The 121,896-nt window shown below is 45.6% G+C and overlaps 1 protein-coding gene across 1 annotated transcript; it reads left to right on the top strand.

Moving 5' to 3' along the window:
* The first annotated feature begins 500 nt into the window (after positions 1-500).
* ARPC1B (actin related protein 2/3 complex subunit 1B) lies at positions 501-94,119 on the top strand. The gene is made up of 10 exons (XM_086940649.1): positions 501-702; positions 44,492-44,557; positions 47,510-47,614; positions 59,145-59,367; positions 61,708-61,815; positions 75,841-76,047; positions 77,341-77,416; positions 85,962-86,158; positions 87,224-87,314; positions 93,774-94,119. The coding sequence occupies exons 2-10, from the start codon at positions 44,494-44,496 to the stop codon at positions 93,810-93,812; spliced, it is 1,110 nt and encodes a 369-aa protein (XP_086796775.1). The 5' UTR covers positions 501-702; positions 44,492-44,493; the 3' UTR covers positions 93,813-94,119.
* The last annotated feature ends 27,777 nt before the right edge of the window (positions 94,120-121,896 follow it).

The raw sequence follows: 121,896 nt of genomic DNA, 5'->3' as shown, positions 1-121,896 counted from the left end.
AGGGTTTCCTCTTGTAACGTATCGTTTGCTACCTCTTCTTGTATCGTTTGCTTCCGTTACATAAACTATTGTCACTTTTGCCTCATGTAATGTAACGTTTGCTTTTGTAACATGCCCACTTGTAATTTTCTCCTCATGTAACGTTACTGTTCCTATTGTCAAGCGCTCTGACACCTTCGGGTAAAGTCAGCGCTATATAAAAACGTATAAAATTAAATAAATAAATATAAACGTCAAGGTACCTCAACACCCCCCCCCCCCCCCCTACACATCCTCCGGGTTTAAGACGAATCTCGCTCAGGTCAGGGAAGGGAGACCACCAAGAGTTCAGGAAGACTTCCTTAAAGTGAAGGATATCAGCCCACTGGGATCGCATTGACATCCACTGAGACCCCTTAGAAGTCAGGGAGACCCCTCTAGTCAGGGGAGGCTCACACACACGCCGCCAGAGGCAGCGGCAGCCAGTGGGGCCAGTGGGCCGTCTGCAGCTCCGTCCGCCCACACAAGGAAGTGGCTCCGCTCCTGGAAGAGGAAAGGGGAAGTGAAGAGAAGCGCTCGAGACTGAAGTGAGCTCGCGCCGCAGACGGACAGACGCCGGCCGGGCTGGGTTCGTGTCGACTGCTCAGAGTCCGCGAACCGACTCACCGCTCAGAGACCCTTCCCGCCTCCGCCGCGTGACCGGAGGGCGCTCCCCGACCCCAGGTGAGCGTGAGTGCGCGCGCGTGGCACGAGCGCGCTCCTTTAAGGCTCGCTCACTCTAGCGCTTCCTACAGCCTCAGGGCGCAGGGTGTCCTTTCATAAAGTTTCGTCGAGCGCCTGGGGAAATCCCGAGACCGTCAGACGGGCGCTGCTTCTGGAAGGCTGGCAGGGCTGGTACGGATAGGGACGCATAGAGGTTTCCATATGGAGCGGAGGATGCCGATGAAAAACTTGCAGAAATGAGACGGAGTCACTGAAAATCTTAAGGGATGACGAGAGCCAGGTTTCAACAGCGCCGGGAGTGACAAGATTTCATGATATCCTTGTGCCCCTAAAGGGCTGGGCCTGAGTCAGTCATATGTAGAACTCTTACGGTTTAACGAAAGCATGGGTTCACGTGAAGCCCATGTGTGTATTTATTTAATATAAAGAAATTACCGTCCCGCGCAACAAGCATTTCTTTTTTCCGTAGCGCTCAGCGGGGGGGGGGGGGGAATCACTTCTTGGTGTTAAAACCACCTGACGGGTGCTGAGTTGCCAGCACGACTGAATTTCTTTTGTATAAGGGGCTAGCGCCTACAGGCCCTGGCAGGGTGGGGGTATACTGCTGGCAGGGTGGGGGTATTCTGGTGCAGGGAGTGGAACAGAGACACTCCCTTCGCATGTGGCGCTGTGCGCGAGACTTCCGTGTCTACAAACCCGGAAGAAGCTGCTCGCGCAGACTTTGTACCTAAAGGGAGGCGAGGATGCGTTTCAAAGATAAATACAAGAGCGCTAAGCATCCGACGTCATCAGAGACGTTTTAAGACATGGGCAAAGTGAGCAACTGCCCCCCCCCCCCCCAATCTCAAGCACCTCTACCCGTCACTCTTTTACCCAGTGTCACCCTAAGAATTTTTGGGACTCTAGGCAAGACATACTTCAGCAATTTTTGTGAGACCTTTATCTCTGAATGTTTAAGTAAGATTGAATATGCTTGCCATCAAGTGGGCTTGAATTTGCAGACAATGTGTAATAAAATTCGAAGTTGTTCTAAACGGGGCCCCAAAATATGTCTTGCGAGGGGTACCAAAATCCCTGTGGTGACGCTGTATTTAATTTATTATACACAGAGCCTATTTTGCTATTTTAATCTACAAACCCTTGACTTTCTGTTGTTTACTCCTTTTGCATTCCTATTGATCAGTATCAGACAACATGTACCAACATGCATATTGCTTCTGGAGAAAATGCCAGAATTGTGTTAATGTGCTATAAGCAGGGCCACTGGAAATTTTGCAATTCTGTGGCTGCTGTGTTTTATGCAGAATTATGGATTTGACACATAACTGGGCATCTGGTGAATAATCGACACATTTTAACTTAAACATTTGTTTCTAGCTCATCAAATTCAATCAAATTTTGTTGTTGAGGCCATCCTCCATACGCCTTATGAGAGTCATAACTTTTTTGGGTCTTTAGTTGGTATTTTGTCTCATAATGGGGGTACTCTTAATGCTGTTAGGCGCAACTCTACCTTGCCTGTCCATTTTGTGCCCTGCCAACCGGCGGGTCTGGGTAGCAAGTTGTAGCGTTTAGCTCTTTATTACTGGGTTGGCGCGAGGCTCATCGCGTAGGTCAGTGAATGTTCTATGTTGGAATGGCCATGCTTGGCCATTCCAACATAGAACATTCACTGAGCCACGCGCCAACCCAGTAATAAAGAACTAAACACTACACAAGTGCTGTGATCCGCTTCGTCCCCCGTTGGCCTGGTTACCCTGCCTAATTTAGAGATGTTTATAACAAGGGGTGGTGAGGGACAGAGTCTCTGAATTAAGCAGAAAGCTCTCACCCAGTCAAGAGATCAGGGCTAGATCCAACACCGTTTTTTAGCTCACTGCACCATCCCAGTTTCAGAACCTGGCTGTATGCAAATTAGTCTGTTCCTGTCCCAGTGCATGATGGGAACAGGGCAAACCAAACTACAAAAGCCAATTCTTACACTGGGAAGGAAACAAGCTCCCGGGGACCGGTTTCTGGCATTACAGCCGTCTTCGGCCCGGTTTGCTTGAATCCTGATGGTGCAATGAGCAAGGGTCTCACATCTGAGAATACCCTTCCACGCTTAGGGTGGACAAAAATATTTATAACAAGGGGTGGTGAGGGACAGAGTCTCTGAATTAAGCAGAAAGCTCTCACCCAGTCAAGAGATCAGGGCTAGATCCAACACCGTTTTTTAGCTCACTGCACCATCCCAGTTTCAGAACCTGGCTGTATGCAAATTAGTCTGTTCCTGTCCCAGTGCATGATGGGAACAGGGCAAACCAAACTACAAAAGCCAATTCTTACACTGGGAAGGAAACAAGCTCCCGGGGACCGGTTTCTGGCATTACAGCCGTCTTCGGCCCGGTTTGCTTGAATCCTGATGGTGCAATGAGCAAGGGTCTCACATCTGAGAATACCCTTCCACGCTTAGGGTGGACAAAAATATTTATAACAAGGGGTGGTGAGGGACAGAGTCTCTGAATTAAGCAGAAAGCTCTCACCCAGTCAAGAGATCAGGGCTAGATCCAACACCGTTTTTTAGCTCACTGCACCATCCCAGTTTCAGAACCTGGCTGTATGCAAATTAGTCTGTTCCTGTCCCAGTGCATGATGGGAACAGGGCAAACCAAACTACAAAAGCCAATTCTTACACTGGGAAGGAAACAAGCTCCCGGGGACCGGTTTCTGGCATTACAGCCGTCTTCGGCCCGGTTTGCTTGAATCCTGATGGTGCAATGAGCAAGGGTCTCACATCTGAGAATACCCTTCCACGCTTAGGGTGGACAAAAATATTTATAACAAGGGGTGGTGAGGGACAGAGTCTCTGAATTAAGCAGAAAGCTCTCACCCAGTCAAGAGATCAGGGCTAGATCCAACACCGTTTTTTAGCTCACTGCACCATCCCAGTTTCAGAACCTGGCTGTATGCAAATTAGTCTGTTCCTGTCCCAGTGCATGATGGGAACAGGGCAAACCAAACTACAAAAGCCAATTCTTACACTGGGAAGGAAACAAGCTCCCGGGGACCGGTTTCTGGCATTACAGCCGTCTTCGGCCCGGTTTGCTTGAATCCTGATGGTGCAATGAGCAAGGGTCTCACATCTGAGAATACCCTTCCACGCTTAGGGTGGACAAAAATATTTATAACAAGGGGTGGTGAGGGACAGAGTCTCTGAATTAAGCAGAAAGCTCTCACCCAGTCAAGAGATCAGGGCTAGATCCAACACCGTTTTTTAGCTCACTGCACCATCCCAGTTTCAGAACCTGGCTGTATGCAAATTAGTCTGTTCCTGTCCCAGTGCATGATGGGAACAGGGCAAACCAAACTACAAAAGCCAATTCTTACACTATAGGTGTGGCAGGGTATACTCAGACATGAGTCCCTTTCTCACTGCTCCATCAGGATTCAAGCAAGCCGGGCCGAAGAGGCTGAAATGCCAGAAACCGGTCCCCGGTAGCTTGTCTCCTTTCTGGTAAAGAATTGGCTTGGTAGTTTAGTCTGCCCTGTTCCCATGATGCACTGGGCCAGGGACAGACTGATTTGCATATAGCCAGGTTCTGAGCTGGGATGGGGCAGTGAGATAAATAACGGTGATGGATCAAGCCCTGATCTTTGGACTGGGTAAGAGTGGTCTGCTCAATTCAGACACTCTGTTCATCACCACCCCCTTTTGTAAATTAATTTAGAGATGAGCAGAACAAGGGTTGTTTATGAATACAATATACAATAAAAAATATTAGTACCTGCCTTCCCCCAGCCATTCCTTTAGCTTAGGGGACCTGGACTAATCTGAACTGTCGCACTTGCAGGTGAGAGGGATGGTTAGTAGTTGTTTTGGTGCCGTATTTGGCAGCGATGACGGGGCAATAGGTGGTGCAAACGGCAGTGGCCTTCCGTTCAGGACTCTGGCACTTATTATTTTACAAATTAAGCACTGTACAGGCCCCAGGCAGCACATACCGTACTGATGCCACATTCAAGGCCTACCGCAGCCTGAAAAGTCAACAAAACTCATTAATGTAACATTTTCCGCCTTCGTACCAACCTGCACTGTAGACAGTACATTTTGTAGGAGAATAAATGCCCAAATAAGGCAGAGAACTGGAAGAATAACATTTTACAGTGGTTATTTTCCCGCCAGAAAAGAGTCAGGAAACACGCATGAGCTTATGGGCGTGGTCTTCTTATTCATATATATCTCTTTCAAGTCAACTCAATAGCACTTTATTTTGATGACTAAAAATCATAAAAGCGATCACACAATTATATTACACACAAGAATATTAAAAACATTAAAATATATACATGTAACATGTAAAAAAGACATAAAATCAGGTATTGATAATGGGCTCATCTCTTTCACAAAACTGCTTTCAGTGAGTTCCATCGCCCCGCCCTGCCCTCTTTGGATCTGATTGTGAAACTGCCTGTGTCTGTTCACTAGAGGTAATGCAAACAAAAGAAACAGGGCATTACAGGAACCTTGCGTAATACTGGGCGCTGGTTACCAGCTCCCTCCGATAATGCACGCCTCTCAAATGTAATAAAAACAGCATGTTTCCCATGGCGCTGGAAATGCAGGCCATTGCACAACTAATGGCTAAACCGTGTTAAACTATCTTCGTTCGCTCATAAAGAGCTGAAGCCTGACTGGCTGTGGCGGAATTTTTAGGTGACAAAAGTACATTAAATCATGGCACATTAAACAATTGCAGCTTTTTTTTGTGTAAAATTCTAACCATGGCAGCTCAGACTGTTGGCCTGGCCGATGCTTGTTTAAAGTTATTTTATAAACGGTTTTCATACAGTTATTGGAAACTGCCTTTGTGGCATGGGTTTCTCTGTCTATTCTTCTGAACCCCTTGCATATATTTAAAGAATCAGTACTGTGACTGAAAATATCTTCTCTTCCACACCCGAAAAATTAATGTATGCATTCGTGTTTACCCTCTTTTCAGTATTTACCTGCAGACCCCTTCTATTTTGGTATCCTTTCACTATATGTTCTACGGTTATAAAATGTTCATGAATAAAAACGATTATATCAATCACGCTCGCTGCTGTTTAAAAGTTCTTGGCTTACTTTGCTCTTACTTGAAATATGTGGGTTTGGTGGAACTAGTATTTAGGCATGACTAGCGAGCAGGATAACTTTTGTTGTCATCCCCAAAAAATCATATTAAAAATACATACATATAAACATACACACTGGAGCTTTTGGCCAAGCTTTTTCATCCATTGGTCTGTTCAACTGTCATTCACCTATTGCTTGCACCCAGCATGGCACACACCAGCGGGTCAGCCCTCATCACCCATTGGCTGTCTTGCACAGTGAGAGACGGATGTTGTCCATATCACACGTGCACAGTCACCTGAAAAGGAGTGCACCCCAGTCCCAAGGCTGGTGGTATGAATTTGCTGGCCTACGCCTTTATTTTTATAATTTTATTATTGTCTTCATATTGCATATGTTTGCAAAAAATAGATTACAAATTGCGTGCTTGCCAACGCTAGACCTGTTGGCATTTGCCAATGCATGTTTAGTTTATTTATTTTATAATCCGCAAACATAGCTCCTGCAAGGAACAAAGTGCTATAACACCCTGAACGCAGGATTTACATTAAATGCAAAGGAAGTTTTGGCAGGATAAACTCAGCCTCAGTTACACCTTAATAACATTTTGGAAGGTGTTTGAACGCCCTGATGTGGAGCATTCTGCTGAGGAAGCAATATGTGAGATCCAGGAAGGTGGAATGAATGTATTGACTAATACAAATCTCCCTCGTCAATTGGCGACAGAGACTATTTGAGTTGAGTGAACTCAAATTACTTTGCACTGAATTAAATGAAGAGATTAGGAACGCATTCGTTCATTCTGTTGGTCATGCAAAGAATAAAGTTGTGAATGGAGTTTCATTTTTCTGCCAGAGTTCAATCCCTACACACAGAAAGGAACAACTAGAGATCCTAAAACCGAGGACGAAAAGGGGCCCGACAGAAGGCAAGGTTATGTCTCTTCTAGTAATTCTGGACACATGACTCAAGCCTGCCGTGTACATCCGCAAACAAATTTGAATAAACTTTAAGCATCTGAGAAAGCAAGGAGATAAGTTGTGCATTATCTTCTAAGGGAATCAAATAGCCTACTGTTTGCCTTGTGTATTGTTCTGAAGATTAAGGAAGGAAAGACTATTTGTGTTCCAGCACTATTAGATTGTAGTGCATGTGGCATGTTTACTGATCATGATTTGGATCTAAAAATAATATTCCCAGGTGGGATAAAAAGGAGTCTAAGACACTTCAAGCTGTTGATGGTACACCATTAGGTTCAGACACAGTAAGAGAGGATCCTCAACCATTATGGGTCTACTTTGCAGACACAACGAAGAGCTTTATTTTGATGTAATACCCCATCCTAATTCTGATATGATTTTTGGAATTCCTTGGCTAAAGAGACTCAATTTGTATCTCAGTTGACCTACTACGGCAATATCATTACCATGACAGTTTTGCCATGATCATGTTCTACTTACCAAGGTTATTTGTTGCCAATTGAGGAGATAAATACAATTTTCAGCAAATTGTCTGCAACACATACCCCTCTGTGTGTAGATGACGGCGCCACAAAACTCCCCAACTGGTGCATTCTGCTGCATCTGGTGGGTCCTCCTGATGCCTCCCTATGGCATCATCGCAGCATTCCTTTTAAAGTGAGTATTATTAGGGGGCGTGGCCAAGATGGCGGGCTGAGCGGTCGCACTTGCCGAGAGCTCCCGGACCCCTGAATTCCTGCACCGCTTGTAACCGCTGATTCCCCCCCGGATCAAGCGGCAACTGCGCCTGGTGCTTACGGTGGAGGTGTGGAGAGCCTGCTGAGCCTGGTTTGCGCCGTCGGGGACGAGATTCTGACCGGTACGGCCCGGGTCGGACCCCGCTGAACGGCCCGAGTGTGAGCCCGAGGCCGCGAGTCTCCCGACACTCGGCGCGCGACGGAGCGACCGGCCTCCGAGAGGTGAAGCCCGCAGCGGTGCATGAGCTGTTGGAGTGGGAGTAGGCAGCGGCTTCGCGAGCGGCTCGGAGTTGTCCGACGGCGGCTGTACGGAGCGGAACGGAGCGGAGGTGCAGAGCGGAGGCGGAGTCGGCGTCGCCTCACTACGCCAGCCCGTGGCTTGAGGAGGCCCGCTGGAGGAGATCGCTTCGGCTGGTTGTCTGTGTGGGACTGAAGAACGAGTCTCCCGGGGAGGATCTTTCCCTGAAGCCGTGGACCTCGGCGAACGTTGCACTGTGACTCTGCCCACTGGCCGGATTTTTGGCTCTCAGATCGGAGAAGGAGAGGGGACCTCCATCTTGGGCGTGGCCCCTCGACTTTACTGAGCGGCCATTTTGTGAAGCTCGGCCGGGCCTCCCGGTGCTCTCTGTGTGGGCTGCTCTCGGATGGCATATAGCTGCTCTCTTTGCTGGACAGTGAGCCTCGGCGTCCTTTATTGAGCTACAATGTCGAATGCTAGGGGACAGCGACGGGGCGACCGGACCTTGCCGGAAATGCTGGGACGGGGCTCCCTACGCAGCGGAGGAGCCCAACCTGCTGCGACCTCCCCGGCGCCGACCAGGGGGGCGGATGGTGGAGAGCCCCCGGTGACGAGATCGTTTCTCGAATCGCTGTTTAGCTCCCTTCGGGAGGACTTTCAAACGCTCAAGCATGAGGTGGCCGGGGAGGTCCGCGAAGTAAGGAGAGAGATGGACTCCCTGGGGGACCGTGTGAACACAGTGGAAGAAGCGGGTCACTCCAGAGATGAGGAGATCACCCATCTGCAGCAGGAAGTCCTGCGGCTGCGGGAGCAACAGATTGAGTTACAGGCCCACGCCGAGGACCTTGAAAATCGGTCCAGGCGAAATAACATACGGGTCCGCGGTGTGCCGTCTGGTGAGGAGGGTGAGGACGTGCCTGCATATCTGGTGGCCCTCTTCCGGGCGATCCTGGGGGAGTCGGAGGACTTTCGGATTCGCATAGACCGGGCACACCGGGTGGGTCGCCCCCGCAGAGCTACGGCGCCCGCTCCGGACATTCTGGCCTTCCTCCCGAACTTTCCCTTGAAGGAGCGGATCCTCCGTGAGGCACGAGGGCAGCAACCCTTCCGATTCCGGGACCACCCTGTGACCTTGTTTCAGGACTTATCCACAGTCACGCTACAGAAGAGGAAATCCTTCAAGATCGCCACGGACTTCCTTCGAGAGCATGAGACACAGTATTCCTGGGGACACCCCTTCCGTCTGATCTTTAGGTGGAACGGTGTCTTGCATCAGCTTCGGTCCCTCCAGGATGTCTGCGCGGTGTTGGGCCTCACAGCATCGGACACAGATACCCCGGCCCCACGGCGGAGGCGCAGCACTCGTGACGGATGGCGACAAGCTGGGGGGGGGCCTCTCCTCCGGCGGACCGTCCGGGCTCGCCCGCAATCCGGGCGGACATGGCGGCTGCCATCCAGGAGGCCTCCAGAGTGGCGACGAACGGCGAAGTGGCCTTGACGGCCTGAACTCACTCCGGGGGGAGTCTACTCTAGCTCATTCTTATTGCAGGTGCGGGGATCCGGGGGGTGGGCTGGGAGGAAGGGCGAGTGCTGGTGGTGGTGGCTGGACGTCCACTAGATTGACTTACCACGGCCTTGCCCGTTTCGGGCCGGACTGGGACAATGTCTTTTTTGGAAAGTTTGGGAAGCGGGGAATGGGGTTGGGACAGGCGGGCAGATGTTTTGATTTTTGGGACCTAGAGGGGGGACCAGCAGCGGGGGGTGGTGTAGATTTGGTTGTGTAGGGGCAGGGGGGGGTTTTCTAGTTGTGGGGTGTTGGGGTACGGGGACTGTACTGTGCCAGTGGGTGATTCAAAGTTGCTCTGTTTTGAGGCCTCGAATGGTGCCTTCTGTGTTTGATTGCGGGGCTTTGCTTCTTGATGTGTGCTCCTTGAACTCCCTCCTTGATGGCTCTTAAGGTGCTTACTATCAATGTGAAAGGGCTGAACAATCCGGTTAAGCGGCGGGCAGTGTTATCCTTGCTGGAGAACTCACAAGCAGATATCTGCCTGTTGCAGGAGACCCATTTGCTGGCTAAGGATTGCTCGCGGATGCGTACCCCTAAGTTCCCCACGCAGCTATTCTCCTCTGGCACCTCCAAGACGGCGGGGGTGGCCATCTTGTTTTCTAGGGGGTTCAGGGGGGAGGTCGTGTGCAAGGTAGCAGAACAGAAAGGGAGGCTTCTAGTATACAAGATTAAGATGGGGGGATTGGCACTGACTGTTGGCACCGTCTATTGCCCCAATGATCATCAGGACCAATTCTTGCACAGGGCTTTGGACGACGTTGCATCCACCTCTGATAGGCACATAGTGTTGGGGGGTGATTTGAACCTGGTTTTCGACGCGGCACTGGACAGGTCTGTGCAGCGGCGCCATCAGTTGGGTGAGCTTTCGGGCTCGATTCGAACTCGACTTGAGGAGCTGGACTTGCACGACATGTGGCGCCGCCTCCACCCCACCACCCGCGCATACTCTTATTTCTCACACGCCCATAGATCTTATGCGCGCTTAGACCATCTCCTAGTGTCGGGCCCAATGCTCCTTTTGGCTTCGAGTGCGGACATGGGGGTCCTCTCTCTTTCTGACCACGCTCCGGTGGAGGGCGTTTTCACTCTTCCGCCGGTGGCTCGGCCGAGAGGGGTCTGGAGGCTCCGAGACACGCTTTTGCACAGGCGGTCGGTGGTGGATCAGATCCGGGCGGCCATTTTGGCTTTTCAGACCGTGAACGATAATGGGGATACTTCTCGTGCGACACAGTGGGCAGCCCTCAAGGCCGTGCTCCGAGGCGAATTTATCGCGATTTCCTCGGCCGAGAATAGGGACCGACAACTCAAGAGGGATGAGCTCACCCGGCAGGTGAGGGAGCTGGAGCAGGTTCATCATAGGACAGGGGCCCCCAGGGTGTGGAGACCGCTGAAGGCGGCGCGGAAGCTCCTGGTGGCCCTCGACACGGACCGGGCGGAGTATGTGATGCTTCGCCTGAAACACAAATATTACACAGGGGGCGATCGGTGTGGGCGGCTCCTGGCTAACAAACTAAGGGTGCAGCACCAGCAGCACCGAGTGAAGGAACTATTGGACCCGGCCGGAGGTAGAGTCACGGCCGGAGGTAGAGTCACGACCGATGAGCAGATAGCAGATGTCTTTCGCAGCTTTTATGCTGACCTCTACTCCGGGGAGGCCCCTTCGGCCCAGGCTGAGGTGGACTATCTGGACTCAGTCCCGCTCCCGTCGCTGACACAGGATCAGGCTCAGTATCTGGAGCGTGACATACGTATCGAGGAGGTGGTCACGGCGATATCCCGGCTCAAACTGGGCAAGGCCCCGGGTCCGGATGGCTTTATCCCGCTGTTCTACAAAACCTTCTGTCAGGAGCTGGCGCCTCTGCTGACTCGCCTCTTTAACTCCTTCGCAGAGCCGGGAGCCATCCCCCCCGAATTTCTCCAAGCCACGGTGTTCACCAGTATATTAGCCGCACGCCTGGCGTTGCACCTCCCCGGCATGGTTGACTCGGACCAAGCGGGCTTCGTGCCCGGTAGGCAAACGGTAGATAACACGAAAAGGGTGACGCACATTCTCGAGAAGGCTTCCAGGATCCCTGGGGAGAGGATGCTCCTGTCCATCGACGCGGAGAAGGCTTTTGACATGGTGCATTGGCCCTACCTGGAGAAAGTCCTGAGCAAATTCGGGATAGGGGAGAGGTTCCGTCATCTGATCTTCAACTGTTACCGGTTCCCATCTGCGGTGGTCCGGGTGAACGGCGGCAGCTCTCGACCCTTCCCCATCGAGCGGGGCACGAGACAGGGGTGCCCGCTCTCCCCTTTACTCTTTGCCCTGTACATGGAGCCATTTGCCCAGAGGGTTAGGCAGAACCCTGACATTATCGGCGTCCAGATGGGTGGGTTCCGTCATGCGATTAGCCTGTACGCGGATGATGTCATTCTGACGCTGGATGACCCGCGGAGATCGCTGCCGGCCTGTGTGGAGGAACTGAACTTATTCGCTGACGTGGCGGGTTTCAAGGTGAACCTGGGTAAGTCAGCCGCCCTGGACATCTCGCTTACTGCTGCCACTAGGGTGGAACTGCAGAGGCTTTACCCTCTGAGCTGGTCCAGGGACCGGATCCCGTACTTGGGGATCCTGTTGGCACCCTCCCTCCCGGAGATGGTCACGGCCAATTACGCGGCTCTGGGCGCGAAAATCAGGGAGGAACTGGGCCGGTGGGATAAGGGCACGCTGTCGCTACTGGGTAGGGTGGCCGCGGTGAAGATGACCCTCCTGCCTCAGGTGCTTTACCTCTTCAGAGCGTTACCGCTCCAGCCCCCCGCGGGGTGGCTTGCGGAGACTCAGACTGCCATTGCACGGTTCGTGTGGCAGGGCCGCAGGCCGAGGATCAAGAGAGGCATCGCTATGCTGTCACCGGAATCCGGTGGGCTGGGGATACCGGACTTGCGGAAATATTTCCAGGCCGCTCAGCTCCGCTATCTCGTGGAATGGAACCGGTGGGAGTCTGATAAGCATTGGCTGTTCCAGGATCAGGCGGTGGCGGGTAGGACGCTGCAGGAAGTGCCATTCTTGAGGCGGGCCCATCGCCCCCCCAATCTTTATGCGTCCTTGGTAACACGGGTCCCGCTCCAGATGTGGGACTCGGTGGCTGCCAGATGCGAGCTTACCACCTTCCCCTCTCCCTTTACGCCGCTCATTGGCAACCCGGACTTTGGCCCTGGGATGGAACCGGGTGCCTATGAGCGCTGGCGGGTGGCCCGCTGCTGCACTCTGTATCACTTGTACTCCCATGAGGGGGTTGTCTCCTTCCAGGACTTGAGACGGGATTATGGCCTCCCGGAAACGGAGCGCATGCGATACATGCAGGCGCGCCACTGGGCATTACAACCCCAAGTGCGCGACGCGGCACACCGGGAAATTACGGCGTATGAGCATTGGTTAATTACTCGCACGTCGGACGCTAAACTGATTTCAGACCTGTATAGAATGCTGCAGCCCCCCTCCTTTCATATTCACAACCCCGGTCGGGAACGTTGGGAGCGAGAGCTCGGGCGCGAGCTGAGCCATAAAGAATGGGAACACATTTCCTTCCGCGCACGCCACTCGGCTTACCACACGGGTCTTACAGAGACCTTCACTAAAATCTCGACCTACTGGTACCGTACTCCGGAGAAACTGCACGAGATGGACAGGGCTATACCAGGGACGTGCTGGCGCAACTGTGGCAACACTGGTACACTAACACACATTCTATGGGAATGCCCCCTGCTGGCTCCTTACTGGGAAGAGGTCTTGGGCGAGGTGGACAAATGCTTTGGGATAGAACTGCCTAGATTCCCGGCCTATGTCCTGCTAGGGCTGCCGAATGGGCTGATGTACCCCCTTAGGTCTAAGAGAGGTAGACAGATAGCGATTGCGCTGGGGTCAGCGGTGCAGAATATTCTCATACACTGGCGCACCACAACACTTCACTCTGTAGTTGGTTGGCTGCACAGATTATGGCACGTTCTTGGAATGGAGAAGATGTCCTTAGTAGCCCTGGGGGACACTGATACCTTTGAGGAATTGTGGGAGCCCTTTCACAGCCTGTTATGTTCCGAGTTTCGAGAGATCACCTGCCCTAGATACCTTCGGTTGTTGAGGCTGACGCCGCCACCAGACCCGCCTGCTTGACTGGGTGGGGTCGGTATCGTATAGCAGAGATTCATGGAGAGTTCGCAGTAGTGGAGACTGTAGACATTGGCACAGTACAGGGGGTGGGTTGGGATATGGTAGTTGGGGGTTTTGTTCGGTTGGGTAGGTTTTTGGAGCGGGGTTGTTTCTCCTCCCTTCACCCCCCCCCCCCCCTTCCTCTCTTCCCTTCCCTTCCCCCCCATTTTTTACTTACCTCCCCCCCTTTTCTTTCATTCGTTCTCTCCTTTGTCCCTCCCTTCCTGACTTTCTTTCCTTCCCCCTATCCCGTCCCTCCCTCCCTTTCTCCCCCCCCCCCCCCTCGTTGTCTGTGCGTGCCCACAGGTGCGAAAGCTATGCTCCCGAGTCGGATGGAGCCCCTTGCAAGATTGTGACTACATTATTGTACTTGCTGTATAATGCGAACTGATGTGCGGTTCCTGTGGTTCATTTGTTCCCTGCCCCCTTGTGTCCTACCCCACCCTGCTTCAATAAAATACTTTAAACCTAAAGTGAGTATTATAAATCTACTGATATTGACTGATCAAAATTAACGCTTCTTTACCATTCAGTAATCCTGCTGGTCTGCTGTGACTTGGCGTTAGAGAATCTGCCACACCGTCATACCGGGAGCCATAAAAAGGAAGTGAATAAGAGCCTTATTAGGTTAAAAATCTTAACTTCTGCTTTGTGTACGTATATTAGATTAACACAAATAAGTTCCTTATCTTGATGTGAGGCACTGAGTCAATAGATGATGCTCTCTCAAGTTTCCATTTTAGAGCAAAGCTAATTGTCCTACAGAACATATCCCACAGACATCCAACAAAACATTACCCTTCTTTGCTGTCCCACATGATATAAATTCAGAATTTATTTCCAATTTGAAAGTAGTACACTCAATGTTAGACTGAGAAAAACAAGACCTTAAAGAAAAGAAAGGTCCCAGGAGTATCTGCATTCCCTCCGACCTGCCCTTTGCCAAGGGTTTTTTAAATAAAGAAGAAGAAACAGTAGTATTTAAATTTCCACTGTAATATATTCCGCTTTTCGAATAAAGAATATTTATGTAGCGGTCCTGTGTGCTGAATAAATATTTTTACAACACTGATGGTAGAATTTTTATTCATTTTAAATATTTTATTCAAAGTTCGAGTAGATAAGTGCATGCTGAGAGGTGAGTAATTTAACTATGTTACGAAGTAAGGGAACATTTTAGGCAGTCTGTACGATTAACTGGCAGGCTGAAAAGGCGAGGGCTGATCAGGTCTAATTCCCATTCATCCAAGCATTTCCTAAGGATGTCAGGCATTTTAATCACCAATGGAATGTATCGTCTGGCCATACCTTTCTTGCCTATCTATTCCAAATTTAACTTGCGCTCTATGGGATTGAAGTCTCGCAGGGCCTGCAGTTTGTCTTGAGGCGGTTCAAGGGCTTGTCAACACTGCAGGTATTTAAAGAGCTGTGTTTTGTGTAGTGCAAAGACATACAGAGAGTTTTTTAAATGATGTGATATGATCCAGAACACATCTGATCCAGGCCCCCCAGCATCGACATGCCAGTCAAGCTCCATGTTCAGAAACATTCCAGCCTGGCCGTATGGGCGAGCCATGTACCCTGCCGCAAGGGCGTTTCTCTCGTCGGTATTCCCTGTATTTAACGTGTTTTAGAGGTTTGCGCCAGGGTAGCAGAGGCATTCTGGTAATGGATGGTGGTGCATGGCGGACTATACTTTCATATAGGATGAAATGCGACCTTGGCGGTTCCAGGAGATCCAGCTCCAGCCTGACTACCACAAAACCAGTTGATGATTGGAATGACCAGAGAGGTGCGGTATACAGGAGGAGAATCGGTACCTCCAACCCAGCGACATGGGTGGCCTGCACACATTTGCTAAATGGCAGCAAAGTGTACCACCAGCCCATTGAAATTTTATCGCCCATCAATTGACGGTCCAAGGAGAATTGGGAGTGACTTGGATACATAGTTATTCTGTAGAATATATAAGAACAGGTGCAGCTGTTTCACTATGAAAAGATCCCACTTTCCCTTTAAGGAGATCTGAAGGGAAGCCCATCCCAGCAATTCCTGCCTGGTGTTGTGCCTCATCAGCGAGGGAAACAGCATTAAGAGCATGGTCGGACCACGCGTGCCGTAAGTTACCACGCATATTCCTTTACCACACATGCCTTTGCAACGATTTCATTATTAAAGTTCCAACAATTGTGTAGGTCGTTGGTCACCAACATACCTAGATATTTAAAGAGGTCTCTGGCAAGATGCAGCTGAACTTGAGCCAACCATGACTGGCCATGTCCTCTCACCAGGAAGTAAACCAACTTCCACCAATTCACCTTAAGTCCAGAGGTTTCGCCGTGTATCTGTGGGATCCAAGATAGACTACGGACTGATATGACCAGCTGTTAGATGCATAATAGCATAAAAAGACACACTGTCCTTGGTTCAAAACTCCATTTAAATCCCTCTAGCTGTGGGTCTTACCTGATCCATACTGCTAGAGGTTCAATCACATACACAAAGAGGCGGAGAGAGAGCGAACCTCCCCAATGGGTGCCTTTCTCCTCTGGAACGAAAGAAGGCGACACGCTGTTTATTGGAACTTAAGTGGGTGGTTAATTAAAGCATTCCTGAGTTTGAAAATTCTTTGCTTCTAAAGATTTAGAAATCTGCACTGCAAATTCCCATTGGCAATTGGTTAGTGCAGATGTCATTAGCAGGTATTTCAGAAAGGACACACTATGTTCTAACTGGTAAACAGCACATGTTTTCTAATGTCTGGAATACTTTCTTTCTGAATGTGAGTGATTAGTTATCTGGTATGACTTTACTGTAAACCTCAGGAGGGAATGTACAATTGTGTTTTCGTCATTTACATTGTTAACTTGCCCCCTCCTTATGTTTCATAATTCGAATTTAAAATATTTTCTCATAGTGCAATGCAAGCGATATGAATGCTTTCTCAGTATTCTTTAAGACTGATGAGCCTTTTAGTGAACCTTGTTCCTGTCTTGCTCAGCTGTTGAAGTCAAAAACATGAAAAACGCCTTATGTACGAAAAAGCAGCTTAATGAAGTGCAAAAACCTCACAGCTCTGTAGCTACAAAAGTGCTTGTTTAGGCCTTGAATCTACAAGCTTTAAAAAGTCAATCGAAGGTAAAATAAAAGTGCACGCTAAGTGGAAAAAGAGAGAAACTGAGAGCTAAAATGGAAGGTTTTCCTATTTTTTTTGCACCATGATTAGCCAGAGGTGGCTGGAAGGCATTAGTCACTGTTTGTGCTGGGCTCAGAGACAGAGCCAGCTATTCTTAAACCTGCAGCCCGGCTGCTGCTGCGCCTCCTGCAGCACAGGAAACCGCCTGACCACAAGAGGATTGATACTTTGAAATGGGTGAGCATGCTCGGTTTGCATCTTGAGTTAGCAGCTAATCTTTCGCAAGAAACCTCTCAAGAGGAGTTACAACATTTTCTAGCCCGCCCCACCTCCTGGGGTGGTGCGTTGGAAAAAATACTAGAAGTGGACTTTCGAACACAGGGAAACAACCAAACAGTGTGGGGGGGGGGGGGGGGAGCCCTTCTTATATTGGTAATGTATTTGCTGTTACATTTTTAATTGCTTTGCAAAGAGTCCTTGTTTTTTTATATGAAACCGTCTGTGTTCGGCCTCCATAGCTCACCAGTTTTGAAAGTCAAGCAAAACATACCATGCTGGTGGAAATGAATGCAACCACAGCAGGCTGAGGGGCCGAAGAGTCTGGACAACTCTCATGTTTCAGCATCAGGGCTAAAAATTGTGCTGATGTTCTGAGCCTTCTTCACAACGTACTACTTGCCTAAAAGCGCCTCAACACCTCATCAGGGGTAGCAAGTACTATATAAATGCAACCCTTTTTCCTCTTCTATCCCTCCACTATCCTTCTCAATCTAAATAACAGACGAACATATCCACCTCTTAAATTAATTTTATATTTTACTAATTCCCCACTAATCCTTTATGGCTTCCGGAGTAGTGCGCTGCTCACCGAAAAAGCAATTACACGCCTCGTCAGGGGTAGTAAGCGCTATAAAAAATGCAATTACAATACAAAACAGAGATAACTCTATGTGTGGAGGAAATTTACGCCTATTCCCCAGCGTAAATCTCTTCTTGAAATAATTCTGCAACTCTGGTCTGAGATTTTGGCCAGGTAGTAGGAGTATGTGTTGATAACCCTTTACAAAATACAACAGTAAAATTACTCCTAATAACTTTACAGCCATGTTTTAGATTTAAATCTGCCAAATGCAGCTTTATATAGCGTACGCAGTGACCTCTGTCTACGCTAAGTAAGATCACTCCCTAAACTATGCAGAAAAACAAGCTGAAAAACAGTAGGGGAAACAACTATCACCTGAGGAAAAATAATACAGACCCGACAAATATTCCTCCTGGGTGCAGATATATAGAGCCCTTACCCTGTGGCAGATTTTGGATGAATTGTGTTTATTGAAAACTCATTAAAAAATTTCATATTTGGAATGTTCGTCTATTATGTTTACATTATAATAATGTGATTTGTATAGGTGTCTGTAATGATTTCAGGTATTTTTTACTTTACTTCTATTTTATATATTTTTTATAATATCTTAATATATTTAAATTTTAATGTAAATGGGCGTCTGCAATGTCCAAGTTTGCATTACCATTATTACATACATTTTATATTTTCGTTTTATGTTATTTTTTATTTTATTTTAATATATTATGTTTTGATAGATACAGGTGTCTGCACTGTGTTTGGATTTGCACTGTTAATATTATTCGCTGCCTTCATGGATTCCCTTGCAATATCTGTGAGTGGCCAAATGAGTAGTCTGTTCTACCCCAAAGCTTTCTCAGTGGCATAGCTAGAGCTAGGCGCGATCCTTGAGTTTGCCGCCCAGTGACGGCCGGTACAGGTAAGAGCTGGGGGAGGGTGGCAACAGATGACGATGAGTGGGGGGTGGCAACAGATGATGAGGAGCGGGAGAGCGACAGAAGATGATGGACGAGGAGTGGGGGAGCGAGAGATAGACGATGACGAAGGATAATACATTTAAAAAAAGAAGAACTTACCTTGCGCTCACCGCCGCCCCAAAAAAGTGCAGCTCGGGGCGGACCGCCAACCCCCAGCCATGCCACTGAGCTTGATTGGAGTAAATAAACCTGTTTGGACTGTACTACTACTGGAGTACATGTGGGTTTCGTTTTAGTAAACAGCAGTTATGTATTTATTTATTTATTTATTTATAAAGTTTTATATAGCGCAAACAAGATCCCAAAGGATATCAGAGCGCTTTACAGTTTTGAATATAGGGTAAAGTATTCAGTCTGTACAATACATCGATTGAAGTTCAACATTTTGAATGTAGACTCTTTCACCAATGTTCTTTCCTGACCTATTTAATGGACAACATCTGCATGTTGATCCTCTGTGTTCCCTGTTTCCTCTGTACTCATTTATACATCCTACCCTATATAATTACTACTGAACATGTTAGACTGTTGTTGCATTTGAAATGCCTCCTCCTACCTCCTCCTTAATTTCTCTTTCCTCCGCTGACTCGGTAGTAAATATTCCCCATTTTCCAGCCACAACCCCTTGCACTCCCACATTTACACCAGAAACGTAGACCTGTGTGTGATAAATGCTCTGCAACCATGACGGAGAACTCCACACATTAGACAGGACAGGCATGGGCGTAGATCTGCACCCGTGCCTAAAGTGGATTGCATGTGTAAGTATGTGATGTAATAGTACAGGAGTACTATTTTACATACTCCAATATGCTTTGGTGGAAAGGCGCACTGAAGTATGCAAAAAAAGTGATGGATAGAAGGCTTAAGTTAATATCAGACACAGGTAATCAATCAGACGAGTCACATCCCACTCAATCATTATTTAAAACGGTGATGGATCAAGCCCTGATCTTTGGACTGGGTAAGAGTGGTCTGCTTAATTCAGACACTCTGTTCATCACCACCCCCTTTTCTGAATCGTTTTTGGCCACTATAGGTGTGGCAGGGTATACTCAGACATGAGTCCCTAGCTCATTGCACCATCAGGATTCAAGCAAGCCGGGCCGAAGACGGCTGAAATGCCAGAAACCGGTCCCCGGTAGCTTGTTTCCTTCCCAGTATAAGAATTGGCTTGGTAGTTTGGTCTGCCCTGTTCCCATGATGCACTGGGCCAGGGTCAGGCTAATTTGCATATAGCCAAGTTCTGAGCTGGGATGGTGCAGTGAGCTGAAAAACGGTGATGGATCAAGCCCTGATCTTTGGACTGGGTAAGAGTGGTCTGCTTAATTCAGACACTCTGTTCATCACCACCCCCCTTTTCTGAATCATTGAATACTCAAAGTGTTTTTTTTGCAGCAAGAAGTTTATACAAAGATAATTTGCATTTAAGTTTCACAACAAATGTTATGCACTGTGGTTTCATTTTTAACAAGGAGTAATCAGTGAGCTTAAACTGAATTCAGAAATTGAATGCAAATTGAAGCATGGGTTTTTGTTTAATTGGTTATTTTATATTATTTTTTTTAGTTTTATATTGCACAAACTTGACCCGAAGGTATCAGAGCGCTTTACATGAGCACACTTTGTGTTACAGACTGTCACATTCATTTTAAGAGGCATGAGGAGGTTAAGTGATTTGCCCAGATCACAGGATGTTGAACGTTCCTGTCGAGATTCAAACCCGGTTCCCCAGCTTCCAGGTCGACCCTCTAACCGTTCAAATGTATTTTCACAAGAGAATGCGCTGGAAAATTAAATATATATGTGTTCAGGGCAAACCAGCATTTGTCAGAAAAACAGGCATGGGTGTACTGGGCCAGTGCATTTAAAGAGAATGAGTGTGATGTCACTTCTACTACTCCAGGCATTATGATGAAGTGCAATATTTTTTGTATGCAGTATTTAACAATATATTTTAGTTGGATATGTATTTTTATATATGGCACTATTTTTGATATGGTATTTTAATACTTTCCTATTTAAATTGTATTTTTTTTAGTATTTTAAATGATTCTCTTGTCGGCAAACGTATGTATTTTTGTATAAGGTTGCAATATACTTTTTAAGATCTCTGTGATCGAAAATAAAGTTATGAAGATGATGAATCAATGTCAGTGGTGGCACATCATAGTTGTGAGACCCTCTCCATCGATTGTGACCCTTGATATCAGCCTATTTCAAAATCTCCTCACACCCTGGGGCTATAAGGGACATGCCTCTACAGCCAAGCTCGGGTCTGCTTCAGTGCTGGACGCGAAGTACAGTTTGGATAGTGGGGTCTACAGGGAGGCAGAAATGGACTCTGAGGTGTAAAGAAATGCAGGATATTGGGGTGTGTAGAGAGCCAGTAATGGACTTGAGAGGAAAGCATCACTGACACTGTTAACTGAGTCTCTCTGTGTTTACAAAGCGAGTGGATTGTACTGGTTTGTTTGTACCTGTTACAGCAGGACTCATTTGCCCAAGATGGCCCTTGCCTGAAGTGGCATAGTGGGTGAGAAATGATGGACAGGCATGTAGCCTGAGCGATTGCCAGTGTCTGAGACTTTTGCAAGCATTTCACCCATTGCCTCTGTGTTTTCCTGTATGAAATTTGTTTTGCGAACCGAACAGCGGCGGCCTGTGCAGGTAAGAGCTTTGGGGCCTGGTGGGGGGGGGGAGTTCTGGGGGGGGGGGGGGTTTAACTGATGATGACGAGGGAAATTAAAATATATATTTATTTTTCCCTCGTCATCGTCTGTCGAAATCCCCCTATCCCGGCCTCACCACTCTTACCTGCACGGGCCGCGGCTGGAACTGAACGCTCCAAGTATTTGTCTCTGTTCGGCGGACTCACCTAATTTCTAGCAAAGCGATAACTCCTAAATGCTGACCACCTTATGAGGCGATTCACTTTATGTCCCTAATTTTCACCTGTTGGAGCACAAAAGTTGGGGAATTTGGTCCACAGTGCTTTGTGCCCTCTGTTGCAGGGGGTTCAAACCTCGTGTACTGCAGAGCAACTTGGCAACATTCCAGAGGCGAGGCCCGGTGCTCTTGCAGCTGCAATACACCACATACTACCAAGAGCAAAGCCACAGGACTAACATGGAGAACCTGTTTCCGCAATTCCCAGGAGTTCCCAACACCCCTCGCGGGGTTTCTATTGCATATTACAGACACAATGTTGGCATTCAACAAGGAGGGAACAACATACTCCAGGTACAGCCAGAACCCTGCCCATCTCAAGAACTTCAGTGCGGCTTTCCAGTGAAGCATGTTGCAACATGTACCTACCACCAGCGCTGCAAAGCAAAGGTCTAACAAGCCATAGTTGAAGCAGCCCAGGCCTATCTCAAGAGCCGCACTTCTAAAATGGCTTTGGCCACCGTGTCTGCTTGTGCCATCTACACATATTGTGTGCTTAAAATCCAAATGATATCTCATATCTCAAATCTGTTTGTCAAACCCTAGAGGAATGGTCTTCAAACTTTTAATGCTGCTACCCCGGCTTTTGTATACAACTATAATTAATAGGGACCCTGCTGAATTAAAAAACATATTTTCTCACAATTATTCTATCTATAAAAGTGAAAGTTATTAACTTGTTTAGCAAGCCAAACACTGCAATTATGTTCAGTTATCCCTTTGTAAAATGTAGTCAAATGCATGATTACCAACAATCTGTTCTGTCTAAAGACATACAAGTATCCATAATTCAGAAATCGGGATGAGGGACTTTGATCCCCATAATTTGACACCTACGTCAGTCAGGACATGAGTGACAAAAGAAATAACCGATGGCCCGTTAGAGAGTGGCACACTGCTACTGTAGGTTGCTTTACTAAAAACACAGCACTGGTCTCAGCATGGTGTTTGTCCATGTTCTCCATCGCTGTAATGAATGCTCCTTTGGGCCACAGCATGGCTCCGCCCCTCATATCAATTGAGGGTACCCTTAGGGAGACCCACCGCACAGTTTGAAAAGCTCTGTGTTAGAGTATCTCTTATTGGGCTTCTGGTGCAATTCCATAACGCTTTGGATAGCCCCTGTCCATATTACCTCATATGTACGTGTGTTTTTATTGCAATGAGGATAGTAGTGGGTTTTATTCGCTAGGAAGGGTCTTGGTGAAACTCTGGACATTTTTGATTTTATCTTTTTTTTTAAATACCTTTTCAATTTCAGGGTTGGCTAGGGAAACAAAGGCTGCCCTGGAAGATGTAGTAATACCAGACTCTCATTGCACTACATGAGTTTGAACATCTTAAGGTGTGTTGTGGCTACGCGGTGAGAGGACCGTCTCCATGCTATGCTATAGACAAGGCGCCTGATTCACAGTTCTCTTTGTGTCAGGAGTAGTGTCTTGGTGACTCCTGTTCCAAGTACCTACTGCTTGAAGTAGACCATATTCTGACAGTCAAGACCTTTAATTCCAGTGGTTTAGCAAGAACCTAAGAACAAGTAGATGCCTCCCCTCAGTTCTGCATATTTACTTACACCCTGGGTGTGTGTTTGGAAGGATGTGACGTATGCCACGTGAACCTAGCCACAAAGCACTGCAGCACTACATAGAGTTTAGCTTTTTAGAGGTAACTACAAACAAGTGCTTAGCCGGAGTGCACAGCCCTGACAGGTAGGACCATTTTGCGTTGTCCTGGATGGTGTAACTGAAAATTGTCAGCTGCCCAGACGGCTGCGAGACACGAGTGGTGCACTGGTGGTACCGGGTCACTCTTTTGCAGGACAAAAATATCTCACCCACTGCCTTGCATGTTGGATCTAGTGTAAATGGATGAGAAGTTAGGAGTAGTAAGTATATGCTTGCCCTACGATGTAGTTGTAGAAGAAATTTTTAGGTCAATTTTGTCTACTTTGACTTAGTGATGTTCAGTCACATGGGTGATATTACAGCTGTAACGATCAGTCTTTTAAAACATCACAAGTGGAAGATGTTAGGGTAGGAAAAGAGATGCCAGAATCTCTCGTTCATATGTTCTGAAATTGAAAAATGAAGGTTTTGCAGGGTGGTGAAAGAGTGCCTGTATGTAGAGTATTAGGAACAGCCTCATTCCTTCCGGAGAGGTCAGTCCGCCTCCATATTGCTCACACATCTCTCGACAAAATGACCACAGCCGATGAGGACAAAGATTCATTTTCATGTGCACTAAAACAAACACACCGGCAACAGTTACGTCACTTTTTGTACAAATTTAGTTGCCGGGCAACTAAATTTGTACAAAAAATGACAAAAATCTGAGTCATAAGCAAAAACTAGGGAATGCAGACATTTTCCACTGAATGTGCAGGCTAGCAGCTGAGTGATTGTTGGCAGACAGTCAGCTTCTGCCAAAGGAAACCCATTGCTTGCCACATCTGACAACACTTAAGGAAGCTGCAAGGACTATGTTTATCAAAGAGCCATCTGCAAGGTCATCCAATGACTGGCTCAAGCAAACGTTCAACAATCCGTGCTGAATTTCAGCCGGTGGTTTCCCGTGCTGGACACTTAATCATCAACACCAGCACTTTTCATGAGCACCAGTTGAGGACTTTCATTTATGGTATGCACAGGGAGACTGAGTAATTTACCCAGAATCGCAGGATGTTGAGCCGACACCGAGATTGGAACCTGATTTCCCAGCTTCAAAGTCGGCAGCTCCGGACATTATGCCACATCCTCTCCCCACTATCATGGTTAGTAGTTGGTTTTATTTTAGGGGGCGTTAACAGGTGAAATGGGCTGGTGCGAGCTGCCTCCTGACGAGAGTCTCGGCACTTATTTTGTTTTTACAAAATAACCACTGGGCACAATGTACAGTTTGTTCCTTGAATCTTATATCTTAATGCTCTTCCCTGACTCCCATTGGTTTGTAGAAGATGCTGCTGTTCTAGGAAGTAGTCTAGTCATGAGCTGCATGTTGTATCTCAAATATATGTCTCCCCGAGTGATATCAGCTTTACTACTATAGCGGATAATGTGATTAAGTTAGATAGCCTGCAATTTTAGGGCCCCCTACTTGCATTTTTATGTCTGGCTTAACAGCACAGCTTCAGTGGTGTAACATTAGCCCCCACAGCCCCTGCGGTGCGGAAGGCCCGCGAGCTCCAGTGGGCCCCCGCAGAATAGTACAGTGACTGGGTCTGGGAGGTGTTAGGTGGTGGGTGGGGGTAAAGGGCTTGTACCCTGGTGCACGAGCCGAGCCCTGAAAGTATTTAGCATGTAAACCATACAGCAAACATCTTGTAAAAATACAATAATTTTTTTTAGAATTAAAGTGGCTTTTTTTTACCTGCGCAAGTGTTTCACCATATACATCTGATTCTATCACTGAATCCAATGGCATTTATTAAAAGAGATGGAGTCAGTGCTTAATTTGTAAAATATTAAGGGGGTCATTAGGATGACGGGCGGACTTAGTCCGCCCGCCATCCTATCGGGACTAGGGACCGCCCGCCATATGGGCGGTGGTCCGTGGGTGGAATTAGGATGCGGCCGCCACAGTGGCGACTGCATCCTGCATTTATAACATTGTTGCCGGCGGTGCTCTCTGCACCGCCCGCCACAATGCCATAAATGCATGTATGCATATGCATACCCAATGCGGCAGGCAACGCGCGGTGCCTACCGCATTGTATATTCAAATGCAGGGGGGTACCATAGGCACCCCCCGTGTGCACCCACCACCCCTCCTTCACTTTGGGGGCCCGCAGGGGGCCCCCCAAGTGAAGACCGCATGCCTTTCCGTGGCGGCATCACCACCACGGAAAGGCACCTGCCCAGGCCCATCGTAATTTGGCTGGCGGTGTCTAATAGACACTGCCACCATATTATTCCTTTTCCGCCCCGGCCGCAAGGCGACCGTGACGGAAAAGTGGCGGACGGTCTTGCCGTCCGCCGAGGTCCTCCCCGCCATACTAATATGGGGGAAAACGAGCGTGGATGTCCGGCGGATCGCCCCTGCCAGGCTGGCTGGGGCAATCCGCCCGACATCATAATGGGCCCCTAAGTGTAAGGGCTCTGACCAGGAGGCCGCTGCAGCTTGCACCACCCATCGCCCTTGTCATCGCTGCCAAAACACCTACTAACCATCTCTATAGCATGTAAATGCGACAGTTGAGATTATTCCAGGTCCTCAAAGCTAAAGGAATGGCTGGGGAGGAAGGTTTTAGCACTATTTTAATGTACATTGTATTCATAAGCAACCGTTGTTCTGCTCATCTGTAAATTAGATGAGTAGCGCCACCATGTGGTAGACTGTTCTAAGTATGGTGTTGGCAATTAGGTGCCCGCGCCGAGCACCGGAAACCATTTAAGTGCCAGTGCTGAGCACCGGGACCCCCCAGCTCAAATTAGGCACTGGATGGAGTGATAACTTTTAAACTTTCCTGCTCCCTCCACACTGACAACAATGCCATTGGTGAACTAAGGGGTATGTGTATGCCGTAATATGTGGCCTAGATTCTTGGATGGAACAACACTACAATGTATTAAATCAAACACAAGAAGTTTTTGTGAAACACACATCCTAAACTTGCATATTTGAAGCCATTCTCAAATCTGACAACTAAAAAAAGGTTGCTCTGTAAACTAAAATATTTGTCAGGGATCACACAATTTTATGGAGCAAGGAAGCCAGGATAGAGCCCGGGTTTTCTAGTTCCAAACTATACAGCACTGAAAGTGTATCTCTTGCCCACTCCATTTCTCTTCAAATGTTATTGCTTTGATTATAATTCTTGCTGCATGAGGCTGGAGCATAGGTGGCAGACAGAAGCCACGTCAAAGCTTGGCTCGCGTTGGGCTAGAGGGACCTTGAGTACCTCGAGCTGAGCCAGAGCCAGGCAGTAGGCGGAGCTTTCAGTGGCTCACCCAGCTTTAGTGCTTAATTTCTAAAAGTACAAGCACTGTGTCCAAATAATTTTTCAGAAGCCCTACACTTGCGCTGCCCAATGTCAAGGTTGCTGAATACCAAGGATGTTTAGCCTTAATTCCACCTCATGCCTCTTTCATCCACCACACTACACACCCTACCCCTTTAGCCCACTTCTGCAGGTTCCTTTTCCTCACTGCTTTCTCCCTCAGACATTGTTTTGCCATCCTCCTATTCCTAGTTCTTTCCACCTATGCTGTCTTTCTCTCTCCTGCCCTGGGTCAAAGTCTGACGAAAAATAAGTCCCGGTCCCCAAAAATGAGTGCTGTAGGCCTCACCTGCACCTACCGGCTCAAATTTAGCACTGCTTTAGAAACACAAAAAAGCAGAGCCCCGTTATCTTCATCACTTTATCCAATGAATTTGAAAAATGTTCTGAAGTAGTCTAAAGAAAACTTAAAAACTGAGGGCCAGTGCGTCACTTTTTTAGACTCGCATTTGGCGCAGTGTGCTTGCCTGTATTTACAAGGCCACTTAAAGTTACCCTGTGTGACTTTTCATGACCTTGTAAATATGGGCCCCTTTCATGCAGTACTCTGCGTGAAAGTGGTGTCCCACGTAACATCCATGGAACCTGACACATTCCCAGAGTTTCAAAGTGTTGTAAACCTGGGAATGCGTCAGAATCGAGTGGCGCAACAAGGAGAAATGCTTTTACTTCTACTCATTTTTTCTCTTTCTATGGGGCATATTTACAAGGGCATAGCGCTACCTGAGCGTCACGTTTACTGACGCTCCGGTGGCGCAATGCCCCGCTCCATATTTGCGTGAAAGGTGCGTGCAATGGGTGTTGCTGTGGGTGTTTCCATGCAACAACCATTGCATTTTAACGCTGCCCTAAATTTACAAGAATCTATCAATGCGAAGGAGTACCAAAAACTAATGCCAGTGAAAAGCAGGCGTTAGAGTGGTGCAATGAGGAGAAATACTTTTATTTCGCCTTGTTGTTTACACTTTCTATGTGTGCTGCATTCAGCAGCAAACAGAGAAGGAGCAACATGCTTTTAATTAATGTTTTTTGCTTTCTGCACAAAACAAACATTAATTAATGGTGATTTGCTACTTTTATGTGTGCTGAGTAGAAGTAGCAAATTGCCATTATTGATTGTTTATGTACAGAAAGGCACACCTTTCTGCACATAAACAATCACCCTTGCAAAATGGCACACGGGTGTCTGCGCTGGCGCTAGGTGGCTATTGATAGCGACGGCGCAAGGGAAAAGACAGTGGTGCATTGTATTCTTGGTAATACAGTGCATCCCTGCATTTATGAAATGACACAGCACGGCACAGCAAACTTGCTCACTGTGCCACACTCGCAAATTTCCTTGTAAATATAGTCCTCAGAAGGAGCAAATCGCCTTTAATGATTGTTTATGTGCAGGAAGGGACACACTGGTTCAAGGGTGTCTGCGTTAGCACGCAGTTGCTGTTTGTGCGCCGGTACAGGGGAGAAGGACAGGAATAAGCCATATCTTGTAGATACAGCACGTTCCTTCCCTTTTATTTTGACGCGCTGCCGTTCTCCAAAATATAGTAAATGAGGCCCTCAGTCCTGACATCGAGTTTGCAGGAGTAGTCTGGTTTCACTCTGGTAAACATGTCTGCCTTCCATGGAGGGCAAGGGCAGATTCAGAGCCTTGGCTCCAAATCCACCGGATTTACATTCTCAAAAGTTATCAAAGTTTAAACCTGGAGAAATCCTTGAACAATAAGTACAGCGAGCTCTGTACTGCTGCTCGGAGATAGCTGAGCAAAGCAAACAACTCCCTCCTGGGAGCTTGAGAAGATTATTTGGAAAACAATTTCTTATCCCTTAACGATAATTGTTTTACAACAAAGTCTTGGTATCGCCTAAGCTACACTCAGAACTGTTAGATTGCCATAGCTCATCCAAGCTCAGTACCTTACTGAGGGTTGAGCAATATGTGTTTTAATGTGTTGATTCATATTACACCAGGTTCTGGCACAGATCCAGATAAAGGATGGCTGGCAGATTTCTTCAAGTTAAGACTCACTCCGGTTTATCAGGGTGTACAAGTGAGTCAATCTTCAAAGTAACTTTCAGTGTAAGCTCTCCACATTATGCAAATATCCAGGTTTAGGGCTGGCCTGCTAATCAACACCTCAATTATCAATTTAAGGAACTGAAGGCACACTTGCGAGTCAACGCTTTAGAGGTCAAATATTGTTTGGTGCAACAAATTGTAATGCAATCCTTTGACCTCTAAAAAATGCAGTGACAAACCACTGTCAGGATATGCACAGAAAGGACCAGCAAAGACAACCGCTGTGTGTGAAATTGTCAGTTAAAAATATAGAATGTCTCAATAAATAATCAAGTGGCATAGGAATCTCAAAATTAAAATAAAATTCTATATAATTTTTTTTTAATTAAAATAAATAAAAAAACACAATAAAAAAGGTTTTCAAAGCCTTCATATTTGTTTAAATGCCATCCATTCGGCCATGTGTCATATTTAACAGTCACAATAAAAAAAATTAAAAAACACGTTTGCGGACCTAGCTCTAGGTAGCTGCGTAGAGCTTCACTTAGAGCATTTTTATTGTGGCAAGAACATTGTGAACATCAGGTGATGTGCTTAGTGCAGTGTGGCTTGTGACGTCCAATGGAGACTGGGTTACAGAACCAGAAGGTGCTGGAGAAGCGAGGGACATATTATTAGACAACATTAGACAGCAATCCGCACATGTTCTTTCTATTTAGAGTACTTCCATCATGAGGCACAGACAGGCAAAGGTATTTATCCTGGCACACAATGGTGTGGTTTAGTTCATGCACCAGACCTTCATCAGGGCCGGACTGGGAACAGAAACCCGCCATGGCAAACTGCTCTGCTGGCCCCCCTGGGGTGAGCGGGGGTGCAGCTGTGCGGTTTGCTTGGGCCGGTTTCAGCCGATTTTATTACAGGGGACCGGTAAAAAAAATGGCCCCCCCAGGGTCCCAAAACCGGCCCCCACCCTAGCAGCCTACCGGGGAAATACCCGGTGCCCGCTATGGCCAGTCCGGCCCTGACCTTCATTACATAAAGTGCCTTGGGTCACAATGGACATCTGTGCCCCTTTTTGCACCCTTAAGAGACTTTGGTATCACAGAAGGGGCTGCAGACACTTATCCAGGCCCTTTTGTAACATGCATCGTGCTCGAGGTGTAGCTATCAATAGTGCAGTAGATGCAGTGGCACCTGTGTGCAGGGATCTGAGGGGACCACTGCACTCTAGTTATAACTGATTTTTTTTGCTGCCAAACCACTGGACGGAGGCCAATTCTCCTTGCTTACATAAGGGCCCATGGCACTCATTCTCATTTTAAAACTTTATTTCGGTCGACAGACCATAAAAGTGCAAGTGCTATGATTACATTATTTACATTATTACATAATAACATTTTAAGTTGATGCATTGGTTCATAGAGCCCTTATACAAAATTAGATTAAAAGTGAAATCCAATTAAGATCTACACAGGTAAAAGCTTTCCAATTTATAATGGGAGTAATGAAAGCAAAAGCAATGTCCCGAGGCCACTGGAAGTAGGGCCCGCTATGCTATCTAGTCTTCCCATATGCATGTACAAGGTCCCTGCCTTTGGCACCTGCTGAATCTAATAAGAATCATACTTTTAAGACTAACTATTGAGGCAGCAAGTTGGGCTTTTGTGCCTTCCTCCTGATACCCCACATTTGGCCTAGGAATTTTGCGAGTGCACAGGCGAACAATGGTCTTGCATCAGATTTGAGGATGCACAAAGCTACAGCATGCTCTCTAGTGGCCAACAACTTGCAGATAGGTGGTAACAGGGCCGGACTGGGAACCAAAACTGGCCCTGGCAAAGAGCTCGGCCGGCCCCGCTGGGAGTGGCTGAGCTGTTTGCCAGGGCCGGTTTCGGACGATTTTGTTACAGGGTCCGATTTTGCAGCTATACAAGGTGGTGTTCCCTATATTCCATAAGGGCATGGCCTCATTAATGAGTAAATCCTGTTAATGTCTGTGCTGTATTAGAGAAGCAGGTGCAGAGACAAATAGGCTGACAAGAAACGCACTAATTGTGTGTCACATGTAACAGGGGGGTCAATATCTCAGGGACCCCCAAACATCTCCACACATGCAAATACAGTCACACATGTCACCCCCCTCCCTTTATGGGGTGCTCCCTGCCCCTTCCTGGAAGAGCTACCAGATTCTTCGCTTTGAAAGATGAGGCGATCTAAAAACTGCTGGTCGAGGTTTCACGTGAGTTTTTGCCTGTACTTGGCACAGCATATTTTTATGCAATATGGCACACTCATGGACGTCAATTCACCAAAATGCCAGGGGTAGCGGAAGTGACATTGCACGCCATTTGACCTTTATTTGAATCACACTCACATGCTAACACATACTTACACATTCACACACTCTTGCGCACATCAACACACTCTCACCCCCAAGCATGCATACAACATACACTGAACAGCATTTTCTTCTCACCTTAGCTTCCAGTTAGGGTCATATTCCAGCTAATGTACTCCACTTTTTATTACATTAATAGTGAATATTAATATTCACTCAATCTATATAATAAAAGAAAATACTGACAGACACCAGACGAGTGGAGCTCCAACCAGCGTCCAATAGGAAGAGCTGACCATGTGTTTCAGGCACTGAATTTGCCACCTCTAAGGCCAGGGGTCACCAAAGCAGCGCCAGGGGCCAGCCACGGGTCACAGCTACATCTCTCTCGCTAGGAACAATGCCTATGCTAATGACACCATCTTTCCTCAAACATCCAACGCCAGAGTCGTGAATCCTGCACAGTCTACAGGAGGGGCTAGTCTTGCAGTTCTTTCTCAAGTTATCCCCAGTATGACAGAGCAGTAGAGAGAACAATTTCTCCCTGCGCCCTGAAACCTGCCCACAAGAGGAAACTTAGGAATCTATTTGAAGAAAGCAAATAGTATAAATGCTTAGCTCACCAATGTTTATAGTTGTATGGAGCAGAAAGGGCAGGCACACCAGCTCGGTTTGGAATCCTCGAAGCATCTCAGACAGCCTGCTAACGAAGTTGTGTTTCATTTTCAGGAGGAGACCAAACAGGGTTGGCCCTGGTTTGGTGTCAGTACTGTGGCTCCCCCGATACTGCTGGATTTATCCGCAGCATTCAGCACTGTTAATCATTCAGTGCTGCTGGGCTGTCTGCACGGAGGAAGGGACTTGGGGTGACACCGATTTAGATACAGTCTGTTTTTTGGCCAGATGTTTCCAGGTCATGGCTATGCCTAGGTTTGGTTGACTATGAAGTGCAGTTTCACATAGTGCTGCACAAGGCTTGATCCTGCCCCCATTATTAGTCTCTGCTGGTAGACACAAGTCACTAGGGAGACCGTTTCTTTCATACGTACGCCAATGGCAACCAAATTTTACTCTGGAAGGATGGTCAAGCCGTATTCAAAACCTTTTGTAACTCAGTTTCCTCTTACAGTCATCTTGAGTGAGTTTACCGTAACTTCTTATGTAACATATATATGTGTGTGTTTATCTCTTAGGCTGGTTGAGGTGGGAGGTGTTTGACTCTGCCTCTAACCCAGGGGTCTCCAAACCGGTCCTTGAGGGCCGGATCCATGCCAGATTTTTGGGCTATCCCCATTGAGATACATGTAGTTATTTTAAAAATCTGGCATGGATCCGGCCCTCCAGGACCGGTTTGGAGACCCCTGCTCTAACCTAAGGAGCATATGCCTAGCCTTCACCCAAACACAAGTGTGAAAATTCTATTAAAATTGTTGTTCAAGCATATCAGTACAGAGTATTCCATCTTAATACGATTTACTCAATAAGCAAACTTTGCATATGGTAATCTGTTTGTTTTATTGGGACCCAGAATCGTATTTTTAGGCATCCCAAGGGATTGAGTGATTGCTCTCTAGACCGAGATTATGAAAAATAAATTCATTTAACAACCAAACATAACTCTTGTTCTGCCCTAAGCATCTGAAATTAGGAGGGTGCCTGCTGATAGTCAAAGTCCACACCGCAGCAGGTTTCTAGTGGATTCTGTGAGTATGCAATTAACCCTGTTGCAAACTCTCGCTATATAAATTTCTCTCTGTGGAAATCCTCAACTCTCGACCAGATTTAAAGTTCATCAATAAGTAACCATTAAATGCACTTTGTGTTGTACTGCAGCATTTATATAGCACTTAAGAACCCTGACATGGGGCATTGAAGCATGTGTCATACAACCACACAGCCTACAGCAAGCTATGCCATGTAGGTTGTGCGGTTGGAAAAGTGTTGTCTTTGTTTTGTCGTCCTATGTGGGAAGTATTCCCATGTCCTGCCTGATGATCATCGGGGTGCACTTATCGTGTAATGGGGTACAGCACGTAGCAGTGTGACGAATGACGAACTGTGAGTGAAAGACAACCAGTTTGTTTTCATTAGGCCGGCAGCTTTGAACAGCTCAGCAGTGCAATGGTTAATCTACACATGAATAATACATAAGTAATAACATTTTCAGGTTTACTCGTTAATGGCAATATAATCAGTGCTTTAAATAAAAAAAAATAACTGCAGGTACTCACCAAAAGGAGAGGTGGGCTGGGGGCGGAGTTTAGGGTGGGCACAAGGGTGGTGCTAAAGGCAGAACAATGGGCAGGCTAGGTTTTGGACCTTGGCAATGTTGTTTGCAAAAAATCTGCATGCATTGTTAAAATGACAGATGTATGTGTCTATTAGTTATCACACTAATAACCATTTACATAGCACCTACTAATAAGTGTTTATTACTACCCAAAGTAACCTTTTATTAGCAACCTTAAAATAAGAAAAGATTGAGGAAAAAACAGTGCGGGTCTAAATATAAGCCTTATTGTTTGTATGCGGGTCCTTCCTGCCGAGTCATAACACACTAAGCTATATTACAAGGATGTTAACTTTTGACCTGCAGGTAACACAAGGCTCTATGCAACAAATATTGTAGTCTGCTGAGCTATGTACATAAAAAAGAAATCTGTGACTTCTATGTTGCATGCTGTGCTTTCCAGTGACACAGTGATTTTCTAAGCAATTTTATGGTGAGATGAACCTTTGATTAGAATGTACACAGATGTCTCTAGTAAGTGCATTAACCACAAAGTTATCCACTTCATCACTACTTATGATGTCCTATGCTTACCTACTTAAGAGAAGACGGTCCTCCGCTTCATGTTTCTCACGATTAGTGAATATGCAACTGCAAAAAGTGAGCAATTCAACGGGCACTCTTTTTATGCTCAGAACTAGTGGGTGTTTTTGTAAAGCAAAGTTGCTTTCCAAGAGACATCTTTTGTATAACTTTAGTGAGCAGCATATTTTTACTCCCTCTCTCTCTCCCTCTCTCATTCCCACTGGGTGAGAAGTGCTGACACAGAGACACTGTTGATATTGCTGTCGGTGGCCCAGCCTTTCAACATTCCTTTTTATGTGGTTGAAAAGGAGTGGTGGACCCAATAAAAACGCTGCAGATGTGATATCAGACAGAGTAAGGTATCTACTGGGCTGACATGGCTGCACTCTGTTTACTAAAAAACACACACCATGATCCCATGTGTGTTAATTCAGCTAATAATTTGTATGATATGCCCTATATACTTACTATACTAAATGTCAAATATATTCTTGTGTTTGCAATTGTCCATGAAATAAATGTTAAAAAGGTAAGGAACAGGCTTTCAAGTCATGTTACAAATGGCAAGATGGTCTTTCTGTATCGAAATTTGACCATTGACATGAAGTCCAGGTCAGGAGATGGGGCTTATTACAAATGAAATACGTTTTCTGCGCTTCTAAAAAAATAACTTGCACAGATGACCACCTGGGAGTGCAAAATAAATGAAAGGTTACTGTTTTCCTGCTTTTGTTATTCGATCGCAGTGTGCAGTAAATTGCAACCATGAGTGTGAATAACACGCACATACCTAGCCATGCAACACATTTATTGGCTTTTGATAAAAATTCAGCCCTGTACATCCATGTGGCATGTAAGTCCAGGCGGTTTAGCGCTTACTGCAAACATCTCTGTTCAAAGAACAGATCTCATTTCTGATTTCTCACTGGACTTACCCTCTGGTCAAGGTCGATCAAATTAGGGATCAGCGAGTTTGGTAACGAGATCCCTTATTGTTTACACTTGCAAATCAACAATTCTGTTGTGGATGGATGGTTAGAGAAGGTGAAAGCCATATTAAATGTTTCTTTTGTTCTGTCCACCGCATATTCTAAGAACTCCCATTCCATCTTTAGTTGAGTCCGCCCTGGTGGTATTATCCTAATGATGAAGCATGTCATGATTAAGTGAGTGCAGTGACTAATCCAATATCTTTGGATACCCAAGAGGTTAAATCCACACATTTGTAATAATAAACCCACATTTGTAAAGCGCACAATCACCTGTAAGGGTCTCTAGGCGCTGGGGGCCGTCAGGCAGATTAAGCAAGCTATTGCCCAGAGTCACATGGTGCTGGGCTAATCTGCCGCCGGAGCTGGGGATCGAACTGTGATCCCCAGATTCCAGAGTCAGTCGCCCTCGCCGCGGTGCCACACCAATTAAAGGATTGATTTACTCATTATAGATATTCCAGTTGATTTTTGTGTGTGGCACCGCATATTCTATCCTGAAGAGTCTGTACCCCAGCTGCCCCATGATAAACTAAGCCGCTTCCAGCCAGGCCCCTTCCCTGATGGCTTCCAGAGTAGCACAGCTGTGTCCTGGTGACAAGAGCTGCTGTTCTGGCGCTCCTGTGCCAGCTCAGCCCAGGCTTCCAACGCGATTAAATCCGTGTTTACGGTGCTGCCGAGGTACTAGTTGATTAATGAAGGGAGAGCTGGCTGGGGCGAAGCCAGTACCCCCCCCCCCCCCCCCCCCCATGAGTACTGGTACTCTCCTTGGTTTAGGAAAAATGCCAGTACTCAAAAGTGCTGGTACTTAGTACTGGTGAGCGACGGTCCATTTAAAGTCCTGGATATAATGCAAACACTTTTTTTTGCAGTTTTATATAGCGCAAACTTGGCGACCTGAAGATATTGAAGCGCTTTTCACGAGCACCAGTTACATTACACAAGGGCACATTCATTTAACATGAAAACTCCCTTTCAGCCCAATCACAGCATTGAAATACTCAGAGCTATGTTTCATAAGAATCATTTGCCTCAGAGCTTTAAAAGAATTGCACATATAAGGGCTACTCTTAAGTAGTCCTGGTTAGCACTGCCTCTGGAGGGATTTTCAAGTAGCCAATGAAGTGACATCAAAGAAAATGGTCTGAAAAGTCACGTCTAGCAGATAGACGTGTTAGCATTCCTCACATTTCATTGCTGTGTTCCTGGTGCAGTGCGTAATGTAGGCATGCTGCAGTGCCCAGGAGAATGGATGTCTGGTGCAGTGCCCAGCAGAATATATATGTGGTGCAGTGCCCAGTATAATGTAGGTATGCTGCATTCCCCAGCAGAATGGATGTGTGGTGCAGTGCTCAGTAGAATGGATGTCTGGTGCAGTGCCCAGTGTATTGTAGGCATGCTGCAGTGCCCAGCAGAATAGCTGCAGTGCCCATCAGAAAGGGTTCCTGGTGCAGTGCCCAGCAGAATGTATGTCTGGTGCATTGCTCAGTAGAATGGATGTCTGGTGCAGTGCTCAGTAGAATGGATGTGTGGTGCAGTGCCCAGCAGAATGGATGTCTGGTGCAGCGCCCAGTGTATTGTAGGCATGCTGCAGTGCCAAGAAGAACAGCTGCAGTGCCCAGCAGAAAGGGTTCCTGGTGCAGTGCCCAGCAGAATGTATGTCTGGTGCAGTGCTCAGTAGAATGAATGTGTGGTGCAGTGCTCAGTAGAATGAATGTCTGGTACAGTGCTCAGTAGAATGAATGTCTGGTGCAGTGCCCAGTGTATTGTAGGCATGCTGCAGTGCCCAGCAGAATAGCTGCAGTGCCCATCAGAAAGGGTTCCTGGTGCAGTGCCCAGCAGAATGTATGTCTGGTGCATTGCTCAGTAGAATGGATGTCTGGTGCAGTGCTCAGTAGAATGGATGTGTGGTGCAGTGCTCAGTAGAATGGATGTCTGGTGCAGTGCCCAGTGTATTGTAGGCATGCTGCAGTGCCCAGCAGAATAGCTGCAGTGCCCATCAGAAAGGGTTCCTGGTGCAGTGCCCAGCAGAATGTATGTCTGGTGCATTGCTCAGTAGAATGGATGTCTGGTGCAGTGCTCAGTAGAATGGATGTGTGGTGCAGTGCCCAGCAGAATGGATGTCTGGTGCAGCGCCCAGTGTATTGTAGGCATGCTGCAGTGCCCAGAAGAACAGCTGCAGTGCCCAGCAGAAAGGGTTCCTGGTGCAGTGCCCAGCAGAATGTATGTCTGGTGCAGTGCTCAGTAGAATGAATGTGTGGTGCAGTGCTCAGTAGAATGAATGTCTGGTGCAGTGCTCAGTAGAATGAATGTCTGGTGCAGTGCCCAGTGTATTGTAGGCATGCTGCAGTGCCCAGCAGAATAGCTGCAGTGCCCATCAGAAAGGGTTCCTGGTGCAGTGCCCAGCAGAATGTATGTCTGGTGCATTGCTCAGTAGAATGGATGTCTGGTGCAGTGCTCAGTAGAATGGATGTGTGGTGCATTGCCCAGCAGAATGGATGTCTGGTGCAGCGCCCAGTGTATTGTAGGCATGCTGCAGTGCCCAGAAGAACAGCTGCAGTGCCCATCAGAAAGGGTTCCTGGTGCAGTGCCCAGCAGAATGTATGTCTGGTGCATTGCTCAGTAGAATGGATGTCTGGTGCAGTGCTCAGTAGAATGGATGTGTGGTGCAGTGCCCAGCAGAATGGATGTCTGGTGCAGCGCCCAGTGTATTGTAGGCATGCTGCAGTGCCCAGAAGAACAGCTGCAGTGCCCATCAGAAAGGGTTCCTGGTGCAGTGCCCAGCAGAATGTATGTCTGGTGCAGTGCTCAGTAGAATGAATGTGTGGTGCAGTGCTCAGTAGAATGGATGTGTGGTGCAGTGCCCAGCAGAATGGATGTCTGGTGCAGCGCCCAGTGTATTGTAGGCATGCTGCAGTGCCCAGAAGAACAGCTGCAGTGCCCAGCAGAAAGGGTTCCTGGTGCAGTGCCCAGCAGAATGTATGTCTGGTGCAGTGCTCAGTAGAATGAATGTGTGGTGCAGTGCTCAGTAGAATGGATGTGTGGTGCAGTGCTCAGAAGAATGGATGTGTGGTGCAGTGCCCAGTGTATTGTAGGCATGCTGCAGTGCCCAAAAGAATAGCTGCAGTGCCCAGCAGAAAAGACCTCTGGTGCAGTACCCAGCAGAATGTATGTCTGGTGCAGTGCTCAGTACAATGGATGTCTGGTGCAGTGCCCAGTGTATTGTAGGCATGCTGCAGTGCCCAAAAGAATAGCTGCAGTGCCCAGCAGAAAAGACCTCTGGTGCAGTACCCAGCAGAATGTATGTCTGGTGCAGTGCTCAGTACAATGGATGTCTGGTGCAGTGCCCAGGGTATTGAAGGCATGCTGCAGTGCCCAGCAGAATAGCTGCAGTGTCCAGCAGAAAGGATCTCTGGTGCAGTGCCCAGCAGAATGGATGTGTGGTGCAGTACCCACTGTAATGTAGGCATGCTGCCGTGCCCAGCAGAATAGCTGCAGTGCCCAGCAGAAAGGGTTCCAGGGGCAGTGCCCAGCAGAATGGATGTCTGGTGCATTGCTCAGTAGAATGGAAGTCTGGTGCAGTGCTCAGAAGAATGGAAGTCTGGTGCAGTGCTCAGAAAAATGGTTGTGTGGTGCAGTGCCCAGTGTATTGTAGGCATGCTGCAGTGCCCAGCAGAAAGGGTTCCAGGGGCAGTGCCCAGCAGAATGGATGTCTGGTGCAGTGCTCAGTAGAATGGAAGTCTGGTGCAGTGCTCAGAAGAATGGATGTGTGGTGCAGTGCCCAGTGTATTGTAGGCATGCTGCAGTGCCCAGTAGAATAGCTGCAGTGCCCAGCAGAAAGGATCTCTGGTGCAGTGCCCAGCAGAATGTATGTGTATGGTGCAGTTCCCAGTGTAATGCAAACATGCTTCAGTGCCCAGCAGAATGTATGACTGGAACAGTGCTCAGTGTAGCGCTTAGTAGAATCTATGTGTGGTGCAACGTCCAGCATAAACTATTGGCCATAAGTCCAGGTGTTCAACAAACCTTACTCAGAACCACCTTCTCCCCCCCCCCCTTACTTACAAAAGTGGTTCCAGATGGGCCGCCCCCCGCCAGTCTATTTCCTTCGTCCGTTTCCGCTCATGAAAGACGTTGGAATGCGCTTCAACCGATCACGGGGGCAGGCAAACATTAACAAGATACATTAAAGAGAGCATCATTATTTATTCAAAAGCAACAGTTTTTAACGTGTGAGCTCTAACCAAGCTGAAATTTATTTATTTTCTAAAACAATTACAGTGGATTTTCCCGGAAGAAAATCGCATTTTAATCGAGCCACAGCTTCCCTCACTCCCCATGGCCCAGCGGTATTACCGACGTGGGGTACGCTATCCATTTCCGGTCTGTGCTTCTTCGACAGGCTAGAAACAGGAAGAGACCAGTAGCTGACACACACACACCAGAAGACTCTGCTCTAGAGGCTGATGGGGAATCTGAAAAAAACGCACATCAAATAAAAGATGCACCCCTTTATTATAAAAAATAATAATTATTACACTTTTTAATATGTTTTTTCTTTATTAAAAACACACGGAACTGCGGTGATTTCTTTGAACATTTTGGAAAATCTAGTCACACTCCTCTGCTCTCAACACCATCCCTTTGGCCTTTTCAATGTACAGTTATCTAGAATACAAAGTGGTAATAAACATATATAATTTACGGATGGAAAAGCAATAAGAAGTGACATTTGAAAGTCCCTTTGACCATCCTCGATAGAGTAGTCTTTTCGGAAAGGGCAAAAAATTTACAATGCAAAAAAATTAAAGAGAACAAAAAGCCCTAAACTAAAAAAAAAGGAAATAATGTATAAATGAGTAACATCCTAATATCACCACTTTATATTGAAAATTAAACAAGCACCTAAATACCATAGACTTCCTTAAACAGGAATCAGTGATTAATTTGCAAAATATTTGGGGGCAGATCTACAAGAAAGTGCTGCAGCGCGGCACCGTAAGTCCTTTGGCTGCGCCACGCTGCAGCACTTTCAGAGCACAGGAATGCAACATATTTACAATGATATGTCGCATTCCTGTGCTCTCCCCGGCGCTGGCGCACAATCAGCTGCCATGCTCCGGCGCAGGCACCCTTGCACCATGGTGTAAGGATGCCCGCGTCATGGGGAGATTGTTTTCGTGCAGGAAAGGGCACCTTCCTGCACAAAAACAATCACTACAGGCATTTTCCTCTTTCAATGCGTGCTGTAGAATGCAGCACGCATTAAAAGAGGAAAAAAACGAGGAGACATTAAAAAAAATTCTCCTCGTTGCGCCTTGCTACGCCACCTCTAGGGTGGTGTAGCAAACTGACGCATTTCCAGGTTTACGATTCCTCGTAAATCTGGAAACGGGTCAGGTTCCATGGGTGTTGCGTGGGAACACCCACAGCAACACCCTTGGAACACCCCTTTTACACAAAGTGCTGTGTGTAAAGGGGACATATTTACAAGGTCAGGAAAAGCCACACAGTGTGGCTTTTCCTGTCCTTGTAAATATGGGGCAGAGAAATGCACTGCTGGTGCGTCACAAAAAGTGAAGTCCGGGCAGCGTAAGGGGCCTGTAAATCTGCCCCTGAGAGGCTTATTTACAAGCCCCTTTCGCCGCTGATGCGTCACTTTTTCCCATATAAAAAGCGACGCACCCGTGGCGCAAGGGTCTTGTAAATAAGCCCCTAAGGTCCAGGTCCGCACGTATTTCACATTGTGTCCACTGCATTTGACGCAACACATGTGTGACTTAAAACTTACATTTAGATTAGTCCGAGTTTTTAAAATGTTCAAGCTGTATCAAAAAGATAAATGCTCCCCTAATGAACTTTGCTTAAAAATTACACACACAACACCACCATGTTGACAACTAGGTGCCAGTGCTGAGCACCGGAAAACTCTGGCACAAATTAAGCACTAACCGGAATCCATTTTATTTGGGGCAATAAAAAAAACATAATGCCCAACTTTTATATACTAAAATATAAAAGATACATAAAATAAAAAAGAGTAACTTTATATCACTCATTGGTCCAATATTGACTATAACATAACAACGGTGTGTTTATTACAAGAGATTCAGCACAGCCTGATGCTCTTCAACTGGATACGCCTCGACCCTACATTATTAAAAAAATGAGTCCACTTTCTTCAGACGTAGAACTGGACACTTCATAATGTCCAACTTAAAAATACATAATGCTGAATTACTGTTACTCTCTGCCCCAAAGCACCCCACTTTTAATGTAGTGTTAGGGGCACGGGGAGGTAATGCTAGCTGTAAGTGGTGTAATGTTGAGTAACTACAGAGTAGCGCAGGGAGACAGTGCTGTACATATGATGACCACGTGCCTTTGGCACAGAGATTTATTGATTGATTTACATGTATATAGCATTTTGCAACCAAATTCTTTACCTGGAATGAAGAATCAAATGTCACGACAAATAGTGAATTCTGGAGTCATCAAAATTAATATAATAATTGAAGATAAATTAAGGGTTGGTTTTAAATCGTTTGTTAGCTGGCAAGATGGCCCAGCAAGTGGGGTGTTTACTGTTGACATTTGGTGTGATCTGCAGCTTAAATGTTCGAATATTGGGAAGTTCTACTCAACCTGTTAGCCTTTTGAGGCTGGTAGATAGAGTGCCATGAAACTGCGTAATAGTAACACCGGTTATTACAGTGCTTAGCAATTGAAAAACTGCTGTGAGAAGTTCTATATAATTTATTATGGTCCTTTAGGTGCAATACGAGGAATAGTATACCATCATGACAGACATGGCCATAGGTAAGCAAGGAGGAATAAAATTTCCTGGAGCGCATTCACATTGTATTGTATTGTATTGTATTGTATTGTAATTGCATTTCTATAGCGCTTACTACCCCTGACGAGGCGTCAAAGCGCTTTTTCGGCGAGTAGCACACTTCTCCGAGACCCATAGAGGATTAATGTTGAATTAGTATAGTGAAACATGCAAGTACATTTTAAGTGGTGGATAGGTTTGTTGATGCACGCTATTCAGGAAGCCTGCAAAGGATTAGTGGTGAAGTAATATGGTGAAATATGAAGTAATTTCAGTGGTGGATATTAGTCAGTCACTTGGAGTGAGAAGGATAGCAGAGGGATAAAGGGGGAAGAAAGATTGTCCTTCCCAGGTGCATACTACACACAGAGCACATTACAACTTTCTTTGTTACTTTAATTGGGAGCATTTTAAACCTGTGGAGCCTTAAATCCGTATGGAAAGAATAGACTAAAAGGGCAGCAGTTTACAGAGATCTTTTATTCAGCAGGGGGGTCATGGAAAGCAGGGATACACACTAGCCATGGGTGCCTGGCACACTCGGCAATCCATTCTGGGAGTGAAATCATTCCAAGATGGTCGACGATGCGTGCACAGCATGCTCACACACGGCAGTCATTTTGGAATATGTTTATTATGCTTTATTGTCCAAACTATTCCAAGATGGCAGACAGCCTTTTTGTAATGGTAAATTACTAAATAAAATGTGCATGGGGTGCACACAGAGAAGCAAGCAGCCTGGTGTCAGTGGGCAGATGTGGGGCCATCACAAAAACAGAATAGAAGAAATAAAATAACAATAATTAAAGTGAAAAAGAAGTGTAAGCTGTCCGTATGCATGACACCTCACCCCTCACGACAGCAGTACAAGGATGCAACTTATGTATTAAGAAACAATACCCAAGAAAAAATGCTCCAGAAACGGGACCAACACACAAATTGAGAGGAAAGCCACCAAATATGGAGCATGGATCTGAGATAGACAAGAAAGCCATCAAATAATGAGCAAGGGGCTGACCCATAGCCCACTCGATGTATATTGTATTGAAAACAATAGGTCTCGACAATAGAAAGGTAAAGCTGTCAGAAATGAGGCCTATAAAAACACCAAGACACAAAACTCGAATTCCTTATTCATGAATATTAGTTTTCTTTAATAATCATGTGATTACCATGAACAGTACATTCAGAATTAACATCCTCACAGCCAGTGTGTACAATAAGACACCGAAACCAATTAATTGTAATTTGAATTGGAGTAAACAAGCGAAAACGCCAATGCATGGTTAATTATTTTCCTTTGTATGAGCTGGCCTCTGCTCCTTTGGAAAATATATCAATGTCATGGTAAAAACCTTATACGACTATTGTAACTATAGCACTACTAATACCCCTACTAGAAATATTGCTCCTTCTGCTACTGATAATAATTTTAATGTGGTACCATCCTAACAAATGCAGGTTGAAATTGAGAAGCAGATAAACCAGACTATAACCCGTTTGTTCAAGATAACACAAGAAGTCAAGCATTCGATGTGGGACCAGGAAAGAAATATTTGGAATACAACCCCTGAGCCACCGACTACAGACATCTTCTGTGACATCAATCAATCAATCAATAAATTAATCAATCAGGTGTTTATAAAGCGGGCTTCTCACCCATGAGGGTCTCAAGGCGCTGGGGTTGGGGGGGAAACAGCTCCTGATCAGTTGAAGAGCCAGGTCTTGAGGTCCTTCCTGATTGTGTGCAGGGTTGGGGAGCGTCTGATGTTCACAGGGAGATCGTTCCAGGTCTTGGCTGCTATGTAGGAGAAGGCTCTCCCACCTGTTCTATTTCTGTGGATGCGGGGGACTTCTGCCAGGGCGAGGTTGACGGAGCGGAGGTTCCTCTTGGGTACGTGAAAGGATACTCTCTCGTTAAGTTATTTGGGTCCGATGTTGTTGAGGGATTGGTAGGCTGGGTGAGAAGTTTGAAGGTGACTCTCTTCTCGACGGGGAGCCAGTGATATGAAGCCTAGGCTCGCTAGGCTCAGTTCTGAAAGGGGGTCGAGGTGAAAGAGTCCGTAGTCACCAGGGATGACAAAACCTGTTGTGAATTAAGAAGTAGTTTTCGGGGGTCATTTGTTATTTTCAGGGTGAATTTGTCCTGATGAATGCAAACAAGGGTATCTGACACCAGTTGTCAATTCTTCAAGCCATTATTACGATTTAGAAAAAGAGATATTGTACACCAAGCTAGTGTTACCACTTTTACACGAAAAAGCTTGCCATATTTTTACATCACATCGTTTGCTTTTCGTTCCTTTCTCTATCCTCGCATTCAAAACCAGAATTGGCCGCACAACGATGACGATTGAGTGCCAGTGCATGCATCATGTCGATGTGTACAAACCATTCTAAGCAAAATAGAAAATTGAATCTCAAATGTTAACTGGGAACGAAAGGATTTAGTAAACTACTTTCTCGCTTGTTAGAGGGATGCAAACGTTTCCTTGTGTCAGATTCCTTCCTATAAAATCTCATTAAAAAAATGAGGATGAAAAATCTGCTTGATATCAGTGTAAAAAGTACAAATATCTAAGTTTAAGCAGATTTATTGATTTGTTCTGCTTTTCATTCTTGATAATATTGCTGCTTCCTTTGGACACAGGTGTTGATTAGAGGTCGTATATTGCAAGCGTCTTTAATTTTATAAAGGAGAATAAATTAAAAAAATATATATGTAAGTTAGGTTTTGCAGACATCTCCAAGTGAGTCTGTCAGTTAAGTTCCTAAGAAGACATGTCTCTGGCTGATGTATGCAATCAGTTACAATTTCTGTCCATTCAAACTTTTAATAGTCATTGTACATACATAACCTGGTGCCAGCCATGTAAACAACCCCTTGTTTGTTAATGTATATTTTTGTGAGTAGTTATTCAATGAGATGGATTTCAAACTCCTTTTGTCACTGCAATGTATATTTTCTCGCAATGTCGTATCGAAGGTGTTATCATAGTGGAAACATATGTTGCCTGTCTGATTATTTTCTTATCTCTTCCCTGTTTTTATTTACAGCCATGAGCTTCTACAGCTTTCTTCTGGAGCCTATCAGCTGCCATGCCTGGAACAAGGACAGAACACGTGAGTCTGCAAGCAGATAAGACATTGAAAATAGGAAACTGAGTAAAGCGGGCGGAATAAAGTTCAGAATGATAAGGGTGCCTGAGGGGTAGGAAAACGTTCAGATTGTTAGGGGTACTGGAAGGGTGAGAACAAAACTTATAATCACAGAAGTGCCAGATGGTTGGGAATGAACTTCAGAATGATATCGACACCAGATGGGTCAGAAAAAGTTCAGAATGATAGGGGTGCCAGAGGTGTTAGTAAAAAGTTCAAAATAATAAGGGAGTAGGATGGGTCAGAATGAAAAGTGTGCAAGATGGGTGGGATTAAAGTTATGAACAATATGGGGTACTAGATAGATGGGACTTAAGTTCTCAATGGTATGGATGCCTGAGGGATAGAAATAAAGTTCCAATTGTCAGGGGTGCTATATGGGTCAGAATACTGTTCAGAATGATAAGGGTGTAAAGTATAGGAACAAAGGTCAGCATATAGGAGTTCTGAATGGTTTGGATGTTTTGCAAAGTGTTACTCTTTCTCCTGTAGGTAACTGATACATGACCTTTCCGGTTGAGTAGTTTTTGCTTAGTTTATTACATATTTCTATTGCATGGCATGGCCAAAATGACAATAGAGTGCTGCACATTGAAGCAAGACAGAAGTAAATTGCTATTTGAATAGTAATGAGCGACCCCCTGGTACATTTCAAACACTTCTTCACAGGAAGAGGCGTATTTCAGGTTGATATTTTAACCACAAGCACCTCTTCTGGTTCCTGAAGCTTACAAAGGCGGTAAATGTCTAGCTTGATGAAACTTAGCCATGTCATTTCTAAATTACAGCTCTAATGGTATCCTGCTCCTACTAGGCTGCAATCAGTGGGCCAGTGACATCCTATTTGACTACACTTAGTAGGCCTGCACCTGACCACCTTGTCCCCCCACAGGTCGCAAACCTTTTCATCGCAGACAAGTGTATTATGTAAATAAGGATGTATTTCTTACCCCTTCTTTGCTCCCTCATGAACATTTTCACTTTGGTGTTATTAGAGAACTTGTGTCAATGAAAAACTGCAAAATTAGTTCAGTAATGTCAGTAAGTCCCACAGTGGGCCCTGTCCTTTTTCCTTCAGCACACAACTATCTTATAGCTCAAATGTATTTATATTAGCGAGGCAACATAAAATGATTGTACACATAGAAGGTCAGTCAGTAAGCAAAGCAACTCAGACCCATCCTTTGTCTTTTGTATCCTTTTATTCTTGTACTTCTTCGCTCTACATATAAGCACAGCCAGCGTGTTTCGCCCTGTCACAGGCTTCCTCAGTGCATGTCCCAAAACAAAAAGGTGTCAAAGGCTGAATAAAATCATAAATTTCATAAAGACCAGCAACCATCCAGGATACACTTAAGTCAAGGTACACTAGCTCGAATCCAATTAGGAGGTTTGGCGTAGTTCACAAAGTAAGTGTAATTAAGTCCGGCACAGTGGTCCAATTCTCCAAACTGTGTTCGGTTGTTTCAGTAGTGTTCAACGTCTGAAAGTAAATAGGCATTCCACTATTGAATGTCTTCAAGGTTAGCGAGTTAGAGCCATTTGTAATGGGGGTGGGGGGGGCTCGGTTTTTTAGGGTGGTGGTTTCCGTAATATATGTTTAACTTGGACCCATACATGTAGCTTTAGTTCTCGTTAGAATGGACTATGTGCAATCGCTTATGCAGTTCAGACACTCAGGTGACATGTTTTTTTAAAAAATGTTTCCAGAAGGAAAAATATACCCCTTATGTGAAACCTCATTTTATGGTGAGCTGTACCCAATTAAGATTTTGTGGCCTACCAGCTTGTCTTTTTGGGCAAAACCTTGAGATATATGGACAACATCAATAGGTAACTCAACCTTTTATGTTAAACAACTTACCTGGTGTCTGGATCACAATATGAACCCTTGGTTATGTTATTTTCATGTCAGAGATCATTAAAAAGAGGAGTGGGGTTTACTATTAACCCTGTTAATGGCAGAGGTTATTTTCAGTCGTTTTCAATGACATGAGGTATGGAGTTTAGTTTGTCTACATTTTAGAATTTTTCTTTTTGTGGTGGTGGTTTAAGGGGACTTTGCACATGCTATGTATATCGGTGTTGATTCAGAGAATGCACGATTACCTGTATTCTTCTTGGGTCTAATACTTTGGAGTTGGCTAGTGCACAAGTGGCAGAGGGAGGCTTGTGTTGTTATTGTTGTTTATTATTGGTCATTGTGTTTTCTAGTTATCCTCATTTGGTCTTGAATTGAGTAATGGTCTTTCTGTGCCCTGAGTAAGGTGTACGGCATCCGCCAGATTACACCTAAACACGCATAGGCCTGAGAATGAAGCCATTATAGGGCCTTTAGAAGTTTGAACACGTGGTCCCAGATGATGTGTGTAAAGGATTAAGAAACAGTGAAGTAGATCAATATGGTGGACGGTTTTCTACTTTGAATAAGAAACTACATTGATAATTGGTGGACACTGTTGATGAACAGAAATCCATTGTATTGCCAGAGGGATTCACTTCAGTAAGTTCTGATGTTTGTATAACTCTTCTGTACAAACTGGCGTATTCATGGAGAGTCTAACTGCGGAGATTCATTAAGTGATGTACTGCCCCTGTCAGGTGTGCTGCTGGTAGACCTACCACAGAGGCTTTAAATGTCTGCACAGTTGTAGGAGACAATAGGTTATACTACTAGACCTTCAATATTTGAATGACATACTTCTGTTCTGCTGGAAGGATTACGACAGTGGTATTCAATGTCTTCGTGACAGCACTGTGTGAGACGGGTTGCATTAAAGGTGAAACTCACAGAAGAAGCCTTTGATGTTTACATGCCAATGCTGTGCAACTGGGGTAATGCCTCAAGACTCACTGCGTACACCTTTGATTTAGTCAAATTAAAAAAATTCAACATGTACATTTCTTTTTTTGCAGAAATCGCCTTCTGCCCGAACAGCCATGATGTCCATATCTACAAGAAGGATGGCCCCAAGTGGACCAAGGTTCATGAACTGAAGGAGCATAACGGAGAGGTTACAGGTGAGAGGAGTCTGAGAAAAGCCTCTGCTGCGACTCATTTTGGGTTCAGTTTAAGAAGGGTTAGAGAAGCTGCAGCACTCCATTATAGTCTTGTAGGCTAGGACCGATCATGTTAATGCAGCAAATTGACAAATGAGGGGCCCCGAGGTTGGTAGATTACACAAGACACACATCTTGGGTTGGAGCAGTATGCCACAAATTTGCAATTGCTTCATCAGGGAGATATTTTGTGCCATAAACGGATACAGGTTTTTAAAAAAGATTTTAGAACTATTTTATATTCTAGTTTATCACATTTTTTAAAAAATCAGTAAGGACATAGTCATAAAATTATAGAATTTAAAAGCAGAAAAAAGTTATGGCCGGTGCATCTAGGCGCTTACTTAGTTTGGCAGACAGGGCACACTGCCACAAGAGTGGCAGAGTACCCTGTCTGCCAAAATCGCGGTCCACAGATTCAATTTAGAGTCAGACTATTCTCCATGTTTCTGGAGGCAGATCTTTTGCTGGTTCCACCAGCTGAAACCTTTAACAGACTAATATTGGGCCATCGGTCAAAGTAAACACAAGGCGATGATGGATGGAACACTGAAACGTTTGAGACACACACACCCCCAGTCACAGATTTGGGTTAAATCCATCATTGTTCTTTAGCTCACTTTGCACCCCAGTTCAGACCCCGCCATATGCAAATCAGTCTTGTCCCTGTTCCTTACAGGAACATTCCAGCCTGAACTGACAATTCAGGTCTTCCCTGGCCGGAAACAAGCATCCTGGGACCAGTTTCGGGGTAACACCCCTCATCAGCCAGGCTAGCTTGAATCCATTGGCAAAGTGAGCAAGGGACCCACGTCTGAGCAGACCCTGCCAACTTAGGGTGAACAAAGCAAACACAAGGAGATGATGGATGGAGCACTGAAACTTTTCAGGCACTCACCCCCAGTCACACATCTGGGTTGAATCCATTATCGTTCTGTAGCTCACTTCGCCACCCCAGTTCAGACCCAGTACCTCATACTATATACCATAATCAGGGCAGATGTTCCTTTAGGTGGAGATCTCTATTATGTCAGTGGGTCTTCTGCAGGAGAAACAAAGTAAATCCCTCCACTGCCCTGGCGGACCGACAGACTGGCCACCAAACTCTAAATAAGCCCCCAGGTTGCCCATCTCCTTCCTACTCTTGACACAAATAGTCCATGGACTCAAGCATTAAGTTACTGTACTTTATACTGTTAGCTTCGGGGTTACTGCTCTGTTTGAATTCATCATTATTGTTGGTAGATTCTTGTGTGTCGTCACAGCAGTTTACGGGAAACAAATATTTTGTAATGCTTTAACATAGACACAGGGGCGTAACAAATGCCCCCGCAGCCCCCGCGGTGTGCGGGGCCCCACTCTCTTCAGTAAATGAAGGGTCCCCCTCCGCTCTTCAGTGAGAGCTGTGAGAGAGGCTTGTGCTAAAGCAAGTCTCTCTCCCTCTAAAGCAGGTTCAGGCTGTCTGCAGTCTGCTCTGAGACCCTCCTGCTCACTGAAGAGAAGCAATGTAACAACTTACATTGTTTCTCTTCAGTCAGAGCCCAGCCCAGAAAAAGGATGGGAGTGGGGGCCCAGAGACAGTATCCCCCACAGGGCTCTGCTCCTCTGAGAAGAGACAAGGAAAAGGATGGGGTGGGGGCCCCAGCGACAGCATTCTCCAGGGCAATGCTCATATGAGAAGGGATGAGGCTGCAAAATGGTGCACTCAGGTAAGCACTCTTGTTAGAACACACCATGGGCGTCTGCAGGGGGGGCAAATTGAGAGAAGGGTGCAAAGCCGAGGGGAGAAGGGTGCAAGGTAGAGAGGAGAAGGGTGCAAGGCAGAGAGGAGAAGGGTGCAAGGCAGAGAGGAGAAGGGCGCAAGGCAGAGAGGAGAAGGGTGCAAGGCGGAGGGTAGAAGGGTGCAAGGTAGAGAAGGGTGCAAGGCAGAGGGGAGAAGGGTGCAAGGTAGAGAAGGGTGCAAGGCTGAAGGGAGAAGGGTGCAAGGCGGAGGGGAGAAGGGTGCAAGGCAGAGGGGAGAAGGGTGCAAGGCAGAGAGGAGAAACGTGCAAGGTGGAGGGGAGAAGGGTGCAAGGCAAAGGGGAGAAGGGTGCAAGGTAGGGAAGGGTGCAAGGTGGAAGGGGAGACAGGTGCAAGGCAGAGGGGAGAAGGGTGCAAGGCAGAGGGGAGAAGGGTGCAAGGCAGAGGGGAGAAGGGTGCAAGGCAGAGGGGAGAAGGGTGCAAGGTAGAGAGGAGAAGGGTGCAAGGCAGAGGGGAGAAGGGTACAAGGTAGAGAAGGGTGCAAGGCGGAGGGGACAAGAGTGCAAGGCAGAGGGGAGAAGGGTGCAAGGGAGAAGGGTGCAATGCAGAGGGGAGAATGGTGCAAGATAGAAAAGGGTGCAAGGCGGAGGTGGAGTAGGGTACAAGGGAGAGGGGGGAAGAGTGCAAGGGGAGGGCTAGAAGAGTGCAAGGCAGAGGGGAGAAGGGTGCAAGGGGGATGGTGATGAAGTTAAAAATGTGCCCCCCAAACTCTAAATAAGCCCCCAGGTTGCCCATCTCCTTCCTACTCTTGACACAAATAGTCCATGGACTCAAGCATTCAGTTACTGTACTTTATACTGTTGGCTTCGGGGTTACTGCTCTGTTTGAATTCATCATTATTGTTGGTAGATTCTTGTGTGTCATCACAGCAGTTTACGGGAAACAAATATTTTGTAATGCTTTAACATAGACACAGGGGCGTAACAAATGCCCCCGCAGCCCCCGCGGTGTGCGGGCCCCACTCTCTTCAGTAAATGAAGGGTCCCCCTCCGCTCTTCAGTGAGAGCTGTGAGAGAGGCTTGTGCTAAAGCAAGCCTCTCTCCCTCTAAAGCAGGTGCAGGCTGTTCTCTTCAGTCAGAGCCCGGCCCTGAAAAAGGATGGGAGTGGGGGCCCAGAGACAGTATCCCCCACAGGGCTCTGCTCCTCTGAGAAGAGACAAGGAAAAGGATGGGGTGGGGGCCCCAGCGACAGCATTCTCCAGGGCAATGCTCATATGAGAAGGGATGAGGCTGCAAAATGGTGCACTCAGGTAAGCACTCTTGTTAGAACACACCATGGGCATCTGCAGGGGGGGCAAATTGAGAGAAGGGTGCAAAGCCGAGGGGAGAAGGGTGCAAGGTAGAGAGGAGAAGGGTGCAAGGCAGAGAGGAGAAGGGTGCAAGGCAGAGAGGAGAAGGGCGCAAGGCAGAGAGGAGAAGGGTGCAAGGCGGAGGGTAGAAGGGTGCAAGGTAGAGAAGGGTGCAAGGCAGAGGGGAGAAGGGTGCAAGGTAGAGAAGGGTGCAAGGCGGAAGGGAGAAGGGTGCAAGGCGGAGGGGAGAAGGGTGCAAGGCAGAGAGGAGAAGCGTGCAAGGTGGAGGGGAGAAGGGTGCAAGGCAGAGGGGAGAAGGGTGCAAGGTAGGGAAGGGTGCAAGGTGGAGGGGGAGACAGGTGCAAGGCAGAGGGGAGAAGGGTGCAAGGCAGAGGGGAGAAGGGTGCAAGGCAGAGGGGAGAAGGGTGCAAGGTAGAGAAGGGTGCAAGGTATAGAGGAGAAGGGTGCAAGGCAGAGGGGAAAAGGGTACAAGGTAGAGAAGGGTGCAAGGCGGAGGGGACAAGAGTGCAAGGCAGAGGGGAGAAGGGTGCAATGGAGAAGGGTGCAATGCAGAGGGGAGAATGGTGCAAGATAGAAAAGGGTGCAAGGCGGAGGTGGAGTAGGGTACAAGGGAGAGGGGGGAAGAGTGCAATGGGAGGGCTAGAAGAGTGCAAGGCAGAGGGGAGAAGGGTGCAAGGGGGATGGTGATGAAGTTAAAAATGTGCCCCCCCCCCCCCGGAAACATTTCTGCAGACACCCATGGAACGTACACTGCTTTGTGAGAGAGAGTGGAGAGAGAGAGAGTGGAGAGAGAGAGAGTGGAGAGCGAGAGTGGAGAGAGAGAGAGTGGAGAGAGACAGTGGAGAAAGACAGTGGAGAGAGACAGTGGAGAGAGAGAGAGAGAGAGAGTAGAGAGAGAGAGTGGAGAGAGAGACAGTGGCGAGAGAGTGGAGAGAGAGAGTGGAGGGAGACAGTGGAGAGAGAGTGGAGAGAGAGAGAGTGGAGAGAGAGAGAGTAGAGAGAGAGTGGAGAGAGACTGTGGAGAGGGAGTGGAGAGAGAATAGAGACAGTGGAGGGAGACAGTGGAGAGAGTGTGGAGAGAGAGTGGAGAGAGAGAGAGTGGAGAGAGAGAGAGTGGAGAGAGAGACAGTGGAGAGAGACAGTGGAGAGTGAGAGAGTAGAGAGAGAAAGTGGAGAGAGAGTGGCGATAGACAGTGGAGAGAGAGAGAGAGTGGAGAGAGAGTGGAGAGAGTGTGGAGAGAGAGAGTGGAGAGAGAGTGGAGAGAGAGAGTGGAGAGATTGGAGAGAGAGAGTGGAGGGAGACAGTAGAGAGAGAGGGTGGAGAGAGCGTGGAGAGAGGGTGGAGAGAGGGTGGAGAGAGGGTGAGACAGTGGAGAGAGACAGTGGAGAGAGACATTGGAGAGAGAGAGAGAGAGTGGAGAGAGAGTAGAGAGAGAGAGAAGGGAGAGAGGCTGGAGAGAGAGAGAGTGGAGAGAGAGTGGTGGTAGACAGTGAAGGGAGACAGTGGAGAGAGAGACAGAGAGAGTGGGGAGTGAGAGAGTGGAGAGAGAGAGAGAGACAGTGGAGAGAGAGACAGTGGAGATAGAATGGACAGAGTTGAGAGAGAGAATGGAGAGAGAGAGAGTGGAGAGAGAGTAGAGACTGTATACTGACTGACCGAGATACTGACTGGCTGAGAAACTGACTGAGAGAGAGAGAGAGAGAGAGACTGGCTGACTGAGAGAGTGACTGACCGAGAGAGACTGATTGAGAGTGAGACTTACTGACAGAGAGAGACTGACTGACTGACAGAGACTGGCTGACTGAGGTAGAGAGAGACTGACTGACAGAGAGAGAGGCTGACTGACAGAGAGAGAGGCAGATACTGACTGACTGAGAGAGACTGACAGAGAGAGAGACTGACTGAGATAGAGAAAAAATGACTGACTGAGAGAGACTGACTGACTGGGGAGAGAGAGACTGACAGGGAGAGAGAGAGACTGACTGACAGAGAGAGGGACTAAGAGAGAGAGAGACTGAGAGACTGACTGGCTGAGAGAGAGACTGACTGACTGGCTGAGAGAGAGACTGACAGAGAGAGAGGGACTGACAGAGAGAGAGAGAGAGAGACTGACTGAGAGAGAGACTGACTGACGGAGACTGACAGAGAGAGAGAGAGACTGAGAGACTGACAGAGAAAGAGAGACTGACCGACAGAGAGAGAGAGACTGACTGACAGAGAGAGACTGACTGAGAGAGAGAGACTCACAGAGAGAGCGGAAAAGCACTAACATGGCTGGCGGTGTCTATCAGACACCGCCAGCCATATTAGGATGGCGGCGGTCCTATGCCTTTCCACGGCGGCATTTCCGCTGTGGAAAGGCATGCGGTCTTTTCTTTGGGGGCCCGTTGCGGGCCCCCAGGGGTGATGGGGGGGTGGGGGGTGCACATGGGGGGTACCTATGGTACCACCCTGCCTTTGCGTGCACGAAGCGGCAGGCACCACACGGTGCCTTCCGCTTCGTGCATGCAAAGGTAAACATGCCTTTTTCAACCCTCCGGCGGGTGCTGCTTGAAGCAGCATCCGCCGCAATGTTAAATGTAGGGTCACATCCTAATTTGCATGGAGGGACCGCCGCTGCCCATGCGGACGGTCCCTCTCCCTCGGGGGTGGCGGACGGACGCAGGTCCGTCCGCCATCCTAATGACCCCCTAAGTGCCCAAGATAAGAATGTATCTTTTAACAGCTCCTAATATGTCCTGAGATCCAAAAGAAGAACAGAACCTTCAGAGCAGTATAGTGGAGGTTGAATGATGAGAGAAAAGCAGCTCATTCGCATGTTGTGTTTGTACCAGGGTTAGATCTAGGATCAGGCCTTCACGGGTTCCCCGTACGCCTGATTGACCTAGCGGTGCAGGAAGTGGGAGTAACAACCAGCAGGTAAGAAGCCGCCCCTTTCAGATGTTGATTACAACAAAGGGTTTAGGATTCTGCAGGTCTACACCTAACATGTAAAGTTCTTCTATTGACTAGGGTATCCCTGTGAGGACAGGCCACACTTTCCAAGCCCAACAATGATGCACTTGGTCTATCATGACTAACCTGACGCAAAAATGAGCATCATGTATACAAGACCAGGAGCAGAGCACGCTGAAGGACACAAAAGTACAAGTCACAGGCCGCCTATGAGGGACAGGGCCGGACTGGGAACCAAAACTGACCCTGGCAAAGAGCTCGGCTGGCCCCCCTGGGAGTGGCCGAGCTGTTTGCCAGGCCCGGTTTTGGCCGATTTTGTTACAGGTGCTGATTTTGCTTTTCTGCTGCAAAAACAGCCCTATATTAAAAACGGCCCGCAGGAGCCCAAAATCGGCCCCACCCTAGCGGCCCAATGGGGAAATGCCCGGTGCCCGCTATGGCCAGTCCGGCCCTGATGAGGGAGCGTTCAATAGAACTATCATGGCTGACACTTTGGCTGGTGCGGTTCTGTCTCAGAGGTGGTGTCTGTGACAGAACAAGGACCTTGGCAATGCTGACTTTATTAGCAAGTGGAAGGTCTGGTCTAAAGAAGGTGCCTGGAGGGTGGAGAAGGAAGGAGTGACGCTCATTAGCACAAGAAATTTACCACTTTCTTCTTCTGCACCTGTCCTGCAGACCTGAGAGAGGAGCTATTAATGGAAACATGAAGCTTCAGCCAACAAACTAAGATTTTGTATTTAAATAATTGAATTGAGAAATCCTAAGATTTAAAATTTTGAACGCAAAAAATGGCATATGGCAGTATTACTATCATCCTATATTCAAAAGGGTGGGGTGGGGCTGCTAAAAAATGAAAGAATGAACAGGTTCATGGAAGAAAAACATTATTTAAATTTAAAAAAATGAACATACACAGGTTGGGAGGGCGCAAGGCGAGGGATGGAGGCTTGTAGATTTTCCACCTACTAATAAAAGATACACACGGTTAAAAAAAATGCAAAATTCCTTATACCCACATAAAACCCATACGTTTACAGCTATAAGAATATCAGTGTAAAGTGGAAACATAAATATACGTTTGAAACCAATTCAGACAAAGACCTTCCAGAATTAAAGTTGTCAACCAAGTGTAACAGTAACTGAAAAAAATAAAGTTACCGTCAAAAATAATACATGCATGTGTTTTTGTGTTTTTTTATCCTATCAATTTCTAAAACACAGCTATTTAAACAAAAACAGAAGCACAAATACACTGCTCATAATAAACCTAACGATAATATGTTCCACGTTGGAAGGTCCTGTATCCCGGTAACCCAGCAACGCCAAACTAATTGGAGAATGCAATATAAATTCGTCACAACATAACACATCTATTCGTTTCGAAGTTTTGCTAGAGGGCACAATTACCACTGGTAGGGTTGCGTGGAGCACACACAGGCCGGATGGAACGCGGTGCTACTGACTTCCTGTCTCCATCACTGAAGAAGCGGTTGCTTGCTACGCCTTGAGGAGAGTTTCCTCTTAAGTGCATTTCAGACTAATTTCTGTGACTGACTCACCCATGGGCCTTTGTCCAGAAGTGGAATGTTTTTTTTCTGTCAGGCTGGGGCCTGAAATGACCGTCCCTCGGGCCTTGCAAGTCCATAAAGCGAGGAAAGGCAACCACCGTGTGGCAACAGCAGCAGAGGGCGCCTAAAAGCACCCATAATATAGCGAGGAGCTGCAAATCTGGCCTTTTTAGTTGGAAGAATGGTGTGCCGCAGACAAAAACGCATTTTTAGGTGCGTGCTCTTTATTAATCCTTGCACAGTTCCTGCTTCCGATATGATCCTCACGTTTCGTCATTTACAGATACCATATCTTCTTATTACAAATTATGTGCTTCATTACGAGATGCTTTGAGTTACAACTGGGAGATCCTGGGACGGATTACTGAGTCAGGCTGGCATAAAAGCATTTCTCCTCACTGCGCCAATCTAACGCCTGCTTTTTCATGGTGTTCGTTTTTGCCGCTACTTCAGATTTACACATCCTTCTATGTCTGGGGCAGTGTCAAAAAGCAATGGGTGTTGTGACGAATTGACCACAGCAACACCCAGTGCACACCCCTTTCATGCAGATACTTGCATTGAAGTGTACCATATTTACAATGCAGTGTTAAGCCGCCCAAAGTGGTTTAACGCCACTTTGTAAATATGGAGCAGGGCATTGCACCACCAGAACGTAAGTAAAAGTGATGCTCCAGTGGTGTAATCCCCTTGTAAATATTCCCACAAGTGTTCCAATACTTAGTAATACCTTCCAACTCATAGTCCTGGGTAGTGGAGCTTTACGGTTGTACCAAACTTGTAAGAAGCCTGTGTGTTGTTTTAATTAAAGTACTGGTCGTGTTTGTGCTCTACAAACCAAGGGAATTTTTAAGAACAATTGTCAGAAATGAATGAATTAATTTGGTAGGGGAACAAGTTATGAGTGGTCTCAGAAAAAAATCGGTGGATGGAATGCTGGAATTACTCTCTGCCATTGGTAATTACTAATGGCCTCATTATGATGTCGGTCGGAAAGGCTCCGAACAGTATTCGGTTTGTCTGACTCCATTTCTGAACCCGTGTTTCCGACCGATTTAGAAACCTATTCGACTGACCGATTACGATAGTCGGAAACCATTCAGTCGTTCCGATTCGGTTCCGATCGGCATTCGGAGAAACCGAGTCGGTCGGAACAGAATCGTACAGGTCTGCGGTGTGTTTGACATGGATCGGCTTTCGGAACCCAACTTTGGGGGCCCATAGCAGTCCCCCTTCACCCGGAGGCCTCCAGTTGGGACCCGTGGGGGCACCCATGGGTCCCTATTCACAACCAAGCACGTTTGGAGGCATCATGGGGTGCCCGCCACAAAGTGCAATGTTTTCTGCAACCACCCCTTTTTTCAATGGGACCCTGTGTTGTCGGTCGGAACACAGGCTCCCATTAAAGTCAATCGGAGTGCGATCGAACGGTGTTCGGAAACATCGTAATCGGTCAGTCGGACTCCCCGAATTCGATTCGGTCAGAAACTATTCCGACACTGAGTCGGTCAGAATGCTTTCTGATCAACATTGTAACGAGGCCCTTCGTGTTGAAGTCCAGGACTTGTTTTTTTGCCTTTATGCCACTCTAGATAGAGTCCAGAAATATGCAAAACAGTCACTCCATTGAGTGACCAGCCATAAGCAAATCAGACTGCCCAATAGGAACAGTGCATTTGAAACAACTGCGCCATAAGTTTACAAGGAAGGACATTTGACTTTCACTCTTCCAATCACTGAATTTAGGTGTGGTTCAAGATTGTACTTGTCAGCACATTACTTACGCATTGTAGCGACTAGAAAATACCACGTTATATCAGTGTGCAGATGACCAAACTTCTGAGCAGAATATTGGTAATGTCTCTCAAAATTAATTTTCTGCCAGAGGAGGAACATAGTTAAATATCTGACAGTGATTCAGGCAGAGTAGAAATATGACAAACCGTATGCTGATTGGTGTGATGATCAAAGTGGAAATATCTGATAATATTGTGTAAAAATACAGGAAAAAACAAAACCGGTTGAAATCTAAAATAGCAATACAGGCAAAGCTGAAATATAATGAAATATCAGATAATGAAACATACAACGTTGAAATATAAAGAAATAATATATGGTGATGTAGGCAAAGTATATACGTAATACAGTATCAGATATTAAAGCAGACAAAGCAGAAATGTAGCAAAATATCAATTGGTGATGCAGGCAAAGGAGCCCTATAGGGAAATAACAGGCGGTGAAAAAGGTAAATGAGAAATAGCAGATGGTGAAGAAAGTAAAGCAAGAAAAAATAAGTAATTAGACAGTGATTGCAACAAAGGAAATACATAGTTAAATTAGTGTAATGAAAATGTGTGGTGCAGTATAAAAGAATGATGCGGGAAAAGTACAAGTTTTGTGATGAATTAACAGATTTTGAAGGCAAGAGAAATAGTGGAAAATAGCAGATGGTGAAAGTCAAGAAGGGTGAAATATTGAAAATATTGCCAATGGAGTGTTCGAACACTTTAACTAAATTCAGATGTGCTTGCTGGGTAAACAGTCATATAATGAAATATAGGATCATGATGTGGGCAAAGCAGAAATACAGTGAATGATTTAACGATGATGTGGACAAAGAAGAAATAGACTGGAATATCTGACAATGATGTAAGCCGAGCAGAAGCATAATAAAATATGTCCCAACGGCACAGGCAAAGCGGATATACAGTGAAATACTAGATATTGATCTTGAAGATGAGAAGTGTGTGAAAATCTCTGATGATAATGATTTAGTGAAATCATACATATAGTGATACATTGGATTATGACTTTATAACGCTGAGGAAACAGAAATATGGTGATTTACAAAATGATGATGATGTAGTAAATAGCTAAAAAAAGTAATATATAAGAAATGGCGCAAGCAGAGAATAATATACAACATTATCAGTTGTTCATGCAGGCAAAGCAAGCGCACAGTAAGAGATCAGATAATGATGCTGATTAAAGCTTTTGTGAGCTTCACTTCCTGTTCTTGTATTCACCCTCCAATCGCCATCCTACAACACGGAAGTGCTTACTCCGCTTGCCCAGACTCCATAGCTGGAAACTACAGCGTCCTGTTTTGGGGCATCAGGGATCATCCATCAACAGGTGCAAAATTGATAACCAATATTTTCTGAGTGTACTCAATTGCTTTGTGGGGTTTCAATAATGGATATAATTTGATGATTGTAAAGTGAATTATCTGCAACTTGAAGGACCTTTTTGGCACTGAGGTTTATCAAGTAGTCACATGTCTTATTTGAGGTGTGTCTGCTACCAAATGTCCACCAATATGGCTGTAGATAGGGTAGGCCATCTCGCTTTGCCCAGATTTACTACAGAAACGTGGTCCTTTTCCACCACTTTTTTCGCAATCCCCCCTGTAGCACCTCAGAGTGCCTCACTCAGGTCTAACCAACAAGGATAGTACTTTTTTGAGCCATGCTGATTCTCTCCTCACTTTGTAGAAGGAGTATATACAATGTTACAATTGCATTGGGTATTAGTAAAACCTGCTATTTACAGTGCTTTACAACAGCGTGAATCGGCCAGTATAAAACATGTATTTTCTTATGATCAGTGCGTACGCTAGCTGGATGTAAGATGTGGTATTTTTTGCAATTGGTGAGCAAGGACCCCTCCATTTCCAATAAGCAAAAATAGCAGCAATATTCATAAATGTGAGATTTTACAGTTTAATCATGTTCTTTTCCCAGACTGGGTGGGATGGTCACGATTCGAGTTGATTGTTACAACCAACCTCACACATCTCTAATCAAAAACGAACGGCTTTTTACTTGCTATATTGTGACCTTATTGCTTCTGTTCCAGGAATTGACTGGGCTCCCGAAAGCAACCGCATTGTTACCTGCGGCACCGACCGCAATGCCTATGTTTGGACCCTCAAGGGAAATATCTGGAAGCCCACCTTGGTCATTCTGAGGATTAACCGCGCTGCACGCTGCGTGAAGTGGTCACCAAAGGAAAACAAGTTTGCAGTGGGCAGTGGTTCCAGAGTTATCTCCATCTGCTACTTTGAGCAGGAGAATGACTGGTAAGTCCATTGTCAGAAATTGGCTGCCTAAAGTTTTGTTTGTATGAACAGCCAGCTCTGGAAAACAGACACTAAGGTCATCATAACGAGTTTCCCAGTAATCTCGATGGGGTCAGCAACAGGAGTTAACTTCCTCCTCAGGATTACAAGATGAGGTGTTTCACTTAGAGACTTTAGCCGCTAGTAACATCAAGTCAAGTCAAGTCAAAATAAGCTTTATTCGAAGTCACATAGTGAATCATAAAAGCGACAAAATATGACAATACACAGATTAAAAATCAGTAAAAAAAATTATAAAAGCACAGATCTAAAAATAAAAAAACATGAAAAAAAATGTACGTCCCCTACATGATCAATAAGGTTTCTACAGATGCTTCCTACATTTTATAACAGCAAATAGAAACCAAGACAATAAAGAACATATATACAAGCTCGGAAGCAATTACAAATACATAAAAGCTGGTTGACATTGTACAAAACCTAGTTGTAATAACAGGGGTTTAATAAGGCATTTTCTCGGACCAGAATAATATTTGCAAAAAAGGATAATATGAATGGTACTCTGCGTAGAGATATCATCGCCTGGGCATTTCACAAGATCGGGCAACCAGTTATTGATAGTAGGAAAGCTGGTTAAGTAGAGGAAGATATCCAGCCGAAACCGGGTCAGCATGAATCAATGGCGCGGATTGTACACGTTAGCTAAATAGGGCTGGTAACATCTAAAATCTTTGGGTGGCACTCAAAGGGGACAAATGGAGAGATTGCAGTGGAAACACTGATTTCCATGTATTAGTCCCTAAAATCCCACTATAGGGAGTACATCTGACCCCTCTTTACTTATGCCCGGAATAACGCTGTCATAGGGTTGGAGACCTGGGGTAGTGGTAGTCTAAATTACGCCTGATGCAGAATCCTGTCCAAAGTAAGGGAATGTATAGGTAGGTAGAACTACTTCTGAAATATGCAATAACATTATTGGTAGGGTTGTGTAAAGAACAAAACAATCCACAAAAATCCCAATTTAACCCCTTCGATGCTTGTGACAAGGTCAACTCGTCATGGGTTTTACCTGCCCTGTGCTTATGATGAGTTGACCTTGTCACAAACAATGGAATTTTGCAAATGGCAGCACACAGCTGGAATATACGATAGCAGCAATGCGGTTAAAAGAAACATGCAAAAGACTTTCTGTACAAAATATCTGACAACAAAAAAATACAACATGGATGTCAGTTAACCTTTCTTGGGCAAAAGCTATTTCACTCCATTGTGTAGCTGGGTACTGTTTATGTTAAGTGACAGCAGCTTATTGTCCTTCCCTTGGCAGCTTCCCTTAATCTTTTTAGAAGTAAATAACCATGAATTTCAACAGTATATACCATGTATAATACACCGTATGCAATATTAATTATATTTTATAATAATATAACAATGATAAAATATAAGTGATATACATTTAAAGGTATTTACAATTAGTATACATTAATATAAAAGAATTCAGTGTAATAACAGAATAATATGATTACTAGCATACAGTAATAGGAAACCTACTATATAACATTATAATATCTTACATTATTTTAGATCATATCTAATTATACAGTACTATATTACTGGGAATATGTAAAATCATGTATGGGCTAAAGTATTGCAGACCCTATGCTTTTAGAATACTGCATATTGCAGAGGTGTTCCTTGATAAAAAGGCAGAAGGTAATTTGGCATATGCTTGTTAACTAATTAGAGAGTACATAATGAATGTTAAGCATCTGCTTCCATTCCTCTTGAATGCCTGGTGTCATGCCCCCTCTCTTGCAGGTGATCTTACAAGCCCAGAATTGTAGATACTATTTGAAATACATACTATCGAATTAAAGTCCAATATGCAGATCATTATTTGTGGCTAACAAATGTTTCAGATATTTATTTTTGGCCACATTCAATCTAGGTTTTTGGTCTACGAAACATGCAGAAAGGCCTTTCTTTCCAGTCCTGCCTCTAGCACTGCTACATTAACACAATATTAAAAGCTAATACATCCAATCAAGGGAGATCTCATTTATTACTGATAAAAACTTCCAAGACCAACTTCCGTAAGGTCTTGATGATGAAGAAAGGTCTCATCTTTACTTCTCTCTCCTCTCTCTGTGCACCGTGTCATCTTCCCTCCTCTCTCCTCTGTATGTGCACCTTCTTGAATCATTCCACTTTCACTATCCTGTCTCTTGCTTAGCGGACTAGTGATCTTTGTATCTGGATACAAGGTACAGGGGTAATATCTGTAGATGTAGTACCTGTATCTGATATTAACATTGTCCCCTCTATGTGTCTCTGCAGGTGGGTTTGTAAACATATCAAGAAACCAATTCGCTCAACGGTGTTGAGCCTGGACTGGCACCCTAACAATATCCTGCTGGCTGCTGGGTCCTGTGACTTCAAGAGCAGGTAAATAAATTAAAACTAAGCGGTGAACAGAATTTGCTGAAACTAACAAGGGACATCTCACTTTACGCAGAGAAAAATCTCACAGGTTTTCAGAAATTAGAACAAATGTTTTTTGAGATTATAGTTGGATAGCTAGGCTTTGATTCAACTGTTTCTGGAATAGTGGTCGGGTTCTCAAACAGACCTCTGCAGTGGCTGAAAATCTAAGTATGGTCACTCGTAAGAAGCCACAGAGGGTTAAGGCACTTTTTCTAGAGCTCAGACTACAACTTCTGAGTTCCATATTCATATCCACTGGAGCGCCTATTCTATCTGAAAGATCTAACTTATAAATCTAATTCATGTTGAGTAATAGTAACACCTATTCTGATGTCAGTAGTCGAAGTGGGCAGTCCACTTCCGCTTTACAAAGTGTTGGTTGGTGACAGTCTCCTACATCTGGAAATTCTGCATTTTTCTACCATTTTACCGCCATCACAGATCGAATTTTGCAACCATGGCTTTCTGAAGTGTTCTGACAACTTTTTGCGTTTCAGCCATTGGTTCAATTTAATTTCATGAATAACCAGAACGAAAAAGAAACTGTAATGTGCCTCACTGCACATCCTGTGAATATTGTGTTAATGGTGAAACGTATCACATGCGCGATGGAGAAAACATTCATTCTCTCTTAAGGTAGATTGCAGTTAATGGAGTCTAGGGTCTAATCAGTGTTGGCACATTTGTGGAGAGTAAGGATTCGATCACTTAAATTTCACTGGTGGAAGGCGATCTGACGCTAGATTGAGGCAACGTTGCACAGTCCTAGACAATTTTGTGCCGACATTTGGTCTGATGATCGATGAAAAAATGACTTTTGCTCCAAATGACCTGTGCAAAAGGGACAGTTGAGAAAAGTAGGTCAATGTACCTGTTGGTTCAGAACTGGTGCAAAATTATTGTGTGGGTGCTCAGCACTGTCCACGCATACAAAATACCAGTGTATAGATGTTGTAACACATAAAAGTTGGATCAATTAATGTAGACATCATAGAGTCAGTGGAGCTATCTTCATGTGAGAAGGATTGTCCTCATTTAAGATATGACTATGTGAATCTTCAGCCTTTTGCACGTTACATTGAATTGTAGATGTCCAGTTTTCATATTATCCATTTGTTTGAAGGGTGTAAATTAGTTGATGGACTCACACTTGTCTTTGAAATGGATAGATAGTGGATATAACAATCACGCCTATTTGGTGTCATACTTGAGTTCCAGAAAAGATTGGGTGTCCTGTTAGACCTCCACTCCACATGTTAAAAACAAATATATATATATATATTCTGTAATACTTTATTCTATGTTCATTCATTGAGTTACATCTTCGCAGTAAAGGTTGACGTGTTTTGCGTGGGCCACACAACCGATGAGCTCTCATAAGGCATTTATTACAATATTACCACACTCAAGGTGAAATAATGTGCTTTGATTATTATATATTGTGGTATCTGTCATCTAATGATATCCGCAGAGCATTATGGTTCTTTAGCTAAGGTGCACTCTCCAAGGGCATATTATCAAGAAACAGCATTAACATTATTGCTGCTCAGGCTGTTTCTACCATTAGGCAGGACTAGGGCAGCAAGAAACATGCTATTAACTGCTATTAGTTTCCAATTCCTGACTGAAACTGTCTCTCCCTGGTGAAGTGGCAGCATGCGCGCAGCTCCCAGCAGGCGGCTTATGGGGGCTGGCTGAGCAGCAGCTACCTACAAACATTGTAACAATTCCCGACACCGGCCGTGCAGAAACTAATAGGCGGGGTCGGGTAGCCTGCTGCCACCTCGGTGGTGCGAGGGTTGGCTACAATTCTATTGGAGGGAAGGCAGGGCACACAGTTTTCAATTACTTTAAAAATGATTGTGAAGCACTGCAATGTGACTACCGGACCCGGATGGTCCCAACCCCTGACCCGGACCGTGGCCAACGGCCGCAATGGAGCCCAGTACACCACCGTGCTCCAGCTGCCGCTAACAGTTCACAGTATCTAAGAAGACTTTCCAGGCTGGCGCCAGAAGAAAGGCAGCGGCGAGCTTGCCTTGCAGCAGGAGTTGTTGAGCCACAAGGCCGCCTGGAACGGAATTGCTGCAGTGAGTCACACAAAGTAAGTGTGCGTCAGAGAGCCCCCTGAAAGTGTATAATTGAACTTCAATTTGGTTGCAATGGATGGTATTGCTAAATTAGCAGTTGTACTGTAGCGCGGTCATGATCACCTGTCTGCCAGTGCCCTGTACTGTAGTAGAAGTTCACACAGGTCAGCAGCTTCACTCAGCAGAGCAGCATTGGATAGCTCTCTGTGACAGCCCTGCTGTGGTGTGATTGGCGTGTACGAGGGAAGGGGCGGACCGGGGTATAATTATTTTTGTGTGTCGGTGAGTCGAGCAGTAATGTTGAATTAATGATACATGCACACATGCACCACTGGATTACTTAAACCCACTGACTCTTCCTCCCTCGCACCTCAGAATTCCCAGAAACGAATAGCTCTTTGGAGTGCAGTAATAGCCAAGGAGCAGGGACACCCATTATAAATGGAAGTGCCAACCATGGGTACTACCCATTATCTCTGCTTCATGCATTTTAACCGTCGATCAGTCCTGCAAAGGTGGGCACTCCAAAAATGATCGGATTTTGTACTAAAGTGCTAACCTTTGTTATTTTTGGAGCACCCACAGATTGTGAATGCTGCTGAAAGGTGCACATGTTTGAATTCTAACAGTTAGGCCCTATTTTAATTAGTCGGGAAGATAGACCAATAACAGCGTGGATATTAGATCACTGACCCACCTTTCTCAGATGGTTGATTTACTCTGAAATAACGTGTTTGTCAGCGGGGCACTATAGGCCTTAAGACAAGTAAGGAAAATGGGCAGCCATTTAGATAGTAAAAGGTAGCCATAACCTGGGATGCAGAGAGCCCTCACATCCCCGGATCCCGGTGCCACTGTGCCTACATGGCACTAACGATAGCTCTGCACATTTTCAATGGAGAGAGCTGAATAGGGGTGGCAATACCGTAATACATGCAGTTCAGTATCTACGTTTGCCCATTTTATGTAAGCACAACTACCAAAAATATTGACATTTTGTGTAGTAATATACATTTTCCCTATCCCAAAATTTTAATATCAGTATCACAATTTACTGAGAGGACCACTAGAAGGAATATGAGTGCCTTTGCCTCTAGCTGTTAGCGAGAAGAATGCACCCCAAAACACTGAGTTTATGAGGAAGCAGGCACCAGCGGGAAGCTCTGCTCCTCCTCAGCCCCAAAAAGAGCTTTAATGCCTCACCACCATGGGTTAGCATTTAATGCTTTTAGAATCTCCTTGTTTTAAAAATTCTTGATTCCAGCCACACTTTATCGATACTCTCTGCGACTCATTCATATTGTGTTTTCACCTGAGTCTGTCTTCTTAAAGATTATTTAGTCCCCTATCCATCCATCACCTTCTGTTCATACTTTCTTCTTGAAAACATTTAGCCTCCCACCTCCCGTAGCAAAATACCTTCTGTCATGTACACAGTTTCCTAGTTTTTGTGAACTATTCTCTGTTTACGAACAGCCTTTTGCCCTTAATTCTGCATCCAATTATGCACCAGAGGAGTCAAGTCAAGTCAAGTCAAGAGATTTATATAGCGCGCTACATACCCAAAGGGTCTCAAGGCGCTTGAAGAAGGGTGGGGAATTACTTGTCGAATATCCAAGTTTTAAGTTGCTTTCTGAATGCTAGGTGGTTCTGAGTAAGGCGAAGGTGGGTGGGAAGTGAGTTCCAGGTTTTAGCTGCCAGGAAGGAGAAGGATCTACCTCCCATGGTGGTTTTGTTGATGCGAGGTACAGTGGCAAGGGCTTGGTTGGAGGATCGAAGCTGGCGGGAGGGGGTGTAGAAGGACAGTCGTGTGTTGAGGCATTCGGGTCCAAGATCGTAAAGTGCTTTGTGTGCGTGGGTTAGGAGGCGGAAAGTAATCCTCTTATTTACGGGGAGCCAGTGGAGTTTTTTCAGGTGACCGGAGATGTGTTCTTTACGCGGGATGTCTAGTATGAGTCTGGCTGAAGCGTTCTGGATGCGTTGGAGTTTTTTCTGGAGTTTTGCGGTGGTACCGGCGTATAGGGTGTTTCCGTAGTCCAGGCGGCTCGTGACCAGTGCGTGGGTGACCGTTTTTCTAGTTTCGGTGGGGATCCAGCGAAATGTTTTTTTGAGCATGCGAAGAATGTTGAAGCAAGATGATGAGACGGCGTTGATTTGTCTGGTCATCGAGAGTGAGGAGTCCAGGATGACGCCCAGGTTCCGTGCGTGGTCCGTCGGGATGGGTGCTTTTCCAAGGGCCTCTGGCCACCAAGAGTCATCCCAGGCGGAGGGGGAGGTGCCTAAGATGAGGACTTCAGTTTTGTTCGAGTTCAGTTTCAGACGGCTGTGCTTCATCCACTCGGCTACTTCTTTCATTCCTTCGTGTAAGTTGGTTTTGGCGGTGTTAGGGTCTTTGGTGAGTGAGAGGATCAGTTGAGTGTCATCAGCGTAGGAGATGATGTTGAGGTTGTGTTGGTGAGCGATGGCCGCAAGGGGGCTCATGTATATGTTGAAGAGGGTGGGGCTGAGTGACGATCCTTGTGGCACGCCGCAAATGACTTCAGTGGCCTCTGACTTGAATGGTGGGAGGCGGACTCTCTGGGTTCTTCCGGTGAGGAACGAGGTGATCCATTCCAGTGCTTTTCCTTGGATTCCGACGTTTCTGAGGCACTGTAAAAGGGTGCTATGACAGACTGTGTCGAAGGCAGCGGAGAGGTCGAGGAGGATGAGGGCGACTGTGTCTCCATTGTCCAGTAGAGTTCGAATGTCGTCTGTTGCTGCGATGAGTGCGGTCTCAGTGCTGTGTTTGGCTCGGAAGCCGTTCTGTGATGAGTCGAGGGATTTGTTCGATTCGAGGAAGGCGGCTAGCTGGTTGTTGACAGCTTTCTCGATGACTTTGGCCGGGAATGGAAGGAGAGAGATGGGGCGGTAGTTTTTGAGTTCTGTGGGGTCCGCTGTGGGTTTTTTCAGAAGGGCGCTGAGTTCGGCGTGTTTCCAACTTTCCGGGAAGGTGGCGGAGTAGAGGGAGCAGTTGATGACGTCTCGGAGGTGTGGTGCTATGATGGAATCTGCTTTGTTGAAGATGTGGTGAGGGCATGGGTCTGTGGGGGATCCTGAGTGGATGGAGTTCATCTGGCGGATGGTGTCTTCAGTGGAGATTGGGTTCCAGTCATTAAGGATGTTCAAGGGGGGTGAAGGTCCTGCAGAAGGTTGGGTGGGTTGGTCTCCGGATTGGTTGTCGAAGCTGTTGTGGATGTCTGCGATTTTGTTGTGGAAGAACGAAGCTAGGGAGTCGCAGAGGGCTTGAGAGGAGGTGATGTCGTTGGAGTTGGCTGATGGGTTGGTAAATTCTTTGACGATGTTGAATAATTCTTTGCTGTTGTGGGCGTTGTTATCTAGTCGGTCTTTGAATGCGGCTTTCTTGGCAGATCGGATTAGTTGGTGGTGTATGCGGGTGGCGTTTTTGAAGGCGTCCCTGGTGCTGGTGTCGGGGTCTTTTTTCCAGGCCTTTTCGAGGGAGCGACAGAGTTTCTTGGATTTCTTAAGATCATCGTTGAACCATGAGGCGTTTTTGCTGCCTAGTTTGATTTGACGTTTTTTCAGCGGTGCTAGGATGTCGGCGCTGTTGGATAGCCATTGGGTGAGGTTGATGGCTGCTTGGTCGGGGTTTGAGGAGTGGGCGGGGGGTTTTGAAGAAGCGATGAGGAGATCTTGTCGATGGTGATTTTGTTCCAGTTTCTTCGTAGAGTAGGTTGAGGATAGTTGTGGGATGTGGTCTTATTGTAGATAAAGTGAACGCAGCTGTGGTCCGTCCAATGGAGAGCTGTGGTGTGACTGAAGGAGACATGTTTGCTGGAGGTGAAGATAGGGTCGAGTGTGTGACCTGCAATGTGGGTGGGCGTAGTGACAAGTTGTTTGAGACCGAGGCCGGCGAGATTGTCCAGAAGGGTGGTGGCGTTGCTGTCATTGTTCTTTTCCAGGTGAAAGTTGAGGTCTCCCAGTAGAATGTATTCCTCGGAGGGAAGGGCGTGTGGGGTGATAAAGTCAGTGATCTCGTCACTGAATTGAGCACGGGGTCCTGGTGGCCTGTAGAGGAGGGTGCCTCTAAGTGTGGTTTGGGGGTCGGTGTGGATCTGGAAGTGAAGGTGTTCTGCGCTAGCGAGGTTGACGTCAGAGCTGGTTGAGATGCGGATGGAATTCTTATGGACGATAGCGATGCCTCCTCCTGTTTGGTCGGTGCGGTCCTTACGGATGATCTTGTAGTCTTCCGGGATGGCAATGGTGATGTCTGGGGCAGAGGATGCGTTCATCCATGTTTATGTTAGGAAGGCGACGTCTGGAGAGATGGTGTCTAGTAGGTTCCAGAGGTCGATGGCGTGCCTGTGGACTGAGCGGGTGTTGAGTAGGATGCAATTAAGGTGGTTGGTGTCAGATCTCTGTTGTGTGTTCGTAGATGGGGAGTTGTTCTTCGAGCCGTCGAACTTGCAGGAGTTGCAAGAGAAGGGTCCATGGGTGTGTCCAGGGGCGGCTTGGACGCAGTTGGGGGGACGGCCGGGGATAAGGGCTAGGAGGGTGGTGGCATCGTATGTAATGCGTGTGGGGTGGGAGGTACGGGGGCCAGGGGGTCTGGCGCTGGGCGCGGTCCAGGCGCGGACGGGCGTAGACGGGCTTACCTTTGGCGCACCTTCGGCACGGCCGTAGCGCGTGGACGCTGCGCGTAGGGACATGTGGCATAAAAGGAGAGTGGAGGGGGCGGAGCGTGGGAGGGGCAGCAGGAGGCGGTAGTGTGGCTGAGGGGCGGGCCAGGGGATATCAACAACAAAATGGAGGGTCAAAGGGAAAGGCAGACAGGGGCAGCAAAAACAGAAATGCGTCGAGTGAGCAGTACAATCAGAACAAATGCGCAGACACAAGCAAAAACGATCGAGTGAGCAGTACTATAAAAAACAAATGCACAGACACAAGCCAAAAATGATCCCAACAGCCTGAGCGAGGTCGCGCTGAATAAGGCAGATAGAACAGTGGCGCTATGCGTGTAAGGCGCTATAATGCGATGGTAACAACAGTTCCGTGTAAAACGCGCAATAAACGATACCAGGGAGCGTTTCAGCTGATAATCAGGAGGAGCGTGGTGGAGCGACCGTTCTGAAGCTGGTCCAGGTGGTCACAGTTAGGCTGGGGGAGAGGAAGGCTCGGTAAACGTGGGTGGGAGGGGCAGCAGGGAGGCGGTAGTGTGGCTGAGGGGCGGGCCAGGGGATATCAACAACAAAATGGAGGGTCAAAGGGAAAGGCAGACAGGGGCAGCAAAAACAGAAATGCGTCGAGTGAGCAGTACAATCAGAACAAATGCGCAGACACAAGCAAAAACGATTGAGTGAGCAGTACTATAAAAAACAAATGCACAGACACAAGCCAAAAACAAGCATTAGAAATGCAATAGGTCTCGCAGCATTAGAGTTAGTGCTTTTAGAATTGTTTATGGGTTTTTTTGTAAATCTTTAGCATGAGGTTGAGGGTGAGTGAGGGTGAGTGAGGGTGAGGGGTTGAGGGTGAGTGAGGGTGAGGCTGAGGGTGAGTGAGGGTGAGTGTGAGTGAGGGTGGGTGAGTGTGGGTGAGTGTGGGTGAGGGTGAGGGATTGAGGGTGAGGGGTTGAGGGTGAGTGAGGGTGAGGGGTTGAGGGTGAGTGAGGGTGAGGGGTTGAGGGTGAATGAGGGTGAGGGGTTGAGGGTGAGGGGTTGAGGGTGAGTGGGGATGAGTGAGGGTGAGGGGTTGAGGGTGAGTGAGGGTGAAGGTGAGTGAGGGTGAGGGTGAGTGAGGGTGGGTGAGTGAGGGTGAGTGTGGGTGAGTGTGGGTGAGTGAGGGTGAGGGATTGAGGGTGAGGGGTTGAGGGTGGGTGAGGGGTTGAGGGTGAGTGAGGGGTTGAGGGTGAGGGTGAGTGAGGGTGAGGGGTTGAGGGTGAGTGGGGGTGAGTGAGGGTGAGGGGTTGAGGGTGAGTGAGGGTGAGGGGTTGAGGGTGAGTGAGGATGAGGGGTTGAGGGTGAGTGAGGATGAGGGGTTGAGGGTGAGTGAGGATGAGGGTTTGTGAGGGTGAGTGTGAGTGAGGGTGAGTGAGGGTGAGGGTGAGTGAAGGTGGGTGAGGGTGAGGGGTTGAGGGTGATTGAGGGTGAGGCATTGAGGGTGAGTGAGGGTGAGGGGTTGAGGGTGAGGGTGAGTGAGGGTGAGGGGTTGAGGGTGAGTGAGGGTGAGTGAGGGGTTGAGGGTGAGTGAGGATGAGTGAGAGTGAGGGTGAGTGAGGGGTTGAGGGTGAGGGGTTGAGGGTGAGTGAGGGTTTGAGGGTGAGGGGTTGAGGGTGAGTGAGGGTGAGTGAGGGTGAGGGGTTGAGGGGGAGGGGTCGAGGGGGAGGGGTTGAGGGTGAGTGAGTGAGGGTGAGGGGTTGAGGGTGAGTGAGTGAGGGTGAGGGGTTGAGGGTTGGTGAGTGAGGGTGAGGGGTTGAGGGTGAGTGAGGGTGAGGCTGAGGGTGAGTGAGGGTGAGTGAGGGGTTGAGGGTGAGGAGTTGAGGGTGAGTGAGGGTGAGGGGTTGAGGGTGGGTGAGGGGTTGAGGGTGGGTGAGGGGTTGAGGGTGAGTGAGGGTGAGGGGTTGAGGGTGAGTGAGGGTGAGTGAGGGTGAGTGAGGGTGAGGGTGAGTGAGGGTGGGTGAGTGTGAGTGTGAGTGTGAGTGTGGGTGAGTGTGAGTGAGGGTGGGTGAGTGTGGGTGAGTGTGGGTGAGGGTGGGTGAGTGTGGGTGAGGGTGAGGGATTGAGGGTGAGGGGTTGAGGGTGAGTGAGGGTGAGGGGTTGAGGGTGTATGAGGGTGAGGGAGGGTGAGGGGTTGAGGGTGAGGGGTTGAGGGTGAGTGGGGGTGAGTGAGGGTGAGGGGTTGAGGGTGAGTGAGGGTGAAGGTGAGTGAGGGTGAGGGTGAGTGAGGGTGGGTGGGTGAGTGTGGGTGAGTGTGGGTGAGTGAGGGTGAGGGATTGAGGGTGAGGGGGTGAGTGAGGGGTTGAGGGTGAGTGAGGATGAGTGAGAGTGAGGGTGAGTGAGGGGTTGAGGGTGAGGGGTTGAGGGTGAGTGAGGGTTTGAGGGTGAGGGGTTGAGGGTGAGTGAGGGTGAGTGAGGGTGAGGGGTTGAGGTGGAGGGGTGGAGGGGGAGGGGTTGAGGGTGAGTGAGTGAGGATGAGGGGTTGAGGGTGAGTGAGGATGAGGGGTTGAGGGTGAGTGAGGATGAGGGGTTGAGGGTGGGTGAGGGTGAGTGTGAGTGAGGGTGAGTGAGGGTGAGGGTGAGTGAAGGTGGGTGAGGGTGAGGGGTTGAGGGTGATTGAGGGTGAGGCATTGAGGGTGAGTGAGGGTGAGGGGTTGAGGGTGAGGGTGAGTGAGGGTGAGGGGTTGAGGGTGAGTGAGGGTGAGGGGTTGAGGGTGAGTGAGGGGTTGAGGGTGAGTGAGGATGAGTGAGAGTGAGGGTGAGTGAGGGGTTGAGGGTGAGGGGTTGAGGGTGAGTGAGGGTTTGAGGGTGAGGGGTTGAGGGTGAGTGAGGGTGAGTGAGGGTGAGGGGTTGAGGGGGAGGGGTCGAGGGGGAGGGGTTGAGGGTGAGTGAGTGAGCAATTTATTGTACCGTATGTTTCTGCTGAAATACCTTCGGGCCGTGTTTGCGCTGTAAAAAAATGCAAACCAGACGGCTCCTCACTTGGTGTCAATGTCGCTCGAAATGAAATCTGTTTTGTCTCATCAGCAGAAACATCTAAGTTATTGGGGACAATTTGCCACTCAATACTCATCTAAAAAGAGCGCCCTCCATATACAATGGATACCTTTGCCTTCACCAAAATGCTGACCCCGTTATGCCTGTAATTAATTAGCACGGGTGGAGGGGTCAGGCAGAACAGGGCAATGACGAGGATCCCGATGTAATGGCTGGAGCGAGCGTCTTTGAAGCGAGGGAACCGGTTGCGAGCGAGCGCTGTGATACCTTTGGAGTGCCGGTACAAAAGTAAAAAAAAAAAAAAGTTTTAAAAAGTCGTGCATAAAACATGAAAGGAACAAGCAATTACTGAAAGCTACGGAAAAGCGTGTTCCCCATATTTGTTTCCCCACATCGTAATGTAAACTTGGTTTTCAAAATATCAGTGGAATGAAATGGTTTATTAACATCAAGGCATATTTTTGGACAACTGGCGTACAGCAAGACGAGCGGCCGCCATGACTGGTTGTTAAAACAAAAAAAAGAGTAGTTTGTGCGCTGTAAGGAAAAAAAAACAGCAATTACGGTGGGGTTGTGGGGGCGGTCAAACACGGGACAGGGAGACAAGCCTAACATTTATTTAACAAAAGAGAACATGCAGCGTGCGCATCCTTGCACGTTCCTGTCACAAAACTAGTCGCCCTGCTTTTAAATAAATATGTTCTGTGCAGTCAAGATCGAATTAGGCGAGCTGCACAGTAAACGGGGCGAGGAGAGAGGCGGGGAGGAAAACAAGCATCAACAAGGCTAGCGGCAGGCAGGCAGGGGAAGAGAGGGGAGGGGGGAGGAGAAATGCGACACGGCGGGAAGGGGAGGGGGCGGAACGGGGGCGGAGAGGGGAGAGAGAGAGTAGGCAAGGGTAAACAAACACGGCCATGACTGGTTGTTAAAACAAAAAAAAGAGTAGTTTGTGCGCTGTAAGGAGAAAAAAACAGCAATTACGGTGGGGTTGTGGGGGCGGTCAAACACGGGACAGGGAGACAAGCCTAACATTTATTTAACAAAAGAGAACATGCAGCGTGCGCATCCTTGCACGTTCCTGTCACAAAACTAGTCGCCCTGCTTTTAAATAAATATGTTCTGTGCAGTCAAGATCGAGTTAGGCGAGCTGCACAGTAAACGGGGCGAGGAGAGAGGCGGGGAGGAAAACAAGCATCAACAAGGCTAGCGGCAGGCAGGCAGGGGAAGAGAGGGGAGGGGGGAGGAGAAATGCGACACGGCGGGAAGGGGAGGGGGCGGAACGGGGGCGGAGAGGGGAGAGAGAGAGTAGGCAAGGGTAAACAAACACGGACGTGCACGCGCCCGTGACTTTTAAGGTCAATGCGCATGCGCATAAGCTTAATGCGCATGCGCATTGACCTTAAAAGTCACGGGCACTGCAAGGAATCGCCACGATTCCTTGCAGTTAGATAAAGAGTGGATGAGCCCCTATAGTCTCGCTTGCTCGATGCGCATGCGCATCGACAGGCGAGACCTAATGATCCCAACAGCCTGAGCGAGGTCGCGCTGAATAAGGCAGATAGAACAGTGGCGCTATGCGTGTAAGGCGCTATAATGCGATGGTAACAACAGTTCCGTGTAAAACGCGCAATAAACGATACCAGGGAGCGTTTCAGCTGATAATCAGGAGGAGCGTGGTGGAGCGACCGTTCTGAAGCTGGTCCACTGTGACGTTTGCCTAATGTCCTCAGCTCCCTCCTATGCCCAGCATGTGTCTCTAGACTGTTCATATTAGAAACCCATGTTCCCCAGCGCCTTGTATTTCTCTCTTCTGCACCTGCACAGGGCCACCAAACCCCAGGGGCCGCCACGCCAATATATATCCTTAATAAAATAATCCTCTGAGGATGGATACATATTTGCGTGGCAGCTCCTGGCAGGGATTTGGCGGCCTCCGGCTCTGTTCCACTTCCAAACACCCTGACCCCCCCTCTTCACTGGCCTACGCGGCTACGTTCCTCCTGGTTCCTGATTGGCTTCTTTTTTTCCCTACCCACTGCTGGCCTACTGGTCACAGGAATGAGCAATCCTGAACTTTATCACCCAAGGGAAACCTAAAGATGGAGAATCCTCCGGCCAAAGTACTGCTGATGCACTATGTAAAACAGGTGCTGACGACCATAAACAAGAACAAAAAAATGATGATATCCATGAGCAGAATGATACTCGTGGCGGCCCCTGGCAGGGATGTTTCCGGGCTAAGAGGCCACCGATTCGTTCTCTGTGGGGGGGCTGTGGGTCCGGGGCCCCTGTCATGGCCCTGGCACTGCAGCCATCTGTGCCAGTACCTCACGTCGTGTGTCACAATATACCCTCCTCCTCCTAAATGTTATCGCTCTGAGATGAATTCGGAAGGGTAGGAGCAGCCGCAGGTTCTGGTCATCTAACATCTTTTTCTAGACGTTTTATTAAAACACCTTCCTGAGCTCCGGGGGGCTCCGCCCCGCCGGGACCCCCTCTTCCGGGGGCCCCCTACCTACGCTCCCTGCCCAGGGCTGCCATGAGCCTAGAGCAGCCCCTGGCACTTCGTGTTTATTAGCTACCTCCTCCGTTTCCATCCTCGTGTTTCTGTGCACCTCCCTGTAAATCTTCCTGTGTCCTGCAGCGCTCTCTTTGCATCCTTGCAGGGCTGGGTAGGTAGCACGGACCTCTTTCTGGGAAATTATGATTTTTATTTGGGTTGATGAGGCTCGTTTTTAATAGATTACAGCACCATGGCTGCTGGCTCACAGTGACTGCCGGAGAAGGTTGCCCAGTGCCTGTCTGTCTGTGGTGGTGTCCATGAGTCAGCTGACTGTGTCACTTAATTTTTTAAGCAGCTGACAAGGTGTGTTGTTGAGGAGCATCAGCTATAGCTACAACTGAAGGCAGTAGGGAGAGGTGAACATAGAATTGTGCCTGTTACAGATTTAAAACTGAAGGTAATTGCCATGTTTTAGGTTGTTTATGTGCAGTACTCCTTGTATGCAGTGTTCCTATGTGTGATATTTCACAATTAATAGAATAAAGCAGTTATGTACAGGAAACATAGTTTATTTAAGTATTGACCCACCTATAAGCAATGTGATGATCTGGAATGGATGTTGAAACACGTGATGTTTATTCAAGATTTGCAATGAATAATGCATAGGAATGGCATCATGCCATCCACACACTCGGTTTTAAGATATTCTTGGTGTTTCTCGTTGTTCAAATGGGTGTAATTTCTGATATTTATATGTTTCCCTTATCTTTACTGCTTGATTTTGCTCGCGAGAAAGTGTCACTCATAGTTGTTGAATGTCGCAGTTAGTTATTTAATGTTTGATGTGTTTTATTGTTTAATGTTTAATACAAGTACTTTTATATCTAATTCATTAATTCTTCGAGCCTTGATGATAGGGGGAGAAAGTGATGGTAGTAAAAGGGAGGGGTGGCATTTTTCAATTCTCGCCTAGGGAGGCAAAACACCTAGAAACGGGTCTGTCGCCGCTTTAGCGGCAGAAAGCGGCGATAATGGGCTTGATAATACGCCCTTGTGAATTCCCATAGAAGCCCATGTTCTGGTGTGAACATGGGCTTCTATGGGAATTCTCTATGGCATATTATCAAGCCCATTATCGCTGCTTTAGCGGCAGTTTTCTGCCGCTAAAGCGGCGATAATGTTAACGCTGTTTCTTTATAATATGCCCCAAGTGCTTATAGGACCAAGATAATACTGCTTTGAGAACACTCTTTGGCTGATTTGCTGGAGATAAACATATTTCAGATGTGGCATTGAAGATTTATATCAATACATAAACACACAATCCAGTACAAGTGGATTCACTAGTATTCCTTTTTTCTAAGCATATGAAGTGGAGGTATGTATCATTTTTCATACTGTGCTAATTCTGGTGTTCAAGTAATCTTGATGTGTAAGAATTCGATGCAGAAGGAGGCAAAGCGATTTGCCAAGGACCAAACAATTTTGCCCAAATGGGGATACCTGAACCAGATCTCACAGACTAGATCATGAAACCTTCCCAGTATTAGCCTATTTTGCACTGGTACCTGTCAGTTTAGGGCAGATACCAAGCAATTCTTGATTAGATAACAGCGTGTGAAAGTAAGTGAAATTAAGTTTTTTATTTATTGCATCATAACATGGAAGTAATTTCCTCCTTCAGAATTTTCTCAGCCTACATTAAAGAAGTGGAGGAACGGCCCGCCCCCACCCCATGGGGTTCCAAGATGCCCTTCGGAGAGATGATGTTTGAGTCTGGAAGCAGCTGTGGATGGGTGCACAGTGTATGCTTCTCAGAGACTGGCAACCGCATGGCCTGGGTCAGCCATGACAGCACTGTCTGCATAGCTGATGCCAACAAGAAAATGGCGTAAGGGAATTTATTTATTTATTTATTCATTTATTTATTTATCATTTGTGAAAGGAGAGAAAATAGAGGAGCTATGACTGCATCACTTTTTGTTGCTATTTGCAATCACAAGAGAGGGGCTAGAGGTGCAAAAAAACCTATGCCGAACACATGCGCTGTATGAATGTTTGCTAAACATGAGATTTTGGATTATATCTGGCCTGTGGTAGTTTTATTTTGGAGGGGATTCAGGACACTACCCACAGGGAAATCTGAAGTATGTCCAAAACCAGCCCCCTTTTACATAGGTAATCTTATGTAGGGGGGGGGAATTACAAATTAGAATGTGTGTTCATGCTTTTTTGCTCTTAAAATATATATACCACAATACTGTTGCCATTGGCATCTATCTGATCTGCAGGTAATTAGGTACCTCGCAAGGGGATGTGTGTAACTATGATTCTTTCCATGCATCATGCGAGCAACCTGTTTAATGGCCTTTAAACACCACTTAAACCCACACAAAGGATCTACAGTGAGATGCCCAACCAGAAACGTACAACTCCCTCAATAACATGAAACTCACAAAAGAGTACGTCTGGTATCTAGAGAAAAAGAGATGACAGCAGAGAAAGTCAGTGTCTCTAGGGAAGAGTGTTTGTTTAAGGACGAGAACCCTCACTCGCCCAAGCGTGACTTGCTTCATCATTGGGTCTCCCCCTCACAACAGGACCACATGGTACCTGGTGTGGGCTACAACTCCCCGGTGGGGAGGAGCAGAGGTGTTTTTGATCAGATGAGCAGATCTTGATAAGGAGTGAGGAGCAGAATGCAGAAAGGAGATAAAGATAAAACTATCTCCAGTTGGGCTGGACTTTATTTATTTTGATGCCCTCCAGGATAGGGTTAAAACCAAGAAAGGACAGAGGGATTTCAACAAATATACACCCTTTATGTGGTCAACATGTTTCTGCCAATCGTCGACCCCGACAGGGTTCTAAGGCATTTGTCATGGCCCAGATGTTAAGTCACACTGATAAATGAAAAATAGGAAAATTACTGGCCTTGCAAAGGAAAGCATGGTAGGAACCAGGATGGTCCAACAACACTGAGGCTCCACCGACGTTCAAGAACAGAGAGGTAAAATCCACTCTCAAGTTGAGGGGCTTTCCGCGCTGACACTGCACTCTGCGATTAAGGCGGTCTTACAGGCTTGAGAGCGGATTTTACCTCTCTGTTCTTGAACTTCCGGAAACTCTGAGTTTTGTTTGCTAATAATGTGAACTAACAGTCACGTGTGCTTCTTTCTTCTAGGGTTGCCTCATTAAACACTGATATTCTACCTCTGCTGGCTGTAACCTTCATCACTGAGAACAGTATTGTGGCAGCTGTAAGTACTAACATTTTACTTTCATGAGGTTGGCAGTCTACACTTGCAATGGGCTCTGTGAAACTCTGTATTTCTTAAACCAGGGACTTCCCGTCATTTTTAGCACATCTTTACTTATCTGTACAGCAGCTCTTGTTTTGGTTTGATACTCGTTCGGTTCAAAATCTTTATTCGATTCATACAACGAATCATAAAAGTACAAAGTTAAAAACATAGTACACAATTAAAATGAACCACTATAATTATACATTTAGAAAAGGGGATAAAAAATTATTTTTAAATAACCATTTGTCATAACATAGAAAACAATTGATAGTGGGACCCACATATGTCCCCCAATATGTTAGCAAGTAATTATACACACAATGATAATTGTAAATTGGGAGGCCATCATACAGCATATATACAAATTCTCATGGCAGAATACAGGTCTATGGCTAAGTTATCCATAGCGTTTCCTAATCTGAAATGATACTCTTATGAAGTTTAACATGGCACAACAAACTTCAACAGAAGATAGCGATAACAGGTAGTCATAACCTTCTTTATAAGTACATGGTTGCCGCCCCTTCAGGATGGGTTTAATGAATCTAATCCTTGGCTCCTGATAAAGAGAACAGAAGAGGACAAGATGTATGGTACTTTGGTTAACTCTGTTATTGCAAGGACAAGGGGGCAGCCTCTCACACCATCCTCCTTGTTTGGGAAAGGCATACAAAAAATGAAGGATATCTAGCCTAAACCTTGTGAGATAGAACCGCCATTGCGTATTAGTTGTAAAAGTTAAATAAAACTGATGCTGAGGCTTGACATAAACAGTTACTTCACCCAGACATGGTGTGTTTAAAGATTTCCAATAACTTGCTTTTATTTGGGCTTTTATGTTCCCCTGAATTTTTTTAGGGTTATCATAAAGGTGACCCAAACCTATCTTGTGAAACATATTGCTGACATATGACAACCAGGGGATCTGCTTTGCATTATCTAGGGTCATACAGTCTTGAAGGATTTCTTTTGTGAGCTGCAGCTCTTCGGATAACCATATTTTGCCCCACAATAATAGGGGCGACAGACGAACAATATCAGTCACATTGGTCATTCCCATTTCACTGTGGCAGAAACTATTTGACGAGCTGGATGGGATCGATAAAACCCGCTTTAGGAATTTATTTTCCATCACCTGTATTGCAGCAGGGTTTTCAGTCCCCCATACCCCCGCCCCATAAGTGGCCACAGACAAACATTTTGATATATAGAGGGTTTTGAGGTGCGCAACGGGTTTTTGGCCCAGCTTACTACAAAAACGGAAAAGGCCCTCTATGGACCGACTGGTTTGATACTCATAAGGTGAAACGCAATTGAATGACTACTTTTACATACTATAAATATTACAAATGGTTCCCAGTCTGGCCATTGTGTTATTTAGCAAACCATTTCAAGAATGACCTAGATTGTGCTCCACCGATAGGCATAACTTCCACTATCTCGTAGGCCTTGCTCCCTTGTACATAGGATGCATTCAGAGTGAGGGAATAGGAAAACAGCAAAAGAACCTTAATATATATTTCCATGCGGATCCATAGCTTGTGATGTACAAGAAAAGGTCTGTACCCCATGTCAACTTACAAAATAGGCAGTGAGTCCTGATTTATTTTACAAGGTCTGAGAAATATATTATCATGTATGCAGGAACTTGTATAAATTTGACAGGAATCTGCTTTGATTACACTCTGAAATGTTACTAGGTATTACAGGTAAGTCTAACTTACTTGCTTCACCAAAGGAAACACAGCACATGTATCTACTTTTAAGGGTAATTTGTTATCCAATTAATTTTCTATTCAAGTTGGAAACAATTCTCGATAAAACAAAGCCCGGAGGACAGGCGCTCATCATCCTACTTAACATGTTACTCATATGATCTCTAAATGCTACTTCAAAATCATATTTTCTGTAAGTACGCCCAGTTATCTAGTTACCATTTGAATTTTAAATTTCCCCACAAACTATTTATATGAATGTACTTTTGCTTAAATTTAAGAACATAAGAGGAACCTCTCTATTCCTTCCCTAAAGCTCATCCACTAAAATTTCTCAGGTAATGTGTGAAACTGATAGTGGCAGTCACCATATTCTGTAGGGTAGACCACTATTCGGAAATGTGAACCACACTTGAAATTACTACTACAGATGGACCAACAGATTGGATATAACAAGAACCTGGTTAAATAGTTTAGGTGAAAGTTTACCTTTTTTCAACACATAATGGATTGGTATGAAGTATGATCTTCAAACATCGTGGTTTCTAAGAAAGTGTGCGCAAAGATCAAATTTCATGATTTAAGTAGTTCATCTTTCTAAACTCAGTGAACTGCATCATGTAAGTGCTTGCAGAGAAGGACTACCTGAAAATAAGTGGAAGAAATAAAGTAAAAGAGAAAATAATCGTAAATGCGTTTCCCTTAAATAGGTTGAACTAACTAGCTAATATTTATGTGAAATTGCCACGAAGAAGCTATTGAGATCTCAGTATAGTTAAATAAAAAAAAACAGTACGTCCAATCGTGGAATGAAGTCTAAAGGTGAAACTAGCAAAATGAACGAAGGTATGGAAGCATTCTGCAGCAGTCTGGAGAGTGCCAACAAGTTTCTTGAATGCTCACTGGAAACAGGTGTGGTGTAAAAGTTCAGATGTAGTCAGGCATCATAAATGTGGAACCAATGGTTCAACAAAAACCTACAATAGCTACAGCTATACTATAAAACTGAAGCTGATCCGTACTCACACATTTCTGTTAAAATATATTTATGATTTTTTTCTTATTTCTTTAATTATCATGTAATAAAAAATCCTAACGCATTTTAAAGTAAATGTACCCGCTCTTCTGCCCTGTACATACGAAAAACTATTTCAGTCTTAAGTATTGGCAGGATACTGTGATCCAAGGATTTAAATGACTATTAGAGAAGAGGAGCATTCTTATTTATGTATTTATTTAAGAGTTTTATATAGCTCTAGCAAGACTTGAGGTTATCAGATTGCTTTACATTAGTACATGTCCAACAAATAGCGCATATGATCAGAAACAGCTGAGCCGAATCAAGACAAGTCAAAAGTTGATAACTATGGGGGATCATTTGTTTGGAACCTAAATTCTGGATGTTACTCCCCCGTCTGAGGCTCAAACTGAAAGTATTACATTTAGGAGTTTTGAAACATGCCTGTTTTAGTTGGGTTTTATGTTGTTTATGCTGACCTATAGGATGCTAACTCCATATTTCCATTAGTGAGTTCATAAATGTGAACTAGAAATATATATCACAGAAGGTGTGGTTCTGGAGATCGGTGTATGAGATGGGAAGATTATGGGCCATTTACAGATTTCCATCACAGAAACAGAACAAGTGGCACAAGAAGAACATATATAAGCTTGGAGCCCACCTGTTGCTTACCATTGGTTGACTTTCCTGTCACTATCATTTGCCTGCTTCTAATTCATGTCCCAGTTTGTAAATCTTGTGTTTGTCCTGCTCAAGGAGCATAGCCTCTTTACCATCTCTTTCTTTTGATTTGATGGCTTCTGTGGTTCCACGGATTGTTTTTCAAGCATGTGTTTTCCAGCTGCCTTACTCATAAACTTCTCTTGCCCTGCATTACATGCTGCTCTCTTGCACCCATGTGCTTCTCCAAACCCCTCTCCAGGTTGTGCTCATTCTCCTGTTCCTTTCTTTCCCATGTGCCCTCACTCGTTGCTTCTCCTCACTACCTCCACCCTTCATGTTGCTTCTCCCATTTGTACCCTCCCTCTCTCTCGCCCGTTGCTTCTCCTCCCCACACACCTCTGTGTTGTTTATGTCCTCCGTGTTGCTTTCCCCTCCCCCTGCACACTCCCTCCAGATTGTTCCTCACTTACGGGCTTCAAAAAACAAAAAAACCTATGGACTGCTTTTTTCCACGTATCTAATTCAGTAACAAAAAAATCCCTCTAATCATTTTGTAGGTACGAGCAATGGTGGTGTGCACTGGTTGTTTAATGCCTCTTGCTATGGACTTCTCTTTTGCCATTCCTGTATGGAGTCAGAGCTTATTTAGTCACATCTGCATAATGTTCATTTCTGTAGGCTGTTTTGGGGAGGACCATCAGGGAGCACGCAGTGGCAAAATGTCCATTCCATTGGGTTGCTTCTCAGCCGATCCTTGGTAGACACCAGAAAATGGCGACAGCTGCCATATAATGCCTAGTCATATAGGTTGCTGCTCTATCACTTCTGCCTGGACTCCACGGATTATATTTAATAGTAAATAGAAGCATGCATCCCCAAAAGTAGAACCTTTCAACTCGTGACTCGTCGTATGCCTAATTTTCCAGATAGTTAAGCCAGATGATACAAGGCACTCTAAAGATTGCAGGTACTTTTTTGCTTGAATGACTGTGCCTATTCTCACACATGCGAATACGCAGCAACATGAGTGCAGGCTGTTGCAGTGGGATGGAATTTGCCCATTGCACTTCATTGGTGCAAACTTAAGTACAAGGTGCACTTGAACAGCTGGACCTTCAGTCCCAAACTGAGGCATGCCATCAACAAATACAGCAATGACAGTGAAGCACATTAGTCTCTACAATGATGACAGAAAATGGTGGATCTGCAAACCACGAAAGTGTATTAGTAAATTAGCAATGTTGCAAACTTAAATCATTTCAAGTAATTAAATATATCCTTTGTATAATTCAGATTGATTCAAAAATAGCAAATACAAAACAGAATACTAAGAGTTTCCATGGACCAAAATCGAGCAAATTCAGTTTCCCGTAAAGGGACGATTCCCTAATATGCGAAGAAGAAATGAGGAAGTATGGGAGGAGTCATGCAGGAGTCGTCAGCAAATAAATCCTCTAAGGACAGAATCAAATAATGAATAAAGTGAGAATGGATTTGCTCAGGAGTCTAACTCTTTGAGCAGGAGCAAAGAAGAGCGCCTAATCTCAAGAGATTGGAAAAGGGAATGTGAATCTAACTAGCTCAACATTGCACAATTAAAATTCATTTTTGGGCAGAAAGCAACACTCCCTGCTGTTCCCATAGAGGGAAAACCAACCAGAATCGAAAATTACTCTGTATCTTGGTATACACCCTCTTCCTAGCCATCACACAATGGAGAATCCTACTGCATGACCTTCAAGATATAGAATGATACATCGCGGTCAGCGCATTTCTGGCACAGGTGCAGCAATTCATTACACCTAAACAAATGACACCCTATCTTGATTGGAGATCAGGGGACCGAGAAGAAAAAGTGGTCTGTCTACATTTGCATCCTCCAGTACATAGTACAGACCACAGAGAAGCGAAGGAGACTTATGGCCCCAAACGGGGTCCGCAGCTTTCTTCAGGACCAGGGATCCCTATTCCCTAGATTCTTAGATCACATGTGTTAGAATTAGAGCAGGCCCACATAAACACCATACCCATTGGTATAAGTCTTTCTCCTGCTAAATGGAACTATGGTTGGCTGAAACTTGTCGACCTAATAGACGCAGGAGTGATGATGACTCCAAGGCATACCTCGATCTTTCAATCATCCAGTCACCTTTTCAATTAAATAAAGGTATCCTCGTAGAAAGGGTTGCTATGATTTTTAATCTTCATCTTTTTGTGTGGATCTCACCACAATCTTATCCATATAGGCTCCCAATTATTTCATTGGTGAAGCCGACCCGACACTAGAGAATGCGATGGCACAATGGCTGATAATACATGGGTTCAGTGGGCGGAGCCAGGATCATCATGGCTGCTCGGAGCTTCTGCTCCGCTAAAGCCCGCGTTCAACAACCAGTGCGGCGCTCAAACCCAAATTTAACAGATAATTGACCCCCCTCCTGACGTCTGAAGGTCAGGACCGTCTGCCGCTGTGGCCACCGTACAAAACAAACGCTGCAACACCGGGATTTCGGCAAATGACCTGCCCGATGATATTGCCTCAAGATGGTGCCTAGGATGGAACTAACCCGCTTTTGAAATACCGGAGCTGTGTGGCTCGTCCGCTGCGTGTGGTAAACACCCCATGGCCGCAGCGGACATGCCAGTTTGTTTGCCCTGAGCCTAGAGACACCTGCTTGCTGAAGATCGAAGTGAGCAGTGCCCCTCCCCCCCTGCGCGAGGCAAAATGGCGGCTCCCACAGCGCTGCCCACCGTAATGGGTGATGTGCCCCAGCGCCCTTTCAGAGTCTGCGCACGCCTCGAGAGCCTAGAGACATCGGGGTGAGTTCGACCCTTCCCTCCCCACAAAGCTCTGACGTACTTGGCTCACTCTCAGTTTGGAAAAGGGCCCCAGAATGCCTGACCCCAACATGGCCGACACTGGTGACTCCTTCCCCCTTGCTGAACCTTTACCTACTCATCCCTTCCTGGACTATGCCTGACCTCAAGAGGACTTCTAGATCTCTTTTTGACATGGCCTCCCTCCCCCACCCGCCCCCCGTACTACTCTGACATTCCCTCAAGAGGACCTCTAGATCTCTTTTTGACCATGGCCTCCCTCCCCCACCCGCCCGCACTACTCTGACATTCCCTGAGGACACATGACCTCTTTCTGGACAGCGGAGTCCGAGGAATATGTCTGACGCACGGTGGAGCTTCTCTGTTCAACTAATGAAGAGATAGGACTTGGTTCACCCCCTGACCGTCACCTGCCCAGCCGGACCTTGGGCCCAGTTTTTATCGCCTTCTCCCTGTCTCACCCACCCTTCCCCTCATTGTATTCATGCCGTTCTGCTTTAGCCTTGTTCTCCTTTCTATACACCGGTCTGACCGATACATGTTGGTGCTTCCTTGAGAGCTGTAGGGAAGACTGGCCTCGGAAGACCTCACTGGCCGTCACCTACCCATTCGGTCTTTTGGCTGACTTTACCTCTGTCTCTTATTCCTTCCTCCCCCTTGTCCTCGTCCTCTCCCTCTCACTCCCCCCCTCTCCCCTTCCCTCTCTACTGATCTCTCCTACTCTCCTGCTAATGTGTCTCATATATTTTGATTTAACATAAATTGTTATTATTGTTGTAACTTTGCTGACCTTATGTAAGGCGCTCTAATACCTACGGGTCTAGCCAGCGCTATATAAAACTCTTTAAATAAATAAAGACGATGAAGCATGACATCCAGGTGGTGTGTGAGGCCTTACCTTTCATAAAAGTGTAATTGATTTTTAAGTGTTTTGATTAGGTTCCTACATTGACCAATCGAGGATATTACCAAGGTCTTTAGGGTCTCTCAGAATTGGAGAATATCCCAGTTTTAAACTACTTATGTCTCATTTGCTTTTTTGTGCTTTGCATTAATTCATTATTCAGCTCTCCATGAACTCATACAGATAAACAATCACACAGAAACCTTAAACAAGAGCACACATTTAATTGAAAGAGAAAAAGAAAAGTGCACAACGTACAAAGGGATACTTCAAGTTAGCATAAATCCATTAATTGTGCTCAATTTAAGCCAAGAAAACCACACTTTGTATATAAATGCAAGGGTGCAGATTAATGCAAAGTTGCACATAAAAGAGTGCCACCACGCAATAGTTTGAGCAGTCTCCGACATAAACATAGTACTTGAAAAATGTTTCACATAAGCCAAACTCCACTCACTCTATTATCCATACACCAACGTCTAATACTGATGCATTATTTCCCTCACTTATATTTGCTTCAATTTCATGACTGAAGGAGCAACAAAAACAAAAAGAGTACAACCATGGTCCTCGTGCACAACATCAAAACAACACCCGTGTAGGAAACATGACAGACACATGCACACTCTTCTACCCAAAGCAGTCCTAGGATTAGCATGCTCCCTGTCCACTCATGAGCCTTGGCTCCTTGTCACAAGTGTAAGACACAGACACTCTATCAATGCAACTACATTGTTGTACATAACACGTGCAGAATAGCTATTTGCAAATTTACAAAGTGAACTACCCGAAGTGTGGTGCACAGCAATAGTCATACAACATTTTAGAGTACAGTGTCTGCATAAACACAAAGAAAATGGTAACATAGATCGATCTGGTAACTATTATCTGCCGTTAATAACAGGATATCCCATTTTTATCTATTTTGAATTTGGGCACATGTCCCTTGCTCGCTGCGCCACTGGATTCAAGCTAGCCTGGCTGATGAGGGGTAAAAACCTGAATCCGGTCCCAGGATGCTTGTTTCCGGTCCAGGGGGGGCCTGGCCTGGCAGTTTGGGCTGGACTGTTCCCATGAGGAGCAGGGTCAAGACTGATTTGTATATGGCTGGGTCAAAACTGGGGTGTTGTGGAAAGCAAAATAACAATGGCTTAAACCCAGATCTGTGACTGGGGGTGAGCGTTTGAAAAGTTTCAACACTGTCCATCATTTTATTTTGTGAAGTTGACATGTCCTACTAGCCCAGGTGGGTAGACACAGATCCCATCTTCAGTAAATACCTGTCCCAGAACAGGTCTGCTTCCATATGTTAGAACAACAAGATAATGAACCTTGAGGCTTTTCAATTGTGTATTGCAGGGTCACGATTGCTACCCTATTCTGTATACCTACGATGAGAGCAAGGGATCCCTGTCCTTGGGAGGCAGGCTTGATGTGCCAAAGCAGAACGCGCAGCGTGGACTTACTGCTCGCGAGCGCTTCCAGAACATGGATAAAAAAGCTAGCTCCGACACAGAAAATGCTAACCTGGACTCCTTACACAAAAATAGCATCAGGTAAGAACTGTGTCTTGCATGAGGAGGGATGCATGTGTAGCCTGCAAGTCAGTGCTGGTTGAAGGACTTTGTGATGCTGTGGATGTTTTAATATAGTGGGGCTGAGATAAAACAGATGGAATGTGTCCATGCTGTGTCCTTATGGCCTTTTTTATTTGGAAAGTATTACTTTAATTCTTCTACTAGATTTACCACCTTTTACATTTTTTACCTTAAATTATATTTTCCTTCTTATTTTCAAGTTATATAGGTTGACTGAGGAATTGGACTTATTAGTAGATTTCTTGACATATTTAAATGGTGAATATACTTTTTATACTTGTTGTATGTATGTATGTATAACACACTTATTAAGCTCTTTCTGTCACCCAACGGGCATCCTGGCGCTGAGATCAAACAGGTCTTGAAACACGGTCAAAGAAGGATCATAGAGCAATTATCCTAACCTAGGAAATAAATGAGTTTTTAATAGTTTTTTAAAAGAAAGGAGGTCTCCTGAGCATCTGAGCGACAGTGGCAGATCGTTCCACAGCTTAGATGCCGTGAAGCCAAACGAACGGCCGCCCATTCGCTTTCACAAAGTATATGGTCGATCTGAAAAACGAACCTACATTTGAAATAAGAAAAAGAGGGGACGTAGGGAGTATTCGGTGCTCCGTAAATGGTGACCACTGCTGGAAGATATATCAGAGGGTTTAATCAGATTCTTTGGGGATCTCATCATAACATCCCTGTGGCACGCATGGTTAAGGGAGATGTGTGGTTCAGGCAAGCGTTGTTTCTCTTGCAGGGAAATAGCACACGTGGCTCAGCCCGCGTTGTATAGGCCATTTCCCCTGTGGTATGAACTGTCACTTAATGGCTCATATCTTTCATGATAAAAGAACAAACAAAACTGACATATATGATTGAAAAATACATCTTTGATGAAATGTTGTCTAAAAATTAATTTATAGTGATTTCATATTTGGGTTACTTCAAACATATTATCTTAACATTTGTGGTGACAAGTCATCCTGGTGTTCCTTGGGGCATGGTCCAACCTGTTTTCCTTTTATTTTGCAGTCAAATATCTGTTCTAGATGGCGGGAAGGCAAAGTGCTCCAAATTCTGCACCACTGGCATGGATGGAGGCATGTGCATCTGGGATGTAAAAGTAAGTATGGTTTTTTGTCAGAAACATTCATATTGGTGCTGCTGTCTAGTGAGTTAAAGTAGTGAATAGATGGGAGCTTGTCAATTTTGGTACAATTTTTCGGAGTTCTTGTTCTAATATTGCAGCCTTATGCACACAATAGGGAAATGTACCATGAATAAAGGAAAGTAATGAAAGTAAAAGTAGGCCTGCATTGGGTTATAAGTTTCCTCAATGCACCATCATTTTAAGAGTCCTTAATGCACCTGCTGCTAAAGTATTATAAGATTCTAAAATATATAATTTCTTTGTGAGCAAATAGCCGCTGCCAGATTACCCAGATCAATAATAGGCCACACACTTGTCATAAATTATGTTTAGGGCTCCGCGTTTTATGATATTTATTTTTTTAACATTTCTGTCTGTATTTATCCATATTTATTTTCCTTCTTATTGGTATTTATCCATATTTATTTTGTGTTTTGAGAATAAATGGAGCTGTAAAATGGTATATTTCTGCGATTATTTAACTGTTGGACGTGCACTCATGTGTCATTATGTGTTAGCTAATTAAACAGCCACGTATAACAAAAGACTACACTCATAGGTAAACATTAGTGTTATATTGCAAAAATGTTAACATATGCCTGTATTTAAGGAAATGTCATTCTGTTTTTAAACTCTCCATGCTGTCTATCTGCTTAGCTTTTTCCCGGAACTCATGAAATATAGCATGGAGAGTCTCTCCAAGCGATGTAGATTTTTTACCACAGCTTCAGCACAATCGACAGTGATACTTCAGCGCTAGACTCATATCATCACCCAGAGGACGGCTCTTTGGTCTGGGGGGACATGATCAGTGCCGTCTTAAAGCATAGCCATGCAGGGCAGTTGCCCAGGGGCCCAACGAGCATAGGAGCAGTGGCGGTTCCTCAAGGGAGTGCTGTGAGTCGGTAGGTCGGCGAGGGGGAGGGGCAGGGTGGGGGGTAGTAAACTCCACATATGGCCAAACTGAGGTAAGTAAATAAATAAAACGATTTACATTGCACACGCTGCAACGCGGCGATGCAGCGCGCACACAATGTCATTTGTTTTATGCCGGAGTTTACTACCCCCCACCCTGCCCCTCATAGGAGCTCCATTTTTCCCGGAACTCATGAAATATAGCATGGAGAGTCCATCCAGAGCACCATTTTCAGTATTTTTTGGCTTTTAAAAATAAATACAGACAGGAAACACATTGTCTTCTGTCTGTATTTAGCTGTAAAAATCAGTAAAAACGTAAAACTGGAAGCCTTAGTTATGTCACGTTAACTTATTTGTAAAGCGCAATGGTTACTCCAACTAAAAACAGAGTCAGCTCCTAATGAACGAGAGATATTACAGTTGTCTAAAGAACAATGGGGCATATTATCAAGAACAGGTGTTAAAATTATCGACGTTTTATCGGCAGGAAACTACCGATAAAACGGCGATAATGGGCTTGATATTACGCCCTTGTTAATTCCCATAGAAGCCCATGTTCTGATGTTAACATGGGCTTCTGTGGGAATTAACAAGGGCGTATTATCAAGCCCATTATCGCCGTTTTTCTCAGCAGTTTCTTGCCGATAAAACGACGATAATTTTAACACTGGTCCTTGATAATATGCCCCCACGTTTTTTACTTTTTCCGTAAGATAGTTTCGGACCGTTCTTGCCTTTGCTCAGCATGAAGAGCGTGCTATGGTTTTACGGCTCGAAAGCTGAAGGAGCGACCTCCCTTAGATATGAATATCTGATGTTTCTATTGGCATCCAGGAAGTCCTCTGGGATAGTGTCGAAATTTAGAAGATCCCACATAAAATATGGCTGATAGTCTATAATGCCAATGATAATTATGATTCCTGCAAAGGTTCTGCATTGAATTTTGACTGAATCTGTCATTTGGAAGTTCAAAATACAACATGTTGGAGAGCTGGGAGGGGACATATTTAAGAGTTTCATTAGGGCATCCTTCATGCATTCCAGCTGTCATTCTGCATTTTCAAATGGAATTGTTTTGAGTCACAGCTAACAAAGAAACAATTCAAAAGACACCCCGTTATTTCGAAATATAGGGCTACTCTGATCTTTCCTCCTGAGTCTTATATGGACAAGCCTACACTAATCACCTCATCACCGCTGAAAAATGTATTAACAGAGAGTAAAGTGATCCTGACCCAAGTTATTCTAATTCTAAACGTGACTACAGCTCAGAGAATTACATCATGAAAACAGACTTTAACAGTGACCTGTATAGGATTACTACCAGGCCATGTTATAGTCCAAATCAAAAGCAGAAGAGTATTATGCAAACTATGATTTAGACAGTTTCCAACAGCAGACGTGAGTGGATGCTTTGAATGGCACCCACAATTCAACATTTTCTTGTAATTCATTCATGAAGGTCACGTTAGTTAGTGTCATTTTATTATGTTGTTTCCTTGTTGCTCTTTTAAAAGAATGCTTTCGGAAATTAACAAAGCCATCGGGTTTGGGTCACAATTATTTTTTGTGTGAGTGATTGCATATTCCTTTAGGATAAGGCCCTTATTAATGAAGGGCTGATGCTGCTACTGCGTCTTTTTTTGTGATGCAGCAGCAGCGTAAAAAATGCGCCACACTGAGCCATATTTACAAAGTGACACATCTAGGCAGATACATCACTTCATAAACCCCTGTGCTACATTATACCTGTGTCAGGTGTAATGTATGCAGGGTGGGTGTTCGCCCATAAAAAAGGTTCATAGAAGTGGCACAGTGAAATCTATGAGATTTCACTGAGACACTTCTATGAGTTCACTGCGTCAAATCCTTACGCCTGCTTCACAGGGACTCGCCCATGTGTAATGACACATTGCTGGAGTTGAGTCTGTTTGGCAACACACTCCAGCAATGCATCCTTACTGCGCCACCAGATACGTCAGGATTCCTGATGTATCTGGCCAATCCTTGCGGCATGGAGCACCGTGCTGTAAACAATGAGGGGAACCTCTATGCTGACCTATATTCCTTTACATCTGAGCATTAAAGTCTCTACAAGGTTACAATTACGATGCTGCATAGGAACAAGAGATAATTCATTAAGACATGGAATGTGTATTTGATTTCTTTCATTTATTTTATATCTTTTGCATAACAAGTTATTTTTTTCATTTACATAACATAACGGGTTCTAGCCATACTCTGAGGTGTCGCTAGGAGGGCGCACTGAAAAGTGTTGCATCTCTGTTTTCAACCAGCGATGCAATACTTTTTATACATAAGGTCAGAAGTTTTGAATTACTCATGAATTTACAGGAGTAAGACATGCATATCCACAGAGAAATGCCCCAGAGGGCACTCGTGCCAGGAAGAGCTAAGCCTACAAGTAGTGTTATTATGTGTTAGCTAGTCGTATGAATGATTAGTGTTGGTTACGCTCTTATTTATCCATTATTTAGTGCTACACTGACAGCATGAAGCTTGGTAGTGCCTGGAAACCCCGGGTGCCCACATGGCTTAGCGACAGACAAAGTTTCCACCTTAGCTCTGGAGAGTGTGCATCCCTTGCTCGGGTTCATCATAGCAAGCGATGTGGATTTTTTACCACAGCCTCAGCACAATCAACAGTGATACTTCGGCGCTAGACTGATATCATTACCCAGAGCACGGCTCATTGGTCTGGGGCGGACATGATCAGTTCTGTCTTAAAGCATAGGCATGCTGGGCAGTTGCCCGGGGGCCCAACGAGCATAGGAGCAGTGGCGGCTCCTCGAGGGAGTGCTGTGGGTCGGCGGGGTGGGGTAGGGGCAGGGTGGGGCGAAGTAAACTACACATACTTCCAAAACCTGGGTAAGTAAATAAATAAAACGATTTACAATGCACACGCTGCAACGCGGCGATGCAGCGCACTCACAATGTAATTTGGTTTATGCTGGAGTTTACTACCCCCCACCCTGCCCCTCATAGGAGCTCCATGCAGACCAGAATTTAATACTAGTTTTCTGTTAAACATTTTTATTTCTGTGAGTGGTTTTGTGTGCATCTCCTTCCTGAGTGTGACTACCATGAGCTCACGAGGCTGTAGACAACTGTCCATGGTGGGAGTGAAAACAATTGTGCTGGCTAGATAGGCCTTTTTGCCTGTCTCTGCCAAGACAAGTCCCATACTGGAATCTTCTTCCATGTGCTGAGGTTCTGCGTGTGTAACACGAAGGTATGGCCACAGAGGAATTTATCTTGTTTTCGTGAACTCAAGCGGTACCTAAGAGGTATAGGTATCGGGAGCCTCAAACAGCAATGTGAATTGCAGGGCTCCGTTGGATACTCTAGAAAAGCCCTTTGTAGTTGGTCAGATTTGTGGTGTGGAGAAAAGGAGGCAGAGGGCTTCATTAAAGTATAGGGAGTTCCTCCAGCCCTTTCCTGCTCCGTCATTCACTGGAAGGGCTACGCCGACACAAACTCATAGTTAGGTGGCAGAGTCTCTCTTTCCTTTGTACCCTGATCTTTGCTCCCCCTGGCAGGAAACTCTCAACCCCACCCCACTTACCTCCTGACACTCAAAGCCCAAGGCAAGCCCAGTCTAAGTGGAGAAGAAGAAGGCAAGAACTGCCAAGAACCAGTCTCAAAGCTCAATGTTGGGATACACAAGTACTGTCTGCAACTTCTGGTATAAAGATGGGACAGAAAATGCTAGCCAATGTGCAGGATTTCTGTTCTAGAATCCGGCACACAAGTAGCAAATGAGAAATACTGTGCACCAGGGTTGAGATGACTACCATCAGCTCCCCTTGCCAGGTTTAGGACTAGAAACCTAAGGACTGTAATTGTAAGTGTGCGTGCACGAGGGAGACGTTGTTCAGAAAGAAAGGGGCTGTGAAGAAGTAAAGGCGGGTGAAACCAAAACCATCCTTTACAATAGGGATAAAGCACCTATTGGATCTGTGAGGGTGACGCCTTGAAGCCCCAAAATGTCACCACACCATAGACTGAATTATATATGCCTGAGATTAGAGACTACCATGGGACTTGGCCATAACTGACTCTGCAGAAGAATCTGATTGCCATGAAGTACTGGGGTACTAGAAAATCCTGTCTGCAATCTGTAATCTTCATACAAAAAGATCCAGATTGCCTGAGGAAGTGTAACGCCAATGGAGAGGCCTGCCCCAGGTTTCAGAGTACTCACTACTACAACAAGGGGTGGGCATCTAATTGGCTTGGCTGGTGGGTTTTGTGAATTGACCTGAGAAAGAACCCAAGCTACAACATCCACTTAATTAGAAGCTCCAGGACCCTAGACTTCCATTCAGCTAGTATTGGCGCTATCGCTTGCGTAGCTGAAACCGAGCTCGCAGACGCACCATTTACAGACTGCGATCATGTCAGCTTGGCCAGAGCAAGAACTCTGCTTCCATCACTCATTGGGACATGCAGGGCACACATCACTCAAAGCTGCACTCACTAATGAGTGTTGCATGTGCCAACAGAGTTACCGTTTAACTGAGGAAGGTACCGAACATAGAAGGGGGAAGACTGTACTAACAGGAAGGTAGCATTTGCAAGCTGTTCAATCCTGATTGGCTAAATCGCTATCCTAGAACACCCCTGTAAGAATCCCAGTGGCTATACTTGATATTTCCACTATAACTACCACTGAATTTTGTCCCCTAGATGCAGCCTAATCTGCCTCTCCAACAATTGTTGAGAGTATTACAGAAGTACAGAGTATACACATCTGGCTTCTGATATATATGTACAGTATAGCACTGACTGTGAATAGTAATGTTCATCCTCACTTAAAAGACTTAGCACATGATTTAATAACCAGTTCTGGGTAGTTTACTGATTCCTGAGTCTTTAACCCCACACGATATCACTGAGTAAACCTTGAACAGCTCAACTACACTACACAGAAGGACAAGTGCTACAAAGGTGTATTTGGTGCTGAATTTGATACTGACTGGTAAGGTTAAACCCCTGGACATCAGTGGTAATAAGGCCTTGATGATCACAAACTAAGCCCTGTAGCCACTGATGGCGCTGGGACTCAAGGAAACATTTCCACAAATGGGCTACATGCAGATACACAAAGGAGTTTTTGTAGTACTTTTGCATTGGTGCATTCTTAGCATCCTTGTCTTGGGAAATTATATGAATGACACTTTCATTAAAGGATTTTGTAAATAATTGTAATTGAAATTATGATTTAAAAGCTCAATGAGCAATGGGGGTCCAGCTCTAAAAGGCAACAGTGGCTGCACTTAGAGAAACTCCAAGTCAGACCCTCTGTGTCTCCTTCTGGCTGAATGGCTTTCGATCGTCACTACTGTCCACCTCCCTCTTGTAGAACAAGCAGTGATTGTGGTTTATGGTACCTATGTTTGCTACAAAGAGACCCACCCCCTCTACATACAAACATTATCTATCTGCAGATACAATGAACTTGATTAATCTGTGATCTTCTTCACATTGCAGAGCCTGGAATCCAGCCTGAAAGATCTGAAGATCAAGTGATTGAGTCCCTGCCTGCTGCTCCTTGCTTCTAAGCGCTTGCTCCAAGGTCAATGCCAGTACTGCTTACCAAATGAGTTTTATAACTGCAACAGGTGCCACAAAATGTTTTTAAAAAAACAATAATTGTAGTAGAATAATAAGGAAAGCTTTATGGGGGTTAAATTAGAATTTCCAGATGGCAGTAGCACTTTCTAGAGTATATGCTGTTGGCGTTCTAAGAGAATTTTCTACTTTGTGACTAAATATGCAGGTCATACGTTGCTTTAAAATATTCTGTTAAAAAATAAAGTGAGATATTTTCATTTTACACAATGACTGAATTTTTTTTTAACAATTCTGGTGAACTTGTTTATATAAGACAACATCCTTGCTATAATCACAGGTGAGAAGAATCCAATGAATGGAGCCAAATGTTCTCCAGTATTAGGGGTGTCTTTCATAGATTCACATGCTTGCTTGAATATTCCCCGTCGTCGAAGTGGGAGTCCCACGGTACATAAATAGCAGTAATATATATGCATGTATACATGAGAAATATCATAAATAAAAAATACATACATATTGTGTAATAGAAATGTAAGCTTGAAAAAAGTACCATAGAACAGAATAGGCCCATTGAAAAGCCCAAGGGAGAATTCACTTTAGTAACTTATAGGAGTCATTATGTGTTGGTCCACATTCCAGCCAATCAGGCTGTAGCCTCCTCTAGAACCTTCTCCTCAGAAGCCCAAGTCCTCAGATTTTCTACCGCACGTCGTGTGAAGGGAGTCTCCCTGAGCTCTGCTCAGTTTTTTCCAGTTTCTTCCTATTTCTCTTCAAAAATGTCTTCTTCAAAGAAAACTTTGTTCAAGGCTTGTCCATCCTGTGGAAAACTGCGCCTTTTTCATGAGGATCCACACAGTAAGTGTATTTACTGTCTTTATCCGGACCATGTTGCCTCTACCTGCAGGCTCTGTCGCAAATTTCCTCCTAAGACATTGAGGGACAGAGAGGCTCGTCTCCTTCTGTGGCTACAGAAGTTGAAATCATCTGATAATGTGGTTTCCGATGTTGAGAGTATGTCATCTGGTTTTTCGAAATCCTCTCAGAAGCGTGGGTCTGAGACTGAAGTTCCCTCTCCTTTTCTTAAAAAGAGTAAAAAGTTGGGATCTTTCAAGGATGTCTCCTCACAAGACTTGCTTCAGGGCGCGCCTACGGGACCTGGCTCTCTGGCGTCTCGACCCAAGACCATGCCCTCCGTATCTAAAACGGGCATTGGCTCGTCGACGGGCTCGTCGACGCGTCCGTCGACGCGTCCGTCGACGTCTTCAGCGTCTACGAAGTCCGTTTTGGCAATTTCGACGTCAACGACTACTTCTTCCTTGTCGACCAGCTCTGCCACGACGACGATCATCTCGTCGACGAGCAGCCAAGAGGTGAGACCCATCTCATCCATTATTATGATCTCGTCGATCAAACCGTCGACGAAGAAATCACCGTCGACGCACCCACCGTCGACGGTTCCTCCGTCGACGAAGAGCAAGGCATCGTCGTCGATGACCGGATCTTCCTCGTCGACGACAATCCCGTCGACGATAACATCGACGTCGACACTGGAACCCCCGTCGACGGCTGCTCCGCCGACGACCTCCTCGTCGACGGCAAAGACTGCAACTTCGTCGACGGCCAAAAAATCATCGTCTACCAAGTCTAAAGTTCCTACGCCGGATTCAGCGGCGCCAACGAAAAAACAACTAGAGGGTGCTAAACCTGTACAACTGTCGTCGACGGGCTCGTTGACGACACAACAACCTCTACAATCTACTGCCACCTTCAAAGTGGTTTCTACTTCGTCTCTCAAGACTGTACCACTTATACAGTTAAGTCCTATTAGGAGTGGATCTCAGCCTCCAGAAAAATTGTTTCAATCTGGAGCAGAGGAATCTGGAAATGATTCTGAAGTGGATCAAATTTATCAACCAGCAACCAGTCCATCGGAGTTACACATAAAGTGTCAGGACTACAGTGACGAGGATGAGGATGCGGATAATACCGTCGAAGATGGGAATGTCCTTTTTCCAATAGATAGATCACAACAACCAAATTACGAACACTTTACACAGATTCCTCTGTCTATGGTGAAAAACCTGCAACATATGCTGGATGACTACAATCGTAGGTTTCCACCATCGCTGCCTCCTTCCCCAGCACCTCAAGTGCAGCGGCCTCAGCCTCCAGCTCCACACCCTCCGTCTCCAGTGCCTCAACCACAGTCTCCAGCACCTAGGCTTCAAGCTCAGGCGACTGTTGCACCTACGTCTCCTTTGGGTGCTGCTCATGATACAGATAATGAGACTCAAACTCCTCATAACACTGGAGATAATGACACTGATGATGATGAAATGCAGGAATGGGACAATTATAGGGCACAGACACCCTCTACTCCACCAACATCACCAAGAACTTCGCCACCAGTGGATATCGCAAGTTTCCATAACCTTATGGTTCGTGCAGCGAAGAGGTTCCACTTAACGTTGGAAGCACAACAAACGGAATGTTTTTTGTATGATTTTAAAGACTTACCGCAACGCCAAACTCATACCATTCCTATCATTGACCACATATGGGAAGAAGGTCTAAAGTTAATGGAACGTCCTAACTCCATTCCAGCCGTTCTACCTAGACTGGACAAAAAATATAAAGCGCCGCCCACTTCTCCGGCCTGCTTAGTTTCACAACCTAAGGCAGATTCAGTTATCACTCAGGCGGCACAAAAAAGGTCTCGAAATCCAGCCATACCCCTGACATCCCCGCCGGATCAGGATGGCCGTAAATTGGACTCAATTGGAAAGAAATTTACCACAATGGCAGCGACAACGGTAAGAGCTTCCAACGCCTTAGCCATACTAGGTCGATACGACCGTCAAATGTGGTCCGAGATCGCTGGTCTACTCCCTCAAATGCCCGACTCCATCCGGGATGAAGCGCAAGCCATCATTCTCGAGGGAGAAAAGATTTCAACGGAAATAATCGACTGTGCCGTCGATATAGCCTCTACTAGTTTCCGACAACTGGCGGGTGCTGCAGTCTTGCGCCGCCAAGGCTGGCTGAAGTCAACAACCTTCCGTCCGGAAGTTCAATCCAGAGTGCTAGATTTGCCCTACGATGACGAGTCTCTGTTCGGTAAGCACGTTGATGATGCTTTGGAACTTATAAAAAAGGACACGGATACAGCGAAGTCCTTAACAACTCTTCAATATAGTAAGAGGCCATTTCGTGGGGCACGAGGTAGAGGAGGAGGAACCTCTACTTTTCGAGGCACAGGCCAATATCGAGGATACACTTACAACGACAACAGACAAAGAGGATCCTATCAGTCCCAAAATCGTTCATCCACCTCCAGACCTTACCAACGGAAGTCCAACTACAGAGGTGGTGCGAACACCAGCAAAAAACAGTGAGAGGACTGTGCATCTTGGAGGTCGAATCTCGAAATTCTTCTGCAATTGGTCGAACATTACCAACGACCAATGTGTCTTGGACGTTGTTTCAAAAGGACACACCCTGGAATTTACGAAATTTCCCCCCGCTCGCCCGCCTTCGGGCCCACCTTCTCCCCATTTCAAGGAACTGTTGGCCCAGGTGCAGCTTCTGATCAGAAAAGGAGCCATAGAATTGGTACCGCAATGTCAACGCGGCAAGGGGTTTTACTCCCGTTTCTTTCTAGTGAAGAAAAAATCAGGAGAGTGGCGCCCCATCTTAGATCTGAGGGCTCTAAACAAGTTCATCGCATCAAAGACTTTTCAGATGCTTACCCTGCTTCAAATCTTGAATTTCCTCATTCCAGGAGAGTTCTTTTCAACAATAGACCTTCAAGATGCATATTTCCATGTGCCTATTCACCCCAGGCACAGGAAATACCTTTGTTTTACAGTCGGCCAATTTCATTATCAATTCAAGGTCCTACCATTCGGCCTTCGATCGGCACCGAGGGTATTTACCAAAATCCTAGCCCCGGTGGCCGCCTACCTGCGCTTACAGAGCATCCAGTTTTATCCGTATCTGGACGACTGCCTGATAAAAGCCAGGACCTTCCAACTGACGCAAGAACACACACAAGTCTGCATATCCCTGTTCGAAACGTTAGGTTTCTCCATCAATTGCCTAAAGTCACACTTTCACCCTTCTCAACAATGAGATTTTCTAGGAGCCTCGCTCGATTCTCGGCTAGGGCAAGTGTTCGTTTCACAGGAACGTCAGAGCCGAATGTTACAGAAAGTTCAGTTCCTGCAGTCAAGGCAGTACGTTTCTGTCCGGATGTACAAATCATTCCTCGGCATGGCTTCCTCGTGCATTCAACTGATTCCCAACTGCAGACTGCACATGAGAGTCCTTCAAGAAGAACTAGACAGCCAGTGGAAGCAGGTATCAGGGTCGTTCGAAGACAAAATCCATCTAACGCCCCACATACAAAGAGCTTTGGAGTGGTGGGCTCATCCTCCAAACATAGCAACAGGTCGCTCATTCAAGGACGAACAACCAACACTGACATTGACGACAGACGTCTCCCTAGAAGGTTGGGGGGCTCATCTCGACGGGATGTCCGTGAGAGGCAAGTGGACGGCGTCTCAGCGCACTTGGCACATAAATCGCTTAGAACTACTGGCGATTTTCTTGGCCTTGAAGTCCTTTCAAAGAGTAGTGCAGGGACAGACATTTCTGGTGAGGACAGACAATACCACCAGCATGCACTACATCAACTAACAGGGCGGCACAAGGTCTCTCGTGCTATCACAACTGGCACAGGAAATATGGGATTGGGCTCTCCAACATCAAATACATCTTCAAGCTGTCCATGTCCCAGGTGTGGCCAATGTGCTGGCGGACTCGCTCAGCAGAACCCTCTCGGACAACCACGAATGGGAACTCAACCAACCAACGTTGGATTACATCTTCCGACAGTGGGGCCGACCACAGTTGGATCTCTTTGCAACTGTTCTCAACAGGAAATGTCAAAGGTTTGCGAGCCGGCATCCACACAAAGAGTCGAGCGGGAATGCCTTTTCAATAGACTGGTCGAACGCCTTCAGCTATGCATTCCCTCCACTGCCGCTCATTCCTCGTCTGTTACACAGGATGAGATTCCAACCATGTCGGATAATCCTGATCGCACCCAAATGGCCGAGACGTCCTTGGTTCTCAGATCTCCTTCTATTCTCTCTGACACAACCGATACAGTTGCATCCTCTGCCACATCTTCTCACAATGCATCAAGGTCAAATATGCCACCCGGATCCAGCATACCTCCAACTTCATGCCTGGAACCTGAGTACAATGAATTTGCACACATGAATATCGACAAAGATTGTAGGACAGTGCTAGCAAATGCTCGAGCACAATCTACTGTCAAAACTTACCAGTTGAAGTGGAAGCGTTTCTGCGCTTGGTGCTCCACTAGATCACTAAATCCCATGTGTGCGCAGCCAGAACAAATCTTGCCATTCTTTTTGTCGCTAGCAAAATCAGTACTATCACACTCCACTCTTAAGGTTTTTCTAGCTGCTATCTCTCGTTTCCGCCATGATGGCGTAACATCTTTGTACTCCTCCAGGATCATAAGACAGTTCTTCAAGGGCCTTTTTCGGATGTTCCCTCCAATCCGTCGGCCCCCACCTTCATGGCGACTCAACCTAGTTTTGTCTCAGCTGCTTTTGCCTCCATTCGAGCCCATCCATTCTTCCAATCTGAAATTCCTCACTTGGAAAGTGGCTCTGTTGCTTGCTCTGACCTCTTCCAGACGTGTCAGCGACATTCAAGCCTTTACTATACAGCCACCGTTTCTGCAATTCTCCAACGAGGCTGTTACCTTGAGAACAAATCCCAGTTTTATTCCTAAGGTTCCCAGTGACTTCCATCTCAATGAACCTATTGTCCTTAAGACTTTCTTCCCTGCACCTCAATCTGCAGCGGAGCGTTCTTTGAACACTCTGGATGTGAAACGCTGCCTTAAATTTTACATTCAACTCACAGCTGCCTTTAGAAAGACTGATCAATTGTTTGTGGCATATGGCCCAGTGTGCAAAGGACAACCCGTAACTAAACAGACTATCACCAGATGGATATCGTCTGCCATATCCTATTGTCATCAACGGGCTGGCAAGCCCCTTCCTGCTCCGGCTCGAGCTCATTCCACGAGAGCTGTATCGACTTCTGCTGCCCTCTTTGCGGGGGTACCTCTAAGACAAATCTGCAGAGCTGCTACTTGGTCAAGCAGCCATACTTTTACGAAGCACTACTGCCTGCAATCAACAGATGCTGCGGATGCGGCAGTAGGTCAAGCGGTGCTGCGGAATCTTTTCCGATAAAGGTGAGCCTCTGTTGCTACCCGCCTCCAGTCATAAAGGTATTGTCATGTTTTGGTTTTTATTGCTTATTAAGTGATATGTTATGCCTAAACTTAATTTGTATCTTCCTTTATGACTAATGTACGGTTTACTGCTTTCTATTCTTATTCAAGCATGTGAATCTATGAAAGACACCCCTAATACTGGAGAAGAACAAAAGTTACTTACCTGTAAACTGTGGTTCTCCAGTATTGGTGTCTTTCATAGATTTACATGCGACCCTCCCATCCTCCCCTCAGAGGCTCTCTTCTCCTCATTTATACTCACTTGTGCTACGAAAATCTGAGGACTTGGGCTTCTGAGGAGAAGGTTCTAGAGGAGGCTACAGCCTGATTGGCTGGAATGTGGACCAACACATAATGACTCCTATAAGTTACTAAAGTGAATTCTCCCTTGGGCTTTTCAATGGGCCTATTCTGTTCTATGGTACTTTTTTCAAGCTTACATTTCTATTACACAATATGTATGTATTTTTTATTTATGATATTTCTCATGTATACATGCATATATATTACTGCTATTTATGTACCGTGGGACTCCCACTTCGACGACGGGGAATATTCAAGCAAGCATGTGAATCTATGAAAGACACCAATACTGGAGAACCACAGTTTACAGGTAAGTAACTTTTGTTCTTAGTCAATGCTGTTCGACTTCTGGAAAGCGAAAGGTGGAAATTTAGAGAGAGACTTGCCCTGACAGCACATTTTTTCATCTATGTTATGATAGACCCATTAAGAAATCAATAACCTACTTTTGGAGAGTGATTACACTTTAGATGTACGAAATTGCATTTTAATTAAGAATCATATCATTTGGGGAAATAACTTACAAAATGTTGAAAAATTATAACTTTTGCTTACTCTAGTGAATTGGAGTGAAACACTCCAATGATTGTACATGCCCGTCCAACAGCACAGTGGTGAGCAATATTTCAAAACACATAAAGATTATCATTAGAGATCCTGGACCTCCCAGTTTCCCGTGTCCGTTTAAGGTCTTGGGAACAAGATGCATTGATTGCCTACCAATGAGTAGGAAACATGACACCAACTCCAACAGAGTTTTTTAGAGCCTATAGTACCAGTGATCACCTTTAGTATTGCTGCCACCATGAGTAAACATTACATACTAACTATTGAGTATTTGGCTCTCCATTTCTTTGGTGATGACTGTCTCCAGTATTTGTTGAAAAGCTGTGGATAAAATTGATTATCTTTGGAAGATATGTCTTGGCCCTCTAAAAGGAGGAAGCAGGAATTACAAAACTGGTAAGTTGTAGAAAGATATGCAAGTTCAATCTTGTCCGAGGCAAAGCCAGACATTTAATGAACATGCATGAGAAAAATCAATCAGTTTGAATTTCCTAAAGTATTCTTTAAATTATTTTGATTAACTAATATAGACAAATATGTGTCCTCCAGCTACTCGATACATGAGTTGGATTCTTGTTAGAGCAGATATTTGCTACTAATATGCCGTCCTGAATTTCTACCTTTTTAGAACGCTGTTAAATGCACACATGTCCAATACAAACTCCTAAACATTTCTTGAACAGGAAATCATCAATATGTACTGCGTTTGTGTGGAGGGCTTCCACAGCTGAATGATCTAGGAGATCTAGTTATTTTGCATTGCACAAACGATTATTATGGCAGCGTGTTCCCTATCAAGGTGACTTTTCATACAGCTTGTGGAAGGCCAACCATTGACCTCAAGGAACCATAGATTATTAGTGTATATTGTTTTGTTGGTTGTTGGTGGTTAGTAGAAAGTTTGTCCAGTGGTATTTTCAAACTCGTTTGTGTGCATTAGCATATTAGCCAAGTGATATTGATTTGGAAGATCTTTGTAGTTTTTTGTGTGTGCCAAAGGACATTCCCGTATTTGCTCTAATGAGGGTGTGATTGTACACTACTTGGCTTGAACTTGTGGTCTTTTATACATGCCTCACAATCCCGGTTGATGTCTCATGATGCAGTGTTGTTTGCGTGAAGGTGCATCAAGTATATAGTAATTTAGCTGCTTATTCCTAAAGTGTATGTGGTGGGGTGTGTAGTGTTGGCTATAGAACGCTGTCAGATGTCAAAGGATGCTGACATGTGATATATTAGATGGATTTTGAATGTACTTTAAGCACTGTTTGATCTACTGTTTGAGATGATATATGATGACTCTTGGGTTAGGTGGTATTTTGCACCTTAGATGCGGACGTTTGATTCCATCCCTTATGGCAGGGTTATTTTTTCCATGATTTGTCTTTTTGATATAATATTTAGTATTTGCTCCTGCAATCAACCTCATTGTTGTCATAGGGTCAGTGTCTCATAATTGTGGTCACAAGCTAAGAAAGGATTTCATCTAAATATTACTCTTCCATATCTTTGTCCATTTTGCCAACCAACACAACGCTGTTGAGGGACACGTCCACAATACTGGCCCGATCCTCTGGTCAGAATTGATGGATTTCAGTTCCCTGCCTTTAAAATTCTATTCTATTGTCTATTAGTCAAAACCAAAGCTCTACAATTTTAGAGTGACACCTGTAGCTCAAAGGTCAGGTTTGTCTCAAACAGTTTGATCCCAGAGAGGTCAGAGAGTATGCTCTCCACTGGGATTCTGATATGAGAGCACCTAGCACCCTGCTTGGAGTGTGGTTCCATGATGTAGTTCTGCTCTTTCTGAAGAGGGACCTCCCTTTAAAGCTGGACTTGGACAGTAGGCTTCAGAGTTAATGTAAAATTACTGCTCTTGTCCCCGAGTTGGCTCAGTGGAAGTGAAGGAACCAAGTTTATAGTTTTAGTTAATTAAAACCATTACAATTTTACTGCTTTACCATAAAATATTACAACTAATAACATCATAAAAAAATAGATCCTAAGTAAAAGTGAAACCAATTATTTTACCCTACGATTACATGATTACTTCTATGGTATATCTAAAAACCAATTAGTTTTAAACAGGGGCAATGTTTGTGCAAATACACATCCAATGTAAAGTTGCCTATTCCACCCAAAGCAGCTTAATGTGTTTGTTAGATTGTGCCAGTAAACGGACCATAATAATATTACATAAATCTTCGGGGAACATCCCTAGGCAGTTATTAGGGTGAACATCTTGCGAGAAAATGTAACAATCATTTTACCCCAAGAAATACATGTTTATTGATATAGTGTATCGTAAAACCAAATTGATTGTTTAAAACTGGTACAATGTTTGTGCAAATATGCAAGGCCATTCAGCCACAAGTTTGATCGACCGATATTCCAGGGGAGTCAGTTCTTTCAAATGGTGACTGACCCTTCCTCTATTCCCGATATTCCGATCATACAGTATTCGCCCTGATTTTTTCAATTGACGCCATTGGCAAGAATTTAAGAAATTTGCCATTTATCTCTTGGTCCCCAGGATAGAAAAAACAACAAGGGTTTGGCTTAAGCGCAGCAAGGCCACACCACATTCTGAGTAAACAAAACAAATTGCCAATACTGCACTGTTACTTGACCATTAATATAAGAGACAATGAATAAAACAATTGCCCTTTCAAAACCAATGTTTCAGTTTGAATTTTATCAAAATGAATTTTATCTGTATCTATCAAAAAACATTTTTAAACCATTTTCACAATTTTCTCTAAGTTCTCAAAAAATAGAATCAACTCAATTTTTTCTTTTTCTTATTTTGGAGCCCCTTTTAGAATTGAAATTGAAAATCATACTCTAAAAACCAACTTTATATACAACATATATACACCATGTCAGACTCATACACCTATTACGCTATTTCACACATCCGTACATACATTCACACATCATACACACACAGAATGTCCGCCCTGTGAATGTTTTAGTAAACCCTATTTATGGTGCGGCACTACAGATTTAGTATACAGAACAAAGGAATTTGCGAAAACAAGGCCATCTAACAATATAACAAAACTATCAGCCCGCCCCAGCGTTGCCTGGGGCAGAAGGGGGCTGGGGGCTGCATTTTTACCCCGGGGCAGAAGGTGGCTGGGGCAGCATGTAGTCGAGCGGTGCACCCGCCGACTCCCTCCCACGCCCCGCCTCCCGCCCGGACTCCAGCAACATCCGATTTAAGTTAAGTAGCAGCCCGCGCGGTGCACCCGCCGACTCCCTCCCGCCCCAGCAACATCTCCAGCAACGTACCTCTCACTGCTCCTCCGCTTCCCGCCGCTCCACCCCCCGCGCTGCCACTGCTCCTCCGGTTCTCGCCGCTCCGCAGCTCCTACCGGCGCGGTTGTCCTCCGCTCTTCCTGGTTCTGGTGAACGCCGCTCCTCCCCTCACGCAGACGTCGCTCATGTCGTCTGCTCTTCCTGGTTCTGGTGAACGCCGCTCCTCCCCTCACGCAGACGTCGCGGCCGGCGATAGTTGCAAGGGACTACTTTTTTTCATTTATTAATATTTTAAACAACATTTTTTTTTATTTTTATGTAGCCTATGTTCTTCTGCTTCCCCTGAGGTTTTCTAAGATGTCTTGGGTGTGTAGATTGGCGCTGTGGTTCCCGAGATTACCTTGCCCAAAGGTGCAAGTTCTCTCTTTATAATGGTAGTATAGATTCACATTTTTGGCAAACAATGAAACAATACAGATTGGCCTAAGAAATTAAAAGGTCTACGCGTTTCGAGTCACCCTCACTGCGGGGATTCTCCTCAGGACCAAAAATGTTTCTGAAAGACAAAAACAACACAACCTTCTTACTTCTTATACTCTAGAGCAACAACCCCAACTGTCCACTCACGCAACACTCTCATCTTACCTCTCTATTATGGAAAATACATTTCCATGCAACGATCTGAAAGTACAAAAATTAAGGAAGCTATGGTCACGACTGCTCTTAAATGTGGTCTTTAAATGTAGAGCCCAAATATATGGAAAGGTTCTTACTTTATTAGAGTTCAAGAAGTAGTTAAACTTCAGGAATTACGCGGTGTAGATGGGATTCTCACGCTTGTCTTTATCTATAGGGCAATACATTTTGTCAAAAATCCATTCTGAAAATGCTGTTATAGACGATCTACAGAGACTTGAAATCGGTATACCTTATTCTAGTCGTGTGATCTTTTTAGTCTTTATGGATCACGTTCAAGTCCGATGACATCAATCCAAACCTGTGATGGCACAAATATATTGTGTCATACATCTAGATTTTTCGTTAGTATGCACCTTTTCAAAACGCAGTCGAAACTGCAGTCGCTCTCTGGCTACATCGATAAATGGTAAGCAGCTCTGTGACACAGCCGATGTTTGGGTGCATCATAGATGCCAAACCCATAAGCGGGCATCCCGCTAGAGTTGAAGTTCTAGGGGGCTTTTTGTTCTTTAGCCGAGACTCTTAATTTATCAAAAGTGTGCACTTTAAAAAAAAAAAACACGCAGTCGAAACTGCCGACACTCTCTGACTCTGTCAATCAATGTTATCGGATGACATGACAACTGTGTTTCATAAATGCAAAACATTTACTCTGGATTTAACGCTCTACTCAATACACTTAGCAAAAGGTGAAATCGAAGATTTAATAAAGTTTTTACCTTGTTCATAAACCGAGGCTCCCGACCGACGAAACACGGGTGAACAATCTCAGCTTGTTTGCTTGATAGTGAATTGTGCACCACCATTGAATGGCACGGTATTTTTGAAGTGTCGCTTAAAAGAGGATGCTGGGAAAAGTGGTTTATCATGCTCAGGGTTGATATGGCAATTGCTTGTCGAAGTCGTTCAACCAATGTAGAGCTAATGTTGTGATTGTATATCAACATTCTACTATCTTTTATCGGTTGCTTGATGTCGTTTACAAATATGTAAACGATTTTCTAGGGCACTCAAGTATATCCCAAAAATATCCAAAAAATCACAGGCTTGTGATCTAGACAACGATGATGGACTAAATTGTACAGTTCCTAAATAAGAGTCATATATAGATGAGACAAGCCAGTGTGTTAAAACTCTCTTATAATTGGCGCTTCTATTGCTGTAAGTCTGCTTCACCTCTAGATGTCTGGGCCACAATATTTTTAACAGCCTAATACTTCTGAATCTAAAGGATGGTTCTACAGATGATAGATTTCGGATAACTTGTTCAGTCCATCAACAGCTGTGTTGTACCTTTATAATTAGTGTAGCTTCTCTTTTGATCAGTTTAGTCTCCAGATCACCTCCTCTTGCATCTTGATCTACTTTAGAAATAACAGTCCATCTCAGATCTTTCTCAGTATGAGCATATGTCTGCCAATGATGTACTAATGGTGCCGTCTGTATATTCCTTTTAATCCTGGACTTATGCTGTTTTATTCAGTTTCTGACTTCTTGATTGGTTTTTCCAATATATAGTTTTTGGCATGGGCACACTATACCATATACCACATATTTAGACTTGCAGTTCGTAAAATGTTCATGTTTCCAGTATATTCCGTTATGTCCGAATACATCTCCTTCGATAGTCAGAGAACAGCAAATACATGTTCGACATTTGTGGTGGCCTGAAATTGGGGGTAGGTCGACATAATCCCGCAGAGTGGCAGTTTTTTGTTTGGGTAACGCAGCTCTAACAATCTGGTTCGCGATGCTCTTATCTTTTTTAAAAGCAAAGAGGGGCACCTCAATGAATTTTGGATCTAAGTTCTTTATTAGATGCCAATTCTGATTGATCTGTTTTTCAGCCAGTTGGACGTTGGACAGAACGTGGACACGCATACTATTCGATCTACTGGGCTTTTCCCTTTTTTGGAAAGTAAGGTGTCTCGTGGTGTCCACTAGGCTCGCTTCATAGCCCGTTTCAGAAGTTTTGAAGGGTAACCACGCAATGCAAGTTTTTCTTTTAAGTTTTTGGCATGGAGCATGTATTCATCCTTGAAAGAACAATTTCTTCTAATTCTTAGAAACTGTCCTAGGGGCAGATTCTCCTTTAGACTTCGCGGATGATTACTCGTGAAATGTAATGCTTTGTTCCTGTCCGACTTTTTCTTGAAGAGTGTGGTAACCAACCTTCCTTCCGAAGGGTAAATCTCTACGTCTAGAAAAGGCATTCTGTGTCTAGAGTGATTAAGGCTGAATTCGATGCCTTCAGTTCTTTTGTTTAACCACTGATGAAAAGCGTGGAGTTGTTCTTCTTCGCTTGTCCAAATTAAGAAGACATCATTAATATAGCGGACCCAGCTGCTGTTCCACTGTTTGTAAGGGTTATTCTCATAGACAAATTTCTCTTCGAACTTACTCATGAAAAGAACCGCTAATTCTGGGGCAAAAGGACACCCCATGGCTACTCCCTTTATTTGGAAATAAAAGTCTTCTTTAAATTTGAAGTAGTTTTTTTTCAATGCCATGCTTGCTAGTTCTAAAATGAATTTGGTATGAATTTTTACTGGTCTCTGTCTGCTGTCTAAGTATGTCTGTAACATTGCAATACCTTTGTCTTGCAGGATCTGAGTGTATAATGAAACAACGTCCTTACTGACTAGAAGATCTTTATTCTCGTCAAAGGGCATCTGGTCTAATTTATTTATTAATTCCGTTTTGTCCTGCAGAAATGATGTCACGTCAGACATAAAGGGTTTGAGAAAGAAGTCCACGAATTTTGATACTGGTTCGAACAAGGATTCGCAACCCGAAACTATAAGTCTTCCCGGTGGTTGTTTTTCGTCCTTGTGTACTTTTGGCAGTACATAGAACAGAGGCATTCTCGAGTGTCTATTCTGGAGGAATTCATACTTTCTTTCCTAAGAAGCCTTGATCGAAACCTATCTTCAGCACCTCAAAAAGTTGTCTTTGTAGCTCCCATGTTGGATATTTGGGGATCATTCTGTAGCAGTCTGCATTGGATAATTGTTTGTTAACTTCAGCTGTATATTGGGGAACGCCCCATACAACAATTGATCCGCCCTTATCTGCCTGCTTAATTGTTATAGTTTCGTCATTTTTCAAAGTTTGTAGAGCTTCCTTTTGGGCTTTTGTCAAATTAGATTTTATAAACCCATGTTTTCATTGTTCTTGATCAGCAATAGCTGAAAGGACTGTTCTCTCAAATGTGATCACCTCTTTAGGGATTTTTCTCGAGAGGGGGCAGAAAATAGACTTCTTCCTTAATCCTGTTTCAGAATTCCCTTTTGTGATGTGTTCTGAAAAGAAAGTAGCAAGTCGAACTTTCCTGCAGAATTCAATGAATTCTGCTTTCATCTGGACAAAATGTGTAGGTTTAGTAGGAACAAAAGTTAATCCCTTGTCTAGCATGCTGATCTCCATTTTTGCTAGAACTTTGTCTGACAGATTGTATATTGGGGACTCATTTAATTTTTGTAATTGCGTCTCCTCGTGGACATCTCCCATGGTTGTTCGTTGTAGCGAGTTTTTCCTCGTGTTCTTGGCTGGCCTCTCCCTAAAAAAGGCTGCTGTTGTTGTGGCAAGTTTTGTTGATAGTTTTGCTGGAAATTACCTCTTCTTGCAAAACCTGGTCGAGTGTTCGTATTGTCCACTTTGCTTTCACTTGAAGACGAGGTGTCTGAAAAACTAATGGTTATTTCTTGATCGCCCCTAATTTTCCGGTGAGAAAACGGAGCTCCTCTGGTCTGGAGTAGAAATCTTGTTGGAGATAGGGATAGGCTTTTCCAATGAAAAATTCCCCTTGTCCTTTTCAAATTTTGTTTCTTTTAGATTGATTGTATAATCCTTAAATTCCAGGATGTCTTTTTCAACTTTTTCCAAAGCGCTTTTGAGTCAGTGATTAGTTGGTTTGATTTAATTTCTGCCTCTAAAACTTCAATCTCTTCTAATTGTTGTTTTGAAAGTCTCTGTGCTGTTTCAACCGTTAAGACCATCAGGTCTCTACTACATTTCGTTTCGATGAAGCTATCTCCTTTTTTTATACAGTGGGTCTTCTGTGAAGATGACTGGTATATTCCTCATTATCAATCCTCCAAGGATAGTCCCTGCTCTTAAATGTTGGATGAGGAAATGTCCATGAAGATCCGTTCTGATCTGTTTTTTTTTTTCGGACGTATTAATTTCTCAGATTTGTTGCTAATTTTCGAAGTTGAGCTGAATGCTGCAGAGCCGAACAATGGAGGGTTGCTCAACAGTTTTTGGATGTGGTCTTCACTATATGAAAAGTTTCTTGTTCAGTCGTGTTATAAAAAGTCACTGTCTTTTGTCCAAGTCTGTCGCTCTTTCAATCATTCAGCACTCTTTCTGTGAACATAAGACCTCACACCCATACACCTCGTCTGTGCACTACAAATTCCACCCTAATTGAAACAGAGAAGCTGTACAATTATTACAAGTCTTTGACAGTTTGTAACACTCCTTAGTGTCAGCTGTGAAAAGACCTTGCGAGCCTGCACCCGCTATCAGTAGAAAAAACAACAAGGGTTTGGCTTAAGCGCAGCAACGCCACACCACAATCTGAGTAAACAAAACAAATTGCCAATACTGCACTGTTACTTGACCATTAATATAAGAGAATATGAATAAAACAATTGCCCTTTCAAAACCAATGTTTCAGTTTGAATTCTATCACAATGAATTTTATTTGTATCTATCAAAAAATCTTTTTAAACCATTTTCACACGTCTGAGCATACCCGTCCCACTCGGGGTGAAAAATGCAAAAACAACAGTTGATGGACAGAATGCAGAACAATGTCATACATTCACCCCAGTACAGACATCTGGGCCTTAATCAATTGTTGTTTTGCTCACCACACCACCCCAGTTCAGACATTGCCATATGCAAATCAGCCTTGACCCTGTGCCTCATGGGAACAGTCTAGCCCGAACTGTCAAGCCATGTCTTCCCTGGACCGGAATCAAGCATCCTAGGACCGGTTTCTGGCTATCAGCCATCTTCAGCCAGGATAGCTTGACTCCAGTGGCATGGAGAGCGCGGGACTCACGTTTGAGCATACCCGTCCCACTCAGGGTGACAAATGCAAAAACAAGCATTGGAAATGCAATAGGTCTTGCATTAGGAAAGTTTGAGCTATTTTTATTGTAAATGACACTTTTTTATTTATGTGTTGGTTTTGAAAGTAGCAAAATTAATAGCTTTGTCAGGTACAATGTCAATAGTTTTAACTTTAGCAAATGTGACACCTATAGCATTTGTAATGTAATGTGTGTTGTATTTACGTGACTTAGATGTATTGATATTACAAATAACAATGGCTTTTAATTTTGTAAATAATTAATACTTAAATAAAAGTTATAGTAATTTATAATGGCAATAGCTTAAACGTTTGTAAATAACTTTTGTGAAGATTATGTTCAGTGTATTTTATTGTGACGAAAATCCAAGAACATTGCATTTGCACCTACACACACACAGAGCCACACACATATAGATGTGGTGGTGGTGGATATGGTGGTGGTGGATGTGGTGGTGATGGTGGATGTGGTGGTGATGGTGGATATGGTGGTGGTGATGGTGGTGGATGTGGGGGTGGATGTGGTGGTGGATGTGGTGGTGGATGTGGTGGATGTAGTGGTGGTGGATGTGGTGGATGTGGTGGTGGTGGTGGATGTGGTGAATGTGGTGGTGGATGTGGTGGTGGATGTGGTGGTGGATGTGGTGGTGGATGTGGTGGTGGATGTGGTGGTGGTGGGTGTGGTGGTGGTGGATGCGGTGGTGGATGAGGTGGTGGATGAGGTGGTGATGGTGGATGCGGTGGTGGATGTGGTGGTGGTGGATGCGGTGGTGGTGGTAGTGGTGGATGGGGTGGTGGTTGTAGTGGATGTGGTGGTGGATGTAGTGGTGGTGGGTGCGGTGGTGGTGGATGTCATGGTGGATGTGGAGGTGATGGTGGATGAGGTGGTGGTGGTAGTGGTGGTGGAGGAGGTGATGGTGGATGTGATGGTGGATATGGTGGTGATGGTGGATGCGGTGGTGGTGTATGCTGTGGATGTGGTGGTGGATGCGGTGTTGGTGGTGGATGCGGTGGTGGTGGTGGATGGGGTGGTGGATGTGGTGGTGGATGTGGTGGTGGTGGTGGTGGATGCGGTGGTGATGGTGGATGTGGTAGTGGTGGTGGTGGTGGATGCGGTGGTGATGGTGGATGTGGTGGTGGATGTAGTGGTGGTGGGTGTGGTGTTGGATGTCATGGTGGATGTGGAGGTGATGGTGGATGTGGTAGTGGTGGTGGATGTGATGGTGGATGTGGTGGTGGTGGTGGATGGGCTGGTGGATGTAGTGGTGGTGGATGTAGTGGTGGTGGATGTAGTGGTGGTGGGTGTGGTGGTGGATGCGGTGGTGGTGGTGGATGCGGTGGTGGTGGATGCGGTGGTGGTGGTGGATGCGGTGGTGGTGGTGGATGCGGTGGTGGTTGTGGTGGATGTGGTGGTGGATGTGGTGGTGGTGGATGTGGTGGTGGATGTGGTGGTGGATGTGGCGGTGGTGGATGTGGCGGTGGTGGATGTGGCGGTGGTGGATGTGGCGGTGGATGTCATGGTGGATGTGGAGGTGATGGTGGATGTGGATGTGGAGGTGATGGTGGATGTGGTGGTGGATGTGATGGTGGATGTGGTGGTGATGGTGGATGATGCGGTGGATGTGGTGGATGCGGTGGTGGTGGTAGTGGTGGATGGGGTGGTGGTTGTAGTGGATGTGTTGGTGCATGTAGTGGTGGTGGGGGTCCAAATGCATTGAGAGGCTGCGCAAGGGTAGGGTAGAGCGCAAGTCGGTGCCATTTGGGTGTTATGCTCGAGGAGTGATTTTCAGTTTGATTTCACGCGGGAGCGAGGCCGTGCCCGAGTGTTGTGGGGACATGGCCCTCTGAGCAGGGCGCTCGTTTTCGGCACCAGGGAATCCGGCTTCGTGCCGGGGGGGGCGCCTGGCAATATTGCAATTCCTTGCTTGCTGAATTTCTGAGAATGCCTTTCAGGCAATTTTAAACATGTATCGGCGCGCTTGTCTTTAAACCACGCTCTTCTGTTGTTCCCGTTATTCAGTATTCACACCTTAGAGTTAACATTTCCGAAAATGATAGAGCGATATTCAGTTCTCTGCTCATGTACTGATGCAAACATAGTTTAGGGTAGGTGAGCTAGCGAAGGACTCGGGAACATTGGTTACAAAGTCGCAACATAAAATAAAAAGTACCCATATTACAATATCGACTTTGCACAATGTCCGGCGTATGTAATATTCTTTCTCACTGGATCGTATGTTCAACGTTGAAAAGCGGGCTTACTTTGGAAACCAGAATTCAAATCTGAGACCAGTAGGCTGTTTGGTGCTCCTGTGAATGGCTTGTATCACCTGAAAGTTGCGTGGATTTCTGCAACATGCCGTCTACGCCGCTGAGCTAACGATGTTGAACGGCGGTGATTTGTATTTTAGGCACAGATTGTAGTTGCGTTGTTTCTCGATAACGACCGGTAAAATAAAAAAAAAACCTTTACATATCACTGAGCGAGGTTTCCCAGAAATCAGAGCTGTTGTCAGTAAATTCCTTTCTAATGTGGAGTAGAGGTCTCACGGCTAAAGTGATCGACTTCGTCCCCTCGGACCACAGCCTGGCTTTGTGTAGGGCAATATGCTATTATTTTTACATTCTTAGATTGTTCGCGCTTTGTGTAGCTTTGAAGGGTGAGGCACCTCACAGAAATATGTGACTTGTGGTGCGAGCGTCCCGCTGCCATATGCAGGGGACGCGCCTTTGTTCTGTCTGCACAGCGGGGGTCGTCAGTTTAGGAGAAGGGCTCCGGTTCACGTTAGTGACTTGAAGATCCGGAGAGGTCGCTGTGAGATGAAGGGGGCATCGGGACCCCGGATGTTGGGCTGTGCCTGCCTCCACGCAGTTGTTGGTCAATGTTTGGCAGTGCAAATGAAAGTAGCTTACCTGTAGGAGTCAATGGGCCGTCCAAATGCATTGAGAGGCTGCGCAAGGGTAGGGTAGAGCGCAAGTCGGTGCCATTTGGGTGTTATGCTCGAGGAGTGATTTTCAGTTTGATTTCACGCGGGAGCGAGGCCGTGCCCGAGTGTTGTGGGGACATGGCCCTCTGAGCAGGGCGCTCGTTTTCGGCACCAGGGAATCCGGCTTCGTGCCGGGGGGGCGCCTGGCAATATTGCAATTCCTTGCTTGCTTAATTTCTGAGAATGCCTTTCAGGCAATTTTAAACATGTATCGTCGCGCTTGTCTTTAAACCACGCTCTTCTGTTGTTCCCGTTATTCCGTATTCACACCTTAGAGTTAACATTTCCGAAAATGATAGAGCGATATTCAGTTCTCTGCTCATGTACTGATGCAAACATAGTTTAGGGTAGGTGAGCTAGCGAAGGACTCGGGAACATTGGTTACAAAGTCGCAACATAAAATAACAAGACGGAGGGAAGAGAGAGAAGGGGAGGGGGGAGGAGAAATGCGACACGGCGGGCAGGGGAGGGGGCGGAGCGGGGAGAGGGAACAGACGGAGGGAAGGCAGATAAGGGGAGGGGGGAGGAGAAATGCGACGGCGGGTAGGGGAGGGGGCGGAGCGGGGGCCTGGAGTGCGGCTGAGGGAACTGATGTGCACGCGCTTTTAAGCTCAATGCGCATGCGCATTGAGCTTAAAAGTCACGGGCACTGCAAGGAATCGCCACGATTCCTTGCAAGTCAGTTAAAGAGTGGTTAAGCCCCCATAGTCTCGCAAGCTCGATGCGCATGCGCATCGACAGGCGAGACCTAACAACAGTTGATGGACAGAATGCAGAACAATGTCATACATTCACCCCAGTACAGAGATCTGTGCCTAAATCCATAGTTGTTTTGCTCACCACACCACCCCAGTTCAGACATGGCCATATGTAAATCAGCCTTGATCCAGGGGAGCCAGTTCTTTCAAATGGTGACTGACCCTTCCTCTATCCCCGATAGATCATACAATATTCGCCCTGATTTTTTCCATTGGGGCCATTGGCAAGAATTTAAGAAATTTGACATTTATCTGCTGGCCCCCAGGATTAAGGCATGCTATTATAGATTCTTTACATGAGCGGATGCCTCTGTCATTGAAGTTTTCCTTAACAGTTGTGAGCGAAGCTTACGTAGCTTGGGACAGATGCGATCCAATGAATGAGATCCTCAATTTCCCCTTTGCAAAGTCTACATGATGTCGGACCTGCATATTTCTAAACTGATTGGTTTGCCAGTGTTGGTATGTTTCCCACGAGCAGGGTCATACGTTTACCTGTTATGTGTACTGAAAAGGGGATTTCTAGGTACTGTGCTAGTGCCAAAGTGTCACAGTATTTGATTACTGCACATGGGTACGAGCAGGAGCTGAATTTGTCTTTGTCTTCAAGACAAGATTCTAGCTTCACAAGCCTGTTGGTCTCTTTTTTAAAGGCGTTGTTTGGCTCACTCGCAGCCTATATTTCAGTTAGACACAGTTGTTTGAAGGAGGCACTCAGGGCCCGAGGCAGGTAAATCTCATTTACCGACTCTAGAATACCGAATTGTACCGATTCGGTAATCTAGATTCGGTAAATGAGATTTAGGTAATAATTCGGTAATTTTTACCGAATCGTTATTTACCAATTCGGTAATTGCCATTGATTCTTATGGGCCTTGAGGCACATAGGAATCAATGGCAATTACCGAATTGGTAAATACCGATTCAGTCAAATTACCGAATCTTCAAGGGGGACAGGGTGTTACTTTGACACCCTGTTGCACCCCTGATTCTGTCTTGTGTGCCATGTAACACACATACATGCCCTAAGGGCATGTATGTATGGCACATGTGTACATGCACAGATGTGCATGTACACAGGAATTAGTTATTTACCATGAAATAGTATTTCAGTGCCACCTACATCTAGATTTACCGATTCGGTAAATTTACTAATTCGGTATTTTACCGAATCGGTAAATATTAGGCCCCCCACATCTCAATCTCCAAATACCAGTTGGTAACGGATGAAATCGGCCGTTACCGACCGGTATTTGGCGACATACATCTGGTCCTCAGATATTTAAGAATTCTGACTTCTGATTGCTTGAAGAGCTGACCAGAACGTGCTGTTTAGTGTGGAACCTTGATCACAACTGATTTTATACTTACTTTTTATTGCGGTTGATCTTCTGGCCAGATCTTTATTAGCCCGAATTCAAGCCAAATTTGTGCTGACGATTGTGCATTGGGGGTAGGTTAAACACTCACCTAAAGGAGTTAGTCTGTATATTATCCACTTCGGCAGCGTCCTGCCCTCTCATGGCTATGCTACCGTATGTAATGGTTGGTAGTAGTTTGGCAGAGATGTCTGTTGAGAGTGGTTGAAAGGATGGCCTGTCCGGTTATTTTGCCACGGTTGTAAAGCCATGGATTAACCTGAGCCCCTTATACTTTATGTATTGTTTTTGGTGAAAGAAGATTTCCTCTAGAATCGAGTTACAACCTCAATTATTTATATTTGGAAACGGTTTCATCGGTTAAAACCATTGTGGTGGCCTGTCTTGGTCGACTGTCAATGGACATGGTTTTTTTTTGGTCACGTTTTCCTCCAGATGGTTGATTTTCGCATACCGTGTCAGTATGTTAACTGATGTTTATAGGCCTACTTTAGTTGAGATGAAAAGTACAATGTCCTCTTCGTTTGATAGATGGGTAAGATGAAGTGGATCCAACTGAGGGGAATGGAAATTTCCCTGAGCCAAGGCTGGTGATAGGTCTGCCATAAAGAGGTTAAAACAAGAATTTGCAATGCAATAGGGCTCGCATTAGTAAAGTTTGAGCTATTGGTATTGTAAATGACTTATTTATGTGTTGGTTTTGAAAATAGCAAAATTAATAGCTTTGTCATTCACAATCCCAATAGTTTTAATTTTCGCAAATGTGACACCTATAGCATTTGTAATGCAATATGTGTTGTATTTACGTGACTTAGATGTATTGATATTACAAATAACAATGGCTTTTAATTTTTTTTTAAATGAATACTTCAATAAAAGTTATTGTAATTTATAATGGCAATAGCTTAAACTTTTGTAAATAACTGAAGATTATGTTCAGTGTATTTTATTGTGAAGAAAATCCAAGAACAGAAGTGAAATATTAACATCTTTTTGTGACATTTGTAATAAAGCTTAAAACATTGAGAGAACATATTTGAACCAGTTGTTGAATGGTTGCACAGATTGATGCTGTGGTGGCGCTTAGTGATGTTGTGGTGGCTACGAGTGATGCAGTGACGTTCATTGATGCTGTGGTAGCGCATAGTGATGTTGTGGTGCCCCTGAGTGATGCTGTGGTGATGCGAAAGATAGATAGAGTGAGTGCTATAGATAGATAAAGTAAGGGCGATAGATAGAGTGAGGCCGATAGATAGACTACGGGCGACAGCCTGTGGGCGACAGATAGATAGAGTAAGGGCGACAGATAGATAGAGTAAGGGCGACAGACAGATAGAGTGAGGGCGACAGACAGATAGAGTGAGGGCGACAGACAGATAGAGTGAGGGCGACAGACAGATAGAGTGAGGGCGACAGACAGATAGAGTGAGGGCGACAGATAGAGTGAGGGCGACAGATAGAGTGAGGGCGACAGATAGAGTGAGGGCGACAGATAGAGTGAGGGCGACAGATAGAGTGAGGGCGACAGATAGAGTGAGGGCGACAGATAGAGTGAGGGCGACAGATAGAGTGAGGGCGACAGATAGAGTGAGGGCGACAGAGTGAGGGCGACAGATAGATAGAATGAGGGTGACAGATGGATAGATAGACAGACAGAGATAGATAGATAGATAGAGAGTGATAGATATAGTGAGTCCGATAGATAAATAGATAGAGTGAGGGAGATAGATAGATAGTGAGGGCGATAGATAGATGTGAGGGCGATAGAGTGAGGCAGATAGATAGAGTGAGGGCGATAGAGTGAGGGCAATAGATAGAGTGAGGGCAATAGATAGAATGAGGGTGACAGATGGATCGATAGACAGACAGCGTGAGATAGATAGAGAGTGATAGATATAGTGAGGGAGATAGATAGATAAATAGATAGATAGTGAGGGAGATAGATAGAGTGAGGGAGATAGATAGATAGAGTGAGGGAGATAGATAGAGTGAGGGAGATAGATAGAGTGAGAGAGATAGAGTGAGGGAGATAGATAGATAGAGTGAGGGAGATAGATAGATAGAGTGAGGGAGATAGATAGATAGAGTGAGGGAGATAGATAGATAGAGTGAGGGAGATAGATAGATAGAGTGAGGGAGAGAGATAGATAGATAGAGTGAGGGAGAGAGATAGATAGATAGAGTGAGGGAGATAGATAGAGTGAGGGAGATAGATAGAGTGAGGCCGATAGATAGAGTGAGGCCGATAGATAGAGTGAGGCCGATAGAGTGAGGGAGATAGATAGAGTGAGGGAGATAGATAGATAGAGTGAGGGAGATAGATAGATAGAGTGAGGGAGATAGATAGATAGAGTGAGGGAGATAGATAGATAGAGTGAGGGAGATAGATAGAGTGAGGGAGGGAGATAGATAGATAGAGTGAGGGAGATAGATAGAGTGACGGCCGATAGATAGAGTGAGGCCGATAGATAGAGTGAGGCCGATAGATAGAGTGAGGGCCATAGATAGAGTGAGGGCCATAGATAGAGTGAGGGCCATAGATAGAGTGAGGGCCATAGATAGAGTGAGGGCCATAGATAGAGTGAGGGCCATAGATAGAGTGAGGGCCATAGATAGACAGATAGATAGAGATAGGCAGATAGATAGAGTGAGGGAGTTAGATAGATGGAGTGAGGGAGTTAGATAGATAGAGTGAGGGCAATAGAAAGATAATGTGAGGGCGATAGAGTGAGGCCGATAGAGTGAGGGCGATAGACAGAGTGAGGGGCGATAGATAGATAATGTGAGGCCGATAGATAGAAAGAGTGAGGGGCGATAGATAGAGTGAGGGGCGATAGATAGAGTGAGGGGCGATAGATAGTGTGAGGGCCATAGATAGAGTGAGGGCCATAGATAGAGTGAGGGCCATAGATAGAGTGAGGGCCATAGATAGAGTGAGGGCCATAGATAGACAGATAGATCGAGATAGGCAGATAGAGTGAGGGAGGGAGTTAGATAGATAGAGTGAGGGCGATAGATAGAGGGCCAATAACATTCTTTTTTTTAAAAATTTTGAAAACCTTTATTTGTGTAGATGGTGCAAACAAATACGGGCCTACAACCCAGAGGCCGGCCACAGAACAAACTGGAAAGCACCAATATCAGTAAAAAGTACGGAGTGGTTACACAATACTACACAATGCTGCGAGTCCGCAATGCTAACTGAGTGGAACCACTCGGCACAGGATCAGAGAAGGTTAATTTTTATATTAAGAGATTAAAGGATCGGTTGTATAATAGACGTCCTGGAGCACATGGCGGGGAACAAAACCAACAACATTATAATAGGGAATCCGTAAATCTGTCATCAGAAAGGTCCAAAGCGTGCAGGCCATAGATGCCCTTGCAATTCTTCTTCAGTAGTGTCCACCCGTAACCTCATGTGCCCAAAGACAAGCAGAACATCACTTCCATAACAGTCAAAACCATCAGAGAGACGGATAAAATTGCAATCACTATACAGCCCAACCCGGAAAGTAAAAGAAGAAAAAAAAAACTAGAAAAAGGAAAAAGGGGGACTCGACGTTACTGTACCTGCCCCACGTCGATAATGGAGATCAACAATCCAGACAGCAAACATTCTTAAGGGCGGGGCGGCTAGGACAGGATGAACAGAACCTGAAAGTACCGTATTATGTAGGAATACCCAATCTTCCCCCCCCAGTCACTCACCCCGCGGGAACACGCACAGACATGGAGACCCAAGAAAAGGACACAAAAGAGCCATAGAAACAAATAACTATCTAATAGACCCCCTTCCACCCGCCCCACCCTGCACCCCTGCAGAAGGCTATGGCCTACCCCTCCCAGCAGCGTGCCTGTCGCCCTAAACATGAACCCGAAATATAGAATGAGATAATATAGGGAAAGAAAACAGATAAAAAGGGGAAAAAGGAAAACCAGGAGGAGGATACCATGTAACAGGGCGCACGGCCCCCACCCCCCGCCCATACAAACAATTAGTGCAGCCCAAAACGAAACTGGCAAGTTTTCAGGTAGCCATACATATTAAGGATTCGACAGATTATCACAATTTGAGGCACTCCAGAACTCCGTGCTCCGAGCAGCAGTCCTCCGGATTAAGAACCGGGCTCACCCCAGTCCTTTCTTAGCTATTGCCACGATGTATGTCGAAGTAGCGGGCATAAAACAAAGCGGTGAGAAAAGGCCGTGGAACAGCCGCTGAACAGCCAATGGAAGCAACCCATAAGATCTCATCCGCCGATGGTAGTGCAAAAGTTGTTCACGGCGGTCATGTACACCAGTGTCAATGATCACCAGCAAATCTTCCCGCATGCGAACCAAGACATCGCTTCCCCCACCAAAAATGCGGGAAACAAACAGCAACCACCTCGGGCCCATCCGCATCTCTGAGGGACGGCCCGGGAGTAATGGCGGGCACCACATTGTCTTGCACACAAGAATCTCGGGCCAAGGTCACATGCCAAATCTGCAGCGCTCGTAGGACGTCGCCAATCGTGGGTTCGCGCCCTCCAGTGCAGGCCCCAGCACAGTGCAGAGGTACAGCATCGACATCCCGGGGCGTTCCACGGCATCAGCCGCCATTTTGCGAGTTCATCGCCGTCCCTTCAAAACCAGCTCCTGGGGTGGGCTCACAGGCAGGGCCCCTGCGGGATCCCCCTCAAGCACCAAAACAGCACCCTCGATGCAAAAACGAGAACCACCAAAATAGGAGGGACGCGCTGGAGCCACTCTCCGCCACCGAGCGATGGGGTTCGGAATGGCCGGGCAAGGCAACAAAGGGGGAGCCACCAACATGACGTCCCCCACACACAACTTGCCGGACCTTACCTCTAGAACACCGGACGGTAGTCCCAGGCGCGTTCAGTTGCCTCCGGCCTTTTCGCACAACGGCATCTTCCGGCCGGCCTCCATCCTCCACCCGTGGCCGCCACCGGCACCGTCTCGCCGGCCACTCGCTGAAGGCAAGGCCCCGGTCTCCACCCCACGGAGGCCGAACTTCCCGAGATGGACGCCGCTGCGGAACCACTGAACGCCGGATCCACCAGGGCGGGTGGTAAGTATCAGCAGACCTTCATCTGTGAAATGTTATCGTTTTTGGGCAGGATAGATGAGTTTGGGCAGGGAGGCCGGCGGAGCCGAGCTACCGTGCGGCCATCACGATGTCGAGCTTGGCTCCTCCCCCCGCCAATAACATTCTTATTGAATCATGTTTATTATAGTAAAAGGGAGATGAGCGACTTGGAATTTGGAATAAAAGTATTCATGTACATGCTGATATTTAATAAAACTATGCCCCAAACAAAACAATGCTTTCCAGTAAAGCTTTTTTTGGAGAACAAGAAAGACCCACAAGTAATAGACAGACGGCACAGCCTATACGTTAAAGAACTTTTCACAGGAATAGAAACGTGAATGATAAAACTGCTACAATACTAAACAACCGTCTAATTGTAAAGCGCATGCTAATAACCAAATATTTTCTTGATACAATCACAGCACCGTCTCCAACTCCATGAATCTTAACATCGTAAGGGTGAAAGGCAGTGACGGGTCAGGGTTCAAACTTTCGACCACTTCACCAAAACAGGTACATGCTGAGCCAATCTCAAGGCCATGATGCCTTGTGTCCCTCAAGTCGTGGGAGAACCACTTCTGGGCATCCGAGCGGCAGGCGGTTTTAAGTCTTTTCAGGGGGACCTCTACATTACTCGCTGGCTGCTAATAGCCAATAGGAAATGTTGGCTTCAGCCTGCTCTTTAATAATCGGGAAGATGTTATCAAAAAGGTATAGACTGTGGTCTGTGGACTGAATGAGAATAGTTCCGTTGTTATAAATGGTGATGGTTGCTGTTGCTTGGAAGAATTGTGATGGTGCAGTGTAGATCATTAGACCATGTGCGGGTTTCTTAGTGGAGGAAATCGCAAATAGGGTTACGAAGGCTTTCATCCATTGAGCTCTACGTTTAGTCTAGGAAATGATATCGGTAGTCATGATCCCATTGTGTAGAGAGAAATATGGGTCAGCAAAGGGAGTTTCTGGGTGAGATTTTAAAAAAACTTGAGTTTGAAGCGTTTGGCAGATTTTTTTAGTGAGCTTAGGGGGGTAAATCATTTTGTAGGTGTAAGTGCCTGTGAGTTCCATGCTGAGAGCTGTGGTGTAGGTGAGGGGAATGTGATGTGGTGTGTGTTGAGGTATGGGCTAGCCGCTAGAGAGTCTAAGCTGGCTGGTGTAAGTGTGGAGTCAGGGCAAATGTGATAGAGGTGTGCAAGTGGATGAGTCAGTAGACTTTGAGATAGGATTTGAGGTATTTATTGTGAATCCCAATTTGTAACGAGCAAGATGTCTGCCTGAGTGTATGCTAAGCATTGTCGGCCGGGCCCTTGATTAGCCAATTGTCTAGGTAGAGTAAGATTTGTGTGCCTCCCACTCCTGAGAAAGGCAGCTACTGTGGCTAAAGAGTTTGTGATTAATTGAGCTGTTTTAACCCTGAAGGGTAGTACCTTAAACTCATAGTGTTGTCCAATTACCACAACGGTAGCACAGATTAACTGGATGCATAAGTATGTGGAAGTAGGCGTTCTTCTGATCGATGGCAGTCAAAGTCTCCTTGCCATAG

Source organism: Lissotriton vulgaris, chromosome 10 (genome assembly GCF_964263255.1).
Source record: "Lissotriton vulgaris chromosome 10, aLisVul1.2, whole genome shotgun sequence".
NCBI lineage: Eukaryota > Metazoa > Chordata > Amphibia > Caudata > Salamandridae > Lissotriton > Lissotriton vulgaris.
Note: the sequence above shows the minus strand (reverse complement) of the source record. Positions and strands in the feature narration are given on the sequence as shown.

Coding starts and splice junctions, on each gene's coding strand:
- ARPC1B (XM_086940649.1), top strand. CDS start 44,494: ATGAGCTTCTACAGCTTTCTTCTGGAGCCTATCAGCTGCCATGCCTGG. Junction 61,816..75,840: donor TCCTGTGACTTCAAGAGCAG/GTAAATAAATTA, acceptor TTCCTCCTTCAG/AATTTTCTCAGCCTACATTA. Junction 76,048..77,340: donor GATGCCAACAAGAAAATGGC/GTAAGGGAATTT, acceptor TCTTTCTTCTAG/GGTTGCCTCATTAAACACTG.